General features: G+C 40.4%; 5 protein-coding genes across 17 annotated transcripts; all 5 read right to left on the reverse strand.

Moving 5' to 3' along the window:
• Positions 1–1732: 1732 nt before the first annotated feature.
• Positions 1733–4250, reverse strand: LOC102687204 (zona pellucida sperm-binding protein 3-like). Its single transcript, XM_069186887.1, has 9 exons — positions 3871–4250; positions 3672–3790; positions 3480–3583; positions 3108–3285; positions 2916–3033; positions 2750–2835; positions 2563–2675; positions 2090–2224; positions 1733–1883 (listed from the first exon to the last, which is right to left on the reverse strand). Exons 1-9 carry the CDS (start codon positions 4246–4248, stop codon positions 1753–1755), a joined length of 1362 nt encoding a protein of 453 aa, XP_069042988.1. The 5' UTR covers positions 4249–4250; the 3' UTR covers positions 1733–1752.
• Positions 4251–7456: 3206 nt separating this feature from the next.
• On the reverse strand, positions 7457–15693 carry LOC107076532 (sterile alpha motif domain-containing protein 9-like). Of its 2 annotated transcripts, none has more exons than XM_015340285.2 (3): positions 15397–15693; positions 13806–13864; positions 7457–13313 (listed from the first exon to the last, which is right to left on the reverse strand). In XM_015340285.2, exons 2-3 carry the CDS (start codon positions 13842–13844, stop codon positions 8709–8711), a joined length of 4644 nt encoding a protein of 1547 aa, XP_015195771.1. In that variant the 5' UTR covers positions 13845–13864; positions 15397–15693; the 3' UTR covers positions 7457–8708. The 2 variants fall into 2 exon arrangements, with proteins under 2 accessions (XP_015195771.1, XP_015195770.1); XM_015340284.2 differs by having other exon boundaries at positions 15260–15693.
• A 679-nt stretch (positions 15694–16372) lies between these two features.
• Positions 16373–27269, reverse strand: LOC107076535 (uncharacterized). 4 transcript variants are annotated; one of them, XR_011189036.1, is made up of 11 exons: positions 26551–27267; positions 24805–24936; positions 24140–24283; positions 23242–23385; positions 22924–23046; positions 20705–20878; positions 20241–20375; positions 19411–19453; positions 18929–18983; positions 17525–18337; positions 16373–17363 (listed from the first exon to the last, which is right to left on the reverse strand). XR_011189036.1 is itself a non-coding variant. In XM_069186886.1 (10 exons), the coding sequence occupies exons 2-10, from the start codon at positions 24928–24930 to the stop codon at positions 17596–17598; spliced, it is 1683 nt and encodes a 560-aa protein (XP_069042987.1). In that variant the 5' UTR covers positions 24931–24936; positions 26551–27269; the 3' UTR covers positions 16373–17595. The 4 variants fall into 4 exon arrangements, 3 of the variants coding, with proteins under 3 accessions (XP_069042987.1, XP_015195800.2, XP_015195801.2); XM_069186886.1 differs by having other exon boundaries at positions 16373–18337; positions 19411–19450; positions 26551–27269; XM_015340314.2 differs by having other exon boundaries at positions 16373–18337; positions 24805–24976; positions 26551–27268.
• A 3579-nt stretch (positions 27270–30848) lies between these two features.
• LOC102687816 (uncharacterized) lies at positions 30849–46874 on the reverse strand. Of its 6 annotated transcripts, none has more exons than XM_015340288.2 (14): positions 46291–46874; positions 44368–44514; positions 40981–42261; positions 39331–39567; positions 38916–39137; positions 38194–38221; positions 36295–37442; positions 35206–35490; positions 34221–34281; positions 33751–34031; positions 33584–33650; positions 33130–33266; positions 32461–32638; positions 30849–31480 (listed from the first exon to the last, which is right to left on the reverse strand). In XM_015340288.2, the coding sequence occupies exons 1-14, from the start codon at positions 46333–46335 to the stop codon at positions 31203–31205; spliced, it is 4395 nt and encodes a 1464-aa protein (XP_015195774.2). In that variant the 5' UTR covers positions 46336–46874; the 3' UTR covers positions 30849–31202. The 6 variants fall into 6 exon arrangements, with proteins under 6 accessions (XP_015195774.2, XP_015195772.2, XP_015195776.2 ...); XM_015340286.2 differs by having other exon boundaries at positions 40981–42273; XM_015340290.2 differs by having other exon boundaries at positions 40981–42273; positions 44368–44661.
• Positions 46875–52135: 5261 nt separating this feature from the next.
• rfx3 (regulatory factor X, 3 (influences HLA class II expression)) lies at positions 52136–106042 on the reverse strand. Of its 4 annotated transcripts, none has more exons than XM_015340302.2 (17): positions 105801–106039; positions 84138–84259; positions 82458–82546; positions 80499–80745; positions 75328–75402; positions 72658–72839; positions 72055–72174; positions 71298–71419; positions 70135–70250; positions 69536–69651; positions 68625–68779; positions 67803–67900; positions 65936–66085; positions 65459–65667; positions 64705–64858; positions 63829–63871; positions 52136–62907 (listed from the first exon to the last, which is right to left on the reverse strand). In XM_015340302.2, the coding sequence occupies exons 2-17, from the start codon at positions 84252–84254 to the stop codon at positions 62684–62686; spliced, it is 2217 nt and encodes a 738-aa protein (XP_015195788.1). In that variant the 5' UTR covers positions 84255–84259; positions 105801–106039; the 3' UTR covers positions 52136–62683. The 4 variants fall into 4 exon arrangements, with proteins under 4 accessions (XP_015195788.1, XP_015195789.1, XP_015195790.1 ...); XM_015340303.2 differs by lacking the exon at positions 105801–106039 and adding an exon at positions 105657–105781; XM_015340304.2 differs by lacking the exon at positions 105801–106039 and adding an exon at positions 85840–85929.
• Between the last annotated feature and the right edge of the window lie 6183 nt (positions 106043–112225).

The following is a 112225-nucleotide window of genomic DNA, read 5'->3' on the forward strand; positions in this document are numbered from 1 at the left end:
CTGCCTTGTCCACAGTACCCTGGGAGCTCCTGTTTGAACCTTCGCCTGTACACTGACCTTGATGTGTGAGAATTCATAACAAATAGGATCTCCGCTTTGTAAGAATGATAGCAAATCATAACTTAAAAAGTACTGCACTGAAACCTTTGTGGAAAGCAATTGCAGAAATAAAGATGAAGGTAAAACGCCTAAATCGAGAGCCATCAGTAGCAAGGGAGGTGAGATCAGCAAAGCTGTGAAGATGGGAAGGTTTGATAAAAAACGTTCTAGAACTGTGCCTGGGTTGTGGACCTCAGGTATGCTTTAATCCGCTTGAGCTCTGACGAGAGCGGCTACAGGTTGAATGCACACCTCCATTTAGTAAAATACTGGAGAAGCCGCACGGAAAGCAATGCGTTTTAATGCCGGTTATAATCGCTGAACTGTGCTTTCACGCTTTTGTCTGGGTAGGGCCGATTTGCAGACATACGGCATGTGTACAATTGCGGCAAACGAGAATCTGCTCACTTCTAGCAAGAAAAACCTCGAATAGTCGACGGCTCTAGCTTGACAATGGGCCATGTCTACCGTTTGTTAGTTAATTGGATGTAACGGAGCCCAAACCAAATGAAATACATAGGATTACATTTTATGCATTTTTACAATGGCTGGTTTCGGCGTTGCGCTCTTTCGAGATCTCTTATCCCGATTTTCTTTTCTACGCTTCAGAACAAATTACGATCTCAATGCTAATGGGCCATTTTCGGACATTAGTAAACTCCTCAGCTGCAACAGAAATTTTCCACTCGCATCCTGTTTGAGAGACACAGGAAGCTGGAGCGGCGGTTTTCAGCCTTCGTTTACATCTCTTCTGCTCATGCAAGCCAATTTTGTTTAGGCTCTTGTCTTAGCCTGTACTGGCTATTAGAACGAAATCCTAAGTACAATTCTCTAAAGAGTAATCTAAACTCCATCCACACACTTAGTTTGAGAATACTGTAGAGCCATGCGCACGCAGGGCGGGCTGGAAAGAGCGCTTGGGGGGCGGGACTAGGGGACTGTACTGTATATAGGGGGATAGAGGCTGGAAACGGGCTCTTCCCTTCGTGTCTGTTAGTGTAGGTGTAGCGCTGTAATCCCTGTCCCCGCTTCTGATTAACCTCTTCTCCCGAGTCCTACGCCCGCTCCATTCGGTACCGAACGCCGCGGTCGTACCAAAACATTTTCACCTCAGAACGAAGTAAAAAAGTCAGACCCCTTAAAACGTGTTACTCCATAAAATCAAAGAAAACGAGAACCATATGAGGCGTCTCAGTGACAGTAAAGAGCCCCACATGGCAACACCAGAAACGTGGCTGCCCTCTACCCTTCATAAAGGATGCCGTGTCAACTAGAACCTGAATTAGAAGCACAATCAACCGTCCATGTGCTGCTGGCAGGGACCTGTAACAGGCTGGAGTCCAGGCTGCTCCCGCGAGTACTACAGCAGCCATCATCAGCTGCAGAGAAGCTCCCCACCCATAGCATCTACTCTACAGAGTGGAGCTGCAGTTTAATGCTTAGCATCTGCACAAGAAAGGCTGTCAGACTAGCTGACAGCCAGTGCAGTAACAGCCCAAGCCCACCCTCTGCCCACAGAGCTTGTGGCAAAGACACTGAACAGGGTAGCATGAGGACACGAGAGGTCAGCGCAATAAGCAGGTGTCAAGATCTATTGCACTGGATTAAGAAAGGAACAAGTATCACACAGAGAGACAGTTTCCAATCCCTCCTTTATTTCTCCACAGTCAGCTCAGTGGATTTACTCTGCAGTCTCCTGTAAAGGACAGTCCCCAGCACAGCCACACAGACCAGCCCCACCACTGCCCCCAGAGCAGCCAGGATCACAGGCTCAGCAGACACTCCTGGAAAGAGAGGACAGGTTAGCTCACACTGCTCTACCATAGAGATGCTTTTAGACCAGTTCAGTCCCACTGAGACCCCAGTCAGTAAACAGGTTGGGTACTAAAGGCTTCCTCTACCTGTTACATCACCTTCCTCCTGTGCTCTCAGCTGAGTCCCACTGAGACCCCAGTCAGTAAACAGGTTGGGTACTAAAGGCTTCCTCTACCTGTTGCATCACCTTCCTCCTGTGCTCTCAGCAGAGACCTCTGACCTTTCACCTCTGCTGGGCGGTCAACAGCCTGCTCTCCCAGCACAAACAGAGGACCAACTGTGGCATCGCCTTCCCACTCAGCAGCTGCAACTGGAAGGAATTCTGGATTGAAATACCTACAGCGCTGCAGAAGACAGCATTCACTTTCACATAAGCCTGACCAGGATTTAAGGAGCATGCTGGAGGGAAGGACACCCTTTGGAACGTTCCTTTTCATGTAGCAATCCAGAGAACAGTTGCCTACATTCCCCAAGAATAAGAGCAGGAGGGATTGTGTACAGCATACAGTGCCATGGTTTTCTATGAAGACTTCTGCTCCCAATCCCTCAATGTACCAATGTCCATACTACTGGAGTGGAACACTAGCATCTACAAGAACTAGAATCCCCTCTCCTCATTTTGAGAAGCCACAAGCAAGAGAGTCTCACCCTCTTTAGATCCCAGATCCCTCTTCATTCTCATCCAGTGCCTGGATTTGGTAGTAGGACAGCTGGAGTCACAGCAGCTGCACACCTGATCACTCCCATCCACAGATGTCCACCTACAGCAGGACAGGCATCACTGCAGACACCCGCATCAGAGCACATTGCGGGCAACAGCCTCCTCCTCACTTACACATTCCCAGTAGCGTAGCAGGCCTTGTTCAGGGAGTCCACACTCTGGGAAGCAGCAGTCACCTTCAGAAGGCAGGTGATGTAGATCTGGAACAGCACACCTTCAGTCAGAGGCTCCACTGCAGCTAAACCTCCTCACAGCCCAGAGGCCACAGGAAGACACTCACTGAGCTCCTGGCATCTTGATAGAACCTGAAGGCATCCAGCTTCATCCTCAGCTTGCCGTCCTGGGGTCTTGGCATGAACTGAGAACTGGAGCCTGTAGTTTTGGCATCAGTCAGGCACCTGGGGGAGAGGGGAGGTCATTGCAAGTGCACCGTCTACACAGCAGTTCCTCCACCAGAAGGCACAGGACTCACCCATGATTCTCAATGAAGGCATATCTGGGGGTAGAGGTCTGGTCAGGCACCAGGGTGGCCACACAGCTGTCCACAAAGAGCCGGAGGGGCTGGTGGTCGGCCTGGCTGACGGAGGCTTCAATATTCAGGACGTCCCCCAGGTAGAACACGTTGGAGGTCCTTGGGGAGCTCCAGTCATCTAGCATTGTAGAGGAGCCATTACAGGAAAATAGCAGAGAACCAGATGAACAGATCCCTTCAAAGAGCTCCGGTTACTGGGAGCAAACCTTCATAGACCCCCAGTCAACTAATTCAACAAAGCAATCTTGTATAGTAGACATCCCCAGTGCGAAAGGGAGTCTTGCTGCACCTCTCCCCTACAAGAGCACATACCAGCCATGAGCACCAGGGAGAAATCCAGGACATCCTCCGCAGACTTGGTGGAAGTGTAGGGGACCCAGGTGGGCTTCAGGGCGCTGCTGCTCACATTGTGAAACCTGGGAAAGAGACTCCAGCAGAGTGACACGGTCCTTATTCAGCCCTGGAGCTCCGTGGACCCTGCAGGACAGCAGATGCCTCCCTCACCTCATGTAGCGACACTCAATACCGACAACGGCGCCATTCGTTCTCACGATGGGGGTGTTGGCAATCGCCCGCGGGGTGTAGTTGAGAGAGAAGTTGTACACTAGCTCCTCTGGTGCGCTCTAGGAGAGAAGCGACGGGTGAAGCCGGCACACCACTAAAATATGAAGCTACTGTATGATGTCAAAGCCGGACACCCTACCGTCAGCGAACTACGACACGCCTGCAGCTCGGACTCGAAGATCAGGACCTGCGCCGCGTCATCTTGCCTTGTGGCCGCACAGCCTCCCAGACTGACGTCCGAGGAGTTGATCAGCTGACCGGTACCGAACAGGTCTCTCCTGACTTGCACCACGATTTGACTCTCCCCGCACGCTACCGACACAGCCCGCACGAGCGGCGTATCCTGCTGTGGAAACCGAGGAACGTCGTAAAACACAGCCCCCTTGTGCGTGATACCGGTTTGCCGTCCGGGCGCCGAGCGCCATGTAGCGGCGTCACAGAAACGCCCGAACACCAAGAAGCTGAAGAGAGAAATGCCCGAAACCCACATTTTGCTTCCCACAGAGAACAAATCCATGATACCTACTGTTTGCCAAGTACGTCTTTTTAAAGGCACACAGATATTCTCTCTTAATGGGGTTCAGGTTTGCCGACAGAGAAAGCAGATTCTCACGTGAACAAACCCCGTGTCCGCTCGTACTGAGGAGCCCGGATAGAGCGCGAGAGTCGGGGGAGATCAGAGCAGCGATCAGGAAACAGCGCCGAGTCTGTTGAAAACTGTCCGAATAGGAACCGGTGATGTTTTACGTATTCTTTTATTTCATGTTTCCATTTTCTCCGGCTGAGTCAGTACGTTCTGCTGTAATTACGCATTACGAGCCAATTTCTACCTTAAATGGCGTCATGTCGTCCCAGTGCTGGCTGGTAACCTTTCTGGAGGATTTTGAGAAAATAGAAATGTAAAACCACAGCAAAATCCAGTCCACCTCAGGCTAGGACTAAATCGCTGCTGATAACGTATTCTTAGTCAAATATGGTTTTGCCTTACTGTTAAATCACATAGGGCATTATGAAATTTTAGAAAATGTAGGCAGGCCTTTCAATCTGTAGTTTTCTTATTTTACATTTCGTTTAACAGGAATCCTAAATCCACTCAAATTACGTCTTAACTTGCGCTACACGTGTGATTTCAGATCATTGAACTGATTAGTCGTGTTGCAGAGACAAACCCGCTACATTAGAGCACCAGAAACCGAACGAGACAGTGTCGCGTAAGCAGGCGTGTGATCGAGAAGCTTGCGATGTTGGCGCTAATGAAGGAGCTGCAGACAGACGAGAGAACACGTGTACTCTGTGCCTGCGGGCTGAAATCGCACACATTAAGAAAATAAGTTTGATATTTTCGACATTCGGAACAGCCAGCAGCTCACAACTGGCAGCCCATTAAAGCTGAGCAGGTGTGAGCCTGGTCAGTACCTGGATGGGAGAGCTCCTGGGAACAATTAAGGTTGCTGCTGGAAGAGGTGTTAGTGGGGCCAGCAGGGGGCACTCATGCTGTGGCCTGTCTTGGTCCTGAAGCCCCAGTATAGTGACAGGGACTGTTATTATTATTAGTTTGCTCATGTTCATCTGACTGTGGGACAAGTCAATAAGAAAAAAATTCAGCAAGAGCACGAATTGGGCTCTGTAATCCAGACTGTACGAGTTCCATTTTGGGCCATGTCTAAAAGCCATGTAGTGATCCGAGACCACTAAGGAAAATTGTGTTGTTGCTGATTGTAGTTATACATCAGATACTGCTGCTTCATGTGTTGTGTATCATTACCAATCTTTTTTCGAAGGGTTCAACTTCAACGTCTTCTCAGTTCTTGCACAACCTGTTTCAAAATGGAGTAGGTACATTACCTGCTAATTTTTCACAAGATACTCGTGCTAAAGCTAAATTATTATGATGTATTTACCAAGTGGAAAAAGCAAAAGAAGAAATGAGCCATGCCTTGCGCAAACATGATGCAACTTTCCCAAAAGAGTGATTGGTACAGATGCTTGAATTTCTTTCCCTGCAATAAGTGAATAGGAACTGGATGTTTATAGTGAAATACTACACGGACTGATATACAGGTAGGGCTTAGTTTCCTTGTTGATTGGTTATACAATATCAGTGTGGCAGGCAGAAGTTTTAAACACTTTAAGTTTTTAAAATATGTGAACATAAGTAAGTATATTTTAGGTGTCAGTTGATTCTTTTTTCATATTTTAACCGTTTCATAGAGGCTTCGAGAACAAGACAGTTATTTTCTGTAGTTAAACTGAGATATCTGAATAGTTTGCCAATTCAGTTGTATCAGTTTTGCAGGAATACGACTGAATTACATTTTGTTTGTGTAAAATCAGACAGCGTGGACCTTCTTCAACACCAGTTTAATTAATGTTATCATTCTGTGAGAGTCACTAAATATTCCTAAAGTTGTTTTTTTTTCTGGATCTGATTTTTTTTTATTGTGCTTTATTGAAAGAGAAATACAGTGTGCGCCACGTACCTGGTGCTAAACAGGTTCATGGACTTGCTGGACATTTGCGTCTTAAAACGTTCTCTCGTCTTCTAGACTAAACTTTAAATTAGAGCTATAAATGACCGATTGCAACTATAATCTGTGAAATACAAAACGAGTCTAGTTTACATTATTTTTTCTTCTGTGTGTGAGGATAAAAGTGGGTTAAGGGTGCAATACTGAAATACCTGAAAAATATCGCAATATTCTCATTTTACGATTTCTAAACAAAATTACTTGTGACGGGTTCAATGCTAAACCTGATGAAAAGCTGGTTGAAAGGAGGCAGGCAGTGCAAAAAGCGAGACAAGAAGAATGTCGTTCTGGTAGGGCAGAGTACGCCTTTTTATCACAGTGGGCGTACTACTCACGAAGGCAGAGAGGCAAGGTGGTGAGGAAGAAACAGATGCTGCTCCGGAATAAATCCCCAACAGGAGAGGGAGAGCAGGAGTCCTTGGTCCTTTTATGGTGGAGGCAGGAAAGGGGCAGCCAGAGGGGAAAGAGCAGGGACACGGGAGCATTCCTGATTGCTGTACAGCATGTATAAACGCTGCGTGATACTAAGTTATGTGGCCTTCGTGTCTTTCTTAAGTTAAAATCTTGGTGTAAGTTTACTACTTTTATCATTTGAATTGCATATTTGGAATTTTTATTAAATGTGTAACATTGCTTGTTTAAGCCGCATTCTAGGGCTGTCTGGTGTTGAAACATTTCATCTTTATTTAAGATGTGCTTAGTGTAACCCTGCGGCTTATGTAGGCTGATGTGCATACAAAAGCACTCTACATCAGTACATAACCTCTGTGCTGCTTGTTAAGGCACAGAGTAGCGTAACTCCAGGTTATTAACCAGTGATTAACCTCAGATCTCCCGACTCAGACCTTCTCGCTAAGGCAAAGATTAGGCTCCACACTATAGCTTACGGAGCCTTCCTGATTGTAGCACCAGTTATGTGAAACTGCCAACTTTCATCATTTAAAAAAACTTTTAAAGACCAGACTTTTCTTTTACAACTTTTCATGCGTCATTTAGTTTTAGGCCTGGTTTCACAAAGTGAATTTGCTGTTTTTCTTTTGTCTGTGTTGTGTGTTATAGTGCAAGGCTCTGACCTTCTTGAAAAGCATATAGAAATAAAATTGTTTCTTGTACAATGGAGTTTGAAAATAAAGATATATTGAAAAAATAATAAATGTACTGGCAACTGAAACAGACAGCTGACAGAATGAAACCATCGACCATCAGAAACCTCCTGAAATTTATTAATTATGCTGCTGATACAAATAACGCCAACCAAACAGTAGCTCAGTGCAAAACATGACATTTACAACAATGAAACATATTTCACAATTAAGATTTGTTCGACTTTATGGTTATAAATTGACTCAAAATAAAAAGCCACATCATTAAAATGACAAAAAATACTTAAGAAGTACCTGATCTTTGCCTAAATGAATCACCTATATAAATATTTATCTGTAACACAACTACTTAGTAAAATACTTAATAAAAATGTAACATAAAATAAGTAAAATAATATTATTTGCAAAGCTGTTTTTCCTTGGTTTTCTATAGAGGCTTTTAAGTTAGACCTGCAAAGACAAAGCTACAAATATTGAGAATGGTAGAGAAGAAGAAAATCTGATTTTCAGCATACTGTATAACGTGGAAATATTTAAAACCACATTGTAATAATCAATGCAGTACTTCCAAGGTCAAAGATATACAGTACAATAGGCAGGAATATTTTAAGTTATACAGTGCAACATAAAAAGTACAGCAAGCTTACCATATACAGTACAAGCATCCTCGGACCAGCACCTGAGCTCTAAAAGACTGGAATGTTTCAGTTCTTAGTTATGAGCTTCATTATGAGTTTCAGTTCATAGCGGTCAGTTCTTGATAGTGCAGGAAAGGTGTAATAGCCAGGATACTGTGGTCGGGAGGCCCAGGTGGTGGAGGAAAACTCCAAGATATGCTGTAAGTGCATGGATGGACTTGGGCATGCAAAACAGTCTATAGCAGTAGCTGTGTGATCGTCCTCTATTTTGTGTTTTAACTTAACTGTTTGCTGACTTTACAAAAAGTGACCTAAAGGATTAATCATGCACATCTTATAGTGTACATGAAAAAAATATTTTATCTGGCTCTCAGAATGGTATTTGTTTTTAACAGGGGCTGCAAGTGATTAGTTGGTGAGTCAGCATATAATAAATACCAGACTGATGTTTCCAAATGAGCAAAATAAAATGCATTACAAAGCTTAATCCAGTGCTACATGGAGGCCTCCACATGATTCTTACACAGATCTGTCTTCAGTTATTCTCAGCCAACTTTCACCTGCAATTTTACTGTTTACAGCTTGTGGGACGTCTTTTGGAATCCAACTCAGAGATGTTTTTCTTGGTCCAAGAAGATCCAGTCTTCTTGCTGTATTATCTGTACTGTATGTTCATTCTAAATGGATAAGAGCCAAAAATAATGCAATTTATGTCTGTGATGCCCCAGAGTTTCCAAGAGATTGGATAGACTCAATGTCAAAAGCCAGTGGCCCATTCATGGAAAAGCCAACGTAGAAGGAAACTCTAGTGCTGTTCCCTCTCCCTATCAACTGGCTCTTGTAAACTGGAGTCACTGGTATCTTCACACCTGGGTTTGGGGTCTCTGCTAAAATACTGTTGTTTTGAACTTCTCCAGTTACGCGGCATAGAAGCTGCTGTTTCCTCTCTTCCTCTTCCTTCCTGTTCCTGCCATTTGCCCCCAAGGAGTTTACTCCCACCTGACTGGGGTGAATGCACATTTCTATTTGATCCCTGGGGACTAACCGGTCATAACCTTGCTTCTTTCCCAAATAGAAATGGACAGTCGGCTTCTTGGAATGCCAAACAGAATGCATCTGACTCCAAAATGAGGTGCGCATTTGAGAGATGTAGTTCCCCAGCTTCTCACCTCCTGCCAGAAGGTTTCTATCTGGCCACAAAAGTGCAGTAGCTATGAAATACAGTGCCAGGCTGTCACTGTCCTGGATGGGACACCCAAGAACATGAACTAGCTTAATTATGAGGTTAGGATATCGGCAGATTAACTGAGAGGCAGGCTTTATGCAATGAAGCACAATATTTGCGTAGATGTAATTTACCTTGCATTTCACTGTCTTGTTTCTGGAGTTCTTAAGTATAAAATCATATCGTTCAACTATTTCCTCCATATCCTTTCCTGGAGTATTTTTTGAGAGGCTTTCAAGTAGTCTAGAGTAGGTGTCTGCTTTTCTCATCTCTAGTTCCTGTATTGCTTTATGAATGTTCAACATGTGCATCAGGTTTTGCATTCCTGTTGGTTCTGGAGCATTTGACTTGCAAAAGACATCAACATAGCGACAAAAGCACCTGAGTAGCTCCTCTCGGGTCCTGTCTTCTCTCTGGTCCTTCTCAGCATACCTTGGACCCAGGTTGATGAAATAGAAGTCTAGGAAATCAAACAGTCTCTTCATGCTGTTCTTCAGATTGCTGAGCAGTTCATTGTATTCCTGAAGGACGCAGAAATAAGATGCATACAAACGCTGCGTGACGTTTCTGGCAATATCCTGAATCCTAATACTTCCTGAAAGGTACTTAGCCATGATACTATGGCGAACTGGGTCACAGGGGTTGAAAACAGGGACCTTGTCCAGGATGTCAAAGATAATCACTGACACTTGGATCTCTCCCAGACATCCTGCTGTGTTGAAAGATCTGTTGTCTCTCCTGTTTACTGGCCTGGCACGAAATTCTGATTCCTTTCTTGCAATTTCCTGTGTTTCTCTAAAGGCTTCAATAGCAGCATGGGCTTTTCTTAGGCATTCTCTAAGTCTTTCTGGTGTGATGAGAGACTTCTCATCCTTAAAACTGGTCAAAATATACTTTAACTCATGCTTAATAACCTGTGCTGAGGTGTCAGCGATGTATGAGTTGTCAATGGCTAGCTCTTTAGCCTTCTTGGCCCAGTCTCTTGCTATTCGGAAGTCTCTTTTTTTCAGATAGTGGTATCTAGCCAGGAGCTGGGAGATGACAGGGTGTTTGGGGAAGCGCTTTGCTGCATTTGACAGCACACTCTCCTCTGCACCAGAGGTCTCTTTCATGATGGCCAGGATCAAAGGAGAAAAGCGACTTTCATCTCCTGCTTTCCCATGTCTCCTCTTGACAAGCATGCCACGAATATCCTGCAATAAGTTTTCCTTTCCCTGCACACTCGTATAAAATATGTCTTCTGTGAGCAGAAGGTTAGCAATCTCACTCTTGCTCACTTTGTAGGTGGTAGTAAGCTCTTGCAGGCAGTATTCGGCCACATGGGGATGGATTGTTCGTACAGCTTCATAGGACATCTTGACTTCCACAGTGCAGCGGGTTACCAGGGTGGAGAATTTCCCAAACTCATCCTCCACTTTTTGAGAGGCACAGTAAGATTTGGTCTGCATTCCCAGGAACTCTTCACAGAGTGAAACAGAAAGTAGAGAGCCCTGCCCATACACATGCAGTAATGCCAGGACAGCGATCAGCTGGTCTTGCTTGTGGTGAAGGCTAAAGCCCTTGAGCGTGTTCCGGGCAACACCCTGGATGTACTCCGGCAGGAAATTTTTCTTCATAATCATGAAGCCATAGAAGGTCTCAGCATTCTTATGGGTCTTCTCGATGTCTTCAAGCTTCTTCTGGAACTGGTCCTGTTCACCCTTGGAAAGGTTATTTCCAAGGAAAACTGTGTCCTGACCAAGCTGCTCAGCTACCTCTATCCTCATGCAGTTTAGCACAACAACCAAAGGGCCTTGGGAGCCAAGTTCCTTTTTAACAATTTCTTTCTCAATTTGCTGCTCCAAATCATACACAGCCTCCACTTCCTCAAAGTCATCCACCATTAGCAACACAGGCAAGTGAGTGGCATGTTCTGCAACCCCATATGTTAGTAACCACACTACCTGGGCTGCGACCACAGCAAAATCCATGGCTTTATCCTTCAGCACTGCACAGCGAAACTTGTCCCTCAGTGACCACAGTATATGCATGGCCAGCGTTGTGCCCCCACAGCCAGGGAGATGGCACAAGCTGAAAGAGACACAGGCCTTCCGAAAGTAGAGCAGCTCAGGGATGATGGTGTCCCTTATTAAACTGAACTTGTCTCTCTTGATGAATGGCATGGAGCCAGGCTCTTCTGAGAAATAGAAATTCCACCATGATACTTTTCCACCTTTGTAGAACCGCTCTTCAACCGTCTGTCTATCTTCTGCACCGCCGCCCTCACATTGGTTTGCACAGAGGATGCTCAGGGCATCCATACCATCCTTGTCCTTCTTTCGCAGGAGCACCCTGCCACCACCAGTGCAAGGCAAAAAGCTGCTAGAGCTGCGGTTAACAGACCACAGGCTCAGAACGGTGCCATTGACTTCAGGAAGGCTGAGCTCATAAATCGACCTAGAGGTGATATTAACCCCATACTGGGCATCAATCAGGTCCCGCCAGCTTGTGAACATAGCCTTGTTCTCACAGACACAAAGAATCTGCTCAGTGCCCCCAAGCTCCTCCCAGAAGGTGTTGAAAGTCTTCAACAATGGGTCCATTTTGTCTGTTACACTTGATAAAAGCAGGAAAACCACTAAGAACCTCTTTGGTGGGAGAATATCCTTCCTGCACAAGAAGGATATGACATCCCGCACTGATGCCCCTTTGTCTGTTGGCCATGTCTCTGGATCTGATGGCTCAACTAATCCCACCTCTTCTGTCAAACAGCCATTGCAGAACACCCAGCTTGTGTTCTTGGTCAATTTCAGCTTGCTTGCAATGTCTTCCACAGCCTCTGTGATTTTATAGTCCCTGGGAAAGTGGGCATTTGTTTTCCTCTGGTCTTCATAGTACCGGTAAAGGCCAGTCTTCGCTGACTCTGGGTCAAAATCCAGCACTGCGATCAGGTTCAATTCTAGCAGAAACTCCAGAGAGTCCAACTGTGTAAAGTGTGATTTGTTGGTTACTAGTACATACCACTCAAAATGGGACTTGTCCAAGGACCAGGTATGTCCTGTTATCATCTCCCTCAGCTTGGAGCCCTGGACACTGCTCTTCACAGCAGCTAGGCGTTTGTCTTCTGCTTCTTTCCTCATCAGTGCCAGCTCCTTCACGGTGCTCTCGATGAACCTGTTGTACTCCTCCAGAGGCTTGCTTTTGGAGGTCTCTGCCAAGAGGTCTCGGCTTGAGGCACCATCACGCACATAGAACGGTTTTCCCATCTCGTCTTTGCCTTTAATCTTTTTTTTCCCCTTCTTTCTCTCCACATTGTAGACATGGTAAACATTTTCTTGGCACATCAGGTAAGCTGGCACAATGTCCACCTCAATTACGTACTTGTCTGAGGAGGTCATGTCAGGGTTCAATACTTCCACAAAGCGAGGGGGCTTGATGCATTTCTTAGCTGTCTCTACATGCTTGTGCTCAAAGTGCCCCTCGATAGCCCGAGGCAACTCATTGACATAGGCTTCCTTGTCAGGCACACGCACCCCCAGGATTTGTCCATGGGCAAATTCGGGTCGGTCACCTACCCCAAAATGGATGGTGCCATTGGTGCGACTGTTCATGCAGGCTGCTGAAAAACGGACTGTTTCCTCAGTGAACTTCTGCATCTGGTCCTCAGTGCTTCCCTCTTGTGTGTGGATGAAAGCTTTGAACTCATGGCAGGGGTCAATGAGGTTGGATGGCCCTGTTTCTGGAATGTCTAGTGTCCTGTTTTCTGTGTAACGGTAGGCATCATGGAAGCATTGGAAAGGGTAGGGCTTGCATGGCCGGCTGGAGGGTATTCCTTGTGTGCTTGGCTGCTCCTTTTTAAGCCGAACAAGTTCATCTTTCTTATGAACAATCAGCTTAGCTGGCCCATACTTTATGCCCATATTCAGCAAGTCAGACCTGTCTAGCAAAAGAAGGCTGGGTCCATTGATGTCTTGGTCATACAGAATCTGGGCACATGAGTCATCCAGGTCAGGTTCTTGAAGAATCCATTGTTTAACATGATGCTTGTCCCATTCCTTAATGGCTTTGGGTAAAGATGGCTGACTGGATAAGGCCTCTGACTGCTTTACCTGCAAAAACAAAATTGATAAAAAGTTAATTTGGCTGACAAATGTACCCATTTATAACAAAATAATAATGCGTCCAAATTCTGATGTCTCTTTCAGGCTGGCTGTTTCATCTAAGCTGGAACAAATGGGGAAAGTGTCTACTATAGTGGCTTGATGTCACAGCTCTCTAGATGACAGAGCCCCAACAACTAATCCTCATAAACATCTCAATCTTACAAAGAACATCTCAAATCAGAAAAGGAAATTACTTTAATAATAACAATGGGGCGAACTGTATTGTGGAAACAAATACAGAAGTAGCTATTTTGATGGTTTATAAACTGCAAAGGTCAGACACTTTTATGTTTCAGATGTTGCTGTCAGCTGTGAGAAATTTCCTTGGTAGCCTTTTAATTTCACAGTATTTTACTTTATTTTAGGTAAGGTGACTATATATAATATATGTTGACTATATACATTATAAGCTTTTGACTTCAGGTTTGTTAAAGATACCTCTTCCAGATTGGCTTCTGCTGCTCCAGGGGGCTCCATTTTCTCTTCCCAACCTTGCACTAACGTAATGAGAACAACAGGAGAGAAAACAAGACAGTTACAGGCAAAAGTGAGGGTTTTCCATTTCAATCCCCAAAACTACCTGCTGAGTAAAGGACTGAACTCTGCTTGTGTCATGTACTGTAAACATTTCCAATTGCTATGCAGAGTTTTCCTACAGGAACAGCTATATTAAGCAGTAGAATATAAGGAGCTCAAGGCCATAATACTTCAGTTATTTTAATCACTTTACTCCTTTACTTATTCTTTTCATATGCATTATTTAAATACATCAGGATCAGTATTCATCATCTCTTTAGGAGAGTTATCAAATTAGTTTTATCACTACTATCAGTACAATAGTAATGCGAATCCATCAAATATCTGATGGAACAACTAATATACAGTAGGAATATTAAATATGTGTAATCTTAAGATTTAAAAGGGACTGGTGTATTAAAACATGCTTTAAATCTAATCAAAACAGATGCCTACCGATTATTGCTTTTACTATAGTTGTTAGTGCACTGTGATCATCTTGTACTTCTCTTACAAATGCATGCAGTGATGATAAATTACTGTTAATAAGTTAAAAACAGTTTTATCCGCGGTGCGACCTGAGCGAAAGTTGTGTCTGTAGGTTCAGTGCAACTCCGAAGCCCGCGCGAAACTCTTGTAGGCGCAGGGAAAACAGGACTGGAGTGGAAGAGATTAGTGCGTATGAAGGAATGGGATCCAGACAAAACATAATGAACTGATTGTTAATGGTGCAACTGACTGAGGACAGGACTTTTCACTGGCTGCCTAGCCTTCCCTGCGAAGTACAGCACTGTACGTGTGCTGGGCATGCGGAAATTATGATCGGCCATTACAACATTGGGTACACCTTTCTCTCACTGATGCATTTACCATAACCTATGCCGATAATTGTCTCCAGAAATTAGTAGAAATATAAATTTTCCATTCTACATTCTAAATATTCAAGCATTCTTTCGAGTGACTGCCGCTAATGTGGATTTTTACTCAAGATGTACGTTCCACTAACGCAAACTCTTGACAGCGGTCGTTTAATTGCAATCATCTTCGGGGCTTGTGCAATTAGTCCCTTTTCCTCTCTCCTTTTTATTTCGTGAAAACTCCTACTGACTGTATTTTTTTCATTTTTTAAAATACAAATAGCTACTGTTAACAAGTGATTTCTAAGTACAGTACATATTTGACCAGCCTTTTTCGCCCAGTTCAATTTTTGCAAGGAGCAGCACCCTTAGGAGAGGAGAACAGGTACTGCAACATCATCAACAAGGAGGGGGTATATTTTACCGAGGAGTTTTAAAACGCGATGTAATTCGGCTTCGATGTTTCCGTATTATTAATTTTCCTATCACTATAACACAAAATAATGCAAGTGCCCTTACCTTAATGTGTAACTTTGTCCATTCCACAGAGCTCTCGCTCACTATTTCTCACTCCACTCCGGAAATAAAAGTAGCAACCCTGTCGTCCCCGATTATAAATTGTCACCTAGCACAAATAAGAATAAAACGCTACGTACCAAATTTATGAAAACCCTCAGGTCTGCCTGAGACAAAAATGCGTTAGGCGATTGGGGTGTGAGACTGTTTACGCCTGTAATTCGATCCTCCTCGTTTGTGCGCACAAAGGAGTCTGTGTTATTTTAAGTTTCAGTTTCGTTTCTTTCTCAGCCCTTTCCTGATTCTGTTAAGAGCCAGCCCTTGTCAGGCTTTGCCTCCTTTTGTCATTCGACTTCAACGCATAGAACGCATTCAGAATAAACTGTGAAACCCGAACTAGAGCACAAAAGTGGGGAACTACTTGGAAGTGCGTTTAGAGCCAAGAACAGGAGACACTTCTTTACTCAAAGGGTTGTGGGAGTATGGAACAAGCTACCCAGCTCTGTGATTGAAAACTGTATAAGCTGGCTATCTTCAAGAAATGGAGTGAAGGTGCTTATATATGTAACTGATTGAAACGCGGATTCTTTATTTGCATAGTATGCCTACATGTACTGTAACTTTAGTATCTATAGTTGTTCCTGGTTGATCTCGAAGTGTAGTATATCATGTTTGTAAAGTTTCATGTATTTTAGTTTTGAACCATCTACTGTATATTGTATCGTATATTGTATATTATATCTACTGAATAACACATGTGAGTTCTGCTCAAGTAGAGTTTGTTTACTCTGCTGGTGATCTAAGTTGGTTGTGTCTCCGAAGCTCGCTTCTGATCCGCTGCCTTGTATGTTCAAATGAGTGTGCAGTGAAAGTGGTGGGAATGGGGCTGCCTAGCACAGCTGCAAGCCTCATATACAGTACTTCTGAGACTGAGCTAGAGGGCTCTCATTGTTTGGATGTCATGTTAGCATGGTATGATGAAAGAAAAAATTGCGTTTTATAAATGTTTTATTCAATCATAGATGCATAACGTGCATAGATGCGTATAAATAGACCTTATGCATTAGATGCTGTTGGAGAATTTTTTCTGTTTCCCCTTAAAGACAGGAGTCTGTCTCAGGCCTTAAAATAAGTTTTTATTTCATGCGCATGGGAGAGAAACGCAAAGAGTCACATGCTTGGTGTATTTTTTCTCAGAGTGATTAAACTGTAGCAGTGCTTAAATATTTTTCTGTTTTCTATGACGCTTCCCTGTGCTTATTGGATTGGCAGCATTCCAAGATCATGCTCAACTTCCTCTTCCCTATTTGTCAAAGAGAACAATGTCAATTAATGCAATTGGTTACTTAGGTTCGTAGCACATGTTCCTATATATCACAGCATAGAATTAGATAGTAGCCTTTGTGTCCAGCATTCTTCCAATCCAGTTCAAACCCGTTCTGTACGTCCACCTTATAAAATACTGCAGCATCAGCAGAAAAAAGTACAACGTTCACAAAGACCCTCTCAACAATGTTCAGCTCCTTAAAAGTAAATAATTTAGGATGACTGATGTCACTGCCAATCTAGAAGTGGCAGGAAGAATGATGACATAATTCCATAATTACTGCTCTTTTTCTAGTACATTATGCATTTCTTTGATTTTGTGCATGCTTTGCTTTTGTAACGAAGAGTAGTTTAGGACCCTGTGCAGATGGTATAATCCGGAAGTGACTGGAGAAGGGCTACAGGAAAAACACAGGAAAGGAAGGAATGGCGAACAGGGGGCGGTGCTGACAGTGGTCTGGTGCAAGCGAGGAGCGCAGGCGAACAAGTCCGGGGAAGTCCAATCGGGAAATCCAGGTGCAGTCCAAAATCCAAAGCTGGGTGATCCATCCAAGACAAGACAAACAAGGTTAAAATCCGGAGTGGAATCCGGAGCGGAATCTGGAACAGGACAGGAGGTAAAAACAGACTGATGAGGCCAGGCGCTCCAAGCCCCGGACTCGGCTAGGTCAGGACGCCGATCAGAAGCCTAAGCCCTCAAGCCGCGGACGTGGGGCGACTTGATGTTAGGTGGGCCTCCGGGCATCCGTATTCCAATGCAGAGCGCTGAGGTTCCGGACCACTGGGTTTAAATAAAGAACGAAAGAAGGGGGCAGGTGAATGTATTATTGAATTTAACAGAAAAGGGTTGGAGCGCCCCCTAGAGGATGGATGACGATCGTGACAGTTTTTTCTTGGTCACATGCCTTTTTTGTGTGTGTAATGCTATTGTTGTGCACTTACTTTCTCTTGTGCATGCACTGGTTTTTCTTTGGAGTGTGGAGATTGATTGATTGATTGATTGATTGATTGATTTATTGATTTATTTTTATTGCCTGAAGTTCCTCTCTGGCCTTGACCAGTTCAGCCAGCCTCTGCAACAGCTGCTCTGCCAGCCTACGGGTCTTGAGGGCAGCTTTGGACTCAGACTTCTTCTTCGACCGCGGCACCTCCTGCGTCTGCAAGCAGATGTCTATGCCCATGGAGAAGGCGGACAGGTCGCTCGAAATCATGTTGGTAATTTGAAGAGCATTGGATACAGGACTAGCAGCCTGGATGGTACGCTCAATCTTTGCTCTGTCCCAGTAGCTGGAGACACCCTTCTTGCAGCTGTTATACTTCTTCAGTTTCTCCATTCCGTCAGTAACGAATATGAGACACTTCCTGATGTCCTTGACCCTCTCCTGGTAGTCACATATGATCTTGTCCACCTTCTTGCGGTCGACGGAGTTATTGACCTTGTCTGTGATGGCGGCAGAGGCTCCTGTCACTCCGCCGGCTGTGGCCACCCCCACGCCCACTGCTGTCATTGCTAGAGACGCCCCCAGAGTCACGGGGGCCAGGACCAGCCCGGCGATGGCGGCCACGCCCCCGACGGCAGCGCCAGTGCCCCCCGTGATGGCGGCGATCCGGGCCTTCTTGTGGAATTTGCTCAGGTCGTCTGCAATGCACAGCAGGCTGGTGGTGTACTGGTGCAGCTGCACGGTGTGCTCCATGCAGAGACTGTCAAAGACACGCAGCCCCTTCTGCACATAATCAACTGTCTTGTTGATTGCCCTGAGAAGGATAGAAGGACAAGTCAATCAAAGAGAGAGAGGAAGGACATATGAGATAACTTAAATACATTGTAATTTGTTCTTGTTTTTTCAATTTCCTATACTCTTAACTGCATAATTTCAGAATTCAATGTACCTCTACACTCTGCTCTTTTTACTTGGTTACCTCTTAGCTATTGTCCTGTATGTTTATTGTTCTGTACTATCTGATGTATTGTATGTTGTTGTGTATGATGGTCAGCTGTGACTGTCATTGTTTATTATTGACTGTTTTATAATGTGCTGTGTGTATTGTGTGGTGTTGCACATTGTACAGGGAATGTTCTGAGAGAATGGCATAAATCAAACATTCATGTGGCCAATAAACTCCTCTCACTCTCTCGGAGTACCATTTCCAAGTAAGGAATTCTGCAGCTATGAACTTCATTTACTGTAGGTCACATTCAAAGAAAGGGTACTAGACTAAGTTTGACTACACCTACATATATTGTTGAACAGTTTGTTCCCATGCGAACCCTAGTACAGCTCAACAAGTACACCGGTAGACAATTTAGACAAGTTATTTTTTAAAATCTTCCATTATTTCACTTACTTATCTTTCTCCTTTTCATTTAAATCTTCATTATCAGGTGTCATTGCATCCCATTCTGCATTAGGAATTCAAAAAAGAATTGACAGATAACAGTGGAAGTACTGATACCTACAGTCACATGTGCACATAATTGGTGTTTAATTAATGAACAATGAGCTAATTAGTGAGCAGTGCATATAGCCAATGGGAGCCAGTCTAAAATGATATTATTCATAAACTTTCTACATGTGGGGGGGGGATCAATTTGGATAAATATTGTGCATGTAATGTATTTAAAATTCTGTAGAATCTTAAAATCCTCATAATAATGACCTATTTTTATAATGTGAAAGATTAGATTTATAATACCATATTTGAAATATATTTAAGCATATAATCGAAGTTATAAAAGTAAAACATCTGTCATATGGCTTATCTACTGTATGTCAATATATGTACAGTATTCTCTAGAATCAAAGCACAGGCATTATAGGTGGACTCACGATTCACTGTGTTCCACCACTCCATAAGGTTCTCGGAGGTCTGCTGAAGACAGGGATAATAAAAATACATGATTTATGTTAACATTTAATTTATGAAGACATTATCACCGTTTTGTTAGCAGTATTCATGATTGTTCATATTAAATGTGTTTCTTACGAGGCAATGTAATTATCCTAGTTTGTATCCATAATTTACTGCAGTAGCATCAGTAAAAAATATAGTAAATTTGAGCATTTTTCACTTATTATGTAACAGTATTCTGATGGAAACTTCGAGGAAGAATAGAAAACTCAGTTCTACAGACAATGCAGTCTAGCAACATACTGTGTTTATGTTACTAGAGGGAGCTGTTGGTGCGTAATTTAGACAAAACAAGAAACAAGATGAAAGGCAGAGAAACAGTCTGTGTATAATGTCCGTCAGCAGATGTTATGCAATTTAAATGTAATCTGGCTACATCAGTGTGAGTTATGACAAAATAGACACTGTTTCACTGTATCCCGACCCCAGCCTCTCATTAAAATAGGCAGTGCATACTCTCCAGCTTTACTGATATTGGCAGCATGGTTCTTCATGTATAAATATGGTGGAAATTCCTTCAAATCTGTTTTGTTTAACACATTTTACATTTAATTTGATTTGCTCTCTTATTATTTTTTTCTGTGCACAGCCTTATCCGAATATTAAAGACGCAATAGAAGTGTACCAATTTTCATTTCTGAAATATAAGGTTATAGGAGTATATTATCGATTTCAATGAACTTAGTCAGTATTCTGTAATAGCTTACTGCCACTCCCTTGTACTGGTTTCATAAAACTCGTCCCTCACCTCTCCTTCGCACCCCGCACTGAAGCTGCTCATGTACCCTGTATAAGACATAGTCTTTTCCAGCTGGGGCTCGCCATATGGTGGAGGTAGAGGTGGAGGTAGTAACTGGAATGGTAGCATTTTGCCTTTGGAGCCCTGGGAACAATAACAATCAAGAAATGCATTCAGTGCCTGTGTTTGAAATAGGACAGGAATCAGAGTTAAGATGGCTGCCGCCAGCAGGGATGTGGGGCCAGACTGTGACGCTGAATCACTAGACTCCCAGGATCCATCTGCCATACCCCCCAAAAAATGCTAAAACAGTAATGATCATTTTCATAACTTGAAGACAGAAAAATCCATGCTTTAACATAACCCTTCTCCAAAAAAGTTAAAAGAACACAGAATGCCTTTTCAATTCAGGCTCATGATTAACAGGGTTCAGGAATGAGTAATAGGTATAAAACTGTTTTTCATTTTCTCACCTCTGTTCCTTGGATTGATTGCTGCTGATAAAAGACACTGGGGTATCCCACCCCAAGGCCTTGGGGCCACATCATGGTACCCATGGGCAGAGACTGCTCTAAGGTTTCAGTGTAGGATGGGGGTGGGAGTAGGTCCTGTAAGGGGCCCGACCGCTGTACCCCAGTCTTTGACTCCTACAGTATACAGTCAAAAATCAATTAAGATATAAATGCGTTTAAACCATTTTTTCTGAAACATTGTTCTTTTTAATCATGTTAAATACATCTCTGAATGATGTCTGCCTCCAGTGCAGTGTTGAATATACTTCACAGCTCTGTTTTCCCCAACCACGCAGATCCACTCCCAGTTGTGGGTCTGCTAGGAATGCCAGGGGCAGTGGTGGTATTTTCAGTAATGCACACTGATCTGTTGATGGTTATGCTCTAGTCACTCAGCTGAATTTCCTTTCTTAGCCAGTAGGCATTTGTCTGTGGACACTTTTATTTACTTTATTACTGGTATGTGTTTAGGAGGATATGTGTAGTTGTGTTGGGTGGATACTGTCTATTACTGGCTCTATGTTGTATATGTGTATATTTGTATGTCTTTTAATTGCATGAGCTCACCAAACCAAATACTGTACCATGCAACTGGTTGTATGTCAGTAAAGAATTGAACTAGTGACATACAGTAATAGGAACCAGCAACATCTAGGGCAAAGGGATCAACCTGTGCTGGTTGAGTCACTTTGGAGCCCCATGTTTAAATGAGTACATAGCCAAAGAGAGGATTGACTGGGCTTTGAGGGTAGGGTGGGCGGCAGCACTCCAGCCTTCAAGTCCTAAGAGGACAGATAGTTCAGAGAGCAAAGATTGCTCATGATGATATTGGTCAGTCATTATACAGTGTATACTGTAGCTTTCCCAGCCTACAAACCAGTACTACTTTTTCTCCTTCATGGCTTCCATGACTCATGAACCTGGGCCAGCTCATTGCTGCACCATGGAAGGGCAGAGATGAAGACACTGTGCTCTCTCTCCAGGTTACTTTCATTTTAAGAGGATTGAGGAGATGAACAGCTGAACATATTTTAAATATTACATATACATTTTTTTATTGAATATTTTTAATCTGATACTTTAAATGCTGCACCAAAACAGTGGTTAAAACATGCCAAAATAATTATTTTAGCCATATCAAATAGCAAATTAATAGAGGGCTATTGCACCGCTACTGTAGTATAGTCTTTTTAAAGTCAGGGATATTGTAACAGTGCAGTTGATGTTGCTGTTCATTTTCCAATTTTAATGAAATACATAGCTATTAATGACTAATGAGTAAACAGTCATTGTAATTGGAATGAAGTTACATCATAATGTTAAAGAATATGTCTTGCAGTAGCAGGAAAATTCATATGTTTGGATGAGGTTTGTTTTCTGTGAAGTTCAAAAGTCTTCATTCAGTTTGACAAACCAATCAGTTCTTCTGCAGGGAAGTCAAAATTGTTTCACCCATGAATTGCAGTAAAAAAAGCTGCGACTGTGTCTTTTCTACTGAATAGTCTTCACAGGTTTTGCTTAACCAGTCTGTTACGGCTTCAAGCATAGGATATAGACAGTAGCTATTGAAAACAGTCCCAGTCTTTTTAAAAATGTTTTAATATTGCTACAAGTAGTAATTACTAGTACAGCTAGAATATGTATTGCACCTTTTATCACAGCCCCTGGATTCAGAGGAGTGCAGCTGATCAGTGAGCTGCTGAAGTGTGCCCTTGTAGTGTGTAAGAAATTGTTTTGTGTGCAAAATGACGTGATGTTACAATTTCAAAATGATAAACCTAATCTTTTGAATCTGTTGCTATTTGTCCAAGCACTGCACCAGTCAGGGACTCCTGAACTGTAGCCAGAAACTAAACATCTGGATTCAGAGCCTGTCACACTGATGCCCTCTGCCTACTCAATGGGCTTATTGAGACTTCAGTAAATAACACAATGCAGACAAAACATTTCAATTAACCTTATTCACAGCTTTGAAGAATTGTAACTGCAGCAGGAATCTGATTATAATTAAAAGGATTGCTAAGAATCTGTCATATGCACTTTTGAAGTATTATTAAAAGAACTAGTCCTTCACCATGTCACAATACCAGTTTTAAATTAACACAGGGACATTAGTGCTTGTTACTGCAATAAGATGAGCTTTATAATTGTTTTCTCTTCTGCATGCTCTCATTCATTACCTCTGTCCCACTGTCCTCCAGACTCCAGTTGGAAACTGTTGCTTGAACCTGTGCCAGTGGAGGCCTCCTGTTCTTTGGGGGTCGGGGGGGAGGCTGGGAGGAGTGGGACTGCTTTACTTCAGCCTTTGGGTTCAAAAATGGAAAAACGTCTAGGTAACACAGACTGCTTTAGATAAACTACGTATAGGATGCCTATATACATATATATACAATTTGCAACTTGCAAATTATACAGTATTGACTTTATTTTGTGCAAAGCTGATAATCAAATTCACCTATTTCTGTTTTGAAATGTAATGCTTGTCTGTAAGAGATCACCTTTGTTCCTTCCTGCTCATCAGAGCTGTTCATCTGCCCCCCAGAAGCTCTGAGAAACGGGTTGGACAGCTGGGGTCTCATGCTTTTTGGGGGTGGCAGTGGAGGCCAGGAGAGAAGGCCCTGCTGACTACTGGCATCTGAGCCCTAACAGGACGGAAAACCAAGTGAAAACCAATGTTAGTTTTTTCATTAAGACATCACCTCCTCATTTTATTTTCATCTTGTTCATTACCGCTTGAAGGAAAATGAGTGACGAGGCTCATTAGCAAGGAGTAGCAGGGATACAAAAAGGCCATTTGATCTGTGACCCCACAGCTCAGGGCAAGGAGTATCACAACATCCTGCTGCTGCGTCAGGACACACTGCCCCATGAGGTTACACGGATGTGCCAACACTGTATCTACTGGGTAGATAAATGGACATGTTATACACGAGGGAAGGATTTATTAAGGGGATCTCTGACTGTGTCATTGGTATATAAAAATGCAGGCAGTGGTTATAAGGACAGTAGGAGAGAATGATGCACACGTGTTATTTTTTGTGTTGTAGAGGATGTTTTCCTGTTAGTGCAGGTTTCAAAGATGTGCTCTCCGGCTTTAAGTGACATTTCAGATCTCTCAAATCTGTCAAATGTCAGTGGGCTCCTGTGTCAAAGGTAACAAGCTGGTGCTAGCACAAACCGGATAACATGAAACTTCTTACACAGTATGTGTTCTTATTTTCCTCAGTCATAATAAAATACAATTCAAAACCAACCGGAGGCAGATGTACAGTATACAGACACGGATAAATAAACATCATTAACACCAACAGAAAAAGTAACATCCTTCCCCATCCCTTTCGTGTTTGTTTTTATTCACAACATACTGTATGCTTTTTATTTGTTGTGCTGCTTTACCTCAGTGCTGGTATCTGCTTCCTGCTTCTCAGTCCTACTCGGTGACTCCAAACTCTGTGACACATTTGGAACAGTGCGAGACCGTGGGACGGGAATTGGCGGCTTGCGAGGGCATGAGACCTGAGCTCCATCTTCCAGTTTGCCCTACGATAACACAGCCATTATGGTACTGGGGCTTTTTTGAAGTGTAGTAAAACAGTCCTTTTACAATAGGGGCTATAGTCCCAGTACAGTAGAACAGTCCAGTTACAATAGGGGCTACAGTCCCAGTACAGTAAAACAGTCCAGTTACAATAGGAGCTACAGTCCCAGTACAGTAGAACAGTCCAGTTACAATAGGGGCTACAGTCCCAGTACAGTAAAACAGTCCAGTTACAATAGGAGCTACAGTCCCAGTACAGTAGAACAGTCCAGTTACAATAGGAGCTACAGTCCCAGTACAGTAAAACAGTCCAGTTACAATAGGAGCTACAGTCCCAGTACAGTAGAACAGTCCAGTTACAATAGGGGCTACAGTCCCAGTACAGTAGAACAGTCCTGTTACAATAGGAGCTATAGTCCCAGTGCAGTAGAACTGTCCTGTTACAATAGGGGCTGTAGTAAAAGAGATTAGTCATTTCACAATAGAGGGAAACTATAATTCTTCAGCCCCTGTTTTTTCTTACCGCAGTTCTGCTTTCTGTTCCCAGCCTCTCACAGACTCCGGGCAAGCTTCTGGCAGTCACAGAATGGACTCGGGGGAGGGGGGTTGGGGGCTTGAGAGGGGATGACCTCTGTGACGCCTCATCCATTGTTCCCTTAAACACAACCAAGAGGGAACCGACGGCTTCACAGGTGCTGGGGAGAATGATGGTTTCATCCCACTGTCAGATCTGCCTGTTACTTTCTCGACAGATAAAGGCTGCATAGCAAATTTATTAAAAGGCACACCAAAAGCTTCATTTCTGAGAGATGTGCGAGGAAGAGATGTAATTGCAGGAGAGAGGATAGCTATTGTAAGAAACAGGTAGACATTGAAGTCCTAGTATTTGTGACTGCAGTGGTAGCATTATGGGAGTATAGAAGAGTGAACATGGGTAGTATTTCTGTTTTTCTCTGGCTTAACCCTGTTAATTCAATGCCACCTGTAGTTCCACCAGAAATATCATGATCCACCACTTGATTATAGAAGAAGCAGAATCCCAGGATCTGTCATCTGTTTCATGCTAACTTTGCCCCTCTGATATTATGTGGAAAGACTATGTAAATGTGTCAGTGAGCACAGCAGCTGCTGTTTCAATGAATTTCATCAGTATTATTGATGGTTTTTACCATCTTCCTATGTGTAGTCTTTTTGTTTTAAATAAGTTAAAAATGATTATATAACATATTTGTAATTTTTGCTTTTAATTGTTATATGAGTCTAGCACAGAAAACCAAGTTAAAGAAATGTACCCTTGCTCCACTTGATGAGGACTGATGAACAGGATTTAACCTACAGTATACAGGATAGGTCTACAGCAGAAGGTTCTTATCTGAGCTATTTCTGTAACTTTTTTCTTTGGAAGATGAGTAGATATCGGTTTGTGTAGTGATAATGCTGGAGCTTTTGTCATTTTGTTTGTCAAATCTCGATTCACTTTTACTTTCATTTTTGTAAACAACAAAACTTAATGTCTCCAGAATCATCCTGAAAGGTTGAATGGGATTACTGTTGTGAATCTAGAAAAGAAACTTCGGGGAGTAGTCAAAGCCAAGAAGAAAATGTTAGAACTGATAATGTTACAGTATATAGTTAAAATTGAAGAACTGAAATCCATGGATGTTTTTTGAAAATTGTATAATGTGTTTTACAAAAATATATTGCTCTGGAATCTAGAATCAGTCCAGAAAAGACCAGACAAATACATTCCAGGGCTTAAAGGAACATTATACTGTTCATAGCCTACACTGACAGGGTAAAGGAGCTGAACCTTTTCAGCAAACAAGGTTTCCAACAAACAAGACTGATACAAGTATTCAGAATCCTCACTGCCCTTGACAAAGTCAACCCTGTGGACTTCTTCAGAATCAACAGTGAAACACGAATCAGAGGACACAGTACAAGTGGAAACTACAGGGATGTGCATTTAAAACTGAGAGCAAGAGATGCAGTACTTAGTCATATCAAATACTGTGGAAGTCAAGGTCCCACCAAATGAGCTTAATGACATGAATGGTGTCCGCAAACTTTCTTAAGTTCTTAAAGCATTTTTACACTTTTTTAAATCATGTGTTGTGCAATTCTATTACACAACAAAATATCAATAATTATGCTTCATTCTAAATGAAGACCAAAGACCTTACTAGAACCCCGAGGCACTTAACTAATAAATTGCAAAGTATTTTATTCTCTTTCTGTATTCCCCAGAAGAAATTTGTGAAGTTTTTACCTGTCTTTGGTCACCACGTAGCCGGAAAGTACAGTGGAGACAGCCTCACCACTCTCTTTGGAGCATATCCAGTGATAAATAATCAAGTAGTTTGCTTTTCTTTCCTTTTCCTCTGCTGTGTCATTTACTTCTCTCACTCCCTCATGTGCTTGGAGAGAATGCTACAGAACCTGTCTAACCACCTGGATGCCGGAGTTGCAAACAGAGTATGTGAATTTGTCTTTAGGTGGAAAAAAAGACTGCCAAGCTCAGACACAAGCTACAAACAAACAGCCTTAACAGGTCAGGTGCCTACTGTATGTAAATGAACATTCCCAGGACAGCCCTCTTTACCTGCCCTAAATAAGGAATGGAGGACAACATTAACATAAAAACGTGACTTTTCATATTGGCTTGTATGTACCAGAAGAACTACTGAACAGAAGGAACATTAAAAATGGGAGGCAGACATTCAGCCCATCTTTGGTTATTATTGGTTATTGGCTATTACTTGGTATCAGAAGCGAACTGATCCTTGAATAATCCAGACATTTCTTGAAAGGAGTCTTGGTCCAAACACCATAGCTTGGGTAGTTTGTTCCATGCTGGCAGTTATACAAGGACTTGTTAGGTATCTCATAGTAAACAATACTAACTACTGTATATACTGTAGTTTATAATTGAGATAAAACACTTGGTATAATAAGGCCCCTTAGTAATTATCAAAAGTAAGAAGAGACAATAATAAAAAGCAGTGTACTGTACAATGCCTTTGACTTGAGAAAAGAAGGAGCTGGCAGAGGAGTGTTAAGGGGGGTGTGCAGGATCCATAACCATGACAGAGTCACAGCCTGAAGAAACAGTGCTGTGGTGTTGTCCATATTGTCCAGCTACTCTGGACAGAAGATACAGGAGCAAAGAGTAACATAATCGGCGAATAGTAGCTCAGGACATGCTGCATTCACCAGCATAAAAAATACAAGACTCAGATAAAGAGTGACACAAGAACTAAACCGTTCCATGTGTTTGAGAAGACAAGGGTAGCTGGGCTGAATGACCTGCTTTTGTGTTTGACATTTTATTATGAATGAAGTGTCTGTATGTGATGAAACAAAGGAAGAAATCAATATTGAGTCCAGTGTTTCCATCTGACCCCATAATTCCATACAAAACAAGTTTTTAAGTTTTTGCCCCTAAATTCAAAGTGATGATTGTGTACATGGAAAGCTTCTTGACTGTTTGACCAGGATGCTCCATGAGAAGGCAATGGGCTTTTATGAAATTGAAAACATTGCATTTTGTTTTTCATTTGGCTACTTTTTGAACTACGTCTCTTAACTATGCAAAGACACCAGCATTTGCTGAAAGTCTTGTAAATATGAGGAACACTGGTAGTGGAGCTACAGTATGGGCTCTTGACTCTCCCACACCCCAAAAAAGAGAGTCCACTTTTCTGTCTTCATTGTATTATATTTTTCATTTGTCTTTTGCTTAAATTCACACATTTCTTTCTTTCCTTTTTGTAGAAAGACTGTTTATCGTTGTCCAAAAATACTTGTGAAGGCAAAATAATTAAATCAGGAATCCCAGAAAATATCTCAGAAACAGAGCTCCTGGACATTTATTTCCAGTGTCTTGTTAAGGAGAAGGTACTTGGACTAAAAAATAATTGACAGAGAGCAGCAGAAAAAAATCCACAGACTTACAGAACCTGAATCAGACTTACAGAACCAGTAGATCTGCCAGATTTCCTGGGTTATTGCAAGAATCCAAAGAATGAAAACTGACTGCATTTTCTAAAATACCTGGGTAGACATCCATGCTGGTTGTGAAAGTAAACAAAAATTCAAGTTCAAATTTAATCATTTATGTTTTGGCGTTAAGCTTTATATCATCTGATGCAGGCTTCGGAAGATATATCAAATGTATCAGATTATTTTGTTACACTAGATTAACAATATGAGTTATACCATGCGATTACTATTATCTAAGTACCATAAAGACATGTATAGTTAGACTATAATTACAAGTTGAGCTCCAACTACAAGCTCTATATGGTTTGCTCTGACAATCTACAGGGATAAATAATAATTTAATAAAATGAATGGGTTAGGGTTAGGGTTGGGGTTAGTAATTATTAAAAATAAATTAAGAAAGCAAAGCACAGACTCAACACATCACTATCTTGTAGTGAAAATAAGATCCTGATAAATTCTAATTTAAATGTTGTAAAAATATATCCCTGACCTTTTTACATACTACCTCAAGTGCATTGTGACATAATTAATGACATATTGGATATCTGAACCTCACAGGTCATTGGATTTTGACATGTTCCCCAAACCTAAAAGTATGAGCTTGAAACAATGAAATCCATTGATAAAAGCCCTTGTATATATATTAGATTCAATAATGCTAGGTTACAGACCGACTAAGTTTTGGGATACAATTACCAAGTGGTGCACCAAGCACCGGAAAGACTCCGGAAAAAAAAATTCAGATAGGCTCAAAAAATTACTTGTCCTAAAGCTGACTCTGGCCCCAAAATCCAGCGATGTGCTTAACAATTGTCTAAGTGAAAATAAGTCTATGTTGTCTAACAATTGTGAAATTGTCTAGTACATGAATGGTAACCCTAACCCTAGCTGGGGTGTCAACTGAGCAGTAGCTCAGTCTACAGTATATCTGAACCTCACCAGGCATTGGATTTTGACATGTTCCCCAAACCTAAAACCTATGAGCGTGAAACAATCAAAACCATTGACAAAAGCTATTGCAAATATGTTAGATTGAACAATGCTTGGTTACAACTTTTGATCACCTACTCAGTTTTGAGATACAATTACCGAGTAGTGTACCACGCCTTCCAGGTACCAAAAAGTCGCAGAAAATCACTCGTCCTAAAGCTGACTTGGGCCCCAAAATGCAGCGCTGTGCTTATGAATTGTAAGTGAATGGTAACCCTAACCCTAGCTGGGGTGTCAACTGAGCAGTTCCGCAGTCTACAGTAATATTATTATGACATAATATCATTATTTACACCATCGACAAAGAACCTGCAGTGCTGTGGGACAGTATCACTGAGCACATCGGATGATGAATTAGAAGAGGTTTGTCGATATTACAATTCAGAATATTTTCCTCAGCATTTGTGTTATTATCCTTATTTTTTAAAAAGCAGAGCTAAGACTATAGCCTGCTCAGCCCTCTCAGTGATTATTGTCCAGCATCAAGCTTTCCCTTTGTGACAGAGGCTCAAGAAAATGGTCATTCTGTAGATCATCTAGCTGTAAATAAAGATAAAAAACTTGTTAGGATCACAGATGATCTGCTGATGACTGCTTACCCAGTGTTTTTCTATCCATACTTGTGCTGCTGGCCCCTAGTGCTCCATTTAATAAAGATGATCATACATTAGAAACTTGCTGAATACATTAGAACCAGTTGTTGGTTTTACTGGAATTGTTTAGGCATGGTTTACAACTGACAGAATTTGTCCAGGTTTGGTACTCTTCCTGCTTTATAAAGGTAGTTCCATCTGGCACCCTGCAAGACCCTGTTCTTAGTAGATGTACAGTATCATCTTTTAGAAGGCTAGAACAGGGAAGGGCAATCCTTCTGTTCCGGGAGGAATGGTTGGACTGCAATTTTCATTCCAACTCGGCTCTTACCCTAAATGAGTTCAGTAATGACTTAATGGGACCGATAGACACGCTGGGCCCTAAGGATCAGTATCAGGATTGCACATCTCTGTTCTAGCCTGATCCTGTCAGATCTATAAACGTGATGCTGGATCTGTTCAGCAAGGGGATGGGACACCTCTAAGGAAAAAGTAAGTTGAAGCAGTAGGTAGTGATCATGACAGAATCAAAGATACTGTAAGTCCATACAAGAGCAACAGCTGCTGATTAGGCCAGAGCTTGTCCTGGTTCCTGTTGCATTAACTGGACTAGTGAGCAATCTAATCCATCTGATCCATCCCAGGGCCCAGCAAGGCTGGTCCCCAATTATACAGCTGGGTGAACTAGAGCAAGTGGGGTAAAGTTCTTTGTTCAGGAATATAACAGCAGTGTCTGCAGTGGGGACTTGAATCCACACCCAGTCAGGCATAGGTCCAAAGACCTACCCACAACAACTAATAACATTTAACAGCCTCCAGAGGAGTAGAAGGGCCTTCTTAGGAAGTGTGGCAATGTACCTCAATCAAGTCAAGTACAATTGGTTTTAACTTTGGTGCAATACTTTGTATAAACTGATTGATAAGAACTGCAGCATGCAGATTATCCTGCAGAGGGCAGAAAACACAAAATAAAAATGCATTAGGAAAGAACAGAGACCATTTATTCTAAAAACAAAGAGGTTACAGAGTAAATGCTGACAGTTTTGTTTCTTAAGATACAATATATGGAGAGGTCATCATTAATAATAAATTGCTGAATAGAACAGTATTAACCAGTTATGATTTTGTCCAGTTTATCCATCTCTTAATTTTTAGTTGCTAGTTGCTATCATTACAATACAACAATTTACATTCATAATTAAGTTTAAACTTTGTAATTATTTTTATAATATAATAAACACCTGCACATTGTTGTGCTAATTTCAGGATGAACACCATTTTGAAAGTCAATAATGAAAAAGGCGTTTTGTGTCAGATGCTCCCAGCTGGCGCATTACTGGAATACTATCCGGTAGTCTGGGTAAGCCTGGTCATCATGGAAGATAACAAACATAGTGGGATTGTAGAGGTTATCCACCAGGCTGTCATAGGAGTCATGGAGCGAACGAAGAGGAGGAACTTTCATGTGTAATCTTCCAGAGGTATAAAACCCTGTCAGCACACGAGCCAATAACATGCATTTACTGCCATCTCGTTCTGGCCTGGAAAATGCATGATTAGTCGAGTACTGTGCTTCTACAGCGAAGTAGACACCACTGCCACAAGCCGTTCCTGTGGGAAACAAGGAAATTTCAACATACTATTTAGTAAAAGAGGCAATTAAATCCTCTGAACTCTGAGTGAAAGGCTTCTGTGAAACCCCTGAGGAAGTTACAAGTTTTATTCTGTTCATTGGTGTCAATATTTACCAAAGCACTACAGAATAAGAAACACAAGATAATCTGCTGTGAGCTCATCACTCTAATCTGCCCAGCTGCTGAAGTGATAAACAAGACAAATCTCAGTTCTGGAATCTGGAGCCCTGACTGAAAATTACAGCCCATTCTTTAATCTGTGAGACCAAACCTTGAAATTGAGAGAAACATGTTTGAAACCTGAGAAAAACATATAATTTGGTCTATAAATTGAGATTTGGTTGTGCATTTATGTATATGGCAATGCTGAACTGGCAAATAGTTATCAAATTCATGTTATGTGTGTGTTTACAATATTCCTCCTGCCAGCTAAGACCTTCCTTGCAAAACCAACTTTTACCAATTGATTGTCTAGTTGGAACAATAACACTACCTTGTCAGAAAATTAGTGTTTTTATATTTTTTACTTAATTTCTGCTTAAAATTCTCCATTTGGAATATCAACTTTCTTCAGACATGTTGGGGGCATTGCTGTCTTACAGATGTAAATGTAGCAGGTAAATACTGTACATCAAAGAATGTATTTTTGAGAAAAATAATTCTTCACAAAGATGTCTTCAAGAGTCTATTGCTGGTGTATTTTTTTTTCAGTTTATGTTCATATTGAAACACCACTGATTTTTGGGTCAGATAATATAAGTCAGAATGGTGCACTTTATTTAGTTCCAAAAACCAGCCACAGAAACCAAAATTTAACATAAACCTGACAAAATATCTACAGACCTTACTTAAGACTATAAAAAACTCATTAAGTACACTCTATAATGTACAATATGTACAATGTATAATGTATAATGATGCAGATAAAATAGAAAAGGTCGGTGTCTGAGTCCCCACCGTTTTGCCCAGAATGGCTCCTGTTGAATCCGCTCTTCTCAATGGAGGAACAGGCTGCTTTCTGTGTTCCATGGAAGAGAAACTTCTCTCTGACATGGTCCTGCCCATTCTTCTGCTTCATGTGCTGCCATTTCAGCTCATAGGCCCGGCGCAAGAACAGGTTCTGTATTCTCTCAATCTGTTGGAAACAACAGCAGGTGGTTTGACTGCTAACCAGTAGAACACATACAGACAACAGAAGGCAATTCAGTCCGCCTTGCTCATGTGGTTGTCAGTAGCTTATTGGTCACGGATTCACCTGTTCTTTTAAAGATCTTAAGTCATCAGCTTCAGCAACATGGCCAGTTTAGCACTGCTCATGAGTCAATGTTTTCTTAAAATCTGAGAAAAGTATATACTAAAAGTATTAGGTAAAATAATATTGAGAAAAAAAAGACCTGTAAGGAATGATGTAGAAATACTTGCTATGTAAATAACTGATACTGATCGGCAAGAAAGTTTTTAGAAAGGACATTAGATCAAAAATACTTTCCTGCTGGAACAAAAGGTAAATTCAAAACTGGACAATATGATTCATATAGTGTAGATATTTTCATTTCACTGGGGGGTGGGGCTGCTGAATTGCTGTTCTTGAGTAAAATTATTTTTTTTCTTTATTCATTCACTTACCTTTGTTACAGTATATGCGTTGGCAGTCTCATTAAAGAGCTCCCTGACAACCTGGTACTCCTTGGAGTCAGGCCGCAGTGCCACCTTGAGGAATGTGCTCCCATTCATACTGTCCCAATACGGAGGGAGGCTGTAGGCTGCATGGGAAGTAATTTCACTAGAGACATTAGCACATGCCAACACCAGGCTCAACACAGAAAAGATGCCCTCAAAACTAATTGCTGAAGTGGACACCCTTTAACTTTGGACCAAAAGTTAAATTCAGCACGACTGTCAGTATGGATTTCTGAATCAACGTTTATGATGAGAGGGCAGGTAAAGGCTGCAGTGTGATCCTTCCTTCCATTTATTTTTTTTCTCACCTTGTTTCTTGTGACTAAATGAAGAACCCCTCGTACTCTTGAAAATGTATCCATGTTTTATAATTGGTTCACATAAGATGAAACCCACCTACCTTCCACTTCGGAATGACCCTTTTCTAACAAGTTCAGGGAGTTCCTGTAAATGGACTGCCGGACTTCCTGTTGTGCACATAGACAAAACTTATCACTTAATAAAAAGTGATTTCATTTTAGGAAAAAAAGAATTCTAGACAATCAGGTAAAAAAAAGGGTGGCTTACAGACAAACGTATCTCCTCCAACAACTCTTCAAGATGTATGCGGGCTTGTGCAACGCTATTAGGAAGACCTTTGATAGAAATAGAGTCTGTGTACTGACGAAGGGTCACGCTGTTCTGTCTCTTGACTGTACCGAGTTGCTCTGGGCTCAGCTTGCCGGCGTGTAGGTCAATGATGATGTCTCGTATATGTGCTGAGTGGAAATCTCTTGTAATAGCCTCTAAAGCACTCTCAGCATCAGCCAGCTTACCAGTCACTTGAATATCAACACCTTCTACACTTCCTTAGAAAATAAGAAGAGAATAGAAAAAAAATCTTTAACATGTCAACGCTCTGATGTCATTGTGTCATGAGCTGTCTGTTTATTTTAGTTTTCATTCAACCTGCACACGTTCACATATCTTACTGTTCGTATTAGTGGCAGGGCACTGAAACTCCTGGCAGACGGAAACTGAAAGAATGCCTTGCTTACCATCATCTATCCCCTCTTGTTCTTCTCTTCCCTCCTGCAGAGAAACTTCCCCCTGCTGGTCCTTTAAGGAAACAGTTTATAGACAACAGGAAACATGAATATTTAGAGCATATTTTATATTAAAACCCAACACAGCCAAGGAAGAGCCTCTACTCGTGAATTCCCAAAGCTGGCAGTACCAGATACTGTTACCCAGGCTGCAGTTTCTGGTTTCCACAGGGGACAACATGGCATCTCTCACTGTCAGAGGCCTGGGTATCAACATCAGCTGATACAACTCACAGACTTGTTGTATCTTGGCAGGCGAGATTAGGCAATATCACGAAGGGCCAAAAGACGCTGCTCACAGTGTAATGCGTCTGCCTCCAGTCAATGGTCACAACTCTTCCTGACTGTTGTTCATGGTTATAATTATTATTCCCCATAATGAAGCATAAACATGCTGGCAGAATATATTCAAGGAACAAAAACAAATAACTACGTGCCACGGTCTTGAAAAATTATTGAGGTGACATTAATACCTATTAAGATAGTTTTATTCTAGGCTTCTTATTTTGTTCCTTTTTTGGACACCTGTCCAAGGGCAAGAAAGGAAACTCACTTATAAATCTGAGTGAAATACATCATGTCACGAATAATGAAGATTGTGCCCCATCGTTTCCAAATAAAAAATAAATGTAATGTAGGAGTGAAAAGTGCATGGAAGGATGGAAAGGATGAAAGTTCCCTGTGTAAATCTACAATTTCAGTTCTTATAGTGAAGACCGTGATGCTGCCCTAGAAGGTCAAAGACGTGTTGGAGTTGATGTAGGGGTTGCCTACTGAAGAGCACTGCCATGTAGCCTTTAATCAGCACACAAGGCTATCGGATTGAAAGAGGCTGACAAACATTAGCCGACTCTGGTGGAGGGATGCAGATCCAGGTGGGTTTCCAACACGCAGCCCGGAAGAGCAGGGTACATCCACAGCGGTCCGCTAATCTTACCTGTCTTGTGGAGGCCCCGGATTCGGAATTCGGCACGTCTGCTGGTCTGCTGTAATCCTTGACCTGGATCAGGCAGTGCTGGTTCTGTCGAAGAGACTCCAGTACCTCAGCCCCCGTTAGCCTGCGGAAATATTCTGTAGCCCAGGGCCGGGTGATCCTCAGGACCCTCTGAACAACTGCCTCCAAGTCCTGGCTGATGAGCGGCAGCACTTCCAGGACATCCACCCTCCTTCCAGACACAATGATCTGCAGAAGGTGACCATCTTGCACCTGCACATCAACCTGCTGGAGAGTTTACCAGGGCAGGTGTAAGGGGAAGGTACCCAGAGTGTTGTGTTTCAGAAATGTTTATTTTGTGGAGACTTTATCCAGCTCAGATACTATAGTGTTTCTGAGTCACTGTAGTTCTAGTCTAGCAAGTTTTTAAAGTAACCAGTATATGTAAGTCATGGAGCAATTCAGGCAGATAGACAGATTATTCAAGAGATCATTTAAAACAAAATCTGGATGTTCAAAAGGACCAAAGACCCCTGTTCTAATCTGACTGAGTGATTAAACTGGCAATCATCTCTGTAAGTGCTTTAATTTAAGGATTATACTGTGCACTGTATTATAGATGCTTATGATTGTCCTGTTTTAAGATACAAATATTCATGCGTTACTAATGTATTATTCTGACAAATTGTATCAATTGTATCAAACTGGATTAGAGTGGAGTTTATGATATCATATAAATACATTTCCTGAAGGCTTTTACAAAATATTCTTTAAATTGTAGGCATGTCTTTGGGTTTTGAACTGAATAATGGATAGGAAACAAGGAGTGCAAATATGTTGTGAATGCTCAGAGAATGAGGCAACGTAATCTCTGCTCTTCCTGTTTATGTCAATTATCTTGATTCTGAAATAGTTAGCAAAGTAGTAAAATTCACTGATGATACAAACACTATAGTAAAAGCAAAGAAAATTAAAAAGCCATAGACAAAAAGACTTTCAGTAGTAAACAGTAAAAACATAAACTATAAATATAAAATGGAAACAGCTGAAATCTGCCTCCAAAAAGTAGGTGTGTCACAAGCTAGTACTCACCACAGCACCTAAACTCTGCCACTCCATAATGCTGGGCAGCTGACTTCCAGCTTCCACTAGGTGGGGCTGTGTGAACTCCAGCATGTTTGTGATTTGAGCATTCAGATACAAATAGTCATTAATTGAACTCTTGGCAGCTAAAATCTCAGCCCTGAATCCCACCAACTTCACCTCAGTGGCAGGACACCCCTGTTTCTGAGCTATGTGGAAGACCACCTTCCTCCTGCTCGTGTTCAGCCTGCTGGAGAGCTCACGAAGGAAGTCTTTCCACTTGCTGTCCAGGGTAGCCTTTTGGTCTGAAGAGCTTATCCCTATGGCCGCTTCTTGGAGAAGGACTTTCAGCACATTAAAACCCTGGGTACAATCCTCCTGGGACTTCCCATTCAAGAAAATCTCGTTTTTCTGGAAATCTAATTTGGCACAGATTTCTCTGGAGTGGAGAACCTCCTCGGAAAAAACTTCCAGATCCACCATCTTCAGAAATGAGCACTGGTAGGGAGACAGGTTTTCCTGGATAGGGATGGAGAGCAGGGCTTGACAAAACAAGTTCAGGAAAACCTCTCGGACTGTGTTGACTGCTTCCAGGGGTCCTTGCAAAACAAAAAGAGGTTTTCCCTTCAGGTCCTTGGAGGCGGATATCGAAACCTCTGGGCAATTCAATTCAACTGTCTCTTTCTCTTTGAGGGTGCGGAAAGCCCTCATGGCCGCTTTTTGGGTGGCTGGACAGCACAGGTTAGTGTGGAATTCCTGCACCACAACTACCTTCAAAATCTTCTCAACTTCCTCCACTGGCCCCACCAAGACCTTGCCTTCCTCATACACTCTGTTGGATCCTTTTACCTGCAGAGGTGGGGTGCTGCTTAATGGGTTCATCCAGCAAGAGAGGTCCTCCTTTCTCACAACATACCTCCTCCTCAACAGGCTGTAAGAGTCCATGACAGCCTTCCTCCATCGTGCCAAGGGGCCGAAGGTCAGCTCTGGCGATGAAGCAGGGGTGGCCAGGAAGCATGGTTGTTGCGATTGCTGGAATATCTCAAGCTTTATACCAGAAAGCAAGAGATAACTGAACATTTCTACAAAGACATCTCTGAAGTCTTGAAGATACTGAATGAACATAGGGTCATCAAAAATAAAGGACCCAATAATTTCTGTAAAAAGAATAAAATGTGAAGTAATAAATTCCACAAATTAGAACAATATTAGATATTAAAAGAAAATGAAACCCATCTATGTGTAACATGGTAGAAGTTACATTTTTTCCATTAATCATGTTTTCAGATTTCTGCAAAATTCAGTATATTTCTTCCCATGGCAATAACAATAATTGCTTACACTTATATAGCGCTTTTCTGGACACTCCTCTCAAAGCGCTTTACAGGTAATGGGGATCCCTTCCACCACCACCAATGTGTAGCTCCACCTGGATGATGCGACGACAGCCATAGTGCACCAGAACGCTCCCCACACACCAGCTCTCAGTGGGGAGGAGAGCAGAGTAATGAAGCCAATTCATAGAGGGGGATTATTAGGAGGCCATGATTGGTAAGGACCAATGGGAAATTTGGCCAGGACACCGGGGTTACACCCCTACTATTTTAATGACCACAGAGGGTCAGGACCTCAGTTTTAAGTCTCATTCAAAGGACGTTGCCTTTTAACAGTATAGTGTCCCCATCACTATACTGAGGCATGAGGACCCACATAGACTGCAGGGCGAGCGGCCCCTGCTGGCCCCACTAACACCTCTTCCAGCAGGTACTAACCAGGCTCACACCTGCTTAGATTCAGTGGGTTGCCAGGTGTGAGTTGCAGGATGATATGCCTGTTGTACATGCAAGCCGACACAAAAGACCCTGCTAGAGAGTATACGTGTTCAAAACTAGGTTTTGTGCTACTTACCTTCAGGACCTTCTGTAGCCTTCATTACCTGTAAAAGTAGACATCCGGGAGGCTGTTACAGAAATAGGTCATTCTTGCAGTCCTCTTTTATTGCTGACATGCAGCAAGGCAAATGCATTGGCCCATATGTGATGGTTAATGGCACAAACTGCATTCTGTGCCTGCCAGATGAGCACCTAGCTCTTTGTGAGAATTATATCTGAGTAGAATGCCAAAGAGAACTAAGACTATGAATTAGTGCAGGAATGAATTTTGAAATACTTCTGAAACCCTAAGCCATGATATTGGACTGCCAAACAACAACAGTTCTGGCTGATAACAACAGGGAGATCTAGATACAGTAACTCTGTTTCTGCTCTTGGGCATAGCAGTAGGATTCCTTTCTTGCCTTGAATCTTTCTTTAAACTGGAAAAAGTTACTCCTAGGTCCTAGGTTTCTGGACCAGTTATACTACATACTCCCAGTAGTTTTAAGTTTATTTCAAAGCTCAGTGTTTTTAATTGTGTTTTGACCAGCTGACTGTTACCTGTAAAGCTGGTCTTCGAGTAATTCCATGATTTTTTATTCCCCATTTGAATATTTCATTATTTTAATTATTTACTGAATGATGTGCCACCTGCCCCTGCTTTTCAGGCAGGTGTTACTTTAAAAGAAATGCAAAAGTTGAACAATTTGGCCTGAAGGGACCAGACAGTGTGCAGTTCTGCGGAGCAGAGCTTACCATGGTTTCCTCCCCACAGTCTGGACTAAGGACCAGCCTCAGGGAATGCAGCCAGGTGGCCTTGTTCACACGGTGAAACTGCTGCAGCCCCTCCAGCAGCCAGAGCAGTGACTGGGATATTGTCACCCCTCTGTTCCGCAGGTCCAGCACCGGAAATGCCAGGGAGGTGAAGAAAGAATTTTGACACAGCTCAAGACACTCGTGCAGCAGGTTCCTTAGCCCCTGTGTAAAAAGAGTTCTGTTAGTTCTCAACCTGCTTAACAATCACAGTGACATCACAGTTACATAGAAGAAAAAAACAGCGCAGCACTCACTGAGAAGATGAAAACAATGCAACATTACTTACATATAGTAGAAGACAATTCTGCAGACAGTAACCTCACCTGTAAACAAATACAAACACACAGGGACAAACCTCAGCTTGGCCACTTGGATCTTCCCAGTTGGCCACCAGGAAGAAGTACTTGCAGTCGAAACATGTTGTTTGGCATGACACTGGAACAATATTTCCTTTCTGTAACAAGGTGACCAGAGAACTGCTACTAGCCAGCAGTTTTTCCAGCATTCCCTTGATCTGGATGGGAGCTAGTGAGGACACCTTTATTGAGTTCGTTGCATCTGACAAGGATACAGGAAGTACAAGCACATCTGTCTGAAATGAAGGAAAGGGTGCAACAGGTGAAGGGATGATGATTTCAATTTCAGACCACTACAGCTGGCATCATGTTGTTTTAAGAACGTCTTCAATCAGCCTGAACAATTCTGAATCCTCCAGTTTATAGGGCAGTGGTTAAATCCACCTACCTACTACAAATTCCTCCATGCTTATGAGCTGTGGCATTTAGCACTACACTGCATGATTATAAAGAGACTTATAAACTGTAGGATTTCCCACTCTGGGAGCATATGTGATCATTACTATAAATAATTTGTTTTAATGAACCAGTTTAGGAATTCAAGTTAGAACATAACATGGATGAATTGTGGACCTTGCAGTCTGGATTTTGCGCAGTCCTGAGCAGAGCAGTCACGCTGTTGAAAGGAGCTTTAAATAAGGCAAAAAACAGGAAAGCTGAAAGCGGACAGAGCTGTGAACCTGCAGAAATCCAGGAGCCAGGGGAAGAAAGAAAGGAAGGGCAGCTGTCCACAAAGGTCACATCCCGTCTCCAGCTGGAGAACAGGGAGCAGAGGAAAAGAAGCACTGAAAAGACAGAGACAGACAGACGTGGGCAAGTGAAAAATAAATCCCCACATCTAAATAGTTTTAAAAAATCACTGATCTCTGTTTTTAAACTACACATATATGCATATTTTAAGTATCCAAATATATGCTTTAAATATTACCGTCTATAGTCTGGGTTCATGGTAAGATTAAAAATAATATTCAAAATAATGATTATGAGGGATGGAAAAACTAAGTAGCAAGCAGGCATACAGAAGCAGAATCACTCAAAACAAATCAACAGTGAAACTGACAGTAAATAAAAAACATACCACAACTAAATACAGTACACAGAAATAAATAATAATGTGTATTCCATTTAGCCATTATCAGAAAATTACTTACAGTTATTGCAGGCAGGTTGCATATGCCAGAAGCATGATTTTGCTTCTGGCAAAAACATATGCCAGAAGCACAGGGCGCAAGGTGAGACTACACTGGTGGGGGTCCTGTTCATGGTAAGGCAGGCACAAACACAAGTACTTGGGGGGTGGTTTAGACCACCAGCATGTATTTAGAAGTTGGTAGGAAACATGGGAGGATGTGCAATCTCAACACAGAAGGTGCCCCCTTGAGGACCCAAGAGATGTGAAGTACCACTGCAGGACAATTTCCCAAACTTCGTCCCATAATATGTCTTGCAAACATCAAAATTAAGATCATTTTCCAACATCAGCACAATTCTTGCTGCTTATCCAACTTGCACAGCCTAGAGATGCTATATGGTGATATTTACCAAAGAGCAGACATGCAAAGTATTTATGGACATGAACACAAACACAAACACAGCAAAAAGTCAGTATCATCCCAGAGATAGTTATGCACACAGAGATGCTTCCTCACCTTGGTTTCCTCCAAACTTTCACACACTATCTGTGAAGAGATACCATCCCAGCATTCATCTAAAAATTCATAATCCTTGTCTTTCCTTTCAGGCATGGGGCACCAGCAGCTCTCCAAGATTTTTTCCAGCTCTTTGGCCTCTTCCTTCTCATTTGACACCAGGAACACAGACAACCAAGAACTGGGGAATAAAAAGCACCTTCTGCTGAAATCCTCCAGCGCAGCCAATAAACTTTTGGCCTGCGTAGGTTCACCCTGTGGTCCAATGAGCGGACAGAGCATTGCCACTGATTCAATGTCTTGGCGCTGAAGGTACTCCAAAGCTAAAGTTATTGCACTCCCCAGCAGGACAGCACAACTGTTATTGCTACAACTACCGTTCAATCTCCAGTACAGTGTGATGATTCTCTGCAGCTTCCCATGATCTGTTACTCTTCTTCGGGAGGTCAGCATGACCCCTGCCGTTTTACTCACAACCTCCTCTGTGTCATACAACCCCGGAAGCATCGATTGGTCTCTCTCCTGGATAATGAGTGCTTCAGCACAAAGGAGGGACACTTGCTGACCAAAGCAAAAAAAGATGTGAAGACCCTGGGGAGTCAGAAAGATCTCATGTATCTTAATTCCAGCATTTTTCATAATCCTTGTTTGGACATCTGACTGCCTCTGTTCTCTCAACAGCATCCTGCTGATTACCTCTTTAGCTCTCTTCACACTCGTGGTGGTGCCCTTGATCTCAATTCCTGACTCCAAAACTTTGTATTCTACTCCTATTTCTAACATTGTTCTTATCTGTGCTTTCAGAGTGTTTGGTTTTCCGCTGAAATATCTCAGCAGGTGCTCTTTCACATCTCCAAATGGCACCAGCTCTGTTGTGAGGTCCTGGAAGTCCAAATACTCTGAGATCATCTTCTTTGCTTTTTCAACAGCCTCTTTGAACCCCACAACCACCACCACATTCTTCTTTTCTGAGTCTTCCAGCTCATGCTTAAAAATCTGTACCTTTCTTCCATTGCACTGCTTCAAAACAAGCTGTTTGATGGCTATCCACTCGCGGAATGGGGGTATCCGAGGCAGGATCAAGAGCTCCTGCTCCAAGATTTGCTCCCTGAGGGACTCTTCCTCAGCACTGGTGTCCCCTCTGGAACTGCTGTCCTCCGCCTCTTTATCTGTCAGTAGCACAGCTTCTCCATTAAGATCCAAGGGACATTCCGGACCCAGGTTTTGCAGGAATAGTTTTTGGTAAAAAGATAATGTGCTCATTGTCTCAGTTTTAATGACCTGTGAAAGAAACTAAAATTACATTTTTTTTAACAAAGGAAATATAAGACCAGAACTTTCTAACACCTTCATTTCTTTGACTAGCAGACCTACTCAAAATGATTTTCAACTTTGTATTATTTCTTGCTTAAAACTCTATGTTTGTTCATGCCTATTGCTTGACAATCTGATGACAATCCACTTCTATGAAGACTCAATTAGTGTAACATACTGTCAACTGCTATCATTCATAAGGATCACAATGCTTGCAAAATGCAGCTGGAAAATGATTACTGCCTGGAAATAAAGAACCTCATCAAGTCTCTTCAGAATAACCACAACTTCAAGGCCACCAGCCAAATTTAGAAACAATATGAAAACATAACAAATGGAGAATCATTTGTTGTTAGGATCAATGAGCAGGATGTGCTGAATGCTTTCCTCTTGTGCGTTATGAATGACAACCTCAACATTCTCATAAGAATCTGTGTGAGAATGTGATTGATTTGGCATTTGACATTGTGACTTTTCTCACTAGTGTACAGTCTTGAGAAAAAAGATTTTGAAACTCCTAGGTTGGGCCGTATTCTTGGATATTTTAGACCTAAAACATAATTAGATCTTCATGAGGTTGTCATTCATAATTTTGTGATTTGTATCCCCCCCCGGTGAGCTCATAGACAAGACACTTCATTGCCAGCAACTAATGCTGCATGCTGTATTGTTGTGCATTTGATAAATAAACTTTGACTGATTGATTGATTGCTTGATTGAAAGTCTTAATAAAAGGTTATACATTATACATATATATATATAACAAAAAGACCAGACATAATAATCCAAACATAAATTTACTTGTGAGAATACGTTTGTGAACCTATAGATTTAGTTATTTATGGCACCTCCTTCAGCATTAATGGCTTCAACTATAAATTTCCTATAACTGTTTATCAGTCTCACTCATCGGTGTCTAGCAATTGTGGCCCATTCTTCCTTACAGAACTGCTTCAGGTCTGTGACATTTACTGTAAGTCACTTCAGTTACTGCTACAACATTTCAATGGAGTTTAGGTTTGGACTATGACTTGGCAAATCCAAACTGCAATTTTTTAATTCTTCAGCCATTCTGTTGTGGATCTGCTTGCTTGCTTAGGTTCTTGCTACATGACCCACTTTTGGCTCAGCTTCAGATGACAAACGTATGGCCTGATATTCTCCTCCAGATTTTGCTGACACAATGCCAAATCCATGTTTACATCAATGAAGGGGAGCTGTCCAGGTCCTCAGGCAGCAAAGCAGTTCCAAACCACGATACTCCTACCATCAAGCATGATGGTCATGATAAGGCTCATCTGTTGGAAGGTAGGGCCGCTCTTGCTCTGGATGGGACACCAGTCCATCACAGGACAGACAGATTCAAATTTCAACAAATGGAAACCTTTAACAGCAGTCCTGAGCCTCCCTGCTATAACCTGCACTGGAAAGTTTGACTTGCTGTTGGAAATGAATGAGTGCTCAGCAGTTAACCAAATTAGACTTTAGACTGAAGATGAATTGCCTTTCTTCCTTGTCTGGGAAGTAACCATGCTGGGGAGCTCAGACCATGGCTGAGGAGATCATTGCAGAATTCAACAATTTGATCATAAAATCTGCTGCTGTTTACTGACTTCGGCAGCAGATACACTGTACTAAAGTAAATACTTGCTAAAACAGTTCGTACACACGGTAGGTACTGATAAAAACTTCCCAGATTAAAAAGCTCTCACGTGATCATATATTCAACAGAAAACAATAATTAGAACAGTAATGTTGATAACCGACATAAAAAATCATAATACTCCCTGTTCAGTCTGCAGACACCTAATTAGATTCACTGTTCTCCCTGATAGAATGTTTTTATGGCAGTCTCTCAACTGCATGAGCAAGGATTGAAGGGCCAGCTACACCACAAAAATCAGCATGTCAGATTTTAAAACTATTTTAATCTTGTGCAACATTCTGTATAGCGTAGTGTTATGCCTCAGTGTCAGTTAATTCCTACTTACAGTAATTTTACCTAGTAACATTTAAATGTCATCTTTAAAAAAGGTGAAAAAACAAACTAAATGTAGGTCAAAGTTTTCTTACCGTCTTTTGCTGGAGATACCTCTGCTCACTCATGCCTTGCCCTGTCACTGGCTCTTCCAAAACCTGCATTTCAGCCGCTGTGTAGGTGACAGGAGTCCATCTGCTTCCTCTCGACTGGCTGTGATCCGCCCAGCCTCTGTGTATGAACTGCACTCTCTTTTCAGTTTCGTTTCCCCAGCTGCTCAGGAGACTCAAACAGCTCAGCTGTGCCTCAGCCTCAGGCCCTCACGGCCTGTACTGAGGAGGAAGTGTGTGCTTGTTTGTTCTTCAGGGTGTGTGTGCTGGTGAGTTCGCCTGTGGGCAAGGGTGTTTGTGTGTAGGCGTGATGGCAAACTACACACGGATGAATAGCGATATTTTCCAATAGCACAACTGTCCTTCCTAATCATCCAGGCAGGATCTAGGGAATGCATTTGTATTCCCATATAAGCACAAACCGGAGAATGACAGAAACACTAATCCAGATCTCACAGTAAAGACAGTATGTGTCCCTTCATCCCATGTCATGCAACCTATATATAATGGAATGAAAATTGGAGACATTTCTATAGTAAAGTTTAGGTTATTTTTGTGAGGCCTCCACTCTGGAACACTCCCCCCCCAACTCAAACACAAAATAACAGAAAAGTGACATCAAAGAAAATGTCTGTATTATAACTGAATTGATATCACTTAAACATGTAAAAACATTTAAAAAATCACAAAATATTGACTTTCTAAACCCAGAACAAATAATGACATCTTGTTTCACGTTTCACATGTATCATTGCAAGAACCTCTTGATCCTTTGTTATCCAGAACCTTTTGAAGAATGACGGAAAAAAGAAGGCAGCTAGTTAGGTCACTCAGGGGAAATGTACTGTACTTTAAAACAATACAGGATGGACAAAGTCTGGGATTTTCAGACGCTTTCCAGATCTGCAGTCCTTTCTCAGCTTGGTGCTAAACTCTCTTGTAAATACTCTTTAATACCTTTCCAGGAAAACCACACGATTTTCTGATGTGCAGGAGTAGTCATAGTACAGTACACTTGTGTTTCTTACGTGGCAATTAGGTTCCTTCGTGTATACCCCAAATCGCGTACTATATAATCAGAACCTTACAAGCAAGATCAATAGTAAATATTTTCATGTATATGTAGTTTAAAGTAGTATAAAAACAGTGATACGGCAAATACAGTACTGTACAGTAGACAAAATAGATCGAATAACATTTAATAATAAAATGCGGGGAATAAACACATCAGGTCTCTAACTGTACTTCATTCTCGCCATACATAATGTACGCGCCAAACTGGTCACCGTCATCTTAACTTGTCTAGTCTCGATTTTTAACTCAAAATCAGGCGGTTTTCTTGACTTAATTTTCCCCTTCGGGTATTTTTATTCGTTTACGAGCCGTATTGAGTGCGATGCGGCATGATAAAGAAAGCACTGGCGTGCTACAGGCTCTGTTACTAGTTCCCAAATCGTAGCTCGGGTGCTTGCAGTGCCTGATGTGACATTGTGAAATTGCCCGCAATATTTGATTTAATTTATTCTTTCTTTGCCGACGGCGTACACACATTTCGTGTAAAACGCGAGTCTACTGTATTATCCTAGAATGATCAATGCTATCGTTGTGGAGCAGTGGATCTCAACCCATTCATCAACTGGGCCGCAACCGTGGCTAAAAGCAAGATTCGCGGGCCGCATATATTAATCACTACTAGGCCTACCTTATCTGCGCGCATAATAGCTGTTAACCATACGTATGTATATAGAGAGAGGTTGGAAAAGTTATGGTGTAGTACACAAGGTTTCTTGAGAAACAAAATGTTTTGGATGGAAGTCCTTCATCAGCTGTGCAACTTCAGAAGCACTTTTGGTATTGATTATATATATATATTCGTAACACTCTTAACTCTGACAGTATAGTACTCACATTAATGCGATACTTGATGCTGTCTGGAGGAGACCAAATCCACATAGACAGGCTCTAATTGTGTGACTGCACAAAGCTGAGATCCCAGGTGAAGGCAGGGAAGCGCGAATTGATGCGGTATATATCCGTAGATTCGCCTGCAGCTAAACTTTAGCCTTTAGCTGCGCTGTCAAGTGCTGACATTTCTGCAATTCGTCGCCTGTGTCATTACTTAGCTGTAAACGTTTTATTCTACGAATTATTTACTTTACTTAATTCTTCACTAGTTCACCATCACTGAATGGCTTGCCATGTTTAGCGAGTATCCATGACATTTTGAACGTGGCTACCGTCACCGCCTGGGACGCCTTTAAAGTACTGTAGTTCGCATGATTTTCTGCTCGGCTTCGTTTTTTCGAGATTACTTATCTTGAGAGACCTGTCAGTTGAATCAGGTGGGTATTGCTTGTCAAAATTCTTGGGAGTATTATCAAAAATGTATTTTTACACTGAACGTTTTGCAAGCGCTAAGAATTTTACTACAAAGCAAACAGAAAAAGGCTGCCCATCTCTATCAATCACAGCAAATTTACTTTACTTTACACTGTGGAAGCCCGTTTCCGCCAGGCAGCAAAAAAAAAAACTCGCTATGGTATCTCAGAATTGCGACTTTATATCGCAGAATTACGACCTATATGTCGGCCGTTCCGTTACACTATATTCATAAATCTTACAGGATCATAAGATCCATAGGTCTGAAGACTTGTCTTGTCAAGTGCCCTGATAAAAATCAAATTAATTACACTATTTTTTATGGAATCCCATCTCCGCCAGGAGGGCTTCCATAGTACCCGGATGGAATCGTGGACGGTGGCCTTTTAAAAAGTTTTTATTTAAACACCAAAAATCCAAAAAAAGGAGACAGAATATGTTCACATCCAGAGGAATTCAAAATAATTAAAGCTGAAACTTGGACTTTTGAGATACTGTATTTCTATTGTATGTCTTGCCTTTTTGATTCTTTAAATTTCTAATAGGATTTAATTAAAAAAGGAATTGTACTTTAAAAGCATTAATAGAGGGAGCAGTATTAGACCATTTACTTTTGTGGGTGAAGTATTTTGCCAAAATAATTAACAGATTATTAATAAGAACATATCCATTATCCAAATCACATAAAAATATAAAATATCAATAACAATAACATAACTGAGTGTTGGCTCTGTGGCTAAGGATCTGTGCCTGTGACTGGAAGGTTGCCGGTTCAAATCCTGTGGCCGGCAGAGGAATCCTACTCCGTTGGGCCCCTGGGCAAGGCCCTTAACCCTAACTGCTCCAGGGGTGCCCTACAATGGCAAACCCTGCGCTCTAACCCCAAGCTTCTCTCCCTGTCTGTGTCTCCATGGAGAAAAGCTGGGATATACGAAAAGGACGAATTCCTAATGCAAGAAATTGTATAGGGCTAATAAAGAACTATTATTATTATTATTATTATTATTATTATTATTATTATAATTAATGCAAATCTATGCAAAACAATTTTGGTACAATACCTTTTTTTACTTAAAAAAGGTCTTCTTTAGCTCAGCTGGCAATACCTGGGTTCGAGCCAATGCAGTGAGGCACGAACTAAGGTGGGAGAGGCGAGGGCACAAGCCCTAGAACCCGAGTCCGTTACAATAACAAAAGGAGACAATGGAATGTGGGCTATTTTGAAGTCGCAAATGTGAAATAAAAAGTAGCCAATGCAGGATTTTTAAGTCGCAATTGCGAGATTATAAATCACAATTCTGAGATTTTATGTCGCAATTGCGAGATATAAAGTCGGAATTCAGAGATACAAGGTCGCAATTGCGAGATACCATGGCGCGTTTTTTTTACTCCCTGGCGGAAACGGGCTTCCATACTGTACATTCCTACCCTCATCGCTGATGTTCCGGCTCTTCTGTTTGCACATGTTTCATTGGCATTTTCTTCCTCTGGCCCGTGTCGTTTTTAACCCCTTACAACAAACTTATTTTTTCTTTCTTTTTTATACGAACTAGCAGGCTATTAGGCTAGGCAACTCTGCTGTGAGCGGGCTGTTTTGCACTCAGACCTACGACGGGCGCGACGGTAAAGGCAATATTATTAATGTGTATTCTAGTGACGCGCGTTATAGCCTGCGTCCAGCACTTTATATTAAATTAAAGATTAATTAAAATGAATCTGGTCACCAGCGAATCTATTCAGAAACGATTTTACGCGACTAGAATACACTCCTAGTGGCGCTGCGAGTTATACCTTTTTTTATCGAAGGAATCAACTACAATCAAATCTAATTTATTAAAAAAGATCGGACGTTGCGGGCTGCAGGTTGAGAACCACTGTGTAGAGAAAAAACAAATATATAAAAACACTATTTTCCATATTAAATTCATGGAACTACCCCTCACAACGAATATAAAACATATTTGGCCCAGTAGTTTTTCATTCAAACAATATTCACGTGCTACAGATCCTTGTCACCTAAGAGGAATGGATATTATTTGTGGATTCATGAGAAATCAGTCAGCACTTTGGCTGACTGTTAATAGCACAACAGTCAGACTTTTTCTGTGATCCAGATGGAAGATATTTTAGGAGATACTGCAGATCCCAGCAGGATCAACTCCTTGGGGTCCAGGTGACTTCCCAGCTCTTAATCAAGCCACTCCTCAAAGAAGATGGAAGCCCAGGAGAGAGAGAGAGGATCCCACCAATCCAGCCCTCCAGGATTTCTTTCAAGAACAGCCTGATTTTCCGGGCTCTCAGTCAGGACACCTTAATCCAGCAGCACAGATCCCAAACATGGCAACTGCTCTCCTGCCAGAACCAGGTTCCTGTGGGCTGCAGGGTGTCACTCTGCATTCACAGGCACAGAGCAGTGATTCCGCAGAGCTTCTTCCTTGTGCTTAAAGAGCTGCTGCATATAAAAATCATTCAACCACCTGCTTACGAACAGTAGACCTGAATTCTTCTGAGAAATGCCTTCTGACTAAAAATGTGACGGAATTACTTCCAAGATTTTTAATGAACATGTCTCAAAGAAGTTTAAGCTGTGTTTGGACAAATGTATTCACAAGAGAGGACAGCTCTTTGAGTCAGTTGTGTAAGAATTCAAGACGGATGCATTGTTTAATTACTCCACAGGGGTGGGAGAAGGCTGGAACTAATTCTTTCCTGTAACCTCTAGAATGTCTCGGAGCTCTGAAAAGTGCCCAAGCTGAGGTCACAAAAAAGGGGGCCAGGCTCCAAACCAGAAGAGGACCTCAGTTAAGCCTCAGGGTATCATCAAGTACCCTGCTAATAAAATGACATCCCTGTCAGCAGAGAAACACAGGAAGCAAACACTTGTCTGTCTGTCCTTTGTTGTGGTGAACTCATTTTATAGAATTTTGTGTACACGTCTCTTTAAGTGACCCGATTATTATTTTACAGAGTTTGCACTGAATTTCACAAAATATTCTTAAAGGTTTTTGAGATGTGAATAAATGCCTTCAATCTGTACAATTACAGACTGCAATTGCAGTCCCAGTTTCCCGGACCAGTTACTAAATCTTGGTGACAAAATGAATCAATTGACTGTATCGTAAAAATGTACAAATTCTGAAATAAGCACAAAATTACGAACTTTGTGAAAAGCACTGTAAGGTCTTTTACTTTCATTGAGGTTTGGAATGCACTCATCAATTGTGATTCTTTCTATCCCCAAAATATAAAAATAGCATTGCAGTTCCCCTTTAAGTACATGTTTCAAGTAAAAAAACAACAACTCCTGTTTAAAGATTTATGAAGATAACTTCATAACTATAACTAGGAGCTTGATACAATAGAAACAAATACAATAATACATTAAAACATTTCTAAGAAGTCCTCCATGCTCCTATAAGCCAGAGTGTGCTCATTATGACTGCTGGCAGTTTCTAAATGCCCTTTTGTTCAGCCTTTTTACAAGCCTGCAGGGAAATGTATTGTGCAATAAAATAAGTGGAGCCAGAAAGCACTAATGCTTGTACCGAAAAGGAAGTAGTCTGCTTACACATCGTTATCTGATATTCTGTTGCCTGTATATCTCTTATTTACTTCTAGCTACAACATACAGTAATAGCTGTGGGCTATTGATAGAGGGTTTCTCTAATTAATATGTACCTCTAATTTGGGAACTGTCCCCTACAGTGCAAGTGGGGGAGCTGGTATTGACTGCACTGCATATGATGACCTCATTGGAATGCATTTTTTTCTGTTGTTTGTCAAACTAGAACATTCCTGATGAAAAGCATCATCAGCAGGGATGAAGAAACAATAATTTTGCACTGTCTTTTCCAACTCGATATCCAACTAGGAGAAGCACATTTCAAATCACTGTTGTTACCAAAGACTGAAAAATAACCAAAAAAAGCACGGCTCAACAAAAGCCAGGCCAGTTGAAGTGTAGTGTTCAGTTTAAATAACACCAAAGACCAGGATGTATGCTGCCAAATTTGCAATGCAAATGTAGTCCAAATTGAGGAGAGCGTATACTCTGGGTACAGAAAGACAGAGAAGACAATCTGTCAGGGAGCCTACGTTTAGGATGTTTAGAATGTCTACATCATTATGAATATCCATCCAACATGTAGAGTTAAATGAATTCTGCCTCGACAATTATATATGTGGCAATGTACATATACTGTATTATTGAGAAAATTATTAAGGTCCAGTTAAATAAGAAATCTTGATCACTACAAATAGAATATAGCTCATCTGACAGCTGTATCCCGGCTGAGTTCTTGTTTGTATTTTATCCTTTATTCAACTGGCAGCTCACTCAAGACATGAGATTAACTGACCACTGGACCTCAGTAATTAGGCTTTTATTGGCCTCCTTATAACGGAGTGGTGTGGACACCTGTGACTAAGAAAGGATGTTCTGCTATTGGTGCTGAGCAGCCCTTTCATTCCTGTGCACTCTGTGATGACTGGAGCTGCCAGCTGAGTGAAGGACAAAAGAGCTCCAGCTGGGCTTGGTGGCCTGAATTAGGAAATGGGTCTGCAGCTGCCGAATGTCTTGACTACTGCTCATGAGGCTCCTGAAAAAAAAATCACCTTGTGCGTTTACAGGCATTAGAGGCACTACAATAAAACCGCCAAATACAATATTGAGAAAAAATTAGAATGAACACAAGAATGCAATAGAGTAAATTATTTCTAATAACATCCTGGAAACTGATAATCAATTTCAAGAAACATCTAGTTGAAGTCAAAATTGCTAAAGGAGGTGCCACCAGTTACTGGATTTAAAGGTGCACAAATGTATTCACAGGATGTGATATCTACTGCTGGATCATTTTTTTTAAATACAAATATGTTATGTCTTTAAGTCACACTCTTAATCAGGTTGTCTTCACCATTTATTATCATGCAACTCCAATTGAGTTTTTAGGTATAAAATATATGAAAATACAGATCCAACCTCCTTGGGTTCACAAACATTGTCCTTGGCACTGTAACATGTAACCAGTGTATGCACTGCAGGTTTTTTAATCAACTTCAAGTCTACCCAGTATTTCAAATCACATGTTTCTGAAATGATCTAACAGAGCTCCTCTTTAACCTGGCAGTGTTTTATTTCCTAACAAAGGTGTTTATGCAGTAGGTGATGTTCCATTTTGTAGCTTATTAAAACACCATTTTCAATTGGCTATTTCAGCAACCAAACCAGCTAGACTTGCCAAAGGACCTGCTCTTGCTTGTTACTCACCTTAGATCCTTTGGGCTTTCATCCAGCTCGCTGTTATGTGTTGGTGCTCCCACCCATTTTCTAATGATACAGACTCATTTATGAAAACAGACATCAACTCAATGGTAAATTTCAACGAGAAAAAGTTTATTAATTTTGAAAGACAAGCCACAAATTTTAAGAAAACAACACCAGTAAGCTAGCCTGAGCTCAAATCTGAAATATTCAGAAAAACAAACTACATGTGTCCTTAATATTTCCTATAGATTCTTTTATAACGACACACTAAAAGTTAATATATACCTTTATAAATATAAAAGTTCCCCAGTTGTTTTTGTTATTATTATTTTTTTGTAAAATACACAATACAAATCACCCTTGCACTTGTTAGCTCTTGCCAATTTTAGAGGATATGATATACCAAAATTTAACTTGAAACAACACACAAAAAAATCACAATGATATATATTTACAAAATACAACACATTATACAAAACAAAAAAAGAGAGAATCACAATGTACTCATTCAACATATTTAAATAATTAAAAATTAATTTGTCATCCAAAAAGAATAAAGGAAAATAACAACAATGGAAAAAAAAATCAGATACATTTCCTCCATTTTTCTGTATATACACCACAGACTCAGCTACTGGGAGAGCACAGAGCCACACGGCCTGCGAGACTGTGGGCGGGTTGTGCTTGCATCAGAATGAGCTACAGCATGTCACCATTTACAAAGAGAACTGTCAGATGGCACTTCAAATATATCGGAAATCAACACACCGCTTTTACTGTACTGCAAAACCAAAATTGACAGCAATATTACAGTATTCTTCTTCCATTGGCAAAACTGTCATTAGAACATCCTGTGTACACAGTTTTAGTTAAGACACTAAAAAAAACCCAAGGTTAACATTAAGTGCCAAGAATCGCAAGAGAATTACCATCCACCACATAATGGAACATACAGAATGTTATCGCATATGTCCTCCCATTGATGGAGACCATTTTTGCAGCAGATATACCCAGATGGGTGGCCAGCACTTCATCTCTTATAACCTAATAATAGTTCCAACAACAAATTGTGTTCTGCAATGTTGGTGTGTTTGTAAGTAAACAACTCTTTTAAAAAGAATCTGTGAATTATTTTATTTATTTTTACTATCCCTATTAACAGGTTTTATGATGACATTTACAAGGAACTTTACGGATGCTGGAAGTCTAGAAGCAACTCAAAGTCAAACTTTAAATTTTACAAGTGAAAATAGTCTATGAAGTATTGCACATGGAGAGAACGAGGGATTGTAAAGGAGATACAGGCCTACAGAGATACCAGCTTGCAAAGAACGATCCCTATTTCTATTAATCTATTTTAACACACTGATTGAAAGGTTTTAATACAATCACGTAAGTAGAGACTGCCTTCTAAGACTTGCCAGATGGAGTCAATGTAATTACTATTCAAAATAACTAAAGGATGGACAACATACTTTATATTTGGAATGCATTACAATCAATTATTCTTAATGTATCTAAGAGCTTCATTTGTCTACTGGGGGCTTCACCAGGCATCTCACCTTTGATGTGAGCATCTTTATTTCATAAAAACAAAACAAAAATCATAAGGCTACAAACAGGAGCATGACACTTTGCCATTCTAGCTTGTTTGGTTGTTAGTGACTAATTTCTGTTTGATTGTTGTTTTGTAGTTTTATAACACAGGTTACTTCGTGCTTTAGGAATTGTAACTAGTTGAGGTAAAGAAGTGATCAGTCATTCATTTTATTGATGATCTTTAAAAACCAACATTTGGCCTTTTGACGACAAAATCTGTTATTGAACATTTTTAAAAATAAGGCGATTTTGAGGATCAGCAAATCCAAAACTAAGAGTTGTTGGTTTAGAAAAAAAGGAATCTCAGTGTTTGACTTCCATCATGTTTTTCCTATAAGATACAATATACACTAGTACAGCAAGTCTAAAATATTAAAATTAGCAGGCAATTTTGTAAACAGAAAACAAGTTGGGATTTTATTCCGATTCGTCTGTATGAAAGATGTGTGTAAAAAAGTACTTTGCTGTAAAAAAATTAAGATGTATAATGTTTTGAATAAATGTATAAGCATAAGATGAAAAAAATATAAATACAAAAAAAAACTAAACTTTTTAAACTGATATATATACTGAATGAATGTCCTGTAGAGTTCTGTACCGACTGGTTTTTGCATCTGAGATAAGTTAAGAATCAAAAAGATTGCTCAAAAAAGGAGTCAATGTGTCTTATAATTCTCAGGAATCTTTATTTCTAGTCTTGTTCTGTCGGTCAAGATCATCTCCTGAACTCCTCAACAGGTAGAGTATGAATTTAATTTGGACTCTGCAAGTTCTCTGAGCAGCATTTCCATATGAACTCAGCTGTATTAAAGTTCAGTGGATGGCAAGACAAACCTAATGAAGTGCACCATAACTCTTCTCTGTATAATTCTGTGAGATCTAACCCATTTTTTATAAAAAACAGAAAAGCTAGACAACCAATGACATACTTCTGTTTATTTTAATTACTACTTTATCATACTTTCATTTTTGTTCAAAAGGATTAATCTGAACTGAATAACTCTCTTACTTTTTTAAGGTTCAGAAAAGAACTACTACCGACAGAAGTGCTCTTTTCCAGAAAGAGCACAACAGTGATGCGTGTGTCCAGGTTTTGTTGTTGGCGTAAGCTCAAAAGACAGAATAAACCACTGGAAAGCAGGCACATCAAAATATGTCATCATAACACCAGTTAAAGGGTGCTTTGGAAATTATTTTTTTTTGTCAAAACCATATTGATATATTTTGATGTTGTGTGCATTTCTTGGAATGAATATTGACAGCATTGTCTATTAAGTGTTGACAGCTCACTCTATGTTTGAAAGTGTACATAGAGGCAAACTAAGGACCAGTCAACCCAACAGACCCAGGAGTAGCTGACCAAAAGTTTTTGATGAGGACGGCAAACAAGAGTTTTGATATAAGGTTACATACAGTGTTAGTGCTTTATCCTAGTTCGTGATTGGGGTTTGTCTACAGGGCAGGACAAAAGGAGCCCCTGGCAAAAAGAAAATCCCCTTCAGGCAGCTACTCTTTAACTTGCAGCTGATATAAGTAGGGTATTGTGGTGTAGTGTTCCCTCTTTAATAACAATACGTTTACGTAATTGAGGAGCATTGCACTTATCAGTTCCTTAAGTGATGGTCCCATTATCATTTTCCCAGCCAGTTCTCTATTCTAAATGAGCTAAATGCAAACCCTAAAACAAACGGTGCATGTCCTCATTCAAACCTCCTGAAACTTACATGATCCGTTTCCCTTTTAACAACCCAGTCTCTAAATAAAATGTGGTCTTCACACACGTCACTGAGAGAAGTCAGACCCTGGGGACTGCAGGACAGAGCTGGGCTGATGTGGCCTCAGTTTTCTCTGGTCCTGATCAAGCTCACTCATGGTAGTGTATATCATTGAAGGCACTGAATATTCTTTTGTAACTGAAGCTGCACTGTAGTTCTACACAATCTCAAGCATTACATGAGCAGTGATTTGCAGGGAGAGAATGGAACACGTTTTCCCACTTTTTACACTTGCATTTAGGAAAATGAAATAGCTTTCAATATTGAACCAAAATGGAAATTGATATGTTCCTTTAAAAGAAGGCAGGAATTTTTACTTTTGTTTTACATTGGCCTAAATAAGAGATGATATTTTAACAATAAAACAGCCAAAGGCTTTTCTTTAAAAAACAAACCAACAAACAAACAAACAAACAAAGCAATCCTTATGATTCTAACATTTTCAGTAAAAAAAAAATCTCAGTAAGGACTTTACAGTACTTTTCCCTTCCATGTAAAATTAAACACATACATAAGAGAATGTTTTAAAATAAGAATCCTTAGAAATTGGTGCAATGTATAACCAGGCAGGATATTAATGTTTTAAGAGGTTGTTTTGGACCATGTTAGGATCACTGGAAAAAAAAAATGATTCTACCAGGCACATGTCACAAAGAAAATAAATTAAAAATAAACAGACCATTAAACTAGCAGCACAAAATGCATGCAAAACAAAAAGCACTTATGAGACTGTACAAATCAATATGAATAAATATAATTGATTAACCCTTTGAGAACTGTTTGCACTGCTGGCAAAACAGTGTATTGTCTTTTGAATTAGTTTCATTTGTTTGATAGGAATGGAAAAGGAAAAGAAAAGAGATGCAATGTTTTGGCTGTGGGGGCCTACTTCAGGTGTGAGGTCTCTACAAGAACGCTCCATAGCTGAAACGTGTCTCTTTTCTTTTCAGCATGGAATAAACCTTTACCTTTGGAGCCTACGCATGCTGAAGCAGCTACCTACTTCAATTGCCTGATGACTACTAGCGGTGGATAAATGTGTATTCACCAGCTGTATGCACCGAGAGTGAAGACTGTACTATGAGTGAGGCCCGGTGCAGGAGGGGCGGGCACAGTAGGGTGTGCCACACGACGTGGGCAGCGGAGCAGTGCCTATACCACCCTGCCGCTCACCTCGCACCTCAGACACGCCACAGCTGGATTTGGTATTATTGCAGGCCAACAAATATCCGAGCAAATATTTCTCCAGAGCAAACACAACAGCTTCATCACGGCACCAAGAAAATTACTTTTTTAAAATCTATTGTGCTTATATGTCACAAGACAGTCATGATCCCACCATACATACACTGTGGGAGTCTGCTTTATGAGGTGAAGTATTAGTCATTTTGTCATCTAGTTACCTAGTCATTTTTTAGGTTTTCTAAAAAATCTTCTAAATTTAGTAAAACTAAATTTCACTTGAGATCAGAGACAAAAACATAACTGGCTCATATAAAGTGCCTAAATAAGAGACCATAATAATTAAGACACATCGCACTCTATTTGTCTATTTTAACAGCAATTTTAAAAAAGACACCATAATAGCATTAGCATAAAAATATAAGAAATGTATTAGCATTTTGGGGGGGATTTGTAAACAGATCTTGCCTCAGTTGATAGGCATTAATCGATAAGTTTTGCTAAATTAATTGTGAAATGTATCTGTAAAAGTTCTGGAGTAATAAAAAATGTAGTCTGATGATTAAATGATTGTGCAGAGAGTTCTCAAAGGTTTACAGTTGTAGACATTTCTTAAGTCAGTCAGTAGTATTTTAAAACAGTGAATTTTAACTATTTCTTTTTCAGTTTAAACACCTCCAGCCACTACGGTTTCATAAAAGAAAAATCGATAGAAATTCAAGTACAGAGTTTGCCAGTGTTGTGAAAATGACAGCTGCCTTATATGTCTCAGCATCATTAACTTTTTCGGTCAGGCACAGAAACAACAAATAAATCAGGTAGCAACAGGCAACAGCTTGTGATCTTCACTCTGTCTTTCTTCCCAAATTTACATCACTTTTGGAACAGTCCTTGGTCTTTCAATTTGAAATTGCCATTTGTCCACCCAGTCTCAGAATGTGGGTTATAAATTGACTCTGCTTGCCAATACATCCCTCATCTCATACCAGCACAAGAGAGAAGTCATGACCTTTACAGTAAAAATGCTGTAAAAAATCTAGCCATCTCTTTTGCTACACAGGCCACAGCACAAACAGAAGAGCTACACCGCAGGGCAGAGAACAGCTTTCAGCTCGCATTGGTGACGCTGAGAGCAAGCTCATGGCAGCTGCTGGAGCAGCAGAGAAGAGTGGGGACACACTGGCTGACTGTGGACCAGCCTAGCGCTGGAAAAGCCCCCTGGAGTGGTGAGCCACAGGCAGGTAAAGGTATATAGCAACTCATTAACAATTCACTATCAACATGTAGTTAACAGAAACAAAACACACATCTGAAATATAAAGTGATTCTTATTAAAGGCAGGTGTGAACAATTCAAAAGACTTAGAATTCCCGTTGTTTGTTTTGCTTTAGACTGAAAGTCACACCCACTCCCCCTATCCTGACTGGATGTAGAGTGATCTTGTTAGGCAATAACCAGATTTTTTACATTAAATACAAGAGTGACTAACCTTGTTCCAAATAAAGGACACCAATGCTGAAGTCTGCAAATAAGTCAGCATTTCCAGTCATGGTGGCTATTCTTTCAATATACTTTCTCTTTATTACCATGTATCCTGTTCATGAGGATAATAAACTGAATAAATATTCCTTCATCAATGTCACTACCTATTAGGCTAAAAACACATATACAATTGGTCCAGGCCAACAGAATATCATGCCTGCTCTTTGAGAAGAGACAAGAAGTGAATTTCACAAGCTTTCTAATACATCAAGACAGCCTAAATGAGAAATACTTCTCAATTCCTGTCCACCTGTCACAGCGAGCAGTCTTACAGGCTTGTGCCTCATACATCAAAGCGCCAAGAAGATACAGTTAATGACCTGAGAGAAAGCAGCAAGCCTGACATAAGGCTCCACAGCCCAGTCCCCAGCCATAATCCAAACAACACCAAGTCATAGCTACCAAACATGACAGAATGACAATCATAGCAAATACATGAAAAAATACACAAACCAAATAAATCTAGATAGATATATCATAGAAAATATTAATTTGGTCCAATATACATTAATAAAGAGAAAACAGAGTAAGGATCAAGGTGATGTTTGCACTCCATCTAATAACTGCTGATGGTAGTAATTTTTTTTACAAAGAAATAATCTCAGGTAAACAAACATGTAAAGGCTGTAGCAAAATTCAGCAGCTCAGCAGCCTGAGCTGAAATTAAAAATGGAATCTGTGCACTCCAGCCAGTTGAAAACTGAACAGTTGCAAAGAGGGTGCAGCACATGGGCAGCTGGACTCGAAGCCACCTGTGTCGTTACAACACAGAGATCAGGACACAAGAAGCCCTGCATGCTGCATGCGTTTTGCCAAACGAGCCAGAGCCCACTAGCAGTAGAGAACATGGAGCCACAGCAAACTCACAGATCACTCTCTTTGCTACAGCACACTGAATGAAATACATTGAGACACAGCAGTTATATGTTCAGACATGGGGTTAGTATCTGATGGAATCTGTTCAGAAACTCAGGTGACCTGTAGTATCTGACGAGTGCTGAACACAGTTTCAGTCCATTCTCCTGCATACTGACCAGCTGACTATCAGCAGCAATAGGTTTCCCTTCTCCCTGCATAGGAAGGGCTATAAAACTCACAGGAGTGCAATTAGTTCATTTAGATGTAAATGAATAAATCCCCACAAATCTATGTCTTTCTGTTAAAATCACTTTATAAATACCTCAGTCTAAATGTTTGTCTTTTAAGAGCAGGTAGAGTCAATATTGACATAATAATGTTTAGTCTGACATAAAAGAACTCGGTATGAAATCGCTGGAATCCTTTTCACAAAATGAAAAATAACCAGTCGTGCCATTTGTTTCCACTTAGATGGTGGGTCACAAACCCAGCTGTCTGAGTTTGCTCAGGAGAAGCTTCAACTCATTCTGTATCTCCTCATCTCAAGTAAAACTGGAGCATGGTCAATAAGGATACACCACTCACACACAAGGTTACAAAAACAACAGAATACAGATAAATGATTTGCCGGACTGCTGGGGTTGGGGGTGGGGGGGTGGGAGGAGCCAAAAAAAGCTGCAGTTGTTTAAGGCACTGTGCAGAAGCGGAGGTACATTGATCCCTGACATTAATTCTGTACATGGCAATAGTCCAACATGCCGCCTACAGAAAGGATGACGCAACTTCTTGAGGTGTGTCTGCTTTGATTCTTTTGTTTTGGTCCAATCCCAAAATCTCCTTGATAGACAGAGTACAAATAAAGGGCCCTGGTAACAAAAAACAACTGCGTGGCACAGTAAACAAACAACTCCTATAATCACATCTTACTGCTCTGGGACTAATGTCCATGAGTACTGTACTATACTAGCAGTTAAAGCTATTAACTACAGACCTACGTGCCCTAGGGAAACTGTGGCTGGAACATACGAAATCTAGCTCTAATATTTACAGCACTGTCATCACCCTGCAGAACAGCAGCTGACCCAAGTCTGACAGTACAGCAGCACGTGATGTACAGAAGAGGCAGCCTGCCAGCTTGAGCTGCCTTACTGACTGCTGTAAAAATGTCACAAAAATCACAGTTCAGTATTTCCATTCATACAGGACTCACAATTCTCGTTAAGCTAATAAAAACATACAGAATAAAATAGTGTACCCATGTATTTTAGTTCACTTAATTTAGAGATATTTTTACTAATTTCTGACTGAAGATCTTTAAATGATAATTTCATGTATCAGAAACCATTTTTATAATTTTAGAAACCAAATTAACCCTCATTTTATAATTTTGCTGGGCTTCTAGCATTCATTTTCTTTTCACACAATGCGGCTAAATTTGTATTTAGCACTACAAAAATAACCCCATTTTTACTATCTTGCCTTTTTGACACACATTCATTCAGGAAAAAGACTACATTACACAATAAAATATGCAAAGGGTTAAGTGGGATGACAGGCTGCAGTAACATTCGTCCCTTACAAAGAACACCAAACTTACACAGTGCACCCGTGGTATCTGGGCAGCTGCAGGCGAATACACCTGTGGCAAATGTTCTTGTGATCTCCATGAGCTGTGATCCTGCTGCAGCTCCACCTGCTGTCCAGTAATTGGAGTTAACCAAATCTCAAAAACAAATCTTGAGCCCTCTACATAAGTCTCTACTAGCACTAGTCTCCTCAATCAAAGTCACCACAAACTGATCATCAGAAATGGAGGAAAAAAAACAAAGAGTATTAAGATCAACCTATATGATTGATCTGGTATATAACATCCTCATCCCCATAAAGTTCACTATGAGGAAAACTCACAGGTTCCTGCCACTTTGTGCAGGGATGGAGTGTGCAGGGATGGAGGCAACTCAAGACAAAGAACTCCAGTGAATTTAAGTGAAATCATTGCCAAGCCCTGCTCTCACATCCGCAAGCAACAGTTTGCCCTGAAAATCACAACTCTTCGATTAGATGATACCACAGAAAGAGTGTTAAAGCTCAGAGCATTGTCCATTAAAATGGAGACTTTTCTCTCCTGACAAGTTAGCAGCTCCAACAAGGGTTTCATATTATCACTGGGGACCATACAGTACACAATGTGGTCACCACAACACACAAATACTAGGATGAGAAAAAGTGTCACAGAAAGACCAGGCAGGAACCATATTTCTTTTCCTCGCTAGTGCCATTAGTGCAAACAAGACACTGGAGAGAATCCATACTTTACCAGTGACAAACAGGCAAGGACCCTAAGTGTCTCCTGTACTGTTTTTAAATATTGGACTCGAAAACTAGACCATAGTGTCATGGAATGGTCATGTTTACAGTTTTGGCAGTCAGACTAAGATGTCATGACATGTAGACCATTGCTTTTTTTTTTTGCTTGAACAGCACAGATTGGTTTTTCCAACCATCTGCATCAACGTACCTCCTGTACAGTAATAATGTGTGCCAACTGCTAAACGAGGTAATGGCAGAATCCACAAAGTCACTATAGGGGTAATTACAGACACAAAGGTTTAAAAAGAATCTCATTGAGTGATACTAATCTAATTTGTAGCTGCCCTTATACACGATTCTGACTGTGCTACACCTGCTCTACAACAGGAATTAAACTGCCAAATTGAAAGATATCAGTTCAATGCTCCTCTAACTTTAGATTCCTTTTATACATCTCTGGACTCCAATGGTCCCTGCTGCACTGAGGAGGAAAGGAGCTTCTTAATTCAGACATTCGGCTGAGACTTAGGTTGGCACCTGGGGCACTGATGCCACTATGGAACTGTGTCAGCACTTCTGGTACAGATGTATGTCACTAGACTACCTCTTAACAAGGATGTTTTTTTTTAGGGACTGCGAAAATACTTCAGTCATGTGTGAGATTATTAAAACAAAAGAGGAGCACAAAGGGAGAGAGGCTGGCCATATTTTGCTGAGTGAGAGACAAAGAAACAGCACATTCAGAGTAAGGCAGGGGTGACAGCGTCACCTGAACTGAACTGGGGCTACACACATAGGCTGAAGCTACACACAGGCTGAGCAGTTTCAGGGGGAAAGAATCAAATGAATCTTGTGTAGTGGCTTATGGGATACCAATGGGATTTTTATCAAGCAGGTCACTACCATAACCTTTGGTACATGAAAGCAAGTCCTTTTTTTAAACAGCCGATTGTTCTCTTTCTTTAAAGAAGTTCTTCCTCTTTGTTGGAGCAGGTTGTCCAATACAGATGGGAGAACTGGACCTGTGTTCGTGGCCACAAAGGGTGCAGAGAATTACAGAAAATGACATTTCAAAACATTGAATCATGCCTCGTTTCCCAAACAGACTGCTTCACGTAGGTTGACAGTGACGTTATCTTGCCGGGTGGCAGATCAAGCCCGAGACCCCCCTAGTTCAACTCACCTGCCCTTCTTTGGGTGAGAGAACCCTGTTCAGCCCAGTGCGCTCAGTTCAGGCTTCACGTGGTTTTGGTTCTTAGGCTTAGAATCACGAACACCCTTGTTCACGAGACCAAGAGAAATCTGCAAACAGTCAAGCTACAGGTTTAGACGGCTATTGAGAGAGCATGGTGACAAGCGACGGAGAGAGGTGCTCCAGCCCCTGGATGCCTCAGACCGAGGCGTAGGTGTTTCCGGTGGCGCTGCAGTGCCGGATGGTGGGCGTGCCAGGGAGGATGTGCTCAGGTGGCAGAGAGTTCAGGATGATAGGCTGAACACCGCCGTCCAGCGCCCCCTGTAAAGCCTGGCTCACCTCTGCTTTCTCTCTCTTAGCCAGTGGTTCCCCCGAGTCCTCCATTTCATCCTCCATCTCGCTCTCCGCGTCACTCACTTCATCTGCTCAGAAGGGAAACGCATACATAAGGACAATCTGGATTCCTTGCCTCTCTGATTCAGCAATGTCCTGTTTTACTAGACTGGGTTGATAGACCCAGCTCATCAAGGATCTGCTTTCATTAAACTTCGATCTCTTAACCTGCTAAAGTGCTTCTACTTGAATACAATCACACACATTTGAATCCTTGGGAGCTATGTTAGTAAGACGCAGAAAATAAAACTCAAGAGTTTCTTTGCAGCAGAATCATTGGGTCACCGACAAATACTGTGTCCCTGCGTTACTTGCCCCTTAATTTTCAAAGTGAAAAAATGAGCGCAAATTATGATAAGTGCCTCAATAGCACAATGAACACAGTGGTCGTTTGATGCAGACAGAAAATAGCAAATAGCAATGCGTTTCAAGTACAAAGCTATTCCCCGGCCAGCATCATAGGTAGCCTGCATCTTTGATGAATCTTCAAACTACTTGTTGTGGTCAAATAAGACCTTGTTCAGGATAACGTTGTTCAGTTACAAAAAAAGATATCTTGCTAGTTTGCAAGAGAGTAAAGAAATCTAATTTTTAGAAGGCTAGGGGGCGTGGCTGGGAGGGGTGGAGGTTACCATCTGCCTAAGCCTTTCCCTGCAGGAAACCCTGTTGCAAAATTAACAAGCTTCTGGTATTGCCTTGAAACGACAACAACCTTGTTGCCACTGCCTGCTTCACTATTAACTACAATAGTTAAAGTATGTGGTTACCACATGTAAAAATGTGAAAATGACAGAGGAGCAATGAAAGTCCAGCAAAACTTAAATATATCAAGAAATTATTTATATAGTATCTGTTTAACCAACTGTTATTATTTAGTTAGCATATACAGATCTATTTTTTTGTAGTGATATCATGCACCACACAATCAATAGCTGTAAAGTGTTATTTACCTTTGTCGATATTTGCAGGTGACATGGTATTGAGATCATCAAACTTCAGGGTGAAGAGAAAAAAAAACAGTTACATGACACACTGAGTCTCTTGTGCAATACATTCACAGCAACACTTCACAATAACAGGCTTCTTTCAGTTAAAAATGATATCAGTTAGGGTATGCAAGAAATCCTTTGATGCGAAAATGCTTTTAAGGAATCCTACAAGAAGGCAAACTAAAACAAATACTACAGCAAAACTGGGGAGTCTTGACCCCTCTTCTGAATGTCATGAACATCATTCAGTCTATCTGAACCTGAATCGTCTGAACAGTGTTCTTCTCCCTGATGTGCAGTCCTGGCTTTCCTCAGAGTCAGTAGGGAGATTTCAGACAAAAAACATTTTTTTTAATTACCATGTATTTAATACCGCTTTTGACTTTTATGCCTATAACTACTGTAACTATTTGAATTACTGAGCATTACTACATTTCTAAAAAGCATGAAATGTATCTCTGTAATGGTTCTCCATCACACACGTCAGTGATGTGAGAAGGGGGCATGGAGAAAATTCAGATCCTAACACAGAGAGGCATCACTTTTATTTTCCTCAGGGAGATCCACTACCAAACCCTTTATCAGCCCCTGAGCTGGTTTAGCTCATATCCACTGAGGCCTCACTTGAGATCAATAGATCAACAGATGTAACAAGTGCCTTAATTTGATTTTAACTTCAATGTCAAGTTTTCTAGATTAAACACTACTGGATTTAACAATGTAATCTCCACAGAAAATAATTTTAATAAGACTAACGTCATTACATCTTGAAAGAAAAGTAAAACAAAAACAAACCAATTGAGAGAACAATCTTGTCCCAGGATATGGTTTCCTTACCTCTCCCATGACAGCAATGGGCGTCTCACCAGTTGCCTGGGCAACACGATGCTCCACTAAATAAAACATGTACTCGTCGTAGAGGAGGCGAATGAGATGAAATGAACCGAAACTAGCAGCACTCCGTAAGGTGAGGTCCCGGATCACCATGGAGCTGGAAAAGACAGTGTAAAGCTGAAGTGTGATAACTGCAACAGAAGCACATCAAACTACCTACGAGCATAACTGTGGCTCTCAGATTGGTAGAAGTAACATTGGAATTGAAAACATGGATTAACAGTAAATATGATGCATGGAATGTCATTAGAATATTAAATCATTAATTTCAGTAATGTCCAGCCAGGTTGCCTCCTATATGTGATGGACCCAAGGAACCCAAGCCCAAGAGCATATACTCATTCAAGCAATACTAGAATCCATAACATCTACTGATTCATTATTAAACATCTGGGTAACATGACAATCTGGTACCCTGCTGAAGCTGAACTAAGAAAGAAGCAAACTCAGTACTTCTAAATGCTCACATTATCTCAAATACAAAGGAAGATATTTTGTCAATATATGTATTTCCAAAAGTCCTCCTCTCATTTCTAGCCTTTCTTACGGTCAAGACTAGCAATGAAACAAGCAGGATGGGCCAAAAGAACGTTTTAAAGACAGACAGGTAAGGGCTTAGATTACTTTATCAACTGCAGTTGAGAAAGAGCAGTGACAGACAGAGGGTGTTCTGACTTTATCGGCTGTTATTGATTACCTGTAAAAGGACCACTTCAAGAGGAACTGCCGAGCAGCTTTAGGGAAACTGGGCCTCCCTTCATACGGTTTCAGCACCTGATTGACCACATTGTCCAGCCAGGCTGCCCACTGTTCCAGGGTGCTCTGCTGCTGCAGGGTCAGCTTGAAGTCTTGCTCCAGCCTCTGCACCACACTCTCTTCACACTGGCACACCCAGGAAGCCTGTTCCTGCAAGGATGAGATCAACCAATCAGTTCCCCAGTAGAAATATGTAGAGGAGCAGCCTGTTTTGCTCAGCAAAACTTTACCGGCTGGTCAGGAATGTAAATGTCCTTCTTATGGAGAGTTTTCAAGAACAACTGAGAGGTTAGGATATTTTTCCATCTAAATGCATGGTGACCAGCATGTTATATGTGTCACCCCTCATAAGCATGTTAATTTCTGTCCTAAAGATTGCTCAGGAACATGTGCGCAGTGACAGGAGACGAGGGCTTGCCTGTACATTGGCGAAGTCCACGCGGTTGAGGTCACTAAGCATCTGGTTGATCTGCGAGGTGTTCTGCAGCACAGCCCGGGCAGCCTGGGCCAGGTGGTTCAGAGAAGTGTATCTCCGCAGGGTCTGGGCAAAGGCACTAACAGCAGCAACCTGTGGGCAAGATAAACTACTCTGACATGGCCTAAATCTTCATTACATTATAGCATTCTTATTAAACATATAGCTATAATACACCATCACTACATTATTGCTTTTATTATGATTATATGATGATCATTGCTTTTATCGCTATAACAAATACCTTTAGAACACAAAAGCAGTTTGCTGACGGTAGGGCTAAGATTGGTGACACAATGATATCTTCAAGCACCCAGGCGTGTCCCTAATCCGATTGGCACTGAACCTCCTGGACTTAGCTGCAAAACCCTATGATGTGGCTTGAAGGTAAGTGGGTTGGAGGAGTCTGACTGGAGCTTCTCTTCCTTCCCCATATGAAGCTGCAGGATTTGTAACCATGTGCTGAGATGTGAAAAACACTATTTTCCACAACATGCCAATCAGGTGGTATTACAAAAGTAATTGGCAAATCAGACGTTAAAAAAGAATAACTGATAATCAATTGTGCATGTAATTAATTTATGACACAAAGGGGTGTTTATCACCAGGTTAGTGTTTCCTTCTTGATCTTTGCAGAAAGTGTAACAATGCTGATGTGGAGAGAGAGGCAATGTTCATTCCACATCATTCTGCCCCAGCAGCACTTTGTCAAACTCCATCACTGAAGGGCTACATTTTCCACCCCAGGAGCAATAGGTCTGGTAATAGATGCCTACGTTACAACAAGATTACATCCAGCCATGGCTTTAGGAAAAGCTCTCAATCAGTACATGAATAAGATAGCCTCTTACTCGCTGTCCACCTCTTACATAGCACAGCCCATTTCATAGATGTATATCCCTATTCTGAGATATATATTAACTCCCGAAATATTCAATTTCAAATGTAGCCCCAGTCCTTGGCGTTGACCATCTTACTCTCTTGGTTATTAGTAGCTGACAGACTCACAACCATTTCTTGAAAGACCCTTGAAAGCTATGGCTGGATAGCTTTTTATTCCAAGTACCAATGGCTTAATGTAGTCTGCTTTTCATTCATTGTGAACACTACATTACTTACCTAAATGTATAAATTACCGAATCACTAGCTTAATTAGACCTTTTTAATTTAATAAATTTTCTATATTCAAGCTCAAGACTTGAGGTAACTTGATGATACCAGAAATTTCACAGCTGAACTAAAAAAAAAACAGCTTTAACGGTATATAGCAACTTCTTATGAAAATGATGTTATGTTCTGTGACATGTCTGTTGAGAAGCTAGTCTTACAGGCAGAGGGCATCTCTAACGCTCTTCATGTTCAGTGAGTTTTCACCAACATCAGTTCAATGAGATATACATTATGCTCCAAACATAGCGGGACATGACAAGTCTAAAGTGGGATTTTCACTATAGTAATAATCTAATCTAATAATAATCTTTTCTCATGAAAACAGAACACAACTCTTAGGTACAAAGTATTTAAAATAAAAAAAGATAATTAATTTCTACCCTCTTGGGCCAACTTACCAGGTAGAAAGTTTTATACTTCTTTTAAGAAGCAAAAGTATTTGGAGCATTAGCTGGCAGATGTCTTTTGATGGTCAGGTATTTGTTGTTGGGTAACTAGGCGCATAAAAAAAGCTGTGGATATCATATAGACCTATCTCACTTCAGTGCTTGGAGTCTGTTGTCAAATGACAAAGTGAGAACCAGCAAAATGTTTCTGGGTTATTCCAGGTCTTGCAAACTCTCTGAATGAAACCCGTTACCTTGGTTTGAATCATTTTCTGTGGAATATTGTTCATGGCATTGGTTAGCCAGCCTTCAAGGCTTTTTGCAAAATTGCGGATGGCTTGGGTCAAGGCACCTAAAAGAAACAAAATGGAGGAAAATTAACACAGGTAGATAAAGAGATACTAACTAATATTTCAGGTGGGTAGCTGCGTCGGCATGCGTAGGCTGCAAAGGAACAAGTCCTAGGTTTATTCCGTGCTGAAAAAAAAGAAGAAAGAAAACACAACGTTTTGGCCGTGGAGCCTTCTTCAGCACACCTGCACACCTGAAAAAGGCTCCACGGCTGAAACGTTGTGTTTTCTTTCTTTTTTTTCAGCATGGAATAAACCTCTTACTTGTTCCTTAACTAATAATTGACTACAGATTTTGAGTACATGTATTCTAGGACAACTTTCTATGGAGATATATAATTATTTTATATTCCAGATGTAGTCATACAACTATTCTAACTATTCTATTCTAAAGGGTACAATTACAATGACTGGCTGTGCCTATTAACTCACAAATCAAACTCAATGTCTCTTCTATATAACTTAGTATGATAGTTTGCTTCTTCTCACAGAACCCTTTGTGAAAAGAGGTTTCCACTATCAGAGCTCTACACAGCATAGAAGAAGGTTTTAATTTGCCTGTTTTATGAACAATGAGTATGAATGTATCGGTGGATACAACCACTGGAATTTGACAATTTCATTTATAATATTGTCTTTCAGTACAGAATTGGCCCAAAGGTAAGTTTTCTTATCTTGTTCTTATGCAGACTGTGAACTTGAATAGCGGATGCAACATTGTCTTACTAGGAATAGGTCTAAGTACATCAGGGATGAGGATCTCCACCAGGGCCTGGTACATCACATGGTCGCAGTTACACATCCACTTCAGGACTGTCTCATTTTTGCACAGCAGGATCAGTTTTGATTTGGGCAGCCTGCCTTCAATTTCACTGACATTGCTAAGAGGAAAAAAATAAACATTACAGATGTTTTTAAAAATATCACAAAGGCCATAACTGACATGTGAGAAGACATGAGAAGACATACGCTGTTCTAGTATACCAGTGATACTTGCTCTGGGTCCTGTAACCACAGTGTCTTTTGGTTGTCTTTCAGCTGCATCACATAAATGAACCAACTGCTCACGTATTTTATCTCAATTCCAAATTTGTCCAGGCCTTTAACGATGGAAGAGTTCCCTAAAACCTGCATGGCAGTGGCTTTCAAAAACAATAATTCTGTTCCTGACTTATGATTTATGATTTTAGTTGTATGTTGAGCTTCTTGCTAGCAGATGAAAGCACTGCATCAATATTGCAGGCTGGATTCAATATAGGATAGAAGGGCCTTGCGCTGGCTAATACAACACATTTATTTAAAACAATATTGGACATTTACATATCTCCTATTTGTATATTAAGAAAAATTGTTTAACAATATAAGGAATGTATAAGTAACTTGTATTTCCAGAAAAAAATATATTAACTGAAAGAATAAAGGGATCTGACTCATTATAACAGTGGAGAGCCCTGATATTAAACTTTCATACGAGGTTTGGTATCTTGAGACAGTGGCCTATGTTCAGCCATAACTTTTACTAATTAAGAAAGTGAACTACGAGAGCGGGGTTGGTAAGAGAGTCGGAAGACCCTATAATTCTAGATACTTTAGTATTATAGCATTTAGGTTTTGCTCGGGTACGGTACTGTACAGACCTGTTCTCAGTGATGGTGGATCCCTCTAGTGTGACAGAAGGGGAGTAACGCCAGAAGGTTTGCCAGAGCTTCTCAATGAGGCTGAACTGAAGATTGACCACCACATCCAGAATAGCCTGGTAACCACAAAGAAAGACAGTGCGGCCTCCTACTTAAACACTGTAAGACTTCCCAATCCAGGTTCTCTGGATCGCACTAGTCTAGATTCCATTGTAACTGAGCTCTTAATTACATAAACAAACTCTTTATTGTGCACATAATTAGCATTAACAGACTTATGTTTTCAGCTCCTAAAGAACGCAGTTCTGAGTTACTTTCAGTTCCTGACATTAGGTCATGATTATAAGTGAGAATCTGTTCTCAATTGACTTACGTGGTAAAATAATGTAAAAGTCTTGCTTCTAAAATATAACCTGAAATTGTCTATTGTCAAAGGACACAAAAACAATAAAGAAAGCAAATAAGTAGTTTGATTAAAGACTTGATGAAATAGTTCAGAGCACTGATAGAATAGGAAGACAGGGGGTCCTGAGCAGTAGAAATGGGAAGTGCTGACTGACAGTACAATTCTGTGTTTGTGGTGAAACACGTGGACTTACCTCGCAGTGCTCTCTGTACAGGGTCTGCAGGGTCTTGATATCCTCAGGAGTAATGATGTCCATAATAGTATCGCCAAGGTCAAGCTCCACGAAATCTGGGAGTGCTCGAGAGGCATCTGTGTTCCGGAAAAAATGCAACTGTTTAATAAAACAGAGGACTGTGGCCTTGACCATTCAAGCACAAAGATGATTTTATACTATAATACATTTTAAATACAACAGGTGGGATTATGACAGCTGAAGAGGATGGTGCTCTGGCAGCAGATAAAAGGAATCTGTAAGAGAGGTGGCTTGAGTTTCCCATGGTATTGCACGTTACTTTGAATTCTTGTTCAATTTGCTAGGAGAAAAGTGTCTTAACATTTGGAGAAACAGAATGATCATTTTCTCAAAAATTGGAGTGTTGGTGCTGGAGTGTTTATTTTAGGGCTTAAATGAGACCATGTAAAAAATAAGGTCACAGAGTGTAGGCGAACCCAGTATACTGTACTTTTTCACAAAACACTTGCATTTTTCTTTGCCTGGGCTAAGCAAGTTTTAAACAAACAAGTTTTTAACTAGTAGTTCAGGTGGGTAGCGTCAGCATGTGTAGTCTGCAAAGGAACAAGTAATAGGTTATTCCACGCTGAAAAGAGAAGAGAGAAAACACACTTCTTCAGGTGTGAGAAAGACAGGGCAGACAGCAAAGATTAAATAGCACAGATGAACAAAAACGAGGAGGCAGGAGGGGCAGAGAGGCCACTCAGGAATTGCAAAGTGGAGAAGGGTGGAGAAAGGTGTGAAGTCAAAACCTGCATGAGAATAGAGAAGAGTAGAAGAAAATAAGTCTGTCACTGAGAAAAGGGGGGTAAAGTTTCTGCTTGAATCAGATATCAGCACTGTTAAGACATCTACAAGATATGTTTGACAGAAACCCTGTTCTGGGGTTTTGAGCAGATGTCAGTCACACATTTTGAGTCACGCAGCTGAAAAAAAAACTAAAAAAGATGCAGCAGACTCAAAATAAAAAAAAGTAAGAAAAGTTATGTGCAAAAGAAGGAAAACACAGAAGGAACAATATGCTGGACTGAAGGATAAGTACATATTAAAAGACATCATTGCACTGTCCTGTCACAACACATGCTCTCCTAACTGAGCGTCCTGCGTAGCATCACTGATCTTACCCAGAAACTGCTGGTGGTGCTGGCTCTGGGCTATGACAGTCTGCTCTGCTGCTGTTGGCGTGTGCTGTCCACTGCCTGCAAAGTTGTCCCCCATCCCGTCCACTTTCTGCACAGGCTTGTACCTGGCAAACAATAGCCACAACAATAACTACAATAAAGCTGTAGCAATTTGCTTCAGAAAGCATAAAGAGACTGAGTCTGAGAAGAAGACATTAAAATTCTCTTCACATGGAGAGACATGACACTTTGCCACAGAGTAAGATTCTCAAAGGCACTCGACAATCTCTCAAAGATTTCTTTCATGATATTTTAGCTGTCTGACCATTAGGCCATTAGCCCGTACAACCAACTGATTTGCTAACCATCCCATTGTCTCTAATTTACTGAAACACTTCAAACACAAGGGCTTGTGCAGTCCTAACAACAGCTTCTACTGACTCTTTCTGTAGGACATAATCTGCATAGGTTTAAGCACACCACAGTCAATGGTGAAACAAACATCAATTTTTTAAGAGTTTTTTCCAGGGTATTTGACTTTTTCCTCTAGGGATAGAAGATCTGCCTAATCTCATGGCTGTGCTCTGTGATATTGTGCCCCTGATGTCTGCCCAATGTGACTCTATACACATAACTCTGTGGTCCTTGGAAAGGTTGTTCTGTTCTGTGTGGCATCTCCTTGCAGTGTGCCACTGTGTGCTGTGATGGTGTACATATGGATGTTGGTTCTGTGTGGCACTGTGCAGCCTGCAGGCCTCACCTCTGTTTCTGCTGCACGGGCTGCTGCCTCAGGGCCATGTACTGCATGTCTTCTTGCAGTCGGTTCAGAGGGGAGTCTGGCTTCACACGAATCCCATAGTAGTGGTACTTGGAGTTGCCCCTGTTATCAGAGGATGTTGCAAAGGGACACCCTGTCAACTGGTTTTCTTATTATGATCATATACCTGTCCAGAAAGCTGGTGCCATCTTCCAAGACCATTTACACAAACAACGACCCTACAGTTTACATTGTAGAATATTATAAACACATGAATGTGTGAACAGTACAGTTACAAGACAAAACTACAACTTCAGTGTTGGTTAAAACAAAGTTTTAAAGTGAAGCAAAACAAGTGCAACATACATGATAGAGAAGTAGCTACAGGATTAGAATAATAGAACACGTAGCAGGACTTTAATGTGTCTGTGCATTAACATAATGAACTTAGCTTTGCTATCTGTCTTTGGTTTTACTTCTCTGCAGTTTGCAATGAGAAAAAGGTGTTATTGTCAGTTCATATCCATGTTTAGCCACTGTGGCAGGCACAGCCAATTTGGACTTAAACAGAAACAGTCCAACTTAAACAGTGTGCTTTAGACCAACCTGGTACCAAGTCTCCTGGTCCTCAGCCCCATGAAGATGGAGCGAATGAGTTTGCCAAAGGAGGCAGCATTGACAGGGTCCAGCTTCTGCTCCTGGCAGTGCCGCAGGTAGTGGTTGTACAGGGTGCTGCGGGGAAGGCTTACCCCCTCCGCTGTCTCGTAATTGTCTAGCAGCCACTGGAGCTATGAAACAAAAGCAGGACTCAGCACTGACACTGTCCCGCCCTCTCTGTCAGGCCTGCTTCACAATACAGAAAACCAACAATTTCCGATCTCAGAATCTTCAGCGTTCAAGGATAAATGTGATATCTTTTAATTGTTGGCTATTATTCTGCTTTCAAAAAAATCTTATAGTTGAGTTCAAAATTATTTTTCCCACTCAATTTAAATAAGGCCCCATCATCACATCAGAGAATATAATAACATCAATAGATGATCTTTGCACTAAGCTCAAATTGCCTCTACATATAATTAGAATAAAAGAAAACAGAAAACAGCAAGATAAAGTTGTTTCTGAATTATATAGGATTTTATACATATAAATTATAACAATTATAAATGCAATGTGTATAGACACTGCTCGTATAGGACTACAAGTGGAAGATATGTCATTATATCTACAGTTCTGTTATATTTTCTGCTGTGAAGATGGGTTCTTGTCTGCTCAAACATCATAGCTGTCTTCTAGAATTTCATCAGCCACTGCAAAATTCAACATTCAAGTTAATAACATACACAAATAATTTTTTACAGCAACATTTTACAGCCTCTTGCAGTTGAATTAGTTAATCAAAACTAAGTTTTCACAATATTATTACCCACCAATGAATTTTCCATGGCTTGCACAGAACTCTCCACTCATTAGGAGTGGAGATAGGTCTCTTTAACTATGCTACCAATACAGGCTAGTGACAATAATGGATGTCTATCAACTTGACTTTAAATAAGCCGTCCTTCAGGTGAGATTTTAAATCGAGGTCTTGGCTATTTGGAGTCAGTAAGAGAACTGTTTGTAACAGTAGGGATGCTGACTTCCGCTTCTGTCCAGACTTCCACAACGGGCTTGTTCACTTCAGACTGGCTGACCTGATCTGTTTGCATATAAAAGACTACCACATGACACACAGGTTAATGATGAACTTCCAACAGATGAAGGAAGCAGAGAACTGCCTCAAACAAATTACTGTGTAACTTGATGTCTCCATTGTGGATGGGACCAGATATATAATAATACTTTATTGAAATGTTTTTTTGTAATTTTATTTGAGTTCTGTTGGTTTAGAAGCAAACCCAATAGCAAAGGTCACAATTTCAGTGTTTTGATGCAGAGAGAATGTGTAAACAATCAAAAGCTGCATCACCTGTTGAACATAATTTTCATTCTGCAAAGTGTACACTAATGTTCAATTTTAACATTATGAAGCAAAGAACATTCCTAACTCAGTGCTGCTTGATTAACTCAATGGCTTGATCCTGTATTCTGCACATCTGTTTCAGCTACATGTGGTCGGACTAAAAGTAATCAGCAGAATTACTAAGCACAGATCTGAAAAAGAAAAGTCACTGAGATCTCATTCATACTGTGTCATATACCATTTATGGGGAGGTCACTTTTTATATGAGACTGAGGGCACCAAGACTAGTATAGCCAGAGAAAACAAATGTTCACAACATTAAAAACATAACTGTTGTCTCAAATATTAAAAAATAATGATTCACATACTTTAGGTATAAAGTTATTTAAGAGCCCTTTCTTCTGTATAAACAATTGGGCTGTTCCTTAATCCATGCATTTGCATGTTGCTGTAGAGTCATAAATGTATTTTCTCCAAGAATGTGCCAGTGAACATTAGTGCTTATCTGATACACTGATGGTCTTCTTATTTTTTTAATGATTCTGAAAAGAGAGACTTTTTGATTTAATGTGAAGCTATTCAAAACACATTTTTTGAAACAAATCAAATAAAAGGATTTTTTACTTTGAAAGGGTTTATGAATTGTCATGGAATTCACCTATTTCCTTTGGAACAAAATCCAAGTTCCTTTCACACCTAGAATGACAATTTACCACTCTTTCCCTATGTCCTCAATTCAGTTTGAACTGAATCTGTTAATGGGTCTAATGTCTTGACGTCTGATTATTAATATAATTAGTACACAGGACATTAGTAGTACATATGCATAATTAGTACACAGGATTAGCATACAGGACAGAACCTCCCAGTCTAACTCGTAAGCTCAGTGACGTCTGGACTCAATCCCACTGTCTAAACAAAACACATTTTCCCCACTTGCTTCTGCTCTAATACATGTGTGAATTTCAAGACACTTACAATAATTTATTTCTAATTTAAAATCTCAAACATTTGCAGAGTGAACAGCAATTAAACCAGTCTGCTTCAACGTGTTATCAGTTTAGTTGAGTGAGAGCTGAGCAAGATTGGAAAGTACTGTTAAAAAAGCCTTTCCCCTGGATTTAAATAAAAGCATGGGTCATATTTCCTCTTCTACTATCTTCTTAGTCCAAAGAAGGTGCAAAAAGGCAATCCAAAATGGCACATCAGATTTCACAAAGGAAAAGCAGAAGATGTTCAGGCTAGCAGAGCAAAGCATTTCTAGCAGCAGCATGGAAAAACGCAATTGCAGACTTCAACTGGTAAGAGCAACTTACATGGCTGTTGAGCAGAGAGCTTCTTTGAGTGGATAAGCCTTCAGACTTTTGGAGAGTCTCAATCGCCATTTCAATCTGACATATTGCAGAAACAAAAATAAAAAAAGAAGAAAAAACAAGCTGAAGACAAAGTAGCAACAAAAGAACGACACAGAAATCAGAGAGATTTTTAAAAAGATTGACAGAAATACTAAACGAGCACTGCTGACAAAGCAACCGCCCCCAACAAATTATATGCAGACTAGCAGAGCAGACTGTTCACCTGAAGAGAAAGCAGGGAGAATCAAACGGGAGGCAAAATGCTGGAAGATTTACTGATTACTTAGTCTCACATTTGTCATTGCTTTGAGTGAAAAAGCGTTAGTAAAAACTTAATGATTGACTTCAAATAAATTGTGAATTACAGCAGCCTCGGGACAGCATCACGTGACATTGACCTTCAGCTGGCAATAATGAAGTGAAATTACTGGGTTTTGTGTGTTGAATGTAACTCCTATTTCAATGTCTTGAACATGCCAATTTTACCTGAACCTAAACACCCTCCACTTGATGCAATAATTATCTGCAGATTAAGCAGACTGTTGAGTTTTGAATATCGACCTAGATCTCAGGCTAAGAGAGATGCCACATTCTGTGCCCTGTGGCCGGAAATAGAAGTTAAACACACAAGACCCCCTGACAGGCAGGCAAAATCATCACAGTTAAGCGCGGAAGTCTTCCATATACAGCTCATATATTCATTTAGGAAGTTGGCTGATGGCTTTATCCAAGGTGATTTAAATGCAAGACAATCAATGAACTGGAGCAAAAATCAACACTGCTAAAATGAAATGCAGAGTCTAAAACACAAAAATTATCTAATGTAATACTTGCCCATACTACAAATAATCAAGGTACTACGTACATTTCAGTACAGGATGTAAACAGTAAAACTACCTCACTGATAAGTATAAATGTATCTAAAATTTGTGCACAAAAAATCTAAATAAATGTATATAAAGACTGTGCAAAAAATGTAGGGGATAAACTTTATAAGATTCAGGCTGTGCACAAGAGTAACTGAATTGAATTTCTGTTGAAGCAGCCCTATCTAACCAGCAGAGGGCAGTGCAGGTTCACTGCTCTTTCACTCAACTTCAACCCACCACAGATGAATAAATCACAAGTTTCTTTTCAACAAATTGCAGGAACCCACTTGTGTCCTCATACACTCCTCATAGAACATGTTTTCTCATATAGCTGCAAGTGTGGACTGGATGTCTGATTTCAGTCAAATACTAAGACATCTCTAATCAATCATAAGATATAACTGATCCTAAATAAGTATCATTCAGTTCAGCGTGTAAACATCAAAATAACTGCATTTATAAGAAAAAAAAGCACTAAAGCAAAGCAATAACATCATAAAAATGATTAACTAAACTAACAAAAAGCTGAATGATACTTAAGCCAGAAATTGAAATGCCAGTGTTCCAGTGAGTCACATTTTTTTAACAAAAATTATGTTAAAAAATAAACAGTAAAAATGTTTATCTATTAAATGCCTGTGTTTATTTCACTATCTGTTGTAACTAATCCTAAAAAATGGCATTGCTCTTTATTGAGGAATGTTAGAAAATATTGCTGGCAAAAACTAGACAAGCAATTTTAAAAGGTTCATGGTGCTGGGCATGACTGCGGTGGCACTCTGGTGATATCCATCTTCTGTCTAACTGTCACCCCTGGGAAATGCCCCAGTGCCAGCAGTGCCCTACAAAGTGCCTGATGAGCAAAATCACACAGTGAAGTCAGCCCGATGTGAGCTGTTCTTGGATTGGCTTAAATAAAAAAAACACCCAAATAAATACAAGTAAGGCAGCAAAGCAGTGAGATACAGAGGAAACTGATACAAAAAAACATCTGAGAACATGCTTAAAAACAAAAACATCTGCAGGGTTACGTGTGCAGTTTCAGAGTTGGTGGCCTTTGGTAAATTTACATACCACAGGGATTTCTGCCTGGGCGTGAATATTATTACTAGCAAATACTCGGTGCTGTGACTTAATAACACTGTTCATAGCTTTATGTATGATATGCAATTGATGTAAATTTTATGAAAGCCGCATGAATTAAAATAGAAACAGGCAATAGGGATGACCTGTTTGAAGCATTACTTGCAATTAAACAGCGGGCTTCCAGACTTAATGGACGAGCATACACAGAAATACAGTGAGGCAAATATGAACTCATTTTCATTTTCTATGCAATCAAAAATGTAATGAGATCCCATTTAGAGCAATTTTGTGCCCCCAACACCTACCTCACGTCATAGTTTTGCATCCACATTATGTATGACTGAAGGAATTTTTAATTGTAACTAAACAAAAGCTAATTGTCAGAACACGGCACTGAGTGTCATACTGTACAGGATGGCAAAGTAAGTCTTTTTGTTTTATTCTTAGTATTTAGGTTTATAAAGCATAAGTGGTTAGCAACGTGTAATATCTGTAATATATAAAAGTACTATAAAGCCATATAAAAATGGAAGGACCTATTATTTTCTACCCTAGGAGCTTGTCACCCTACGCAAAGTCTGCACTACAGTTACTGAATTACAGATACAAATGACGCAGTAAACATCATTCAGTTCTTCTGTTTTCAACTGGCAAATGTTACAGCAATAACTTTACCTATTTTGGATACTGTAGGTTACATTCTCATTACTGCCCTAAGTGTCCTGTGATAGGGTTGTGAAGACCTTAGTTCTTTCTTTTAAGATGAACAGTTCCCTTGTCATTAATGAGGATCATTACTTAATCAGATCTCTCTCCTCATTACTGGCGGTGGTCACTAGTTGCCACATCCACTCTTGTATCACACTATGAATAGTTGCAAGAGTAAGATCATACTTTGGCACTGAAACCTCTTGCGGCTTCATCACAATTGTAAAACATCCACATACAGTAGGAAACTTTACAAAACTCCAGCGAAAACATATTTAAACAACATAATTCCGTCATAATACAAATAAGCATTTTTTTCCTAACAGAAAATCAGTCAAGCTGACAAACCCCTTTATATTTACTTTTGATTTAATGTTTTGCTTGACTGAGATTATTTTATAATTCAGTTTCACAGATGGCAAATTAAAACTGTTCTAAGAAAAGCAATGCACAGCAGTTCAGTTAATTAACAAACTAGCTAGAAAAAAGTGTCAATTAGAAAAAAATCACAGTGTTTTTATAGGTGACTTAGAAGTAGGAGGAGACTAATTATTAAATTCAAGAAGGGAGTTTATATTGCAAGTGTAAAATGTGTGGCAATGCAGAGATTCTGAAAGATGAATCACATCGGTCAACACAAACACAAGCTGACAATGTTTGCACAATCCATTTTAAAACAGGGAGCACAAAATTTTGCATTTTTATCATCTGAAGGTCAAAGCAAAATGAAAACTGTAAAGAGGTCGTAATTCCACAGGCTGTTCCTCTTTCTTGTTTCTCCTTCAGAAGTGCTAGGACAGATGGGCTAAATAAGCAGGGGTTTATTTTGCGACATTTATTATGTTCAGTGCTAAATATACACAAAATAAAAGGGCTGACCTGAGGTATAAAAAGTCCTAAGAAAAGAGCAGGAACTGTTCACAGCACTTGTGCAGTGCAGTGCAGTGCAGTGCAGTGCAGTGCAGTGCAGTTGCCATTTGCCTTGTTTTTAGATGAAATCAACCATTCTTCCCTGTGTGCCTATTATTGACACAGGATGGAATGGGGGATTCCCAGGAAGTGGTTTTAAATGGGATTATTTTGGAAAGTTTAGTTGAGGATAGTAGTATGGCATTGTGGTTAGCACTGCTCTCAGCTGTTGCATCCTGGGATTGATTCTAGCTTGGAATGGCTTCTGTTCAAAGTTTGTATTGCCATGTGACTTTTCTCTGGGTGCTCTCATTTCATCCCACAGTCCAAAGACACACTATCTATGTTAATTAAATCTCTAAACTGTTTCCTGTGTGAGTGTCCTGTAATGGACTGGCATCCCCTTCACGGTGCATTCTGCCTTGTGCCCATCGTCGGCTGGGTTAGGTTCCAACTCACTGCAAGCTTGTATTGAACTGAAAGGTGATTGAAAATGGGTAGAACAGCCCTTCTGACCAGGATTCAATACAAAAAATATGCACTCACTAAAAGTGATTGTTACATTTTCTTTTCTAAATGTGAGCACCTTATTAACTGTCCATTAATGGAAATGCTATATTTCACCCTAATACAGTTTCACAATATAAGCAGAGAAATTAGGATGTCAACATCTGACATGGCATATCATAAAGTAACATAGTAACACTTTATAGACATTACTAAAGCTGTCCAAAAGCACTAGCAGATACATACAATCACCAAAATTATTTTGAAGATAGTCTTTTCTTTGTTTAAAATGTAAGATCTGAATTATTAATCACTAAAAAGCATTGCATAAAATAAACAGGTATTTTATGTGTGATTAAAAAAGTATCAGTTTTCCAGCTGTTTTTCACACTTCAGTGTTGACTGCAATCCTAAAGGCTGTAGTGCAGGCAGCGCACCTGCAGTGCAGAGGGCACACCTGCAGTAATCCTGTAACCTGCGGTGCAGACTGCGTACTTAAAGCAGTTCCGAAACCTGCAGTGTAGACAGAACACTTACAGCAATCCTGAAACCTGCAGTGCAGACAGTGCAGCTGCAACAGTCCTGAAACCTGCAGTGCAGACAGAACACCTGCAGCAATCCTGCAGTGCAGACAGAACACCTGCAGCAATCTTGCAGTGCAGACCGTGCATTCACAGAAATCCTGAAACCTGCAGTGCAGACAGAACACCTGCAGCAATCCTGCTTTGCAGACTGTGCATTTACAGAAATCCTGAAACCTGTAGTGCAGACAGAGCACTTACAGCAATCCTGAGATCTGCAGTGCAGACAGCACACTTACAGCAGTCTTGAAACCTGCAGTACAGACAGCACACTTACAGCAATCATGAGACCTGCAGTGCAGACAGCGCACTTACAGCAGTCTTGAAACCTGCAGTCCAGACAACACACTTACTCACAGAAATCCTGAAACCTGCAGTCAATGCACTTACAGAAATCCTATAACTGGCAGTGCAGAACTTGACTGTGTAACTACAGAAGTCCTGAAATCTGAAGTGTTAAGAGCGTACTTACGGTGGCAGGAGAGGCCCGGGTAGTCTGGGTGGTGGGGTGGGCAGAGTTCTCCATGGAATTGCCGATGAGGTAGGCCCCAGAGCTGCTGATGATCTGCCCCCCTGCAATGCCCATGGGGATGCCCCCTGCCCCCATGCTGTGAGAGGACACCACTGTTGTCACCTGAGATGAACTTCCCTGGGTGTCAAAGTAGTTCCCCCCAGTGTTCTGGCTGTACATCTGTGCCTCTGAATACGAGTACGTTCGACTGTCAGTGGAAAAGAAAGAATGAAATAAACACGTAGTTTTAGCTTGTTGAAGCCATTTCATGGCACAGAACAGGCTACTGGAGAAATCGTATTAAAGTGGACCAAATTGGCCTCCTCTCGATGGTAATCATTCTTACATTCCTGACAATAAAAAGTTGCTTAGTGTCAGAAATGGCACACCTTACAGTAAAAGTTAACATTTACAAAGGACTTCTTCATTTTTAGTTTTGCTCATGCTCAAGTGTTCAGACTCATGATTTTTTACAGTATCTCATTAATTTAAGATTATGTATCTTAATGTATCATTATCTTTTATCGCTGTTTTCTCCTTATTCAGACCATCTTTAAAACTGAAGAATTAAAAAATAAAAAATGTTGCAATAGACTAAAACATCTAACAGCTGCAGGGATTCACTACAAAATCCATTTTTAACCACAAGCAAATAGGAAGTGGGAGTCTAAATAATATACTTACCAAGTGGTCCTTAAAATGTTAAGTTTTTGTGTTTTAGCAAAGGCTGGCTTACAGCTCTGTTTTGTAGCTTTCTAAATACTGTCTACATGTTAAAAAATGATAGGCAAGTAACAATCACCTTCAATGATGTCTTTAAACTATGGCTTGTTATCCTTCATTTTTCAGATTCTTCAATGTGATCCACAAAATACACTGAACACAAAACTGGGTAATTTTGCAATTTTCTCCACTCACTGGCTGCCCTGTGATACAAAGACTGTCGCCAATTGTGCTGGAATAAATTAATTGTGTTGCAGAAAAGGGCTGACAAATTGCAGTTACAAACTAAAGCTGAGATTTTTTTAAAAGATTTGCGAACCTGTTGTAAAACAAGAACAGCTTCAGGAGGGGTTCAGTGAAAGAACAGAACATGTTTTTTCAGGACCCTTCTCAGCACCAGGCACCTGGCCTCAGTTTGCTTTCACAGTTAAGTACCAGAAGACAATAGTGGAGCCTAATGAATGAAGCTGGACAGCAGAGGCCTCCTGGAGGAGCCATTCCAATGGCATTGTACCCCCTGGGCCTGAATCTGAGATGGTGTTCTAATAACACACCCATTAGCGTTTTCCATTGACAAGCTATAATGTACAAACTCATCATTTCTAGAGTAGGTTAATATTAAAATGTTTGTTAAAGCTAGCTCGCCCTTCTAATTTTTTACAGCAAAAAAAAAAAAGAAAAACTATGGCTGGTAGTAGTACGTAGCTGTACAATCATTTCTGATTTACATCATTTAAGCCCTTGACATCAGAAGACACCACAATCCCTCTGCGTGCCACTGGCAAGTTTTTAAGCACCACCTCCTGCCTCTCAACATAATGATTGCAGGTGAGCAGGGGCTCAGGTCCTTGTTCCCCCCAAGGAATCACCCGAGACAGCACCAATTTACTTTCAGGAAAGGATCACATCACGCACAGAGAAGAAAGAAAAATACACACGGCTTATTTCATCAGCCAGTTTTAGGAGCTTTTTAACTCTTAAATGAAATAATACAAAACGGAGTTGGTATACTGTCACCTTACACTTTTAGAAGTAAAACACTAGCCAGGGAGGTGTGGAAAGGAGCAATAGAAAGGCAGGGTTTGTTGCTGTTTTTCTTTTCAGTTAAATACAGTTTTGGTAAATACAGGGGGAGATTCTCTGAAAACCAACTTTTCAAACGTTATCTGAAATCAGACAAACAGCTGTTTAACTCACATGGTCCCGTTAGTGTAAACAGCGTTGTTCTCCTCCACATATTGTACCTGTGCTGGGTAGACGTGCTGTACCTGCTGCACTGCCTGCACCTGAAACAGCAAGGAGAGCCGCCAGCCATTACAGCCCTGTTTCTGGTGACGCCCTCAGCACACCACTACCGTAGCTTGAAAAGAAAAGCTGCTCTTCTTTACTTGAAGAATCTTGTGAAAATAGTGCATTTTAAGAACCTTCTTCCCCTGACGCATAATGCTTGTTGGTGGGTAAATGTGACCTGCTCATCCAAAACCAGACCTTTTGGAGTTAATTCTTGAAGAATTACCAGGCAGTCTCAAAAACATGACCTTTGAGGGAGGCAGAAGTATTGTCAGGAGACGATCGTATACAATCTGCATAACAGGAAGTACATGTTTTCAGACTCCAAAAGTTCAAGAATTAAACCTGGAAAAAAAAATGCATCAAACAGAAATGTAAAAAGCAACCAGCACGACAAGGCACTATCAATAACAGTAACAGGAATAACAGGAAAGCTGAGTAACATTCAAAAGACAGGATTTAATTCTAATAAAACAAACACATGTGGAAAATAACATCTGAAAGACCCAGTTAATAAACTGAGATTTAAGATGAAATGTAAAAGCCGCCGCACACTCGGGTAAAAGAGGCAGCATTCTCCACAGGCAGCCTGGGAACATAAGTAAAAATCAACTGCAGACTGAAACTTCAGTTTTCATAACAATAGCTTTAAACCTGTACGAACGCAATGTCATTTTTAATGTGTTTTCTGTTAATGCTTCAATGATTTAAAGAAAGCCTGCTGTATTGTTGACATCAAGAACTAGAGTGAGAGTCACCTGACACACTGTAGGATACAGCTCTGCAATCCTCTAGTTGCATATTTGAGCTGAAAAGCCAAAAGAAAGCTGGGTTTTCTCATTTTCTCTTTTATTCAACATTAGTCTCTGTAGGCTGATTCACGTTAGCTAAGAGCTTGTAATGGATGAAGGGAACAGGAAACAGAGGGTCGGATTAAAAGAATCATACTTGAAAAAAAAACTGCAGTCAATTTGTACGCATCATGGCTGTTCACCAAACAAGTATATAAGCAAAATGTAGTGATTAAAACAATGAAAGGAACAGGCGCATATACCTGGGCAAGAGAAAAAGTGTTTCTCTTACCTTATTCTCTTACCTTTGCTTTTTTTATATATAATTACTATAATTTTGTGTCATGTTCTGCATAAAAGCATAATTGGCTATTGGAGATTTGTATGGGCCAGAAACATAACTGGTATTTGTGCTTGGTTCTTTGTATTTACTGGTCATATTGGCTGATAACATAAATAGATGAAAAAGATGTACAAATGGAGGTGCCAGTCAGTTCTTGCTCCAAACCCTGCTAGTAGCCTATCGATCCCAGACAGGGACGAAAATACCGTGTCACGGGAAGCAATGTGTACTGCTGGGGCCGGTGTGTGTACAAGGGTTCAGTACGAAGTTCTTAGAGAGTATATGGGCCAGGAAAGCAGAGTGTGGAGACCCTGGCACAATATCTTGGACATCAGTTGTGGTGTATTATATTTCTGAGAGCTCACACGGTTTTTGTTTTTTTAATTCTTAATCTTCTTTACCTGCGGCAGTTCATTCTTTGCCTCTGTGCAAACGAGGGCTAAATTCTCCTACCTGCTGCTGCACGGGGACCTGCTGCACCACTTGTGTTGGTACCGCTGGCTGCGCAGCCACTGTGGTCTGAAGGGTGACTGTGGACGCTGTGTCAGAGCCAGCCTCCGATGTCTGCATGGTGCCTATCAGGGGACAGCAAGCAAGAGCCACTCTCAGTGCTGCAAACTGCGCTTCCATCATATGACAAAAAATGCAGAAGTATCCCTCTTCCCATATGCTCACCACTTAATTTGGCAACGGTAAAAGAAAATGAATCACTGTATTTTTTTTTTACGCAGCAGATTAGAGGAATTTAGTAAACATTCTGTCCAAATGAGTAAAAAAGGTCTGGTTCTTCAGCAATTTAATTTGTCAGAACACTCTTTTATTTGCCAAGAATGGAAAATCCATTGCTGCAATAAAAACGAAAAAGCATTAAAAGCCAAGGCTCTTTATAAAAAAGCTACATTATAAATTAGAACTGTTCTTGCCCTTTCAGTTTAACTTGTTTGCATTGTTATCACAAAGATAGAAAACCATCACAGCAGCATAGAATAATTCTATATTAAGACTGATCAGAGTGAGATGAAAGGACTGTGTTTACCTTTTCAGCTAGACTTCAACTCTCCATTTACTTGTCTCATTGCTAGCTATTAATTTAATTCGAAATACTGTATTTTTCAATATAAAAGATTTTGCATTTAAAGCTATACTCCATTCAAGGCATAATATTTTCAAATATGTTGAGGCCTGAAATTGTAAAAACAATTGTAAAAATTCAACAAAAACTTGAAATCCCAGAGACAGAAAAATCAAAGTTGTATATTATCAGTATACTTTTTGTAATTCCCCAAGCTCCGCCTTATATAAACCATCTTTATATCGGATCATTTTAATGAAGCAGTCAGTAAGCAATTTTCTATTTTTCAAAATGAATTAACATGAAAATGACCTACAGCAATAACAAATAAAAATCAAGTGACATTTACACTGTCCTACCATGCAAATATCATCAATAGAAAATAAACATGAAAAACAAAAGCAGTAAAGCATTAAAAGAGCACAATCATGGAAACTGCAACTTAAATTCCCCAGCCTTTCTGGAAAGCAAATGCACAGCACAGGGAATGTGAGCCGTATGTGGGTGAAACAGGGAAACCAGACAACAGATCCAAGACAGTGGTCTACTTGGAAAACCAGAAGAAATATACCATCTTTTTAGCAACCAAAAACCTTTAATAAATAAACAGAAGGAGTGAAAACAAAATAGCAAATACCAGAGAGGTTTTAATGAGAGTGTGGAAGTAAAACAATGCTTCAGAGGCACTCGGTGTACTATAAAGCAGTATTTAAGACTCAAGATCACAGAGTTAATTCCAATCACCATCACAGGCTTCCAGAGTCTTTAAAACCTTTCTTAAGCAAAAATGTGCTACTGCAGGTTTACCTTTTTAACACCTAATGTTTACCTTGTGTAAGATCTGATAGTTCTTCACACAGTCATGCAGTATTTTATTTACATTGCTCTGTACAGTATGTTTCCATTTGTTCATTCTTCTCTGTTGCAGCAGTTTTGATCATGTTGTGCACACCCCTGCATACAGATTTTTCTTACTGCTGCTCATGCCGTTGTCTAACGCTTTGAGGACCAGTGCCCTCCGTCACAGCTGGAACTGGTTACAACCTGGACAGTAAAGAGGCGAGAGCAGGCGCCCTGGCTCACCTGGCAGTGCCCGGTGGCTGACGTTTAATTGGCTCCTGGCTTCTGCTTTGCAGAAGGCAAATGAAGCAAAACATACGGTCCTTCTCACCCCCGACTCCCAATGCCATCAATCTGAAACGTGTAAAATTGTTGAGAACTACAGTCCTCGTTGAATAAAAAAACAACAAATTAAAGAAGCTGACTGTCTGTGGGAGACTATAAAACATAAATCGAATCAACTGAAAAGGCTGCTATACTCTGCGCCTGATCAATGTAGTCATAAAGCTAAGGCCAGAGAGGGAGCACGTCAGCATTGATTATTCCATTAGTTATGTTCCAGAACGAATGCCTGTTCCTACCCCATACTGCTATAAATACAGAGTGTTGATCAACACAACATTAGCCCTAATCTTCGCCAAAAGACTAAGATATTAATTTTCTGCAAATCTGACTGTTATCGAAGTTCACAGCTTCAAGCATACATTAATCTTGGGTCTGCGCATGAAACATTTCCATAACTACTAGAGGGGGAAAATAATTCTCTAATTCCTGAAATTAAGCAGTCAAATATGCGTTACTCATGACAGCAACTGATCCCCTAAGATGACAGCTGCACACACAACTTGAAACAGTCTTGCCAAGCTCCACAAAAAGGCACCCCAAGACCAGAATCGAACACAGGGCCCAAGAGCTGAGAGGCTGCAGTTCCAAGTGCCACCTGGTGATGATGTTGATGATCATAAAAGTGATGAAGCGAGACTATAAGTGTTGATACCTTTTCAAAAACTGTTCAGTTAAATTGCATGATGCTTGACATCTGTTCAGTGGTTGAAGAGGCTAAAGAATGAACTAAAGGCTAAAGAATGAATCAAGAAAAACTTTTATTAGGGATTAATTTGCTTTGTAATGTGTGCAGCCCACTGCTCTGGTACAGCTGCTTCTTTTTCTTGTTGGGAATGTACTCTTCATATATGCAAAGAGTCTGCATCTGCTTGTACAGGGTTTTATCAAGAACATTAATCACTTGAAAGTCAATACTGAAGAAGTATCCAAAGTAACAAAAGGTACCAAAACTTATGCTGTGCCTGATTTGTACAGTACACTATAGTGCATAGTGTAATTTTACTTTGAAGTGATCCTAATCCCCACAAACTGTTGCAGGAGGCAATTGGAAAAGAGCTAATTAATTCTAGGTAAGGGCTTTGCAAAATTTCATAGTAGATCACCATCTTGTCAATACAATGCTTATGGAGGTGAAATAAATAGCACCACTCACATTGAAAAACAAACAAGTATCAATTATAATGAATTAAGAAGGCAAAACCTGCTCCTCTGTCACATTCCTTTCTGACATACCAAATTTCTCTTTGTCGTTCCAAACTATTCTGACATGGGGAAGGGTTCAAAGCTTTTTATTCTACAACAAAATTCCTTTCCTGGAAGTGATGGTGAAAGAAACCAAGGAGGAGATACTGTACAGTATATTGTGTTTACACAGTGTAGGAAAATAGCCTTGATACTGTTTAAGAAAGGTTAGAAATGAAAGGAGGCCATCTGACCCATCTTGCCGAGAATTCAATTTGGAATTAACAGAAGCAAAGAACATTTTTGCACTGAAGCAAAAGGCTTTGGAAGTGGTCCCTTAATTGGTCTGTGCGCCTTCTCTGAAAAGCAAAGCTCAGCAGAGTTAGGTCTGTCTAATGTAGCTGTCAGGTGTGCCAGGAGCAACATATGCTTGTTTGACAAAGGGCCTTTTTAATCTGGCTAATTAAACAGTCAGACACACCCGCCCACAAACAATCCCTTTGCTGCACAGGGCTCCCAGTGTTCCTATGTCAAGTGATTCCACTGCAAACACGCTCTGACAGAGGGCTACTTAACCAATGCAACTTCACATTCAAGAGCGAGAACCTGCCACAGCACTGCAGCACGCACTGTTTATAGGTCTAAATCCGCATCTCCCTGCACAACAGTGTCTGGCTCCTACAAAAGACAGGACGAAAACAAACTCCAGCTCAAAGACAGTCCCAGCAGTGAGGTGTCTCTCACTGGGAGACCTAACCATAGCTGAAAACCAGAGAGACTGACACGGACACTTAAAAACCATGATGGACTGGTGTGCTGTCCAGGGTGAGTGTGTGTGTCCTGTGATGGACTAGAGTCCTGTCCGGTGTGTGACCGTCCAGTAACTGGAACTATGCTTTATGTCCTTATTTATTGGATATAGCTACTAACACTTATTTGTTTATGTAAAAATGATACACTGTACTTTCCATCCGCACTACAACACTCCCTAATGGAACTGAAGACCCTTATTGTCTCATGGGAGCCACAGTGGACTCATTCAAACTGTAAAAAAATATACTCGACACTGAAGTGCAACTAAAATCCTGAAAATAACCGAGAATATAAACCAAACTTGCAAACAGTAACAGACAAAGTTTGCAGCACCTGCATTTTGGGTACCGACTTCACAAGAAAGTTTGATGTTAACTGCTGTTACGTACACTAGTTAACTACAAGTATTTAGACGTGAATGCCTTTTGCTGAGCCAGGTTTCATCTATTCACACACTGCTCACTGGAAGCAGGCACCCCATTACAGTGTAGGAAACCACTAGGTTGATTTAGAATTGTTAGGAGCAAGGGTAGTTTGTACAGTTACCCTTTTGTTTCAGTTGTAAGAATAAAAATGGATGTTTTGATTTCATTTTGTAAGGGGGTAAAAGGAGTAAAGTATAAATGAACACATCAATTAAAAATATGAACCACTAAGAAAAAAGAAAAAAAATTCTCAATTCGGCAGCGAAATTAAACCATGCATCTACAAATTTCAGACTTCACAGACTTCAAAACTGCTATTCCATTGGCATGACAAGTACTTGCAGATTTTTTTTTGGTACAGTACAGGCTAAGCAGTGACGTACCCCATCTGCCAACTTCAGACAACTCCAAGCTGTGTAGGAGATGGTAATGGTAAAATCAACTAAATGCAGAACTCATACATCTGAAGCACAAATAGAATGTCATACAACAAGTGGACAAAAGTAACAAAAATGCTGAATATAGTGTAGCTCTGTGTAGATGTCTGGATCATCCTAACCTAATGCATGTCTCTAGTTAGCGCTGTGAAACAGTACCAGGTCCCCACTCTCCTCATGATCCAAATCATTGCTAGCATGTCAAGAGAGCAAAAACACTGACAAATTCTCCATGACTGCTGTGAAATTGTAAAAATACTTCTAGCTGCAAGCTGTGCATGATTAGCCGCGCAAGGGTGATCAAGTCAACAAATTTCTTTCACACTTTTCGGGGGCTTCCAGATGGTGATGCCTGTGCATGGAAATGGCTTAGTTCGGAAGCACGATTGGAGCCAGACCGAAACACCGGAATACAGCTGAACCAGCCTCTCCGAGAGGAAAGTGGATTTTATCTGCGAGTCCCTACTTGGCACTTGTCCTCTTGAGCTTTCTGCAAACAAGAGAGGGTCATGCAGCCCATCTTTCTCATTTGGTTGCTACTAACTAACAGAGGAATTACAGCTCCAGGGAGGACGACTGTATTGTAAGACAGATGAGATTTGAACTTTACACAGTCTTCCATTATGGTATTTACATCACAAGCCACGAACACTGGTTACTTAGAAATAATCTGTAAAAAGTGACCTTCCAGGAAAGCCTTACCAGAAATAAACAATTGTGCCATTTTGAAGTAGGCTATACATTGCTTTATGTATTGCTAATATTTCAAATCTGTCTTTAATTCATCATATTATAGACACATCAACATATTTCATCATATTTCACACAGCTATGTATTTATTTTTATTTATTTTGAAAAAAATATTTATTTTGTATAACTTTTCGTCTATTATGATGTCTGTTTTTGCTCGTCTTGGGCTGGACTGTCAATTCTACGGGATCAATAAAGTCTTATCTATCTATAATTAACAAAATGATCACAATACATGCACAAAAAGAGGACAAATGTCAAATGTCTAGAATACCTCAATAAAAAAAAAAACTAAGATAGGTGACTTCTCTTAGGTTGCAAATATTCAACCTAAGAGAAGTCACCTATCTTAGTTTTTTTTTTTTGTTTAAAGTCCTTGCTCAGAACCTTTAAGTGCCATTTCACATAAATGCTTGAGGTCATAATTTGCTTTTTTATGTCTTCATTTTTAAAAATGGTATCTTTTGTGTTTGGAAATTAAATTATTGATCATGAGGCAAAGCATTAATTTTTACCTTAACTTTAAGCAAGCAGGAGGAATCTAAATTTCGAAATAATGTAAGGAATTAAATACATCAAATACATATGTTGTGACTGCAACTTGTGCTTCCTGGGCAAGCTATTCATTGTCATGTAAATTGCATCAGTAAAACAAAAACTGGATACCTATTGCATCACCTCACTGCAGAGCTGAAACAAGCATCTGCCGTTCCCCTTAGAACGGTATCTTGTTTATAGTCTTGAGTGCTGGTTAACGTCACAGGACCACAGGTAATCTCACCTGCGCTGCCTCACAGGTGGGTTAGAGTTAACTCTGAATACAAGTAAGACACTGGAGATCAGCCCAGGATCAAGCACACTTAATCAACTGCGTCATAGCCAATAAAACATCATGACGGTTATTTCAGCAGTCCAGCTTTCACAGACAAATGAAGTAATTTCGCCCTGTCACTTACCCAGCCCCTGTAGCACACGTGACATCACACAGCCTGATAATAACTACTTAGCTCGTTTTTATTATTTTGGGTATTTGCAAAGAGAAATAAAACTCTTCCAAGCTTTTATTGGTTATCCTTTTTTGTTTTTCGTTATCTTTGTAGGACAGCAAAACATAACAAGGACAAAAATAAATCAAAGACATCATACTGGATCTTTAAGTAGGTTTCATGCCATATACTATAGCTGACATTATTACATTAATCATTAAATGCTGTTACTGTACGTCAACTCTCTTTTTGGAGGAATAAGTATTTATTTTCCAATGATATAGATTTCACATTGCTCCCCATACCAGCTGCGCTCACATCTATAGGGATTTTGAGGCTCCACAAAAAACAAAATAATTTAGATCATCCTGTCTTCTTTTTCAACACACTGTTCTGCAGCCATTCATTTCATCAAATGAAAGAACTGGCCGTACGCAAGCATGGCTCTACAACGCAGGGCAGAACAGAGAGACACAACTGTTCTTTAAGGCTCCAGCTGCTTTTACGTGTGATTGAAGCTAGTACAAAGGCAAGTGGCAAAATTCTGCAGTACAAGCATAAAAAACTCTAGATGTGGACATGAATGAGAAACATTTTTGCAGAACAGCCACGTTACAAGTTTTCAGATAAAAGAAATGAAACCTTTCTGTACCATGGATTCCTGCATTTCAAACAATGCCCACCTGCTACCTTTAGCCCTAATAAAGTAAAGCAAACCTCAATAGGCAATGTTTTAATTAGGAAGAGACCTGTTGTAAACAGCCACCTGCCCTCATCTCTAGAGAGCTACACCACTCCCCTGTGGCCCACTTAGCTGCATGTTCCATCCAACATCTGTGGAACAAAAATTGTGCCTCCACAGACTCCACAGAGCTGGAGGCTTCCATACAGGTCCATCTGTCAGGGTCCTTTTGAAGGACATCTGTCCAGGTAAAGGTACAGCCATCACATACACCTGAGGAAAAGATCTGCCATACTGTGCTAGAAAAGACAAAGATGCAATGACGAAGTAACACCTGAACTGGGAGTGACCTCATAGCACACTCTTTCCATACTAGAAATATTTCTACCTGTTGATGAGCCAAAGGTCTGTGACCAAGAGATCAGCTCCTGCTTCGCCTCTACACAAGGACTGCACTGTAGTGTTGCAAGTTAAAAGTACAATGCAGTGAAGAACACTGAATGTTCAGTGAAGCAAAAAGAGACATGTTCAGACATGATACCACCCATGAGAAACCAGGGCAAAACAAAGCCTAATGGGATCCTAAATGGTAAACAATGCAGAAAATCTACACTTTAAACATGAACTTTAACATCAAGGCTACAGCTGTTCAAAATTGGTCAAGGGCGGCACAGTAACATGGCAGTCCGCTATTGTGTCTGGGTTCGAGCGTGGAATGGGGCGCCCTCCCTGTGTTTACATGCTCTCCCCATGTGCACATGGGTTTTATCTAAATACTCCTGTTTATTAACTGGTTACCATGATTGGTAAAAACGAATATGTTCATCTGAGTCTAGAAGATGTGTGTGTAAGCACTGTGATTGACCGACGTGCATTACATTGTCTAGTCCTGCCTTGCGCCCTATATTTCTAGGATATACAGCAGTCTGGGTTGTCATTACAGGAATAAGCGGCTTTCTGAAAATGGATGCATGCATTATTAGTCAAATCCCACAGTACCCAATTTTCATGCAACCTCCTGAGCAGTGATCATGATATGAATCTGCAAAATTAGCTAATAAATGTGAGAGGCAGGACTAGTTCCCTGAATGAAAACGTCTATTCCGCAGATCTATTTCTATGCTAAACCAGGTGCATGACAGCAACAGGATATGAATCATCAACAGGACAATAACAACAACCCCAGCTCATGCCACAGTTAAAGAGATACTAGCAATTGCATGTGATGTTTTAATAAGCAAAATATTATTACTGTTGTCGTTATTATTATTTCATCCAGTCTGTTGACTGCAGATTTCTCTGAGCGCTCCCCGTTTACAATACTGCTAGAAAGGTACGGAAGCTGAATTTTAATATAACATCCAAGTGGGCTAGCATTCCATATGCTCTCTTCAATTTCCAAAAAAGAAGGTGTACCCGAAGAAAACATGTGGAGGTCTAAAGATGAAAGCAGCTCGAAAAGAACATTAGGGCTCTAAAGCTGCATTCGCACAGGCTCTCTGGACTTGTGTGTAAATACAATTTGAGACCCCAATGTACGTTACGTTATAAATTGAGATGAAACAACAACCACCTTTCACACAGAAATTTAACAGCTGTGACCTTTCTAGTTTTAAAAGCAAGGGTTTCATGCTAAACCCTTTCTTCCTATCTCTGTTCTGTAATCGTTTTATTACATGTAACTGAATAATAGCAAGTACAGTATATCGAAACCAGTTTGGTGCAACAGTCTAATTTGTCATGATTGCAAACAAAAGATAGACAGATACTTTATTGATCCCGTGAGGGAAACTGCAAAAACTAAGACTTACAGATGGTGTGTGTTTTAAAAAAATAATGTAATCTTCAGTCCCCTTCTCCATGACTATTGTGAAAGCTGATGCATATTGTATATCTTTTTAATTACATCACTGAGAATTCTGGTGCATTTTTTTAACGTCCCTGCTGAAGTTTCTAAAGAGATGTATTATTTTGAGGTAGTCTGCAAGTAGCCAAACCGTAACATTATTTCCGTCTTACAAAAATTGTAGTTGGATAACGTTTTGTGGCATTCAATATTTCTCACAAGCAAGACACACTGAGAGCACACAGACTGCTCAAGGTTAATGAACAGATTACATCACGTATTACGGGTTTAAAGTGTGGCACAGTGGCAAATTACACTACACTGACACAATCTGTAAACAGTGAAGAGATCATAACCTGAGGCAGAACCCTGAGGGTTGCCATAGTGTCTAAGGTGGGAGAAGCAGCTTCCCCTGAGCTCTCAGTTTGCAGTGAGACTGAAACTGCACTCAAATGTGCAGCCTAAAAGGCCACAGTGGGCTTTGTAGCCATTCAGCAGAACAGATCATGAGCATCGATAAAATCCAGATGTATGCAGAGAGAAGCACAATCTCTTGTGTGGGGAAACCCACATAAAAAGAGAAAGGGTATTACTATTACTACTAATGGCACTTCAGTACAGTTCAATCTAGTATTGACTGTGGGAGTTTGAGAACTGACGGGGACATGTAAAATCACATAGGAGGTCCTGTTTGGTTGCAGGGTGTCCAGCACCTACACTTTGGACATAAAAATATTGCTTTTCACCAACCCAAGTCCATTTTATACCTAGGTCCATTTAATACCCAAGTCCATTTTTCTCAGTTTTAACTGTGGCTGCATTCAAAACCTGGATGGGAGTAATCCAGAAGGAAAGGATTAGTTTATCAGGGGAAAAAACACAATCCAGAGGGAACAGGATACAGTGAACAGGTGGTGGGTTTCATTTTTTTTAAGAACATCTCTCAGATCTAGTAAGGTGATCTGATGGAAAAGCTGAAGCACTATCTGCTTAGGCATTAGGTTCCTAATATAGAGGTTTTATTTTGGAAAAATGCAAGGGTCATGCTGCACTCATGAGGCCAGGTACAATAAAGCAGACGGCACTCTGGGCAAGGGAAATACCCTACCCCTACGAGCCACAGCCTGCCGACTGTGATCAACTTCTTATTCCTTTCAAAGCAGAGTGGCAAAATCCCAAGACAAACCGTAGTTTAGAACTGCCTGCCTTTTCTCAGGTGAACCAAGTTCTTGTATGGATCTCAATAGGAATGTTTCTCTGGGTGTCCAGCAAGCTGTCTCAATCTGCCTACTGCAAGAATGGCCAGCAAGGATGTTCAATGTAACTAGTGCACTGAACATACAGAAATGAACTAACTGGTTTTAAAACTGAAAGGGACGCTGTTCTAGTTTTCATCGGCAATTTATTATCTATCTATAATGGAACTATTTTTAAAATCATCCCCATTTGCCTTTTACATTTTGAAAAATTAAATTGATACCCATTGAACTCTTCACGGAGTGCGCTGGTGTGGATGTGACCACAGGGGTCCGAACAGACTGTGCTTGGCTCAGTGCCTTGCAACAGCTGCAGTGCAACAGCAGCTAGCTCCACTAACTCCTGTTGTGCCGCTTTCCTTAATTACAATGCTTGGAGATTTTCTCAGAAAACATATTTTGTGAATTGTAACTGAGGTCAAAACATCCAAAACACCAGAACAAGTGCAGTAATACAGAGAACCACAGGAGCTGATTCAGGGACAGAGACGGGTCACTTCTGAGGGGAGACTGGGAAACGGCTGGTGGAGATGTGTAAGCAGTCAGAAGCCACAGTGAGGAGAAAAACATACGTGTGTAATTTTCTTCACCGGCAACGCAGTATTGGCGTCAAAAGGTCAACATTCTGAGATAAGAAAATTAAAGATTAAAAACCAACATCCAGTTAACATGGAATTATTAAATCTAAGATGCAACCACATTGACATGAAGGAACAGTAGCATGACAACAGCTGACTGAATGGTTGCAAACAGCCCACAGCATCTACTATACTGCTTTCTGCTTGCACATCTTGAAAAACACTCAAGAAAATCGGAGCTTACTGTTAGAAACTTGGTGAATAACATCACTGTAGCCATCAACAAATATAAATGAATAGCCTCACTGGACACTTTGTATGAAGTGAATAAATCAGTTGCACTTTTTGTAGTTACTGAATCACCTACTCCTTACTTAGCACTAAACCTGCGCTCTGCTTTCCTTTCTGAAACCCTGAAGAAATAGTGTCTCTCTGGAGAGTGATTATTCAGGCCTCATTTTGGAAGACAGAAGTTTCACTATACATTTAATAGAAACCAGTTTTTAATTTTTTGTTGTGTGGGGCTCTGGAACACAAAGAAGTAGAGTTTTACAGCAAAAGAGGAGTAACACATACTGAAATGACAATGAGCAGACTGAAGAAGGAGATTGCACTACAGGGCCAGAATCCCAAACATAAACCTGAGGAGACACAAAAATCATAGAGAATGCGATTCTCCTAAACATGTACTTTTGTTCAACCACGTACTTTTGTTTTGATTGATGATTACTGGGATCAACACAGCAATTAAGGTAATAGTTACAGTAAAATACTGCAGTATCAGGAGAGGATCAGAAGAACGGGAGTATCATGCAGAATGGACAAATTGAAAACTTGGACCAAGAAGTACTATAGGAAATGAGACAATCATTGCACTTTTGGGAAGATGTGAGTTTCACTCTCCTATCTTTTGGGAAGTGCATTTTAAGCTCACTCTGTGTTGCCTATTTTAGTAGGATGCTACACTAAGAAATCTAGCAGACACCACTGTGCAAGAGTCTCTCACAGCAACAGTAGTACATTAGAAATAAGTTATAAATTGCAGTTTCCGTTGATTTTTAAAGAGATCTGTAACAGAAACTTTATTTCTCACATCTTATTGCAATGCAAATGTCTAAAACCTTTAAACTATAATTGTTGCTTGCAGATTACAACACTTTAACCTCATGATCCTTATAAAACAATTTCCCGTTACCAAATAATAATTCTCAAATCCGCTTTTGTCCATGTCATACTGTATAATTTTATTTGAAATGCTCTTTAATTCGTTTTGAGTATGAAGTATTACTTGAACAGGAACTTAAAAAGACATCAGAATTAATGGCCTGACTTCAATGGGTCACTAGCTGGGCTCCAATGAATGATTATAAAATCTTCATTTAAGAAATTGTCTCCAAAGATGACTCTGGGCATAAATCATTCCTGCTTTATTTGCTGTCTCCATGGTTCCTTCTTTGCTTTCTGGAAATATACCCATATTGCCTTTATTTTTCTCTCTAATTTCTTATTCACAAAAATAATCTGGATTTGAAGGGTCTTCAGTCAAAATGTAACTTTAAACAGTAGTATTACCGCCTGCACCAGTTTCTGTTTACTTGTCACTTGCGAGAGTGCACTTTTTAACATTCACGAGGACAGCATTTGATCATTTTTATACAAAGGATCAAGATTTAGCTTTCAGAAGCAGTTCTGATTGATTTATCAATATTTTCAGCATGCCGGACTCATGACTCTGAAAGCCTGATAAACACACTGAGTACTGAGTCTCTGTCTCGATAAGTGCTGGGCCCATTCCTCATCAGGAACACAGTAATTGAGTTATTGCCCATCTCCACTGTTGGATTTCAGGTGAGGACAGATGTGACAGCCCTGACAGGTGATTCCTCCACACTTTGGCAAGCATGCTTCCAACAAACTTCCAGAATAAAATCACACGGCCTGTTTTCACCTCTTTAAACAGTCAACATGTACAGAATGTAAAAAAACAACAGCATATGTATAACTGAAGGTTGTTGAATGAAAAATCAAGATATTTTAATACAGTACTTAGGTTACGCATCATTACATTATTTAATCATGCTCACATCATATCGGGCAATTGGACTTGTCACTAAGTGACATATAGAAATGATATAAATGTTATATTAAGCTTGCTTTTGTTATTATTAGTTTATCTGGCAGATGCTATACACAACAGAGTATTTTACATAAGCAATCTGGGTAAAGTCCCTGACTCAGAAACAAATGAAGTGAATGTGTACTTTATATTTCTTACTTCACTGTAGATTCACACAAGAAAGTCTGTTAACATTTCAAGAAGGATCTCTCATTTTAAAACAATGGGATCGTTAGGATTGTTTTTAAATGGCTTTTATAAAAACAGTCACAACCGATAGGAAGCCATTCAGCCTGTCTAGCCCATGTGGTAGTTAGCAGCAAATTGATCCAAGGATTTCATCCAGGGGTTTAGAGGAAGAAGCCAGGATATCAGCTTCAACAACATGGCTGGGCAGCTTGTTCAATACTCCCACAAAACCTTGAATTTTCCACCTTTTCCATGTTGTAAATGCACCTACAAATAGTTTCTATTTGTGTCCTCTGGGTCATGTTTCACTTACATTGGTTTGATAAAAAATAAGGATGATCTTGCTTCATTACACTGCGATTTGCAAGGACTACATAAATCCAACATGTAGATCCCGATCTCCATGCTGAATTGAAGCTTGATTTAACTCAGACTGGTCTACGTTTAAACCTGCGTCAACATTTCAATTGCTGGATCCTACAAACTGGTATCACGCAGTCAGTGATCTGAATTGTTTAAAGCCAGCCCTACATGTCCTTTTCATAGCTGGACACTGCCTTGTCCTGCCTGCACAATCCTGCTAGTATTCTTGAAATTCTGGGTATGCCTGAATAACAGCAGGCAGAGTGCTGACAGACCAAGCAACACAAGTGAGAGACGATAGCCCCTGCTAGTGCTTGGTAGAATCAGGGTTCGCAGCATTTAAATGAGCTCTGAGATAGCTCCTTTAAAAAGACAGTATCAAATTGCAAGTCCCTACAAGTGCAGCTTGTTAAGGTCCACTAAAGGTGAATGCACAGCTCCTCTGCGTATTGTGCTTTAACACAGATGGACATGTTGATTGCTTGAAGCAGTAAAATTAATATAAAGTGTTATTAATCTAAATATTTTTTTTATTAGCACTGTTACACTTATAAACACATCAGCTGCTGAGCTGCTATACCTGCTGTTTTTGCAAAGACCTTAAAGCATTTCCAATTGTTTAACCTGTAATCTTGAAATTAAAATCATAACAGAAGTAAATATAAATATCTCATGACCATCTTTGATTCATGTCATGTTTTTCCAGATTAATTCTAAATACATACTACATGATTAAATGACACTTTGTATGCCTTAATATAAAACACTCAAAGTTAAATTTCAAAAATCCTTCTGACACCTTGTGGTCTTAAGCGGTACACAGAAAATTATCTCAGAAACTGGTCTCCCAGGAATTCTCTTTAAAGTCTAACACTTTATCAAACCTGTGCCAGCAGTATTGTATGTTACCATTCACTGATCGGACGGATTTTAGTCAACTGATCAGAGTTTGGTTTTAAGTGATACCATTGACTCCATAATGTAACAGATCTTTACAACTGTGATTTGGTTATCTGATCATGATTTCTAGAACCTGTGCTCAAATGTGACTAGATACCACTTGAGTTCATATATACACATTACTCACAGCTGAATATACTTTGATCTGAAGTGAGATACTTCACTTAGTTACTTTACTAACACTGAAGGTTTCTCTGTGTATTCAAATTAGTTGTGGTACGGCTCAAATATGTATGTGGGGTTAGCGATCAAACAAAATAAAAAAGACTGATCAGTATGTCACCTTGTTACAGAAGACTTCCTTACAGGAAAAGTAAACAGGTACTGTAAGTCTAGCAGTAATTATGCAAAGATCCTAGATGCCTCTCCTTCACAATACTAGCTCATTATGTACCTCTGTGTCTCAGGGAGGATAATTATTGGCCATCTGTGTGTAGGAATATGGCTTTAATGAATCATTCTTGGCCAAATGTGATGTTAGCTAATGTCAAATTAACAAAATTAATACCTAAGTATTTATTTCCATTAATTTATCACCTTTACCATCTCTTTAACAAAAAGAAAAAAAAACATATATTTTGTTTCCTCTTATAGATCTGATTTTGTGCAAAGCAGCCTCCTGAGACCTCACAGACACGTCGTCATCTCCATGGTAGCACCACAGCATGTGCTGAGTGTTGAGGATCACAGGAAGATTCAATGGTGTGGTGTTATGGAGCCGCCCAGATGAGCATAACCATCACTCAACACCTGTAGATAATAGTGGGGCATTATGACCTTCCCAGACTACCATGATCATCACACACCATCTGAAGACAATGGTGCTGCGCTATAGAGCCACCCAGATAAGCCTGATCATCACACCCCACCTGAAGACAATGGCGCTGCGCTATAGAGCCACCCAGATGAGCCTGATCATCACACACCACCTGAAGACAATGGTGCTGCGCTATAGAGCCACCCAGATGAGCCTGATCATCACATACCACCTGAAGACAATGATGCTGCGCTGTAGAGCCACCCAGATGAGCATGATCATCACACACCACCTGAAGACAATGGTGCTATGCTATAGAGCCACCCAGATATGCATGATCATCACACACCACCTGAAGACAATAGTGCTGCGCTGTAGAGCCACCCAGATGAGCCTGATCATCACACCCCACCTGAAGACAATGGTGATGCGCTGTAGAGCCACCCAGATGAGCCTGATCATCACACACCACCTGAAGACAATGGTGCTGCGCTATAGAGCCACCCAGATGAGCCTGATCATCACATACCACCTGAAGACAATGATGCTGCGCTGTAGAGCCACCCAGATGAGCATGATCATCACACACCACCTGAAGACAATGGTGATGCGCTGTAGAGTCACCCAGATGAGCCTGTTCATCACACACCACCTGAAGACAATGGTGATGCGCTGTAGAGCCACCCAGATGATCATGAATATTCAACACCCGGAGCCAGGGAAAGATAAATCATCAGCAACATATTATCAATTACCTTATATATTATTCTTATAAAGTAGAACAAATCTAGACCTATTAATGAAAAAACTATTACTAGCTGTAATTGTCATGTTATCAAATTCAGTTAAAAAGAAATACTGCCACAGTGATCTCGAAGTGGTACTTACGAATAACAATAATTCTGCAATGAAAAACCTGGGTAAAACCGCCTGAGGATTTTGAATGTCCTGAGCGTAAGGGAGTGCTGCAGCCAGCAAGTTCAAAGACACCAACCGGTTAAATCCAAACTAGTGACAGAATGTGCTGAAAGGCTGAACCACAGTGACTCAATATTTTTTTCTACACTCAATGACACTTTTTGAGGAATTTTTCCAAGCTGCCAAGAAAGAACAACTTCACGAAGTTGACATTGTCAGGTCCCTATAACGTCAGTACCTTCTGGCATTTGCTTAATCTGAGCTCTTGACTGTTCAATTGATCAATCAATCAACCATCCAAAAGGGACTTGTATTAATTTGACCCCGGAACACTGTTTTGACTTTCAGAGGCGCCAGAGTTTTAAATGAACTAGTAGAAGCTCACAATTCTCTAGAAAACCATATTTTCTAGAATTTAACATTTTAAAATGTCTATTTAATCAAATTGTTAGTTCAATTAGGTGCTCAATTGGGATGTCTTGCTGTCGTATGGAAAAAGGAACATCAGAAATGCCTCTCTCAACCACAATATGACAAAACGATTAGGCAGTATACGAATATTGCAGTAAAGTTAGATTTTCTAGATTTGCCAAAAAGCTTCAAAGTTTAAATTAGTCAGGCACAATCTGATAGTACTGAATTTGATATTCAGTACTATGGTTTATAAGATGTAAGGTCGGACAATCTGCTAGTTACTGTGCTTTAGTATATGATTTGTGCTTCTGAGACTGAACACTAAAGGTAGAACACACTCAGCACTCAACAGCCATTCTCTCTATTGATTTGTTCTATTTAGAACAAACTGTACTGATGTACAGTTAACTGAAAAAAAAATCCCCGCTTGCAGCACAGACAAACTGAGATTTCATTCACTGACTTTATGAATAAAACACACTGTTCTCATTTTAAACCTAGAAAAGAACTGCAGTACTTGAAGTAGAGGTTAACATTCAGTCACAGTATTAGTACACAGAAGGAAACTAATGCCAGAATTAAGACAAACTTGTCAGCCATAACTAATTGGTAGTACATGTGTACAAATAAATGTAAACGTAATTGTCTATTATTCACTGTTACTGTGCTTGAGAAATGCCAAAGTCAAACAAATTACTTTTGCATGCAGATCTAAACAACATGACAAAGAGAGGAAAGCACTGCCTGGACAAAACTGAGCACTAGTTCGGCCTACGAGTCCCATAGTTGATGAAGGGTCTCCATTGCACTGAAGCACAGAGGCCCCAGCAAACAATGAGCTGCGATCAGGCAGCGGGGACTTTGAATTTAATCCAGACCAAGTCGGCCTGCAAATAAACTCCCTGGAAATTCTGTGCATGGTTTGCTTATGTGCCTTACTGATCTCATCCCTTTTGAAATAGTCTTCTGTCAGCAGAACACCGCAGATAAATTAAGTCTTATGTTAGCATTATAAAAGAACCCGTGAGCTGTACATTCAGCCATGAGGAAAATACAATAATACAGAACTATTATTATTCAAATGGAAAACTGTGACTTTGCTTGCCTCAAAGAAACACTAGAGTCATTCAGCAGACCTTGTCATTACAGGACCAACATTAGTACAGAGACTCTCCCCAGCTTGAGCACCAGAACTGAAGTCACTTGTGGTAATTTATTTTTTGTTAGCACACAAAACAACAGGGGTAGAGTGAAGGGCAGATGCATGAATTATAACTCTACATGTCATCTAAATCGTTGTTGTACTAGATCACGTTTTCTATAAATCTCAGCACTACATTTCTATTTTGGCAGCACTCTTCATTAATTATATTAATATCTCTGACATTAATTTGTGTTGTTCCATTTAATTATGTCCATAAAGAAGACTGTGACACACCGAACAATAATAAGAATGACAGCATTACATTGTGTCTTTAAACGTGTCTGGTACTGTATACTGTAAAGGTAAATTATATTGGCTTTTGTTGTAAAAGTTCCTACATTATCTTGAGAGGCTTTAGCACAGTATTGGTGTAGGTCAATGTCTTCAATGTTGCCTCACTAGCACATAGCGGGAGATACAGAATTCCAGAGGACCTAGATTGTGTCTATTGTGCTATGCCGAAAATTAAGAAATCGGGCAGCGTGGCTGGGCAGCTTGCTGCAAACACCAACAACACTTTGTGTAAAGTGCCTCAAGTACTCAGTTTGAAATTCATTTCGCCGTAGTAAAAGAGGAACCCTTGGAGAATGCAGGCCTCAGTCCTGGGACCTCACACATGCTCAGAGAGCGCTGTACAAACTCATCTATTTCCCCCTCGCTTGTAAGACCCAGTGACATGGCATTACACGATAAACTCAGCCTTTTAAAAACTTGCCTGTACATGCAATATTTTAGAAGATAAAAAGGCAACATACTCTAATACATCAACCTTGATTTGCACCCCTGATTTAGGAAGGATGTTTCAGTTTTACAGCAGAGCTCCCATGCGAGCTCAAGTGATGCAAAAGCCTCCTGCCTTGGTCCTGCGTGTTTTATAGCCATCTTCAATCAATGGCAAGAGATCACATTACTCCCAGCCGAGGAAGACAACCATCATGGCTCAATACAGTTACAGAGCTGAGAGCAGCAAGGGGAAGCCCCTGCGCCTCTCTGGGACCCAGGCCAAGTGATATAATGCACACCGGTGACATTACTTTCTCTTAATAAATCGATTCAGTAATAGTAACTGAATCTTACCTTATTGTAATTTTGATACAACTGTTTATTCAATAATTAGAAAGGCAGTAAACACGAATTCTTGCTGCAATGCAAACAAAAGCATACTTTTTTTAGTAAAAAGGGCTTCTTCAGAAAGAACGCGAGCCTGTTTTTGACTAAAACTAAAAGATGACTCTGCATCTTCCAGATGAGTAAATGTTGCTCAGTTATCTACCAAGGTGGTTTTGTTTTAGGCTGTGGTGGGGAGCGTATAAAAACCTCACTTAACATTCTCCGGAGCCAGATGCTGCTCTCCTTTGCGTTTTACATTATATATTAGACTAGAGGTCTCATACTGAGCAGTCAATAAACAAGTAACCCAATTATTTCCTCATTATAATTACAGGATTTTTCTCAAGGTCCTTTAAATGTATTTACTCACAAATGCACTTGAGTAAAACTTTAGTTGCCTATAAAACATCTTATTCATAGCAGGTTAGAAATATTAAGAATTTCACAGTTGATAAAATCATCAGACTAACTAGGTAACCGACAGAAACCAGAGGACACAAGGCCAACCACAATCTGATTTGAGACCTCCGCCATCAGACTGACAAAACACTGACCCCACGGGTTTCCTACTTCCCATGTGGAGACTATTAGGAGGATACACTGCAGCTCAAAATAATCCCTATGAGGGCCAGAGTCGCTCTGGAGTTCAGCGCCGCAAGTGGGCCAGGAGCTAATCCAGCCCAGCCAGGACGAGGAGGGTGTTTCAGACTCGCCCGCCCCACCTGTGATCGCAGGTTAAACACACAGAAAGTCAACCACTTCCCAACCGGGCCCACCAGTGAAACTCGCCTTCACAGCCTCACGGAAAAGGGGAAACCCTCAGAGCCGGGTGCTGGCTGGGCTGCAGCTTCCCGACAGGATACTCGGCACCTCCGAACGCCACAGGCCCACACTCGGGCAGCGGCTGCCTATGGCTTCTGTACTGTATAGCGTGGCAGTCACTTACATCACCACAAAAAGCAACTGTTGGAACATCCCGGCAAAATGCAAAAGGGGTGGATTACAGATCAACTAAATTTACCAGTGACTTTAAATGACATGTGGGCACTTGACCCAACATTAAAATGAACACACAGCCACAAATATTAAAAAGCATGCACAAAGTTTAGTGTTGATCAGCTTCACAGCCCAGCCGGGATCTGAGATCAGCTACAGTTTGAGTCCCTTGTCCGATCCCAACTGGGAAGCGACTGGAAAGCACTTTATAAAACTCAAAACACAAAAGAAACAGCAAACTGGGCTTTGAATTCTGAATTACCATCATGCCATCATGCCAGATGCATTGATAAGAATGTGGAAAACAAATCACTTGAGACAAGTTCAATAAATGAGACCTCAACACATGATGTGTTCTGACAAACACCATAAAGCCACCGTGTATGAAATAGGGCAATCAGAAAACCTGAATTAGAAACAGCCTAACATTTTACAATTCCTAAGCCCTGACTGCTTTAGAGGAATAAACAGCCCCCAGAAAAAGTGGGGGGAAAAATCAATCTGGTAATGTGAGTGTTGCCCACAACTTTTAAAATGTCATGTTCTGATGCCAACAGGTTTGACTCTTCAGTCGAGCCGCCCGGACATCATCACCAAAAACACGCCGCGCGTTTCAAGATGCAAGAACCAGATTTCATAATGGGAACACATCTGAGATTTAATCAATCGTTCATTCCTTGCCTTAAAAACCGAAAGCCGTGTCGGTTCCTTTGTATTGAAAGCCTATCCGCTGCATTCTAGGTGATAACCTGTTCTATTTCTCGGTCTTCTGAGGAATATTACGGGGAAATATTTGGAGTGGGTGACGAGGTCCTCGATCAAGTCTTTGCAGGCACTACAAAGAAGTTGAGCTCAAACCCTCTCCGATTTGCCATCCAAGAAGCAGATTTTGTGTTAGCTCTTTTGTCCAAAACCCGTTAAGAGAAAAAAACAACAACAATTGGATAAAACACTGCAAATTGATTTGGGATTGGGCAATTTTCTGCACCCCCTCTCACTCCGACATCATGTAGCAGAGCCTATATTGTGTCACACGACTGAGCGGCGCACGCAGCGAGAAAGCCCTTTACCCGTTTAGCCAAATTAAGCGTTACTTGTGTCAACGGGCCGCCGAAACGCCGTCTGCACAGGACGGTATGCGCTCAAAACATTTAAAAAAAGAAAAGAAAAACGAAATCGGCAAGAATATTACGATGAACATCCTGATTATTACTCAAATGGTTCAAGACAATCTCCGGCGGTGGGATTATTCACGCTCTCCACACGACAGCATCCTCGTTGACAATTTCATTTCACTACAAACCCAGATGCACACGGCGAAAATGTAGGAACAGATAAGAATCGGATTCTCCTATCCAAACTCGATAAAAAGGTCAGACAGGAGCAGCACCAGCTGAGAGGCTGTGCTAGCCATTTCGTTAAAAAAAAAAGTATGCCTTCAAATCTGTGTTATGAAGACCGTATCTTCAGTTAACGGCATATAATTAACTACTTTCCCCATCTCTGGTGGAGAAAAAGAGCTTCGTTCCCGTTACTTGCGTGATTTTTATATGTATATGCAATTCGGACGTTAACATGCCAGCTTTCGTCCTGATAGCTAAAACAAAAGAGGCGAACCAAACAATAAAAATGAGAGGAAATAAAGGGAAGGAAATGTCGGAGCGATAGCCAGAGAAAGCGAGAAATGAACGTGACAGCACAAAAGCCATTAAAAATGAAACTGCCCAGACACCTGCTGTAATGATCCATTTGCAGAGACAATTCAGGGAGAGAGGAGATATTCTATCAGTTACACAGAAGAGCGACGAGAGAGACCGAGGCACAGATCAGCAGAGTGTAAGAGAAGAGCAGATAGATGTAGAATAATAATATTCACCTTGGCTGTGGACTATTGTGTTGGTTGTTGTGGGAGATGATGATGAGGATGGTGGTGGTAGTGATGGAGAGAGGAGTTGTTGTTGTTGGTGGGTAACAGTCGCCAGGACTACGGTGACTATGGCGCTGCTTCACTGGGCAACAGTTGCTATAAAACTCACCGGGAGAGGGGTACAACCTAACCTGACTAGCAGGAAGAGGAGGAGGCAACTCAAAAGCCGGATGTGATGCGGCTGAGACCAATGACGTTTGGGTTTTCTCTGAGTGGTGGTTATCTTTAGGTTAAGTTTTTGATTATTATACAAAGAAGAAAACACAACAGTTAAGTGCATACACATATAGACACTGCAGAATAACAAAAAAGCGTTTCGGAGATGTGTTTGTATCTGTCCAGTCGATTCAACAACAGCATGACCCATTTATTTCAAAGCCTAGAATAGCCACCTGCTGTGGGCAGTAAAGTATAAAGATTAAAGAATACTTGTGTATCCGTATAACACTTTTAGGAAATAACGTTTCTCTACTCAACGCCGAAATAAAAATGTTGTCTCCCGCAGTGCAGTATGCAGCCTGTCTCTTCTGAATACTTCGGCTTTAGCAATACACATTCAACAGCACGTAATACCCCCGATCAGTACTAAATCCCCCGATAAGACGTAGAGACACGCACAAGTATGACGTCACCATGTAAAGTTTGGAGAAAAAAAAACAGTTCATAACTGTGCGATCTTAACCAATCCTATCGTTTTTAAAGAAAACTGAAAAGGTTGTACTTCTGTGATGATTTTTAAAGGAGAAAAGATAAATGCACAGTGACCGTCCTATATACGGTCATCCACGACACAGAGGGCGATGTTCTCACGAGCTACGCATCGAGAGTGCTCCCCGGTGCATACTCACTGGCCCTGTGCTAGGGCGGGACTTCCTCTGTGTGGCTTGAAGATTGGTAGAGAAGACAGAGAAAGGAGAGGAGCTCTTTCCCCTTTCTAGCCGTGGTTGTGTTCTCCCGTTGTTCAGAGCCATGTTGGCTGGGCTTCGTACATTGCGGGAGAGGGACTCAGTAACAAGGTTTTACAGCGTCAAGGCAGATTGTACGAACTGGAAAGCCCTTTAAAGTAAAACGCGTTAACGTGATCCTGTCTGAAAAAAAAAAACATTTGAACGCAAAACCAGTCCCGTATTTGTTTCCATTGCCATCCTACTTTCCAAATTACAGAAGAAAACGCAACAAAATATCAAAAGGGTAAAAGTTTCATGGAAATATTCTACTTCCCTTGAAATGTTGATTAATACTACTATTCAACGCTAAGTGATCGTAATTGATTTCAGTAATTTACCATGAAAATAATCCCAAGTATAAAAACTGATATCATTTTTTTCACGTCCAGTGACAGATAATTTCTTTTCCATGCGGCACAAAATGTACAATTCATCCTTCCTGGGAAAAGGTTGAAAAAAATAATTTTAACATTTTATTAGCATCGGATTTCATATTAAGGTAAATCTTTGAATACGGGATATTAAATCGGGGAAGAGCGCTGAAGATCGCGACTGCCTTCTATGGCTGTGAACTGATCGCCAGAAATGAAAACGTGATTTAATGTGCAACTAATACTACATTGCTTTGTAAACTTCATCTTTAATCCCTGTGTGCGCATTGTCACGACTGAAACTGAAGGCTCCTGGTTTCCTTTGACCCTAAAGAGCTTTTAAGCCTTTGTGATTATAGTTTAATTAACAAAATAAATCAAAATGCCTAATGGGAAGAAAGGGCTCTTTGCTCTGAAAAGTATTGAAGTAGCGAGCCGCACCTCTATAACTTAAATGTTATGTAAATACTTTAAATTGCACATCAGGCAATGATGTTACCAAAATCGAGAAGCGCTAACTTTCAGGGAGTTTTTTGAAAAACACACGCGATGCTTATCAGAACCGTGGCACAAGAAGCAAGTCGCCACTGTCTTTTGGATGTGCTTTTAAATTTGGACCTGACAGTAAATATCAAATGATAACGAAACAACTCAATGTGGGACAGCTCTTAAAACAATTTAATGAATGATTTTTGTCAGACGTGTTTAAAATAATCTACTGCATAATTAGAACGATCCAGGCACTAATCACACAGTGAAGCTCTTGATCTTCACCTGATGCGACAGTGAATAAAGGGGTGAGACCGAGTCTGATGGGCTGAGGGACATCTTTGGTCAGTTCCAACACTATTTGGTTCATCCTAGGATAATTCTCACGGAGATTACACTGAAACACGATTAGGATTAGACAAAGGATTAGCCTGTAACATTAGTCTACTCAATTTATGGCAGTTCCACTTATTCTACTGCAAAAGTTTACCACAGTTGGTGTGTTCAACTGTGAACAACCAATTGAAATTGTTCAATTTACTTGACAAATAGCAGAAGCAATAAAATAATTAAGGTCCTAGCTGAATAACCAACTCGATATTACAATCTAAAAAACAACAGAATTTGTCACAGTACAGATTCTGCCTTGTCTCTGTGTGTCCTTAGACAAGAAGTATTCAGTTCTTGCTGCTCTGCTTAGTGTAAGCCGCTTCAGAGGTCTTGCTTTTTTGAAAAGAGGTTCCACTTTCTGTTTTCATATCTGTTTTCGGTGTTTTTGTCATTCAGTGTCAAACAGCAAGAACTGTTTTGCTGGAGCCGTCTGAACTGAAATTTTGGTCCTGAGCTGCCTCTGCATCTCCTATCTGTGCTCTCAATTGAGTAGGCTAATTGAGCACTTCAGTTATACTATTTGTCCCAGTAGACACTCTGTAGCTGTTTTCAGCTCTACAGAAGCCGGGCAGAATTAGAAACTGCAATAATCCATACAGGATCACAGGAGTGCAGAACCACAGGCCCCATGCAGAACTGCAAGTTGTATTACAGCAGTATTTAATACAGCGTTGTTCCCACCTGTGTCAAGACATCAGGATTTTTTTTGTCCTCGTAGAGTTACAGCAGTGCAGTTTTGAACATACTGAGATCCTTTCATCACATTATTGTGTAGGACAGCATGAGAGGCACTGCCGCAGAGAACTGGAGAATTCATAAAGTACTCATGAGTTGAGGGCCCACTGCTCAGCAGCAATGAGGATAGAGAAGTTGGTCTTGTACTACGTTGTGAAGCTATGAGACATCCCAAAATCAGCCAAATACAATGATTGTCACTGGTGGGCAGCAAATGCAAACTGGAAAAACTGGAGAGCTTCTGAGTAATGGCGGACGAATGGTGCCATTCAGGCGTCAGCCGTAGTTGGGAATCTGGGAGTCAGACTTGATCCTCTCCTGTCTTTTGAGCCACATATGAACAGTTTCATTAAGACATCTTCTTACACCTTAGAAATGTTGCCCACATTAGTCGATTTCTATCAATATCTGATGCTGAGTGCCTGATTCATGCATTTAGAACATCAAGGTTTGAATTTTGCGACTTTTTAGTCTATGGGCTCCCTCTCGGTATGTTGCAATATGTCCAACACTTTACAGCTAGACCTCCGGTTCACACCAGAACGTGGCAGCATATCACTTCTACAAAATCTCTACGTTGGTTGCCTATCATATCACATTCAATACAAGATCTTGTTACTAATTTTTAAGGATCCAAATAATCTGGCTTCATCGTACTGTATATCTCTGAACTCCACCATATTCACACTCCCTCCTGTAGGCTCCGGTCGGTTGAGGCTGGTCCTTTGCTCACTGTACCTGGACTAAATCTGGTTTTTTTTTTGGTTGCTCTGTTTTTTCTGTCATTGCACTATTGCTATGGAATGCCCTTCCTCTGACTCTTACAGAGACAAATTCTTTGATTCGTTTCAAACATTAATTAAAAACTCACCTTATTACTAGGGGCCTTTGCTCGATTGCCTTACAGTTTGTCCTGTATGTTTTTTTTGTACTTTTTATTGTTTTTAAAAAGTTTATATTGTTATATTAATAACAGTGTTATTAGTATAACACCATTAGAGCCAAAAGTCAAACATCATACAGAATATATACTGTATATGGATTTTTTTTTACCAAAACCTTCTAGCGATAATAAAACTCTGTTATAAACAAGGAGCTGGGGAGTCCACTCCACACTTGGTCTTTATAAATAATTTTCTTACCCAAAGGTCTTAGGTTATAAAGTGACAGAGTTTATTTTTAAATGCTGCTAACATGGCGACTTTGGATTATTTCACTTGAGTGAAAGGATAGTGTCTAAGGCATTCAGAGAACCCATGGGAAGCAGTTATTTGTGCATTTAATTAGACCAATTTTGAAATGATTGGAGGTTGCACTGGAACAACAGGTGATACGCCAGACTTATGGGACCTGGTCTGATAGTCTGATAGCTCTGATGTACTCTGCGTTTCTGTTTCCATTACTTTCAGAAGTAGACTAGTATTTTTTGCTGCCACCTGCTGCACACTTTCTGAATAAAACAATATTGTTGGTTATGTTCTTTACCCCCCTGTGCCTTGTAGACTGTCTTTGTTGTTCCCAGTCATTTTTCTAGAAGTGACATTCCTGCACTACTATTTAAAATAGTAAATACATTTTATAAAGTACAGGGCATTGCTCACTGTTGTTTCTCTGCTCATAACAAACTAATCAAAGTAAAGAGAAAAATGATACTCAACCCATATGACTTTTGTTCTAATAGGAAAGACAAAGTACATTTTTATTTATTAATACAGAACATTAATAAAATAAAATTTGATTTAAAAAGTTATTAATACAGAATACATCAGTGTGCATATTAACCCCCCGCCAATGTCTGACGTTTTAGGTTGTTTTGTATATTAAATTACACAAAAGTAACCATGTGAAAATCCTGGAGAATTGTCAGCAATTATCAAACTATCATAGGCAAACTATAAATTGCAATTTTATTTGTTACTTTAATAAAACTTGCTCATCTGAAATTATAATTGGGACTAAACTAGATAATCATCTGTATGGTAATAGGATTCTAGGGGATGGTCAGTATGGATTTAGAAAAGGCAGGTTTTAATTAGTGTTCTTTGAAGAAGCAGTAGCAGTAACGGAACAAGGAATGCAATATGGTATATTTATATTTTCATGAAGCTTTTGATAAGGAGCTAATTAAAGAATCACTCTTAGACTGCAGGTGGTATGTAGCCAAAGAAAACATGGTTTTGGATTGATAAACAAAGATTATAGAAAAGAGAGGATACTCAAATTGGGATTGTGTTATTAGAGGAGTTCCACAGGGATCTGCAGTATCAACACAGCTCATCCCATTTTTTATCAATGATCTAGATTCTGGTATAGCTACTAAACTAGTCATGTTTGCATATGATGCCAAAACCCGAGGATCACCATACATGGTGAAATTCAGAAAGATTAAGATAGAAAAAGATTGTGCAAATAGATGACATTTAATGTAGACAAGAGCAGAGTGTTAATTGCAGGCAGCAAACAAACTTTACAATGATAAGGTAAACTGCACTTGAAGGAGCTACTTATGAAAAAGCAGGTGTTTATGTTGACACATCATTTCATCTGCTAAACTCGGCAATAAAAAAAAGCAAAAGAGATGTTACGATATATAGTTTTAAGTATAGAATATAAATCAAGCAAAATTAAGCAATGTTATGTAGTAATTAAAGTATGATTACCACATCTGCTGCTCTAGAATCAATTCATTCCATCAGACCTACTCCGGAGCTTAAAGCAATGCCCTATTCTGACAGTGGAAATGTACGAACCTTTTTAGTATCCAAGTATTCAAAATCATCAAGGACACACAGTTGACTTAGTCAACCCAGTGTACTGTACGTCTTCAGAAACAACAGTTGAACATTGACCCGTAGACACAAGTGGCACAATCTCCTGGCTGAGTCAGCGAGTACACAGTTTTTAAGCAAATAACCATTTTGACCAGATATTTTATAAAGTGCCCCATGTAATAAATTTTCTTTTGGGCTATAATATACTGATGGAAAAAAGAAACGCAACATTTTCTGGAATGAGAATACTATAGTTATAGCTTATGTACTTTCACAAAAAGTGAAAGTGGCCCCTTTCTGTCACGGATATCGGAAGGGACGAACCGAAGAATGGCAGGAGAGTGTAAGAGACCCTATGCGTAGCAGCGAGACGGGGGTTAGCCCGGGTCAGCTGTTCAGGAAATGCCGTATAGAAACCTATGCCCTCAGGTAGCGGGCGTGGGGCAACCTGGTGCTAGGCGGATTTCAGGACATCCGAACGTCAATGCTGAGCGAGTAGCAGAGCAGAAGCAGGAAATAAATAGGCTACACAACAAGACACACCAGAAAGACATGAATAATCACAGGGAACTACAGTAGGAGCAGGAGGAAAGTAGAGCGCCCTCTATGCATTAATAATGTCTCACCTAACACTGTATGCTACCTCAAATCAAGTGGCGAATTTCAAGCAT

The sequence above is a fragment of the Lepisosteus oculatus genome, chromosome 3 (assembly GCF_040954835.1).
Source record: "Lepisosteus oculatus isolate fLepOcu1 chromosome 3, fLepOcu1.hap2, whole genome shotgun sequence".
NCBI lineage: Eukaryota > Metazoa > Chordata > Actinopteri > Semionotiformes > Lepisosteidae > Lepisosteus > Lepisosteus oculatus.

What these genes read in the sequence shown, in the direction of transcription:
- LOC102687204 (XM_069186887.1), bottom strand. Translation starts at nt 4,248, where the DNA reads ATGGATTTGTTCTCTGTGGGAAGCAAAATGTGGGTTTCGGGCATTTCT. An exon ending in ATTGAGTGTCGCTACATGAG is followed by an intron (nt 3,584 to 3,671) that starts GTGAGGGAGGCA and finishes TCTCTTTCCCAG; the next exon opens with GTTTCACAATGTGAGCAGCA. An exon ending in CTCCCTGGTGCTCATGGCTG is followed by an intron (nt 3,286 to 3,479) that starts GTATGTGCTCTT and finishes CTACAATGCTAG; the next exon opens with ATGACTGGAGCTCCCCAAGG.
- LOC107076532 (XM_015340285.2), bottom strand. Translation starts at nt 13,844, where the DNA reads ATGGAGCCCCCTGGAGCAGCAGAAGCCAATCTGGAAGAG. An exon ending in CAGAAGCCAATCTGGAAGAG is followed by an intron (nt 13,314 to 13,805) that starts GTATCTTTAACA and finishes TTGTTTTTGCAG; the next exon opens with GTAAAGCAGTCAGAGGCCTT.
- LOC107076535 (XM_015340314.2), bottom strand. Translation starts at nt 24,930, where the DNA reads ATGGATGAGGCGTCACAGAGGTCATCCCCTCTCAAGCCCCCAACCCCC. An exon ending in GAACAGAAAGCAGAACTGCG is followed by an intron (nt 24,284 to 24,804) that starts GTAAGAAAAAAC and finishes GTGTTATCGTAG; the next exon opens with GGCAAACTGGAAGATGGAGC. An exon ending in TGGAGGACAGTGGGACAGAG is followed by an intron (nt 20,879 to 22,923) that starts GTAATGAATGAG and finishes TGTATACTGTAG; the next exon opens with GAGTCAAAGACTGGGGTACA.
- LOC102687816 (XM_015340286.2), bottom strand. Translation starts at nt 46,335, where the DNA reads ATGTGGATTTGGTCTCCTCCAGACAGCATCAAGTATCGCATTAAT. An exon ending in ACTGTGGGGAGGAAACCATG is followed by an intron (nt 38,222 to 38,915) that starts GTAAGCTCTGCT and finishes CTACTTTTACAG; the next exon opens with GTAATGAAGGCTACAGAAGG. An exon ending in GGCAGAGTTTAGGTGCTGTG is followed by an intron (nt 35,491 to 36,294) that starts GTGAGTACTAGC and finishes TAAACTCTCCAG; the next exon opens with CAGGTTGATGTGCAGGTGCA.
- rfx3 (XM_015340302.2), bottom strand. Translation starts at nt 84,254, where the DNA reads ATGCAGACATCGGAGGCTGGCTCTGACACAGCGTCCACAGTCACCCTT. An exon ending in TCCACCATCACTGAGAACAG is followed by an intron (nt 68,780 to 69,535) that starts GTCTGTACAGTA and finishes TTTTCCTCTTAG; the next exon opens with CAATGTCAGTGAAATTGAAG. An exon ending in ACCTGCAAATATCGACAAAG is followed by an intron (nt 62,908 to 63,828) that starts GTAAATAACACT and finishes CCTTCTGAGCAG; the next exon opens with ATGAAGTGAGTGACGCGGAG.